General features: G+C 43.1%; 1 protein-coding gene, 1 long non-coding RNA gene and 1 gene segment (V, D, J or C); all 3 read left to right on the top strand.

The window, feature by feature from the left end:
* The first annotated feature begins 77,833 nt into the window (after positions 1 to 77,833).
* Positions 77,834 to 133,564, top strand: LOC103063482 (immunoglobulin lambda-1 light chain-like). The gene is made up of 4 exons (XM_088135396.1): positions 77,834 to 77,899; positions 78,171 to 78,476; positions 128,471 to 128,506; positions 133,007 to 133,564. Exons 1-4 carry the CDS (start codon positions 77,854 to 77,856, stop codon positions 133,339 to 133,341), a joined length of 723 nt encoding a protein of 240 aa, XP_087991522.1. The 5' UTR covers positions 77,834 to 77,853; the 3' UTR covers positions 133,342 to 133,564.
* LOC112543029 (immunoglobulin lambda-1 light chain-like) lies at positions 104,532 to 125,357 on the top strand. The segment is given in 4 exon segments: positions 104,532 to 104,596; positions 104,873 to 105,181; positions 120,820 to 120,852; positions 124,828 to 125,357. Coding segments are annotated over 4 exon segments (699 nt in total).
* A 9,709-nt stretch (positions 133,565 to 143,273) lies between the features above and the next one.
* The window catches only part of LOC148216588 (uncharacterized), a 4,639-nt gene continuing 3,733 nt past the window's right edge, over positions 143,274 to 144,179 (top strand). Inside the window, exon 1 of the long non-coding RNA XR_015795142.1 lies at positions 143,274 to 143,698. This is a non-coding gene — a long non-coding RNA (uncharacterized LOC148216588). The remainder of the gene's footprint in view (positions 143,699 to 144,179) is intronic.

Here is a 144,179-nt window from a genome sequence, read left to right as displayed (position 1 = left end):
AAAATCAGAGTTTATAAATAGTTTGGGAAATCTGAGATTGTGTTTAGGGGAGGATGTGGGACAACTCTGGAGAGTTTTTCATGTTCAAAAGGGTCTTTTGAGGGAGATCCCCATGTTCTTCCATTCTAGAATAAACTCCCATCTTTTTGCAGTCAATGCAACTCCTTTAGATGGTTTCATTGATGGTTTCTCCTTTTTTGTCTGGAGTTGCACAGCAGGTTTGTTGTGCTGAAATGCGTTGGAGGTTGAGGTGTCACCCACGATCCATAAGAAACCCTTGTAAGAATTAGTGGTCCAGGCACGAGATCTTCTTTTAATAAAGGATTTGGGCTTAATTTATACTCCTGGCAATTCTCAAAATCAGCCTTGATAATCTGAGGACTTCAGGAAAAATGTGCTGGAGGAGATGAAAGTCAGACCAGCTCCACTCTTCTGGATGACATTGTGTGGAGACTAATTGGAAACGGGACACAGACAAAAGAACCTTCCCGTTCTGGTCCCACAACACCTGCTATTATTGCAGATTTCCATGTGATATGGAGAAAGAAATAAAACGAGAGAATGTGACTCATCCTTGCAATGAAAATACAGTTACACCACAACAACGACCACAAAGACAGGTTCCGCAGCCCTTTCAGGGCAGGGGAAAGGTGTCGTCCAAGGCAGTCCCTCAGTCTGCATCCTGTTCAAAGTGCTCCTGCCCAAGCCCACATTAGGACACAAAGCCCAAATAAAGGCAGTTTTTAGGCCTTGCCTTTATGGAAATGTCTTCTCCGCTCATGGGTCAAAATAGATTGGCTAGAGAAATAAGGGGGCGGCCCTTCAGTCTAAAGGAAACCAACCAGCCTGTATATATTTGCATGGACCTTTCTTCAGTTCTAGCGGGACTTAAGGAAGAAGCTAGAAGCATCCCAGGCAGAAATTCCTTGGTTTTAGAAGGCGACCCTTCTGGAAGGGAAGCAGGATGGCCTGGACACTGCTTTTCCTTTCGTTTCTTACTTATTTCTCAGGTAAGTACTGTGTACAGAGAAGGTCTTCCAAAGCACTCCGGTGAAAACCCTCTGCTCTGCACAAAAGAAAATACAATATGGTGTATCCAACACGATGGTTCTGGGATTTTTGGAGATGCCAATAATACAGCAATTTGGTTATTTCCTCTTGTTTCCCCACTTGGTAAAGGCATCACTTCACAGCCCACCTTGACTCAGCCTGCCTCCCAGTCTGGATTTCCAGGAGAAACCATTCAACTCTCCTGTGCCATCAGCAGCAGTCCAAACACCATTGCGTGGCTTCAACAGAGATCTGGAGAGTCCCCTCGCTCTGTACATTGTGATGGCTGCAGCAACAGGGGACCAGGGATCCCAGACCGATTCACAGCAACCCGGTCAGGCAACAACGGCTATTTAACCATCACCAACCTTCAGGCAGAAGACGAGGCCGATTATTTCTGTTTCATGTGGTACAGCAGTGGTAGCGAGTTCCACAGTGAGACAATCTGATGGGGAACTGAGACAAAAACCTTCTTCCTCCGCAGAGCAGGGAGCAGCTCAGAGGTTGCCCTGTTCTTCCTTTAATGTAACTGAAAGTGTTCAGTGGGCAGTCTCTTCCAGGAAGATATCGAACCAGGGATCCAACTTCCAGAAAATTGATCCGAATGGAGAGGAAAAGACACAAATATAGAGGATAAAAAGTCACTCATTTATTCGTCTCAGCATTAAAACAATGAGTGTTAGGAAATATCAGTATATACCCACATACATTATACTTCTCACTCGTTTGGTGATCGATTGACTTCAGTCCCTACCTTGACATCTTTCAGTTGAACAATTATGTTGAGATAATAAGCAAAATAAAATAAGTGGGAGAAAAACATTTTTTAAGCAAGAAACTCTGAGATGAATTTTTCTCATGCAGGTCTAGGGAAGGTCCTCCTGACCCTGCCCTTCCCTTCCCCATGTCCATCTCCTCTTCTCTGCATCCACAAACACCACCCAAAAATGGCTTACCAGCCGGCAAGAACATGCCGGCAAGGGATGAGTGTCACTGTTATTGCACTGCCTGGAACACAGTCTGAAAAGGCCGAGAGGAGTGGGATCATCAACCGCCCCAGGGCATCACCACACCCGAACTCAGAGCTTTCCATTGGTGAAGAAGTCTCCTTCGGATGGTTTCCATCGTGCAGATCAATGCCCTTAAAGTCCAGATTTGCTGTTGCAGCTAAAAGCTTAGTGAAGGTAGATGCTGGAATACAAACAAGGCCACAAGAAGGCTCCATTCTTTCCTCCCCTACTGTTCTGCAACACAAGATTGCATACTATTCTCTCAGCACCAAGGTAACACAATGCACCAAAGAGTAAAGGACATTGAGGGGGACACACTTCTCTGAGCAAAGAGGGAACCGTGAAGAAATTTGGGGCTGGGGGCATCTTTCTCTGAAAGATATTTGGAATGGAATAGCATGTCCCCCACTTATGGTCACAGCATTTAGCAGGAGGGAGTGGCACCTTCTTAGAAATGCCCCAAACCAAATTTCTGCCATCCCTCCTGAAACTCACCTCTGTGCAACAGCTTGAGCAATTTCATTAGCAGCAAAATGCTTCCTGCATATCTCAATCAAGAAATGAGAGGTTGTGCTGTTCTTTCTTTGATGTAACTGAAAGGGTGAAATGGGTGGTGATCAAGCCAGAGATCCATCTCCCAGAAAAATAATCAAATTGCTACCCAAGAACACAAGACAAAGAACTCAATCTTTTATTTTATATATATATATATAAATTGTCTTAACTGGTCCAAGCTGGAATTGAGGAGACTCGGTGAAAATTTGGTTAGGCATTCACTTAAGGAAAACATATTTGCGTATTTGCACTGAATCCATTCAACGTTTAGGTATGTGCGTACCAAAAGATATAAATCAGTATCAAGTGATATAAAAAAATAATAATAACAATGCATAATATTCTGTTGGCACCAAGTGACACAACTCACCAAAGGACATGAAAGGAACATGTTTTGCTTTGACGAAAGAGAGAACCTGGAAGAAATCTGGCGCTGGGGGCACCTTCCTCTGAAACATATTTGGAATGGAAGAACGTGTCCTCCAGGTATAGTCACAGGATTTGACAGCAGGTGGTGCCACCCTCCCAGTAATGCCCCAAACCAAACTTTTGCCCCCATACCTGAAACTCTCCTCTGTGCAACAGAATGAACAATTTCACCAGCTGCAAAATCCTTCTTGCAAATCTCAACAAAAAAAGAGAACTAATTTCACCAATGGCTTGGGAAATCAGAGGTGCTACTTAAGGGAGGACGTGGGACAACTCTGGAGAGTTTTTGATGTCCAGGAACTCTTCTGAGGGAAATTCCCATGTTTTTCCATTCTACAAATAATGCCCATGAATTTGCAGTAGACAAAACCTCTTTCAGTGGTTTCTCCTGTTCATCTGGAATTTCCCAGCAGGTTTCTCTGGATTGAAATGGGTTGGGAGGTTGAGATGTCACCCAGGATCCATTGGAAACCTTTCAAGGGTTTATACGTTTGGCCATGACATGCTCTGTTGAGAGAGGAATTGGGCTTAATCCTCTCAATTGGAGTCCAGCCAATTCTCAAAATCAGTCCTTGATTTTCTGAGAACTGCACAAGAGACGTGCTGGAGGAGATCAAAGGCAAATCTTCTGGGGAGATGGACGGCATACAAATTTAATAATAAATAAGTAATAAATCAATAAATCAATAAAAATAAATTACAGAATAAAAACAACCACAAAGACACATTTAGCAGCATTTGATGAACGGTGATATGTGCCTTCCAAGGTAGCCGCCTCATTCTGCCTCCTGTAGAACAAGACTTGCTCCAGTTCCCAACCTGATGTAATTCTTGGGAATGCTTTTCTCATACATTTCCCACATTAGAACAGAAAGCCCAGATAAAAGCTTCTTCTTTAGCCTTCCCTTTATGGAAAGGTCTTCTCCACTTAGTGGTCAAAATACACTGGCTAGTCTAATAAGGGGCGGCTCCTCAATTCCAGGAAAGCCAATCAGTGTGCCTATATTTGCATGGACCGTTCTTCAGTTCCAGCAGGACTTAAGTAAGAAGATAGAAGGATCCCAGGTAGATATTCTGTGATTTGAGAAAGGGACCCTTTTGGAAGGAAAGCACCATGGCCTGGAGGCTGTTTTTCCTTCCGTTTCTTACTTATTTCTCAGGTAAGTTTTGTATATGGAGAACTTCTTCTAAAACAATCCAGGGAAAACTCTCCTGTCTGCACAATATAAAATACAATATGGTGTATCCAACGTGATAGTTCTGGGATTTTTGGATTCCCACATAATATACCAACTTTAATTATTTCCTCTTTTTTCCCCACTTGGGAAAGGCATCAGTTCACAGCCCACCGTGACTCAGCCTGTCTCCCAGTCTGGATCTCTAGGAGAAACCATTCAACTCTCCTGTGCCACCAGCAGCAGCCCAAACTACATTCACTGGGTTCAACAGAGATCTGGAGAGGCCCCTCGCTCTGTGCACTGTGATGGCTGCAGCAACAGGGGACCAGGGATCCCAGACCGATTCACAGAAACCCGATCAGGCAACAACGGCTATTAAACCATCACCAACCTTCAGCCAGAAGACGAGGCCAAGTATTTCTGTCACATGTGGTATAGCAGTGATAAATTGTCCCACAGTGAGCCAGTCTGATGGGGAACTGAGACAAAAACCTTCTTCCTCCACAGAGCAGGGAGTTGCTCAGAGGTTGCCCTGTTCTTCCTTTGATGTAACTGAAAAGGTGAAGCAGAGCTGCAAAACACTTCCTGCAAATCTTAAGAGAGAAAAGAGGATAAATTTCATAAATAGTTTGGGAAGTTTGAGGTGCTACTTAGAGGAGGATGTGGGACAACTCCGGAGAGTTTTTCATGTCCAGGAACTCTCCTGTGTGGGAGATTCCCATGTTTTTCCATTCTAGAAATGACGCCCATGGATTTGCGGTGGCCAAAGCCCCCTTTCGATGGTTCTAATGTTGGTTTCTCCTGTTGATCTGGTGCTTCGCAGCAGTTTTGTCTGCACTGAAATGGGTTAGGAAGTTGAGATGTCACCCTGGATCCATAAAAATCTCTTGTAAATTTTATTGGTTTGGGCCTGACATGCTCTGTTGATAGAGGAATTGGGCTTAATCCCCTCAGTTGGACTCCAGCTCTTTCTCAAAATTAGCCCTTGATTATCTGAGAACTGCACAAGAGATGTCCTGGAGGGGATCACAGGCAAATCTTCTGGTTCACATTGTGCTGACTCAAACTGGGAACAGAAGGACACAAAGACAAGTGTGTCCCTTCCCTTTTTGCTCCCATAACACCTGGAATTGATTGATCTTGGCATGAGGTGAAGAGAAGTACATTGCATGAAGGACTCTGACCCTTTTCTCGGATCAAATGCAATTAAAGCATAAGAAAAAACAACAAAGACATTTTGAGTTGCCTCTTTTAAATTTTTTTTATTAAATTTCTGAAAACAGTAAAATACAAAGAGGTCAAAAGAAAAGAAAAGGAACAAAGGAGATAAAATACAGAAAGAAGAAAAGTAACTTCTGACTTTCTTTGGTGCAGGTATACATATAAAGTAAATTCTCTTCTTATTCCAGGATCTGAAAGAAATAATAATAATCAAATAATAAAGACAATCCTTTAGTCTAACATTAAAAAGAACTTTACAAAATAGTTCTCTATTACCAAAACTGCAAGAAAAGTAATCCAAGAGACTTCTGTAGTTATAGAATAAATCAGTCATCAAATCCTAAATTAAAATTTCATTTTTTGTGTGTATTGAGTAAAAAGTCCAAGGGTGGTTTCCATACAGAAACAAGGCTAGACAAAGTCCTTTCCTTGATACAAGTAATTTTCTCCATCTCCACTAATTCCATTGGTTTTAGCTGGCTTTTGATGAGCGGGGAAACGAGTCATCTGAAGCTCTGCCTCTTGGGAGAATCGGACCTACTGAAGTCACCCACCTGATGTTCTTCTTGGCTATGCCTTTCTCCTTAATTTCCCACATTAGGACAGAAAGCCCAGATAAAAGCTTCTTCTTCAGCCTTCCCTTTATGGAAATGTCTTTTCCACTTAGTGGCCAAAATAGACTGGCTAGTCTAATAAGGGGGCGGCTCCTCAATTCAAGGAATGCCAACCAATGTGCCTATATTTGCATGGGCCTTTCTTCAGTTCCAGCAGGACTTAAGTAAGAAGCTAGAAGGATCCCAGGTAGATATTCTTTGATTTTAGGAAGGGACACATTTGGAAGGAAAGCACCATGGCCTGGACACTGGTTCTCCTTTCGTTTCTTAGTTATTTCTCAGGTAAGTACTCTGTATAAGAAGGTCTTCTAAAACAATCCAGAGAAAACTCTCTGGTCTGCACAATATAAAATACTGTATGGTGTATCGGATTTTTGGATTGCCAGATAATATAACAAATTTGATTATTTCCTCTTTTTTCCCCACTTTGTAAAGGCATCACTTCACAGCCCATCTTGACTCAGCCTGTCTCCCAGTCTGGATCTCCAGGAGAAACCATTAAACTTTCCTGTGCCATCAGCAGTGATCCATACTACGTTTACTGGGTTCAACAGATCTGGAGAGGCCCCTCGCTTTGTACAGTGTGATGGCTGCAGCAGCAGGGGACCAGGGATCCCAGACCGATTCACAGCAACCCGATCAGGCAACAACGGCTATTTAACCATCACCAACCTTCAGGCAGAAGACGAGGCCGATTATCACTGTTCCATGTGGTATAGCAGTGGTAGCGTGCTCCACAGTGAGCCAATCTGATGGGGAACTGAGACAAAAACCTTCTTCCTCCCCAGAGAAAGAGTTGCTCAGAGGTTGTGCTGTTCTTCCTTCGATGTAACTGAAAGGGTGAAATGGGCAGTGATCAAGCCAGAGATCAAGCAATTTGGTTATTTCCTCTTGTTTCCCCACTTTGTAAAGGCATCACTTCACAGCCCATCTTGACTCAGCCTGCCTCCCAGTCTGGATCTCCAGGAGAAACCATTAAACTCTCCTGTGCCATCAGCAGCAGTCCAAACTACATTTACTGGCTTCAGCAGAGATCTGGAGAGGCCCCTCGCTTTGTCCACTGTGATGGCTGCAGCAGCAGGGGACCAGGGATCCCAGACCGATTCACGGGAACCCGGTCAGGCAACAACGGCTATTTAACCATCACCAACCTTCAGGCAGAAGATGATGCTGTTTATTACTGTTCCATGTGGTATAGCAGTGGTAAAGTGTTCCACAGTGAGCCAATCTGATGGGGAACTGAGACAAAAACCTTCTTCCTCCCCAGAGCAGGGACTCGCTCAGAGGTTGCCCTGTTCTTCCTTTGATGTAACTGAAAAGGTGAAGCAGGCAGTGATCATGCTAGAAATTCCTCTTCCAGAAAAATAATGAAATTGCAACCCAAGAACACAAGACAAAGAACTCAATCTTTTCTTTTTTGTATATATAAAAAGGATATAGTCTTAACTGGTCCAAGTTGGAATTGATGCCAATCAGTGAAAACTGGGTTAGGTATCCATTTGAGGAATACCAACTCCGTATTTGTACTGAATCCATTCAGTATTGAGGAGTGTACATACCAAAATATCTAACTCAGCACCATGTAGTGTAAAAATAAAATAACTACGCATAATATACTGTTGGCACCAAGTGACACAACTCACCAAAGTGTAATGGACATGAAAGAAAGAACCTTGAAGAAATTTGGGGCTGGGGGCACCTTTCTCTGAAACGTATTTGGAATGGAAGAACGTGTCCTCCAGGTATAGTCACAGGATTTGACAGCAGGGGGTGCCACCCGCCCAGTAATGCCCCAAACGAAACTTCTGCCCCCACTCTTGAAACTTTCCTTTGGGCAACAGACTGAGCAATTTCACCAGCTGCAAAATGCTTCTTGCAAATCTCAAGAGAGAAAAAATAATAAATTTCATAAATGGTTTGGGAAATCTGAGGTGCTATTGAGAGGAGGTTGTGGGACAACTCTGGAGAGTTTTTTATGGCAAAAAACTCTCTTTTGGGGGAGATCCCCATATTTTTCCATTCTAGAATAAGCTCCCATGGATTTTCAGTCAACCAAGCTCCTTCTCATGGTTTCCATGGTGGTTTCTCCTTTTTTGTCTGCAGTCGCACAGCAGTTATGTTGTGCTGAAATGTGTTGGAGGTTGAGGTGTCACCCAGGATCCATAAGAAACCCTTGTAAGGATTACTGGTCTGGGCATGAGATCATGAGATGAACTGGGCTTCATGCCCTGAATTTAGAGTCCAGGAAATTCTCCAAAGCAGGCTTGATAATCTGAGAACTTCAGGAGAGACGTGCTGAAGGAGATCAAAGGCAGACCAACTCCAATCTTCTGGATAACACTGTGCGGAAACTAATTGGAAACAGAAGGACAGAAAGACAAAAGGATCTTCCCATTTGGGATCCACAGCACCAGGAACTGAGATTGCCATGTGAGGTACAGAAGTAAATAAAAAGAGAGAATGTGACCCATTCTTGCAATGAAAATACAATTACACCAGAACAACTAGCAGAAAGACACATTCAGCTGCCCTTTTATGGCAGGGGAAATGTGCTGTCCAAGGCAGTGACCTCTGTCTGCATCCTGGGATGCAGAACTGGGATGTGACAATGGTGTCACAGAGAAGAAGAAAGAAATTAGTTCACGGTGCCAAATGCCAGGAAGACAGCATCCTCCTTCAAGACAGATGCCTTCGTTGCTATGGGGATGTGGGTGATAAGGAGTTTACAACCAGCCTAGTTCACACCAACTTCAAGGGTGCCACCCATTCCTTCATGTTTCAATTTTCTTAAGGCGATCCCATTCATCAAACTTTCCTGAAGGTCAGCTCTAAATTGCTTCCAATTGTGCCCTGGTTTTCTCTTTCCTTGCACAGCGGACACTGCTTTGCAGGGGACTCTTCTTCACCATCTCTTTCTCAGCTTGCATCTGTGGTGCTTTCATTCAGACCAATAACTGAAAATCTCCTGCCCCATTAGGAATTAGATCACAATGATTTTCTGGAGCTTCAGCAAAAATCCAGACTGGTTCCTTGCCTTCTCCTCTCTGATGGATATAAAACCAGGAGACCCACATCCATGGACAGAATCTCTGCTTTCAGTTCTGAGGATGTGGCCAATTGAGACATCCTCAACACCCAGATGGACAACAAAGCAGATTCTTCTAAGATAGCAATGGCTACCACAGCAAGTTGAGTGGTTGTGAGACAAACACTTTCTCTTTCATCCCCAGAAGAAAGAAGATAGAGACATTTCACTTCCCTGTGAAACTCTTTGCCTTCTTGTGTCTGAAGCGATGGACAAACCACAAACCAACAGCGTCCCATTTCTAGTTGAGAAAAGATGACTTTGTAGCCAAGGTGGCCAAGGGCAGAACGCAATATTCCTTGGAAAAGAGGCCCACAGAGCAGTGGAGGAGAGTTGAAATATGCACAAACGTTCGCCATGTTCTCTCTTTCACTTGTGTTGTGATCTTTCTTCACTTCTCAATGAGTCTTGCTTGGAATCAGAGTCAATTTCTCAGGAACAGCATCTTGGATAAATGGCAGTTTCTGGGTCCATGCATCTTACACTGGAGGGATCCATAGCTGATGATGATTGCATCTAAATTGTCTGCATGCAGCCCATCTCTTATGCAAATAAATTAAGGAAAGGGAGAAGTTCCACTCTGGAAGAAAAAACACCCTTCATCAAACATGGGACTTTGAGGAGCTTCACAAAGTCAAGGAAATGAGGATTATTTATCTTGTTTAATTTTATTTACTTCTTTATTTATTTACAGAACGTATATGGTTGCTATCTCATATAATGATCTTAGGGGGCTTACAAAACTCTAAAAATAGAGATCAAACCAAACCACCCTCACCACCAGATGCCAGACCAAAGGACCGCCAGGCTCAACCTCCCCCCTAGCCAAGTGCTTGGAGCTAGTATCAAGGGATCCCTTGAATCACAGGGAGGAGGCTACTCCACAGGGCTGGACAGACACCAGGAAGATGCACCTCTGAATTCCTACCAGGTGACAATATATAAGGAAGGGAACCTGGAGGATGACCACCATATATGACCTAGAAGCATGGGCAGATGCCCTCAGTCAGAGATGGTCCAACAGATAATCTGGGCCTTTGCCAGAAATGGCTTTATAGATGAAAAAGAAAATTGAGGAAAGAGGGAACCTTTAAGAAATTTGAACTTGGGGGCACCTTTCTCTGAAAAATATTTGGAATGGAAGAACGTGTCCTCCAGGTATATTCACAGCAATTGACAGCAGGGGGTGCCACCCTCCTAGTAATAAATGGAACCAACCTTCTGCAACCACTCCCAAAACTCTTGTCTGTGCAACAGACTGAGCAACTTCACCAGCTGCAAAATGCTTCCTACAAATCTCAAGAGGGAAAGGAAAATCAGATTTTATAAACAGTTTGGGAAATCTGAGATTTTGTTTAGGGGAGGATGTGGGACTACTCTGGAGCGTTTTTCATGTTCAAAAGTCTCTTTTGAGGGAGATTCCTGTGTTTTTCCATTCTACAATAAACTCCCATGGTTTGCAGTGAACCAAGCTCCTTTAGATGGTTTCATTGGTGGTTTCTCCTTTGCTGTCTGGAGTTGGACAGCAGTTTTGTTGTGCTGAAATGGGTTGGGAGGTTGAGGTGTCACCCAGGATCCATAAGAAACCCTTGTAAGGATGATAGGTTTCGGCACAAGATCCTCTTTTAACAAATGGATTGGGCTTAATCCCCTGAATTTAGAGTCCAAGCAATTCTCAAAATCAGCCTTGATAATCTGAGAACTTCAGGAGAGACATGCTGGAGGAGATCAAGGGCAGACAAACTCCAACCTTCTGGATAGCATTGTGTGGAAACTAATTAGAAATGGAAGGACCCAAAGACAAAAGAACCTTCCCATTCTGGTTCCACAGCACCTGCTATTATTGTAGATTGCCATGTGATGTGGAGAAATAAATAGAATTAGAGAATGTGAGCCATTCTTGCAATGAAAATACAGTTACACCACAACAAGGACCACAAAGACAGGTTCAGCAGCCCTTTCAGGGCAGGGGAAACGTGTTGTCCAAGGCAGTCCCTCAGTCTACATCCTGGTCAAACTGGTCCTGCTCAAGCCCACATTATGACACAAAACCCAAATAAAGGCAGTTTTTAAGCAGTCCCTTTATGGAAATGTCTTCTTCATTCATTGGTCAAAATACACTGGCTAGTGTAATAAGGGGGCGGCCCTTCAATCTAAAGGAAACCAATCAGTCTGTATATATTTGCATGGAGCTTTCTTCAGTTCTAGCAGGACTTAAGTAAGTAGGTAGAAGGATCCCAGGCAGACATTCCTTGGTTTTAGAAGACAATCCTTTTGGAAGGGAAGCACAATGGCCTTGACACTACTTTTCCTTTCCTTTCTTACTTATTTCTCAGGTAAGTACTGTGTACAGAGAAGGTCTTCTAAAACAGTCCAGTGAAAACTCTTTGCTCTGTACAAAATAATAAAATATGGTGTATCCAACTGGATGGTTCTGGGATTATTGGATTGCCAGATAATATAACAAATTTGATTATTTCCTCTTTTTTCCTCACTTTGCAAAGGCATCATTTCACAGCCCACCTTGACTCAGCCTGCCTCCCAGTCTGGATCTCCAGGAGAAACCATTAAACTCTCCTGTGCCATCAGCAGCAGCCCAAACTACATTTACTGGCTTCAACAGAGATCTGGAGAGTCTCCTCGCTTTGTCCACTGTGATGGCTGCAGCAGGGGACCAGGGATCCCAGACCGATTCACAGCAACCCAGTCAGGCAACAACGGCTATTTAACCATCACCAACCTTCAGGCAGAAGACGAGGCTGATTATTTCTGTTCCATGTGGTATAGCAGTGGTAGTGTGCTCCACAGTGAGCCAATCTGATGGGGAACTGAGACAAAAACCTTCTTCCTCCCCAGAGAAAGAGTTGCTCAGAGGTTGTGCTGTTCTTCCTTCGATGTAACTGAAAGGGTGAAATGGGCAGTGATCAAGCCAGAGATTGATCTTCCAGAAAAATAATCGAATTGAAACCCTAGAACACAAGACAAAGAACTCTGTCATATATATATATGGTCCAACTTGGACCAGTTAATACAATATCATATAAATATATAAATATATAAATATATATATGTATATATGTATGTGTGTGTATATATATATATATATATATATATATATATACACACACACACACACACACATACATATATACATTTATATATTTATATATTTATATGATATTGTATTAACTGGTCCAAGTTGGAATTCATGCCAATCGGTGAAATTTTGCTAAGGCATCCATTTAAGGAATACCAGTTCCATATTTGTTACGAACCCATTCAATATTTAGGTACATGCATATCAAAATATATAACTCAGTATCCTGTGGTGTAAAAATAAAATAACTATGCATAATATTCTATTGGCACCATATGACACAACTCGCCAAAGTGCAATGGACACGAAAGAAACACGTTTTGCTTTGAGCAAAGAGGGAACCTGGAAGAAAGTTGGTGCTGGGGACACCTTTCTCTGAAACATATTTGCAATGGAAGAATGTGTTTTCCAGTTGGGGTCACAGGATTTGACAGCAGGGGTGCCACCCTCCTAGAAATGCCCCAAACCAAACATCTGCCCCCACTCCTGAAACTCTCCTCTGTGCAACAGACTGAGCAATTTCACCAGCTGCAAAATCCTTCTTGCAAATCTCAAGAAAGAAAAGAGAACTAATTTCATCAATGGTTTGGGAAACCAGATGTGCTACTTAGAGGAGGATGTGGGACAACTCTGGAGAGTTGTTGATGTCCAGGAACTCTTCTGAGGGAAATTCCCATGTTTTTCCATTCTACAAATAATGCCCATGGATTTGCAGTGGAGAAAACCTCTTTCGGTGGCTTTAATGGTGTTTTCTCCTGTTTATCTAGTGGTTCCCAGCAGGTTTCTCTGGATTGAAATGGGTTGGGAGGTTGAGATGTCACCCAGGATCCGTAAGAAATTCTTGTTGGTTTTATTGGTTTGGTCATGGCATGCTCTGTTGATAGAGGAATTGGGCTTAATCCCCTCAGTTGGACTCCAGCTCTTTCTCAAAATTAGCCCTTGATTATCTGAGAACTGCACAAGAGATGTCCTGGAGGAGATCACAGGCAAATCTTCTGGTTCACATTGTGCTGACTCAAACTGGGAACAGAAGGACACAAAGACAAGTGTGTCCCTTCCCTTTTTGCTCCCATAACACCTGGAATTGATTGATCTTGGCATGAGGTGAAGAGAAGTACATTGCATGAAGGACTCTGACCGTTTTCTCGGATCAAATGCAATTAAAGCATAAGAAAAAACAACAAAGACGCTTTGAGTTGCCTCTTTTTAAAAATTTTTATTAAATTTCTGAAAACAGTAAAATACAAAGAGGTCAAAAGAAAAGAAAAGGAACAAAGGAGATAAAATACAGAAAGAAGAAAAATAACTTCTGACTTTCTTTGGTATAGGTATACATATAAAGTAAATTCTCCTCTTATTCCAGGATCTGAAAAAAATAATAATAATCAAATAATAAAGACAATCCTTTACTCTAACATTAAAAAGAACTATAGAAAATAATTCTCTATCAGCAAAAGTACAAGAAAAGTAATCCAAGAGACTTCTGTAGTTATAGAATAAATCAGTCATCAAATCCTAAATTAAAATTTCATTTTTTGTGTGTATTGAGTAAAATGTCCAAGGGTGGGTTCCATACAGAAACAAGGCTAGACAATGTCCTTTCCTTGATACAAGTAATTTTCTCCATCTCCACTAATTCCATTGGTTTTAGCTGGCTTTCGATGAGCGGGGAAACGAGTCATCTGAAGCTCTGCCTCTTGGGAGAATCGGACCTACTGAAGTCACCCACCTGATGTTCTTCTTGGGAATGCCTTTCTCCTTAATTTCCCACATTAGGACAGGAAGCCCAGATAAAAGCTTCTTCTTCAGCCTTCCCTTTATGGAAATGTCTTCTCCACTTAGTGGCCAAAATAGGTTGGCTAGTCTAATAAGGGGGCGGCTCCTCAACAAGGAAAGCCAACCAGTGTGCCTATATTTGCATGGACCTTTCTTCAGTTCTAGCAGGACTTAAGTAAGAAGGTAGAAGGATCCCAGGTAGATATTCTTTGATTTTAGGAAGGGACACATTTGGAAGGAAAGCACCATGGCCTGGACACTGGTTCTTCTTTCATTTCTTAGTTATTTCTCAGGTAAGTGCTCTGTACAAGAAGGTCTTCTAAAACTATCCAGAGAAAACTCTCTGGTCTGCACAATATAAAATACTGTATGGTGTATCGAACATGAGGGTTCTGGGATTTTTGGATTCCTAGATAATATAACAAATTTGATTACTTCCTCTTTTTTCCCCACTTGGTAAAGGAGTCATTTCACAGCCCACCTTGACTCAGCCTGTCTCCCAGTCTGGATCTCTAGGAGAAACCATTCAACTCTCCTGTGCCATCAGCAGCAGTCCAGACACCATTGCGTGGCTTCAACAGAGATCTGGAGAGTCCCCTCGCTCTGTACATTGTGATGGCTGCAGCAGCAGGAGACCAGGGATCCCAGACCGATTCACGGGAACCCGATCAGGCAACAACGGCTATTTAACCATCTCCAACCTTCAGGCAGAAGACGAGGCCGATTATCACTGTTCCATGTGGTATAGCAGTGGTAGCGAGTTCCACAGTGAGCCAATCTGATGGGGAACTGAGACAAAAACCTTCTTCCTCCCCAGAGAAAGAGTTGCTCAGAGGTTGTGCTGTTCTTTCTTTGATGTAACTGAAAGGGCGAAATGGGCAGTGTTCAGGCCAGAGATCCATCTTCCCGAAAAACAATGAAACTGAAGCACAAGAACACAACACAAAAAATTAAGTCCCTTATTTGCCTTAGCATTAAAACATTGAGTATTGAGAAATACGTATATATAAACCTCATACAGTATGGCGCTCACTTGTTTAGTAATCTGTTGAAAGGTAATCTTTTCTCTACCTTCACATTTTTGAGCTGACCAATTATGTTTAGCCTATGAGCAAAATGAAGCAAGTGGGAGAAAACCATTTTTAATCAAGAAACTCTGAACAGAATTTGGCTTGTGTTGGGCATTGAAGGTGCTCCTCACCCTGCCCTTCGCCCCTCCTCCCCAGGTCTATCCCAAACTTCTCTCTGTCCCGTGGGCTGGGATGGTCCTTCTGGCAGTGCTCCAAACTGACTGCTCATATGACACTGTGGAAATCAGGTGCAGCACCCCATGACAGCATGCCAAATATTAGAGGTAGCCCACTTTGACTCGATAACCCACAGCAATTCTGTTCAGGTGGAAACATCTGAAAATTCTTCCCGTGCCACTGTGCCCAAAAGGTTGATTAGCCCTTCCCCTATTTTCTTGACATTTTCAGTTTTTGCTCATGGAAGGATATGAGGATTTGTCATTCTGCTGTGGAATCAAAACGCAGGACCCAAATGCAAAACCATCAAGGCTTCACTGCAGTGCTTATTAGATGGTAGGGCTATTTCAGAGGGCTGGGCAGTCACTAAGAAGACACACTTCTGAGTTCCTGTCAGGTGACAACACTTAAGGGAGGGGACCTGCCGTGTGCCCACTTTGTGTAACCTCTTAGAATGGGAAGAGGTGGTCCCATAAATAATCTGGGGGACACGGTGGCGCAGCGGCTTAATGACGCTGAAAGTTGCCGGCCAGAAATGGTCGACGCTTCAGCGGTTCGAGCCCAGCCTTCGCATTAACAGGGTGAGCTCCTGTTTCCTCCCCAGTTCCTGTCAACCCAACAGTTCGAAAACTCACGTGAGTAGATAAATGGGGACTCTCACTCCGGTGGGAGGAAAAATGCTGGCGGCGCCTTGCAAAAAGGAGTCGGGAGCAGTTGCCGGTAAGCGCGAAAAACCGCGCACGCCCGAAAAGGGCGCAAAGCAACGGAAACCCCGCCTCCTGCGCTCGCCAGCTGGGCTCTGCTCTAGGAAGGAGGCTCTGGCAAACCACGTCCGAAGGACAGTTGCCTTGGAAACTGCAAGGACTCGTCCAAGCAGTCACTGCAGGTTCAGCAATGACTGAGCGCAGACAAAATAAATAAATAAATAAATAAATAAATAAATAAATAAATAATCTGGACCTTTGCCATGTAGGGCTTTTTAAGTGATAGATAGCACGTTGAATTGCAGCCAGAAAGCAACTGGAAGCCAGTGTACCTCACGCAAAGGAGTGTGATGCTGGTGAACCATGGGACACCCAAAACTGCATGTGCTGCCATATTCTGGACCAGCTGCAGCTTCCAGGGGGTCTGTAAAGCACATTGCAGTAATCCAAATGGAGCAAGGCCTTCCAGTGCAGAACGGGCACAATAGGTGCAGAAGATGGATTTGTGCAAAGGCTCTCAGGGCTGTGACTGCCACAGGCTTTTCCAGCAGGAGCCGTAAGTCCATGGCCCCCATGTTGCGTGGCCAGATCTGTCCAGGTAAGTGTTCTCCCATTAAGAGTCAGAGATGTCAACTCTCCTGACCACGGGGGCCAAAGACCCCACAACCACTCCTTTCTAGGGTTGAGTTGCAGCTGGTTTCTCCCCATCCAGCCCCTTACAGCCTCCAGGCGCTCAGCTGGTAGCTGAACAGCATCCTTTCCCCAGCAAGAGGTAGACATGTAGAATATGGTTCCTTGATCTCCCACCAGGACAGGCACAGGAGAAGGACATAAAGAAAATGCTTATTGTGGCTCGAGTTAAACTAGTGCCCGGATGATTTTTACAAACGGGTCCCTGAAAGGAAAGCCCCTGAAAAGTTCTTCTCCACTTGGAAACCAAACTACAAGAGAGGAAAGGATTGTTCTGGATTCTATTCCATCCAGGTGGTCATTCCAAACAAGGGGATTTAAGGCAGGGATTCATGCAGAAAAAAGAAGTCATGAAATTCCTTGACATGTTTTGCTGTTGCTGATACAAGGCTTTTTTTCTTGGTGTTCCGTTAAATAATGTCTTCTTTGCTCCTTCTGGCCAATGAGACACATGGATATTTGCATGTCCTGGTGGGGCAGACTTTAAGGTGCAATCAGGAAGTGAGAGCAAGCTCAGAGCCCCTGGCGTTGGATAGAAACAAGGTTGGACTTTTCTCCCCTTCATTTTCTCCATCAGGATGTGGACCCTGCTGCTGCTGCCGCCCCTCTTCTTTTACTCTTCAGGTAAAATAAAACACCCACGTTGGCTATTTTCTCACTCAAGGTAATGCTGTTTGCTTCAGCTTCCCATCTCGGAAAGGGTTTTTCACATTGATGTTCTCTTTCCAGGTGTAATGTGCAAGTACACCCTGACTCAGCCCCCTCCCCTCTATGCGTCCCTGGAACAACCAGCAAAACTCTCCTGCAATATTAGCAGTAGCTTCTACTTTGGTGACTTCAACTGGTACCAGCAAAAGGGAGGAGAAAGACCCAGGTTCCTCCTCAATTTCAATACAACCTCCAGTGTGACAAAATTTGGCCCTGAGGCTTCTGGTCAATTCTCTGCATCCACAAACACCCCAAAGAAAATTGCTTTCTTAACCATCAGCAGTGTCCAGGCAAAGGATGAAGGGGACTATTATTGTGAGGCTGGGAGGCACAGTGAACAACGTCAAAGAGGAGTTTGCTCAAAAACCTCCCCTGAGCTCAAGTTCTGAAGGCATCACCACACCTCACTTTAACACTCTGCTTTGTGAAAGAAGCCTCTTTAGCCTTGTGTCAATCATCCCAAGCAATGACTCTGAAGTCTGTTATTCCTATTCCAGGAAAAAGACAACGGAGTCCAAACCCTGGAATATCAACAAAACCATAGGAAGTTTATATTCTTTCCTCCCCTACGTTTCTGCAACACATCCTTGCATAATATTCTGTCAGTCCCAGGATGACACAACACCCCAAAGTATAGAGGACATGAAAGGAACACATTTTGCTTTGAGGAAAGAGGGAACTTTGAAGAAGTTTGGGGCTGGGGGCACCTTTCTCTGAAACATATTTGGAATGGAAGAACGTGTCCTCCAGGTATAGTCACAGGATTTGACAGCAGGGGGTGCCACCCTCCTAGAAATACCCCAAACCAAACATCTGCCCCCACTCCTGAAACTCTCCTCTGTGCAACAGACTGAGCAGTTTCACCAGCTGCAAAATGCTTCTTGCAAATCTCAAGAGAGAAAAGAGAATACATTTCATAAATGGTTTGGGAAATCTGAGGTGCCATTGAGAGGAGGTTGTGGGACAACTCTGGAGAGTTTTTCATGGCAAGAAACGCTCTTTTGAGGGAGATCCCCATGCTCTTCCATTCTAGAATAAATTCCCATGGATTTGCAGTCAACCAAGCTCCTTCACATGATTTCCATGGTGCTTTCTCCTTTTTTGTCTGCAGTTGCACAGCAGTTATAGAATTGAAATCTTTATTGTCATTGTACAACTTGTACAACGAAATTAATGCCACCCCAGTGCAGCTTTAAAAATATAAAAACCATAAAACACATAACACACATAAAACACATATAACACAACCTTCACATTCCATATTGCACAACCCCTGATGCTGCATTAATACTGCACTATACGATAGAATTCAGTATAGTTGCAGCTCTAAGATAGAAGCTATTCTTCAGCCTATTCGTCCTTGTTTTCATTATCCTGTACCGTCTGCCAGATGGTAATAGTTCAAAAAAAGAATGTCCCGGGTGGGATGGATCCTTAAGAATATTTTGAGCCTTCTTAAGGCAGCGGGAACTATAAAGTTCTTCCAAAGAGGGGAGAGGGCAACCAATGGTCCTCTGGGCAGTGGTGGTAACCCTCTGGAGCGCTTTCCTATCTGCCACTGTGCAGTTAGCAAACTATACACAGGTGCAGTAGGTTAAAATGCTCTCAATGGTACAGTGGTAGAAGGTCACCAGCAGTTTTTCATTCAGTTGCTGTTTCCTGAGAAGTCTCAGGTAGTATGATCTCTGCTGGGCCCTCTTCACCAAGGCTGCAATATGAGCACCCCAGGTCAGGTCCTCCTTTATAATAACACCCAGAAACTTAAAACTGGCCACCTGCTCCACTCAGTCTCCATTGATAACCAGGGGCTGGACATCTAATCTGTTCCTCCTATAGTCCATTATAAGCTCCTTGGTCTTATTGATATTAAGGGCCAAATTATTGTCTCCGCACCACGAAAGCAGCCGGTCCACCTCATCCCGGTAGGCAGACTCATCTCCTTTGGAGATAAGCCCCACCACTGTTGTATCGTCTGCAAATTTAATGATAATATTGCTGGAGTGAGTGGGGGTACAGTCATATGTATAAAGAGTGTAAAGTAAAAAAAAAAATGTTGTGCTGAAATGCGTTGCGAGGTTGAGGTGTCAATCCATAAGAAACCCTTGTAAGGATTACTGGTCTGGGCATGAGATCCTTTGTTTACAAAGGAATTGGGCTTCATGCCCTGAATTTAGAGTCCAGGAAATTCTCCAAAGCAGCCTTGATAATCTGAGAACTTCAGGAGAGACATGCTGGAGGAGATCAAATGCAGACCAACTCCAATCTTCTGGATAATACTGTGTGGAAACTAATTGGAAACAGAAGGACACAAAGACAAAAGGACCTTCCCATTTTGGTTCCACAACATCTGAAATTGTTTGCTATTGCCATGTGATGCCAAGAGATGAATAAAATGAGAGAACGTGACCCATTATTGCAATGAAAATACAATTTAAGGAGAACAACTAACAGAAAGACATGTTCAGGTGCCCTTTTATGGCAGGGGAAATGTGCTGTCCAAGGCAGTGACCTCCGTCTGCATCCTGGTAGAACTGGTCCTGCTCAATCCCACATTATGACAAAAATCCAGATAAAGGCATTCTCCTCCACCTTCCCTTTATGGAAATGTCTTCTCCGCTCATGGGTCAAAATAGATTGGCTAGTCTAATCAGGGGGTAGCTCCCAAATTCAAGGAAAGCCAATCAGTGTGCCCATATTTGCATGGACCTTTGTTAAGTTCTAGGAGGATTTAAGTAAGAAAGTTGAAGCATGCCAGGTAGATATTCTTTGATTTTAGAAAGGGACCCTTTTAGAAGGAAAGCACCATGGCCTGGACACTGGTTCTCCTTTCGTTTCTTACTTATTTCTCAGGTACGTTTTGTATATGGAGAAGGTCTTCTAAAACAATCCAGGGAAAACTCTCTTGTCTGCACAACATAAAATATAATATGGTGTATCCAACGGGATGGCTCTGGGATTTTTGGAGACCCAGATAATATAACAACTCTTAATTATTCCCTCTTTTTTCCCCACCTTGTAAAGGTGTTACAACACAGTTCACCTTGACTCAGCCTGCCTCCCAGTCTGGATCTCTAGGAGAAACCATTAAACTCTCCTGTGCCGTCAGCACCAGTCCATATTTCCTTGGCTGGATTCAACAGAGATCTGGAGAGGCCCCTCGCTTTGTGCACTGTGGTGGTTGTGAAAGCAGGGGACCCGGGATCCCAGACCGATTCACGGGAACCCAATCCAGCAACAATGGCTATTTAATCATCACCAACCTTCAGCCAGAAGACGAGGCCAATTATTATTGTTGTATGTGGAATACCCGTGATGGCGGGTTCCACCGTGAGCTAATCTGATGGGGAACTGAGACAAAAACCTTCTTCCTCCGCAGAGCAGGGAGTTGCTCAGAGGTTGCCCTGTTTGTTCTTTGATGTAACTGAAAGGGTTCAGTGGGCAGTCTTGTCCAGGGAGAGATTGAACCAGAAATCCATCTTCCAGTAAATTGATCTGAATTGAAAGGGAAAAAAACCAAGACAAAACATCACTCATTTATTCGTCTCAGCATTAAAACAATGAGTGTTAGGAAATATCAGTATATACCCACATACATTATACTTCTCACTCGTTTGGTGATCGATTGACTTCAGTCCCTACCTTGACATCTTTCAGTTGAACAATTATGTTGAGATAATAAGCAAAATAAAATAAGTGGGAGAAAAACATTTTTTAAGCAAGAAACTCTGAGATGAATTTTTCTCATGCAGGTCTAGGGAAGGTCCTCCTGACCCTGCCCTTCCCTTCCCCATGTCCATCTCCTCTTCTCTGCATCCACAAACACCACCCAAAAAATGGCTTACCAGCCGGCAAGAACATGCCGGCAAGGGATGAGTGTCACTGTTATTGCACTGCCTGGAACACAGTCTGAAAAGGCCGAGAGGAGTGGGATCATCAACCGCCCCAGGGCATCACCACACCCGAACTCAGAGCTTTCCATTGGTGAAGAAGTCTCCTTCGGATGGTTTCCATCGTGCAGATCAATGCCCTTAAAGTCCAGATTTGCTGTTGCAGCTAAAAGCTTAGTGAAGGTAGATGCTGGAATACAAACAAGGCCACAAGAAGGCTCCATTCTTTCCTCCCCTACTGTTCTGCAACACAAGATTGCATACTATTCTCTCAGCACCAAGGTAACACAATGCACCAAAGAGTAAAGGACATTGAGGGGGACACACTTCTCTGAGCAAAGAGGGAACCGTGAAGAAATTTGGGGCTGGGGGCAGCTTTCTCTGAAACATATTCGGAATGGAATAGCATGTCCCCCAGTTATGGTCAAGGGATTTGGCAGAAGGGAGTGTCACCCTCTTGGAAATGCACTAAACCACATTTCTGCCATCCCTCCTGAAACTCTCCTCTGTGCAAAAGACTGGGCAATTTCACTAGCAGCAAAATGCTTCCTGCAAATCTCACTAAAGGGAAGAGAATCAGATTTCATAAATGGTTTTGGATATCTGAGGTGCTACTTAGAGTAAAATGTGCTGGAACTCCTTTGAGAGAGATTTCCATGTTTTTCCATTCTAGGATAAATTCCCAGGGATTTGCAGTGAAGAAAACTTTTGGTGACGTTAATGGTGGGTTCTCCTGTTTATCTGGAGATTCCCAGCAAGTTTGTCTGGACTGTAATGGGTTGGGAGTTTGAGGTGTCACCCAGGATCCATAAGAAACATTTCTAGGTTTTATTGGTTTGACCATAATGTGTAGTGTTAAATGAAGACTTGGACTTAAAACCCTCAAGTGGAGTCCACTCAGTTCTCAAAATCAGCCCTTGATTATCTGAGAGCTTCGCAAGAGACGTGTTGGAGGAGATCAAAGGCAAATCTTCTGAGGTGTAGAGAAGTACATACTGTAGCATGAAAGACTACCCATTTATCGGATCAAACACAATTACAGCATAACGAAAAACAACAAAGACACATTTAGCTGCCTTTTGATGAGTGGGGATATTTGCTTTTCAAGGCAGTCACCTCATTCTGCCTCCTGGTACAACCAGACCTGCTCCAGTACCCAACCTGATGTTATTCTTGTCAATGCCTTTCTCCTAAATTTCCCAAATTAGGACAGAAAACACATCTTCTTCAGCCTTTCCTTTATGGAAACGTCTTCTCCACTGATTGGTCAAAATAGATTGGCTAGTCTAATAAGGGGGCGGCTCCTCAATTCCAGGAAAGCCAATCAGTGTGCCTATATTTGCATGGACGTTTCTTCAGTTCCAGCAGGACTTAAGTAAGAAGGTAGAAGGATCCCAGGTAGATATTCTTTGATTTGAGAAAGGGACCCTTTTGGAAGGAAAGCACCATGGCCTGGACACTGGTTCTCCTTTCGTTTCTTAGTTATTTCTCAGGTACATTTTGTATATGGAGAAGGTCTTCTAAAACAATCCAGGGAAAACTCTCTGGTCTGAACAAAATAAAATACTATATGGTGTGTCCAACATGATGCTTCTGGGATTTTTGGAGACCCAGATAATATAACAAATTTGATGATTTCCTCTTTTTTCCCCACTTGGTAAAGGTGTCACTTCACAGCCCACCTTGACTCAGCCTGTCTCCCAGTCTGGATCTCTAGGAGAAACCATTAAATTCTCCTGTGCCATCAGCAGCAGCCCAAACAACATTGGCTGGATTCAACAGAGATCTGGAAAGGCCCCTCGCTTTGTACACTGTGATAGCTGCAGCAACAGGGGACCAGGGATCCCAGACCGATTCACGGGAACCCGATCAGGCAACAACGGCTATTTAACCATCACCAACCTTCAGCCAGAAGATGAGGCCGTTTACTACTGTTGCATGTGGTATAGCAGTGGCAGCGTGCTCCACAGTGAGCCAATCTGATGGGGAACTGAGACAAAAACCTTCTTCCTCTGCAGAGCAGGGGGTTGCTCAGAGGTTGCCCTGTTTGTTCTTTGATGTAACTGAAAGGGTGAAACAGGCAGTGATCATGCCAGAGATTCCTTTTCCAGAAAAATAATTAAACTGCAACCCAAGAACACAAGACAAAGAACTCAATCTTTTCACTTTTTATACAGTATATATAAAAAGGATATTGTCTTAATTGGTCCAAGTTGGAACTGATGCCAATCAGTGAAAATTGGGTTAGGTATCCATTTGAGGAATACCAACTCCGTATTTGTACTGAATCCATTCAATATTTAGGTGTGTACATACCAAAAGGTATAACTCAGTATCATGTAATATAAAATTAAATAAATATGCCTAATATACTGCTGGCAGCAAGTGACACAATTCACCAAAGTGTAATGGACATGAAAGAAACACATTTTGCTTTGACAGGGGAGAGAACATTGATGAAATTTGGGGCTGGGGGCACCTTTCTCTGAAACATATTTGGAATGGAACATGTTCTCCAGTTGTGGTCACAGGATTTGACAGCAGGGGGTGCCACCCTCCTAGAAATGCCCCAAACCAAACTTCTCCCTCGCTTCTGAAACTCTCCTCTGTGCAACAGACTGAGCAATTTCACCAGCTGCAAAACGCTTCCTACAAATGTCAATAGAGAAAAAAACAGTTTTGGAAATCTGAGGTGCTGCTTAAAGGGGGATGTGAGAAAAGTCTGGAGAGTTTTTGATGTCCAGGAAATCTTTTGAGAGAGATTCCCATGTTTTTCCATTCTAGAAATAGTACCCATGGATTTGCAATGACCAAAGTCCCTTTTGCTGGTTTTTATGGTGGTTTCTCCTGTTTCTCTGGAGTTTCACAGCAGGTTTTTGTGGAGTGCAATGGGTTGGGAGGTTGAGGTGTCACACAGGATCCATAAGAAACTCTTGCAGGTTTTATTGGTTTTGCCATCACATCTTGTTGTAACAGAGGAATTGGGCTTAATCCCCTCAATTGGAGTCCAGCCAATTCTGAAAATCAGCCCTTGATTTTCTGAGAACTGCATAAGAGATGTGTGGAGGACATCAAAGGCAAATCTTCTGGTTTACATTGTGCTGACTCAGACTGGAAACAGAAGGACACAAAGACAAGAGAAGCTTCCCATTTGTGTTTCCATAAAACCTGGTATTGACTGATATTGCCATGAGGTGTACAGAAGTACATAGCATGAAGGACTCTTACCCATTTATCTGATCAAATGCAATTCCACATGACTAAAAACAAGAAAGGCACATTTAGCTGCCTTTTGATGAGTGGGGATATTTGCTTTTCAAGGCAGTCGCCTCATTCTGCCTCCTGGTACAACCAGACCTGCTCAAGTTCCCAACCTGATGTTATTCTTGGGAATTCCTTTCTCCTTAATTTCACACATTGTGACAGAAAACCCAAATAAAGGGATCTTCCTCAGCCTCCCTTTTATTGAAATGTCTTCTCTGCTCATGGGTCAAAATAGATTGGCTAGTCTAATAGAGGGGAGGCCCCTCAAATCAAGGAAAGCCAATCAGTGTGCCTATATTTGCATGGACCTTTCTTCACTTCTAGGAGGACTTAAGTAAGAAGTTAGAAGTTTTGTATATGGAGAAGTTCTTCTAAAACAATCCATGGAAAACTCTCTTGTCTGCACAATGTAAAATACTGAATGGTGTATCCAACATGATGGTTCTGGGGTTTTTGGAGGCCCAGGTAATATCATAAATTTTGATTATTTCCTCTTTTTTCCCCACTTGGTAAAGGCGTCACTTCACAGCCCACCTTGACTCAGCCTGTCTCCCAGTCTGGATCTCTAGGAGAAACCATTCAACTCTCCTGTGCCATCAGCAGCAGCCCAAACTACATTGGCTGGATTCAACAGAGATCTGGAGAGTCCCCTCGCTTTGTACACTGTGATGGCTGCAACAGGGGACCAGGGATCCCAGACCGATTCACAGGAACCCGATCAGGCAACAACGGCTATTTAACCATCACCAACCTTCAGGCAGAAGATGAGGCCACTTATTACTGTTGCATGTGGTATAGCAGTGGCAGCGTGCTCCACAGTGAGCCAATCTGATGGGGAACTGAGACAAAAACCTTCTTCCTCTGCAGAGCAGGGGGTTGCTCAGAGGTTGCCCTGTTCTTCCTTTGATTTAACTGAAAGGGTGACATGGGCAGTGGTCAAGCCAGAGACCCGTCTTCCAGAAAAACAATCCAAATTGAAAGGAAAAGAACACAAGTCAATCATTTATTAGTCTCAGCATTAAAACTCTGTTTAAAAATATATACATATATACACATACAGTATAACTGCCCCCTATTTAGTACTCTTTTTGATCAAACTCCCTATCTTGACATTGTTTACATGAACAATCATCTTTAGTGTATTGTCGAAGGCTTTCACAGCTGGAATACGATAGCTGATGTGGGTCTGCTGGGCTGTGTGGCCCTGTTCTGGAAGTTTTGCTTCCTAACGTTTCGCCAGCATCTGTGACCGGCATCTTCAGAGGACAGGAGCACAGAAGGAGCAGTTCTCTCTGTGCCCAGGATGAGGTGACCCTGAAATTCACAAACACCAGCACAGTTTCAACAAAAAAGAAGGAAGTCTAAAAATCAACAAAACCTGGCTACCAATCCTGAAAAATACAGCCTGCAAAAGGTCAACGAACTCAGCTCAACCACCAGGACATGTGAACAGTTCACACAATGAACTTGCTAATCACCCCCAGCAGCCCCTCGTTAACAATTCAATAGAAGAAAAAACCCTGCCTAATCCCCAGGAAGATACACACAGATGGTGACACCAAAACAAGCAGCCACTCAGTAACCCAACCCCACCCACACACACCCAATCCCCCCTTTCCCCCTCAGATCTCTATAAATACCCACAAAAGGGTCACATCACCCTGGGCACAGAGAGAACCGCTCCTGTCTGTGCTCCTGCACTCTGAAGATGCCGGTCACAGATGCTGGCGAAACATTAGGAACCAAAACTTCCAGAACACGGCCACAACAGCCCGGAAGACCCACATCAGCAATCATCTTTAGCTTAGGACCTAAAAAGAAAAGGAGATAAAGCACTACAAAATGAAGTTGAAAGCTAAAGGTTGCCATCCTTGGACTGTATAACCCACAGCCATTCAGTTCAGATTGAAACATCTCAAGATGTTTCCCATGCCAGTGTACACAGTTTTAATGAGCCTTGCTATATACATACATATATGTATGTATGTATGTATGTATGTATGTTTGGAAAAATGTGAGATTCTCTCATTTGGCAGATGAGAAATTTTGTTACTGTGGATATTATGCAATAATAATCAAAACAGAGACTTTTTTTGATATTTAATTGGGCAGGCGTGCAACCACATTTCTGGCATGACTTTTTCCATGTTTATATCAGCCTTTTGAGGTAGACCAGATCAAGAAACAGTTGAAAAACTCCCAATTTTTTCATGGTTTAAGCTGGCCTGCATCTGATGCCGTTGAAAGGAAAACCATGGAAAGTAACATTTCCTCCTGGAGAGACCGGTCTGCAATTCAACCTAATAGAAACCATGTATAAGACCAGGGAATGACCCATTAACCTCTGCTGGATCCTAAATTCAATTTGGTGTCTTCTTTAGGGAAACTATGTGAATGTCCCCTATTGTGAGAAGTGTTGGTTCCACACTGGTGGAAGTGGAGATGAAAAGGCACTCCAATGCCATCCAACATGCCATTCATTATTACCACTTTGATAGTCAACACTAAAATCTCATTTGAGGTATATTCACTTGTTGGAATCCCTTGGAGACATTTATTACTGCTTTTTTCACTTTTGTGATTGTTTCCCTCCCACTTCAAGGAAAACAATATCCTATAAAAGGAGTGGAAGCTAAAACAAAGAAACCAAAATTAAACATTTATAAATATGGTGATTAACACCTATCAACACTAGCAAATGTGTACACACATGAAATATAACTGGCATTTATTTATTCACATTGTCGTCTTAGGACAATATTCCTTGCCTGGCAAATTTTCAGGGGAGCATAAAGTTTTCGCTTACTATCTAAAAGTAAACAGGGTGAAACATAGGAAGGTTTGGTTGGGATTAATGCCATTTCTACAAATGTCAAAGGACTAAGAAGAGACAGGCAATTTTTCGGTTCTTGGGTGGTTTCAGAAAGTTCTAGCTAGGTAGACATTATTTAGCATCAGACAGTTGAAGTTTTTTCAGCCTTATTCATGATCTCAGGACAATATCTCCTTATACTTTCCTTGGCCTGTCCAAGAAAATGGATATTAATGCAAGTCATGCCTGAAATCCCAAAGAATTAATGCAGTCCATGTGTACAATATTCAACTCAAAGATCCAGTGGTCTGATCTGTATGGGTGTAGAAGGTTCTCTAGATGTTTTCCAGATCCCTCTGTTCCCAAGCTTCATTATAACTTCAGTTAACCAACTCTCCCTTCCCTTCTTTTGTTCTCTGCTTTTCCAGCCACAGATTCTCCTGAAAGAAAATATTTTTCCACAGCTAAGAATATATTCCTGTCACAGGAAAGGCAGTTCCCCAACCAACCCAAAAGCCACCTGAATTGTTCTAGGCCAATCAACTGCACGAGCATGGCCCCCCGCTTTGTTGACCAAAAGTTCATCATATGCTTCTTGCCCGAAATTTTGCTCTAGCAATGACTCTAGTACCAACCCCAACAGTACACAATAATAGTAATAATCCCATCTGGTGGGTGTGGTCTAGAGGTTAACAAGAAGGGAAAAAATCCCCTAAAATTCCCTTCTTCCCAGAAACCTTGTCTTCACCTCACCACCATCCTGAAATAGTTTTTTTTTTTTAAAAAAAAAACAAGTTCCTCTATGCAAATGCCTTTCTTCATCATTGGCTTGAACAGCTGCCCAGCGATCATCAGGAGGAGGAGCATCAGGAGGAGGATCACCAATTCAGAGCTTGAATTGGTTTGCATAATGGTTCTTCTTCCATTCCATTTGGGCTTAAGTAAGAAGGCAGAAGAACCCCAAGTAGATACACACTGATTTTAGAAGGCAACTTCTTCTAAAGAGCTCACCATGATCTGGAATCTTCTTTTCCTGGCAGTTCTGAATGATTTTTCAGGTACGTACATGGAGGATTCCTTTTAACACAATCCAGCAAAATCAGGATAAGATGCAAAATGGGGTGTGTCCACCACAGTGCTTTGATCAGATCAGGAAATGTGCCTCCATTATTGTGTCTTTTCTCCTTTTCTTCAAGGTGTCACTTCACAACCCACCTTGACTCAGCCTGTCTCCCAGTCTGGATCTCTAGGAGAAACCATTAAACTCTCCTGTGCCATCAGCAGCAGTCCAAGCACTATTAACTGGATTCAACAGAGATCTGGAGAGTCCCCTCGCTTTGTACATTGTGATGGCTGCAGCAGCAGGGGACCAGGGATCCCAGACCGATTCACGGGAACCCGATCAGGCAACAACGGCTATTTAACCATCTCCAACCTTCAGGCAGAAGACGAGGCCGATTATCACTGCTCCATGTGGTATAGCAGTGGTAGCGTGCTCCACAGTGAGCCAATCTGATGGGGAACTGAGACAAAAACCTTCTTCCTCCGCAGAGCAGGGAGTTGCTCAGAGGTTGCCCTGTTTGTTCTTTGATGTAACTGAAAGGGTGAAATGGGTGGTGATCAAGCCAGAGATCCATCTTCCAGAAAAATAATCCGAAGTGAAAGGAAAAGAACAAAAGTCAATTGTTTATTTGTCTCAGCATTAAGACTCTGTTAAGAAATATGTACATAGAGTATAGCCACCTGTTATTTAGTACTCTTTTGATCAGACTCCCTACCTTGAAATTGTTCGCATGAACAATCCCCTTTAGCTTAGGACCTAAAAAGAAAAGAAGATAAAGCACCACAAAATGAAGCTGAGAGTAAAGAAAAACTAGCCTCAAAATCTGCAACTGAATAATTTTTTTCAGCCTGGACTATTTTTCCTCTCCTTTCAATGCCCTTCATATAAATTTCTTCTATTTTTATTCCCTTGTCTGGCACATTAGCTAACTGGGTATTAATTCTATTTCTAGAAAAAAAATGTAGGTTTAACAAATGACAGCCAAGTCCTTCAGTTTTAGGTAGTTTAAGAGGGAGTCCAATTAAACATGCAGGCATCCCATATTTGTCCAAGTATGTCAGACTCTGATGCTGTGAAACCTGCATCTTTTCAAAGGTCTTTTTTTTGCAAACAAGGCAATAATGCATGTTAGAAGATAATGAGAATTTCAACCCACGAACAAAGGAGAAATCTGTTGAAGAATGAGAACTCAAAAATCTCTAAAAATGAACAATGGGTTGGGACATATTTCTCTGAAACATAGAAAGCACATTCTACAGTTATGACTTTGGACATCTGGTGGTGCTATCTTCCTAAAAATGCATTCATGTTTTTGTCACCATGCTCAACAACATGTGCATTGTGCAACAGACCCAAACAACTTCACCACTTGCAAAGTGTCTCATGCAGATAGGATAGCAAGGAACCACACAGACTCATTGACTGTTTTAGGGAGACTGAGATCCTTTTGAGAATCAGACACATTACGTGTTTGGAGAAAATCCCTCATGCTATTTTAAGACTGATTACCGGGTGAATCCTGGACCATAAAGAAGGCTGAGCGCCAAAGAATGGATGCCTTTGAACTGTGGTGCTGGAGAAGACTCTTGAGAGTCCCCTGGACTGCTAGGAGGTCAAACCAGTCAATCTTAAAAGAAATCAACCCTGATTGCTCATTGGAAGGATTGATAATGAAGCTCAAGCTCAGATACTTTGGTCACCTAATGCAAAGAGAGATCTCTTTGGAGAAGACCCTGATGCTGGGAAAGATGGAAGGCAAAAGGAGAAGAGGACGGCAGAGGATGAGATGGTTAGACAGCATCACTGAAGCAATGAGCATGAAACTGAGCAAACTCAGGGAGGCAGTGATATGGTTCATGGGGTCACGAAGAGTCAGACACGACTTAACGACTAAACAACAACATCGGGTGAATCTGTAACATATTCATGGCTTCAGAAATGGAAATGGAAGCTCTTTTTAGATAATACACTAATAACTAATGGTTCTTGAAGCTTCCTTAATTGTACAAATTGCTTGAATGTGTAGGGGTGTAAATATGTGCTATATGTATGTGTGTGTGTGCGTATACACACACACACACACATTATGTAAGCACATCCTGTGTGCACATCCTATATGGATTTCCTCAGAAGTAAAGAAGTAACTCCTATTGAACGCAATGGACTATCCTTCCAATTCAGTGGGGTATGGGCTGTTTTTCTTCTTATTGGCGTGGCTTGCAACTGGACTGAATTGGGTGAACCCAGCCATTGTATAATTTAAGGATATTAGGAGAACAATGCTAGATCAGATCAAAGGCATGCTGGGTTCTCTGTGATACAGGGACCAACCAATTCCTAGGGGAAGCACATGAACCCCATTGAGGTTCTACAACAACTTCTACAAAGACAGAGAAAGAATGCCTCTGGCATGTCAGGAAGATGCAGCATTCAAATTAGCAGCTCTTGGTGACCTTCTTCAGCATGAAGTTCCTTGGCTTTTCATCCCTGGATGAGAGAGGCACAAGGCTGCACCCCAAAACACATTCCCCAAAACAGTCTTCTCCAGTCTTCCAATTCTTTTTGAAAATGAATTCCCATCCTCCTGAACTAATGCAAGAAAAAGTTGAGGAGGATGGGAGTTATCACCTAAAAAGTAAATTTGAATGGAATCCACAGGAGGACTTGACAGCATGGAGGAGGGCAAAAGTCCAGATATCTTTCAGTTTAGCAAACTAAACTAACTTAAATTTCCCATAATGGTCTGGACTTGGCTTTCTCTGCTGATTTTCACTTCTCATTTGGGTAAAGGAAAATGCTTCCAGTGCTGTTCTGTTTTCTTCTGCCTCCTTTCCTCGCTCACTGTTTCCCAACAACACTTTTTGTTATTTTTCTAGAAAATTAATTCCCATTTGACTCTATCTTCTGTCTTTGTCTCTCTCCTTCTTTTAGCCATCTCCTCCACACGGACCCCGACACAACCACCAAGACTCTCAGCCAACCTGCATCAAACAGATCTCCTGCTTTATTAGTCCTGGCCATGTAATGGGGGCTTTCCACTGGTACCATGTAATGGCCATATAATGGGGGCTTTCCACTTCATTTGAGATGTCAGGTTCAGCCCAAAGAACTCCCTGAGACAATGCAGATACAGTTTTGTTGCATTTATTAGCTTCCACCTCAAGACAGAAATCTCTCCAGACTGAATCTAACTTCCCAAGCCAGCCAGCCAAAACACCGTGAATTCCTTAGGGTGGTGCCAGTCTCATCTTCTTAAACTTCCCATGCTCCTGTTGGGGGCTAAGAACATGCTTATCTCCCTGAGCACGGCCTTCATCCAACCATTCCTTCACACTTAAGCTGGTACCAGCAAAAAGAGGGAGGAAGGCCAAGTCTGATTCTAGCTTATACCGAGGCCTCTAACAAGACAGAATTTGGGCCAGGGGTCTCTGGTCATTACTCAGCCTGGGTGGGCACCTCTAAAAAAGTGAGTTATTGAACCATCAGGAATGTGCAGATAAAAGACAAGGCTTCATATTATACTACAGCATGGAAGGATGGGTGACACAGTGACCCAGCCAGCTGAAGAACTGAAGCAAGGCCCATCCCGTTGTGAGTTTCTCTTGCATTGTTGCATCACAGCTGTGCAGGGCAGAACACAGTAATCAGAAGACTGGGAAATGTTCTTTTCCTAGCTCTCCCAAGTCATCCCTTCTTTAAAAAAATCCCAACCTTAAAAAAACCCTTCCTTCCCTTGTTAAGTCATTTTGGAAAAGACAATGCAAACTGTTTCAAAAGAGATTGAACCAAGTGGAGGAACTCTACCTAAGTTTTTAAAACGTCTTCAGAGGAGAGATAATTTCAGATGATCTGAACAAAAATATTGCTTGAGGTCGCTGGGGACGTATCAACCCAGGCAATAGGCAGAATTTCTCCTATCACAGGCCTCAATTTGGAAAGTGATTGTACAGAAATCCTGATTTTGGAGGGATTCTGGAGTTTCTCTACCACTATTTTCTTTGCTGAAGAGGTGAACTAATTAAGATTAGCTCTGACCACTCAGGTCCTCCCTCTGGCTGTCTCCTCTCTGACTCCATTGTAGCCATGTCCCCATTTCACTGACTACCACTGGCTCTTGAGAAGCAAAAGAAAAACATGGAATTGCCTTCTGTGGTCAGTGGAAAACAAATCTATCTTGCCACTAGTCCTGATCTTATTCTTGGTGGAACTGCAAGTTCCCACCTCAGAATTAAAGAGCATGACCTTGTTTCTATCTTGATAGCAGTTCTTGATAGGCCTAGACCATGCCCCCTAGCTTTTAGGATTTTAATTTCCTTTGAACAATTTTTCATGGCTTGAGCATTTACAAAGGTCAGAGGGAATAGTGTAAATCATTTCCCTGATTTCCTGGGAAACTGATTTAATTTACTGATTCTGTAAATCAAAGAATCACCAAAGAACTTGATTTTCTAGTACAGTGGATCATTAATAAGTCATGGGAGAACTTCCTAATATTAATTTCTATCTTTAGAATGATATATATGCATATTATTCGTAAGGGGAGTGAAGATGAAACTGATTAATACTTTAAATAGATTAAAACTAGGTTGAAAAATGTATGCAGTGTATGCTGATGGAGTAATACAGCATAGTATATATACTCACTGGGATACTAAGTGTAAGACTGCAGACTGATTTCCAAATGCACAAGATTTGACCTTGCGAATAACCTCTGTAGTTTCTTCTGTCTAAATACAATGTTTCTGTTGTTATCAAGAATCATTCAAATGCTGTCTCTCAATCTTTTCTTCAGAAGAAAAGGTGAAGAAAGAAGGCCTGATTTATTTATTTATTTATTTTAAGGAAGTGATTTGAATGCAAATGATTTGCAAGGGAAAAGGAGATAAAAGATCAGGAGAACCCAACTCAGAATCACCTTCTTCTATGCAAGTGACGCTTCTGATTTTGTCACCATGCTTCCGGTCTCCCTTCTCCTCACCCTCCTCACTTATTGCTCAGGTAGAAGAAAAGAGACAGTCTTTGGATGACTTCTCCCAAAAGCTAACTGTTGATTTATTTCAGTGTCTGATTTTATCTGGGTTTTGACTATAGGGCTATTGTACTGCATGCCTCCTACAAAGCTAAATTCTGTACGAATGAGATCCCATTCCATTGGGTTTGAATTTGTGCTTTTGGATTGACTCTTTTGTTTCTTCTTTTGTTTCTGTTTTGTTATGCTTGTATTCCCCGATTACTCTATTTGACTTCTTTTATTTGGTCAATAACAATAAATAAATAAAAATAGGAATGAACAGATAAAGTCAGTAGGCATAGATATTACATTTTTCGTACCTTCTTGCAAGGTGATCAAAGGCAGGGTAATCTCTAAGCATAAATAAAACAAATAAATAATTAAATTTCAGAAATTCAATTCCAAGATGTTCAAAGGCTTGTTTTCTGTTTCTTTTGGCAGGTACTTTTGCCCAGTATCTTCTGACACAGCCACCATCCGTGTCTGTGTCCCTGGGACAAAACGGAAGAATCACCTGTTCAGCAAACAGCATTGGAAGCAAAAATGTTCACTGGTACCAACAGAAGCCTGGGACTCCTCCTGTTCTCATCATATATAATGATAGCCAGAGGCCCACAGGGATCTCAGAGCGATTCTCCGGCACCAACTCTGGCAACACGGCCACCCTAAGTATCTCCGGAGCCCAAGCACAGGACGAAGCAGAATATTACTGTCAGGTGTGGGACAGTAGTCAGGGCACAGTGATACAAACTGAGGGGGAAGTAGGACAAAAACCTCCTTCTAAGGCAGTCAATATTTTATGCTGATCTGGAGAAACTCAACTGTGTCCAAAAAGGAAGATCTCCCTCTTCAAAGGGCTTCAAGGGCAGCCAAAGGAGAGAAAGATTGGCAAGCAAGGACTCTCTCTAGGGCGAGGTCTAAATTATGGATCCTGACCTCCAAGACCCTTCATCTCCCTATGATTCCTCCTCCCCTCACTCTTCCACAGACACACCCAGATGTTTCTTGAGATGTAAATCATCTTGAGGAACACAGGAGACCTTTGCCACTTTCTAATTGTTGCATAATGGCACCTATGCACACTGTGCAGGAAAATATCACTTTCTGCTCCTCCTTCATGTCCATGTGATTACTCTAGAGGCTCTAGATATGTGCAACATATTTAGGATGCAGGAGCAGGACCATAAGGCCGTACATCACAAAACTTCCTCTAGTCCAATTCTGCTTCTTCTTGCCTTGCTTGGCCACCCACTTGTTGCAACAGAAGAAAACACTTGGCATTGTGTTTATGGTTGTATCTGCATATGTCTGCAAACACACCATGTTCTCTACACATTACTTGGGGTCGGGGTCCAATCTCCCTGGGGAGCACCCAGTAGGGAAGACTGCATTAATGCAACACCACTTTCTTCTAGGCTGTTTAATTCAACACCTTGTCTGAAAAATTCATTGGCTGCCTAACACAGAACATTTTGCTAGGTTGGTTCCACACCCAGTGGCTGCATTCAGATGACCTGCGAAGAAAAGGTGGTATCCAGGGGGAAAGAGCCATGTGAATCCCGACTGTTAAAGTGGAACATCCATGACGCCCTATTTCAAAAACATGAGTGCTCTCTCCTTTGACTGCTGAAGTGGCAATAATAGGGCAATGACAAATTCAATGGTCTAATGCAATCATTAAACCAGCTATCTCAACTAAAGTAGGAACCACAGGACGAAGGTCTGAGGGAGGAAAGAGAGATGTAGGAAAGAAGAAAGAAACAGAGGAAGAGAAAGCTATGTGTTTTCCTCCCAATGCAAACTTCAGGCAACTTCCAACAGTGTGTTCCTTAAAATAACCATTTCACACAAAATAAACTGTTTCAAGAGAAATATGCATCACTTAAAAACTCTGCTGTAGTATAATCCTTCAAAATTTTGGTCAGACCATTGAAACCCTTGGATTTGGTACCCAAAATCATTTTGATTGCTGGCCAGGAAAAAAGGAACATATAATTTTCATTGAACGTTAGAGTGTCTAGTTATTAAAAAAGGTGCACGGTTCAGGAGAAGGTTTAAATCAGAAAGAGAGAATCAACTGAAATGCTTATTACTATGACCACATGGAGGAGCTCTTCCACTAAACTCCACATTCTTTAATATGGCCCTTAAAATCTTTCCACAATTAACACTGACTTAAGACTACAGCAGAAGGATCACCTCTGTCCTCTGAAGTCCAAGGTCTTAAACCTGGAGAGTGAAATTATGAACACGATTTTCCCCACCCTCCTCCTGAATCCAAATCAGCCAATCCACACTTAATTAACATGGCTGAACATGGCTGATCCTGAAAAAGATAAGCAGCGTCAGAGCCAGTTAGAGCTTGAATGGGACCCTTCCAAGGACTCCCAGATCTCTAGCCCAGAATCGCAATATCTATCAGAGAGCTTCAGGCAAGAAAAGGAGGAACCTTCACCTGTCTGAAAGTTCCACTCAGCTGGAAGACATGGACCAATGAGAGGTCAGGAAAGCAGGAGGAGGAGCTAGGCATGCAAATGGCACCTGAAGCCAGTGAGGTTATTATAGGAAGCCCCCCATAAAGCTCACTTGCATTAACACATTGGCTCAATCTCCAGAAGCCCAAAAACCTCTCAACATGTTGGGAGCATCTCTCCTTGTCCTTCTGGGCATCTGGTGCACAGGTGAGTGAACAACAATCCAACACAAGTCCTTTCCCCAAATAATAAGCCCAAGAACACACATTTATAGCATTATTCTTCCTCCAGGATCCAGTTCACAGCCTACAGTGATTCAAGAATCTTCCATGTCACCTTCTCCTGGACAGTCCGCTAAACTCTCTTGTTCCCTGAGCAGTGGACAAGTAACATCTTATTACCAATCATGGTATCAACAGAAAGAAGGAAATTCTCCCAGATTCCTTTATTATTACTACAGCAGTGCAACTGCAGGCTCGGGAGACCTCAGCCGCTTCTCTGCCTCCAAGGAAAGCAACCAAAATAAATGGTATTTGACCATCAGCAACATCCAGCCAGAAGATGAGGCTAATTATTATTGTGCTGTTTGGTATTCCCCTAGTAATGTGCTCCACAGTGATTCAGACTCAAGAGGAACTGAGACCAAAACCTCCAACTCAGAAAGTAGCAGCAGCTTTTAACAGTTCATTGATTAATTTCAGTCCTTCCTTTTGGGTTCGGGCAAAAAAGTCAAGGAACATGAGGTATTTTAATGAATGGCAGAGAGGGGCTGCTTTCATAATCCTGTGTGATGTTAATGATTTCCTCTCAGTCATGGATAAGTCCTCATGGAGAATCACTATCCTTCCCGAATTCTTCTGCGTTAATGAAATAAGACTCTCTTCCCTTGAAGACTCTTCCTCAAGTTAGGTTGACCTCAGTCTGAATAATCGTTGAATGAGTTCATGCATTCTGCTTATTTTTAGTTCCCTCTTATCTGAAGTTCAACTGTATTCTGGATTTGATGGGAAATAACCAGTGCGAAGTAGTACCTGATTCAATGCGGGAGGCTTTGTAGACCCTTTAAAAGGGAATGATATGTTCTGATATGTTGGAATCTCTCCTTGTTAACTATTTCTTCTAATTCTTCTTTTCTAACTCTTCTAACAACTTGGTAGACAAAGTGGAGGAATATGAGTCCTAAAAACAAAGGACAAGGTCTTTTACTGACATCAAAATCATCATGAGGAACATAACACACATTTGCAAAATATTTTAATGATTGCCTAAGTGTATCTGTACACATTATGCAGGAAAATATTAAGTTTTGTGTATGCTGGATTGCCCTTGTGTCCATTTGACTGTATGTTCCAGATGAGAGCAATATCTCAATGACACCTCTCAAAAAGCAAACCCTAAGGCAAGTCATAATGTTCATCTCCTCGTGGTGATTTCTTTTCCTTCTGGCTTTGCCTGGTTACCCACCTCTTGGAACAGAATGGACCAACCAGCACCATTTTATAGCCTTACCCACACGCCAAAGAGATGAAAATAAAATTCTCCCCAAGCTTCTACTTTGCTCTCTTCTCATGGCACTTAAAGTATGGTGGGACACTTGCTTAAGATAGGTTGATCTGACTCTGGACAATCATTGAGTGAGTTCCTGGAAATAGTTCTGAGTTCTGTTTCCTTTTTGTTCACTCTTACCATACTTTCTACCATATTCTGGATTTCATGGTATATAACCAGTAAGAGGATGTACCTGATTAAATATCGGAAGGTTTGTAGAGCATTTGAAAAGAGACAGATATTTTCTGATGCATTGGAATCACTCCTTCTTTTCTTGTTCTCCTAATCCTTCTTTTATAACTCAATATATGAAGCAGTAGGATCCAAGCTTAGAGACTGTTACCAGAGCTTTAGAAGAGTTTTTGTTTGAATTTTGCAAATCAGTTGTTCGACTCAAGAGGAACTGAGACCAAAACCTCAGATGGAAAAAGTAGCAGCAGAATTTTAAAGTCCATTGATTAATTTCAGTTCTTGAAGCAGCAATCCTCTCCTTTTAAGTTCAGGCAAAATCTCAAGGAACACGAGCTATTTTGTATGCGGCAGAGAGGGGCTGTTTTCATAATCATCTATGATCGTGGTGAGTTCCTCTCAGCCATGGATAAGCCCTCATGGAAAACCACCATCCTTTAGCTTCCTGAACTCTTCTGAGCCAATGAAGCAAATCTCTGTTCCTTGAAGATTCTTTCTCAAGATAGGTTCTACCTCACTCTGGACAATAACTGAACGGGTTCCTGGAACTATTTCTGAGTTCTGTTTACTTTTTGTTCTCCCTCACCTGAGTTTCGAGACATCTGAGCTTGGAGCAGCTCAGATGTCTCGACTAAGGCAGATCTATCTCTTCTCGGAGCTTTGAGTGCAGGCAAAGGAGAGAAAGATGCCAAGCAAGGACTCACTTAGGACAAGGTCTTTTCCTGACATGAAAATCATCATGAGTAACATAAAACACTTTTGCAAACTGTTTTAATGGTTGCATAACAGCATCTGTGCACATTAGGCAGGAAAATATCACTTTCCGTGTACCCTGGAATCACCTCTGTGTCCATCTGTTTATATGTTCCAGATGAGGGCAATATGTTGACGAACCCCCCTCAAAGAGCAAAAGCCTAAGGCAGGTCATCAGATTCACGTCCTTGTGGTCAATTCTTTTCCTTCTTGCTTTGCCTGTCTACCCACCTCTTGCAACAGAAGAGAACAACCAGCATCATTTTATAGCCGGATCCGAACAAGGTCTGTAACCAGACCAGATAGCCTGGGGATTATGGAAAGTATACATTGAGGGTTTTGGAGACTAAACTGAGATGAGGAAAACAAGAGATGAAAAGAGGAAATGAAACCATGTCTTTCCTCCAAAGGCAATTCTTCTAATCCAAACACAGCAAGGTGAATTTGCATAAATGGGTGGATCCAAATTCCTGCAGCTTTAAAGGTACATCGAAGTCTCCCAATCTGAGTTTCCCAGAAAGCTCCATTCTCCATCATGGCGTGCCTTTTTTTTTCTTTTAACAGTCTTTCTTTTTGAATTTCAGGGGCCAATTCACAGTACACCTTGACTCAACCTGCTGCCCAATCGTCTCCCTTGGGACAATCAGCAAAGATCTCATGTACCATGAGCCGAGACAGCCAAGTGGGCAGTTACAGCATATACTGGTACCAACAACACCCTGGAAAGAGCCCAAAATTCCTTCTCTATGATGCCAACAGCAATGGCCGGTTCACGGGGTCCAAAGACTCCTCCACCAATGCAGCCTATTTGACCATTGATGGCCTCCAGGCTGATGATGAGGCTGATTACTATTGTGCTGGTGCTTATGGGAGTGGTAGTACCAGGAGGTATCCACAGTGATACAGTCGGTTGCAGAAGTGAGACAAAATCTTTCTCCTGAGTTGGTTGGAGAAGCGTTTCGTTCTGCCCTGAACTCAGCATCCACCTGGCCTGGTAACTTTTCATGCACTGATGGTTTAAGAGCCAGCAGTGTTATGATCTCAGCCTTGGTGAACCCAAAGTTCTAGTTGCACTAATAATGTCAATTCAGTTTTGAAGAAATGAAAAATGGTGCAAATGATTGTAATCAGTTTTGCTGATCAGGCTTCTACAATAAAAGACATTATAATCTGTGCCTTCTGAAATAATAATATCAATCTTCTCTCTATCTCTCTATTTATCATCTATCAATCAACTATCCAGCCACATACCCACACACCAAAGAGATGAAAACAAAATTCTCCCCAAGCATCTACTTTGCTGTCTTCTGATGGCACTTAAAGTATGGTGGGACACATGCTTAAGATAGGTTGACCTGACTCTGGACAATAATTGAATTAGTTCCTGGAAACCGTTCTAAGTTCTGTTTCTCTTAATTCACTCCTAACTGAGTTTCAACCATATTCTGGATTCCATGGTATATAATCAGTAGGAGGATCTACCTGATTAAATATGGGAAGGTGTGTAGAGCAGTTGAAAAGAGACAAATATACTCTGAGGCATTGGGATCTCTCCTTGCTTTCTTGTTCTCCTAATGCTTCTTTTCTACCTCTTCCAAACACTCGCTAGATGAAGCAGAGGGATACAAGCTTGGAGAATATTATCAGAGCTTTAGAAGAGATTTTGTCTGAATTTTGCAAATCAGTTGTTCAAGAAACAACATTGGGAGAAAGGCTGTTCCCTGACATCAATAGATCCTGAGAAAGGTCCTCTCCTCATCATATATGAGGACAGAGAAGGGTCCACAAGGATCTCAGACTGACTCTCTCTGGCACCAACTCTGGCAACACGGCCACCCTAGGCATCTCTAGGGACATAGCACAGGATGAGGCAGAAGGTACTCCCAGGTGTGAGACAGTGATCACTGCAGAGTAATACAAACTGAGAGGGAGGGAAGAGAAATGGCTGCTTCAAAGGAGCTCCATGTTCTCTGATGGCTTGCAGAAGTTCAACTACCATCTGCAAGGAAGATCTCCCTCTTCCAAGAGCTTTGAGGACAGGCAAAGGAGAGAAAGAGTGCTGAGGAAGGACTCTCTCTAGCATCAGGTCTAAATTCAGGATCCTGACCTCAAAAAGTTTATCTCATTTTCATTTCTTCCCCCAACCAACCACACCACATACAATTCTTGACACGAAACCAGTTGTGATAAATATACGAATTTGTGATATATATAGAAGACCTGTGAGTGGTTTTAAAATGAGGCTTAAAAGAAAAATATCACTTGATATACTCAATCAATGACCATAGGAGGTGAGTGGTCTCTCCTTTGAACATTCAAGTATTCCATCATTAAAGAAAAGATGGAGGTTTCAGAAGAAGGTTTAAGTTAGAAAGAGAAAATTAGCAGATATCCTCCCCTCTGGGGCCACATGGAGGAGCTCTTCCACTACATTCCACATTCTCTAATATCCTCCTTAAAATCCTTTCAGAATTAACATTGACATAACACTACTGCCATCCAGAAGGATGACCTCTGTTCCCTAAAGACCAAGGGAAGTGAGATTATGAACATGATTTTCCCGACCATCCTCCTGAATCCAAATCAGACAATCCACTCATCCAGAAACATGGCTGAACATGGCTGATCCTGAAAAAGATAAGCAGCGTCAGAGCCAGTTAGAGCTTGAATGGGACCCTTCCAAGGACTCCCAGATCTCTAGCCCAGAATCGCAGTGTCTATCAGAGAGCTTCAAGCAAGAAAAGGAGGAAGCATCACCTGTCTGTAAGTTCCACTCAGCTGGAAGACATGGACCAATGAGAAGTCAGGAAAGCAGGAGGAGGAGCTAGGCATGCAAATGGCACCTGAAGTCAGTGGGGTTAATATAGGAAGCCCCCAATAAAGCTCACTTGCATTAACACATTGGCTCAATCTCCAGAAGCCCAAAAACCTGTAAACATGTTGGGAGCATCTCTCCTTGTCCTTCTGGGCATCTGGTGCACAGGTGAGGGAAGGAGAAACCAACACAAGTCCTTACCCCAAATACTAAGCCCAAATTGAGCAAATTTATAGCATTATTCTTTCTCCAGGATCCAGTTCTCAGCCTACAGTGATTCAGGAATCCTCCATTTCACCTTCCCTTGGACAGACGGTTAAATTCTCTTGTTCCCTGAGCAGTGGACAAGTTACATCTTATTACCAATCGTGGCTGCAACAGAAAGAAGGAAGTCCTCCCAGATTCCTCTATGGTTACTACAGCAGTGCAACCGCAGGCTCGGGAGACCTCAGCCGCTTCTCTGCCTCCAAGGAAAGCAACCAAAATAAATGGTATTTGACCATCAGCAACGTCCAGCCGGGAGATGAGGCTGTTTATTACTGTGCTGTGTGGTATGGCCCTAGTAGTGTGCTCCACAGTGATACAAACCCAAGAGGAACTGAGACCAAAACCTCCAACTCAACAAGTAGCAGTAGCTTGCTGGAACCGATTCGTTCAATTCAGTTCTTCAGTCAGCAGCCCTTGTCTCTTAGGCTCAGACAGAGGCCTCAATGCTTTAACGTTTTAATGTTTTAATGTTTAATGTTTTAATGCTTTAATGTTTTGCTCAATGTTTTAAGGAAAGGCAGAGAGGGGCTGCCCTCCTATTCCTGTGCGACCCTACCCATTTCCTCCAAGTCACCTTTAAGCCTGCATAGCCCTCATGCCTTCCTGAACTCTTCTGAGTCAACGAGATGAAACTCACTTGCCTTGTGGTCCCTTGCTCAAAAGATCGGCCAGACTCTTCCAGAGGCCTGCGATCGTTTCTGAGAACTGTTTTCTTTTTAGCTACTTTTCTCTAAGTTTCAACCGCCTTCTCCATGATGGAAGATTAAACCAGGTGAACTTGGTGATGGACGTCCCAGACTAAATAAGAGAACATTTGTGGACCCCTTAAACGTGGATTGAGTGTGTCCAATGGGATGAAATCTCTCCTTGCTTTCCCATTCTTCCAAAATGTCCACATTCAGAGTTGAGTCAGACACTGAGAGAATTTCACCAATGCTTTAGGAAAGTTTGTAGCTCACTCTTTCTCCTACAGTTAACCCCACCACCTATCTATCCCAGCTAGCTGACCTTTCTCTCTCCCACACACAAAGAGATCACCCCAAATTCTCCATCCCCGGCTGGGACACTGAACAAACCTGATTCTCTCTTTCTAAAACTTAAGTCAATCAATCCAATGCTCCAGGAACATTCAAAGTGCTTGCAACTTTGATAAAACACATTCAGGGATACAGTCACTGCAATTAAATAGAGATTTCCTCTCAACTGTTAGATGTATCTATAGGTAACTGGTGCAGAAATAAGGTCTGAATGCTTTTTACAAGAGGAGATGATTTGAATGCAAATGATTTGCAAAAGAAAGGGAGATAAAAGGATCAGGAGAACCCAACTCAGAACCACCTTCTCCCCTGCAAGGGAAGCTTCTGATTTTCTCACCATGCTTTCAGTCTCCCTTCTCCTCACCCTCCTCACTTATTGCTCAGGTAGCAGAAAAAAAGAATTTCCTGGAGTGACTTCTCCCAAAAGCTGTCAACTGACGGCCATCTTTGATTGTATCATCATTTTAATTCAGTGAATGGTGTCCTGTAGATTTCCATGAAAACAGCTACATTCTTTACAAAAGCACCACCTTCAGCAAATTCTGCATTAGACTTTGGCCTTTGGGGTTTTTCCCCCTTCCTTTTATTGTATTCTTCTTTTTGCATTTCCCTATTATTGTATTCTGGGATTTCTCTATTTGACCCTCCAAAACTTACTCAGGCTTTTACAAATACCTGCCTTCTATCTATTTGATCATCGAGGGGGCTTACAAGAGGAGAAGAAAAAGATGAAAACGATCCTTAATTTCTTCATTGACTTAGTTGCACTGACGAAGTAAAGACTTTCCTAAAGATTTGGTGAAATTTTTCTAAGTGTAAAACTCTACTCTGAATTAGGATTCGCAAATATGATAGATAGATAGATAGATAGATAGATAGATAGATAGATAGATAGATAGATAGATAGATGATAGATTTATTTATTAAATTTGTATGGTGCCCATCTCACCCTTCAAGATAGATAGACAAAAATCATTCCAATCAGTGACTTCAGACACAATCATTTCCATCTCTCTGTTTATATTTTTGTCTACTTATATCTCTATCTACCCATACACACACAGTGGGATGCCAAAAAGGTCTCCCCAAGGAGGCTTGGACCCATTTTGTTCACTTCTGATAGTCGCTGAACGCAGGGTGGGAGCATCACTCCTCTTCTTTCAAGCGTCATGAGTCTGTATGCTAGAATAGCTGCAGTAACGTGTGATTGCCTGTGCCATAAGGCTGCACAAAGAAACTTCAGGCAACTTCCAACAGTGTGTTCCTTAAAAAAACCATTTTGCACAAAATAAACTTTCAAGAGAAATATGCATCACTGAAAAACTCTGCTGTAGTGTAATCCTTCAACATTGTGGTCACACCATTGAAACCCTTGGATTTGGTACTCAAAATCATTTTCATTGCTGGCCAGGAAAAAAGGAACATACAATTTTCATTGAATGCACGGTTCAGGAGAAAGTTTACATCTGAAAGAGAAAATAAACTGAAATGCTTATTTCTATGACAACATGGAGGAGCTCTTCCGCTGAACTCCACATTCTTTAATATGGTCCTTAAAATCTTTTCAGAATTAACACTGACGTGAGACTACAGCAAAAGATCACCTGTGTCCCCTGAAGCTCAAGGTCTTAAACCTGGAGAGTGAGATTATGAACACGATTTTTCCCACCTTTCTTCTGAATCCAAATCAGATAATCCACTCATCAATAAACATGGCTGAACATGGCTGATCCTGAAGAAGCTAAGCAGGGTCAGAGCTGCTAGAAGCTTGAATGGGACCCTTCCAAGGACTCCCCGATCTGTAGCCCAGAATCGTAGTGTCTATAAGGGAGCTTCAGGCAAGAAAAGGAGGAACCCTCCCCTGTCTGAAAATTCCACTCAGCTGGAAGAGATGGACCAATGAGTAGTCAGGAAAGCAGGAGGAGGAGCTAGGCATGCAAATGGATCCTGAAGTCAGTGGGGTTAATATAGGAAGCCCCCCACAAATCTCACTTGCATTAACACATTGGCTCAATCATCAGAAGCCTGAGAACTTCTCAACATGTTGGGAGCATCTCTCCTTCTCCTTCTGGGGGTCTGGTGCACAGGTGAGTGAGGGACAACCCAACACAAGTCCTTTCCCCAAATAATAAGCCCAAGAACACACATTTATAGCATTATTCTTCCTCCAGGATCCCGTTCTCAGCCTACAGTGATTCAAGAATCTTCCATGTCACCTTCCCTTGGACAGACAGTTAAACTCTCTTGTTCCCTGAGCAGTGGACAAGTAAAACCTTATGAGCAAACATGGATTCAACTAAAAGAAGGAAGTCCTCCCAGATTAGTTTATCGTTACTACACCAGTACAGACGTAGGCTCTGGAGGCCTCAGCCGCTTCTCTGGCTCCAAGGAAAGCAACCAAAATAAATGGTATTTGACCATCAGCAACGTCCAGCCAGAAGATGAGGCTGGTTATTTCTGTTCTGTTTGGTATTTACCTAGTAATGTGCTCCACAGTGATACAAACTCAAGAGGAACTGAGACCAAAACCTCCAAGGCAAAATGTAGCAGCAGCTCATACGAGTCCATTGCTTAATTGCAGTTCCTCAAGCAGAAATCCTCTCCTTTTTTAGTTCAGGGAAAATCTCCAGGACATTAGTTATTTCAGTGAATGGCAGAGAGAGGCTGGTTTCATAATCGTCTATGTTCGTAATGATTTTGTCTCCATCATGGTTAAGCCCTCACAGATAATCACCATCCTTTGGCTTTCCAAACTCTTCTGACGTAATGAAATAAGACTCTCTTGCCTTGAAGAGACTTGCTCGATCTCACTCTGGGCAATAATTGAATGAGTTCCTGGAACTATTTCTGAGTTCTGTTTACTTTTTATTCACTCTTACCTGAGTTTCAAACCTATTCTGGGTTTGTTCAGATATAATACGTAGCAAGAAGTACCAAATTAAACATTGGTAGCTTTGCAGATTCTTTGAAAGGGGACTGATATTTTCTGACACATTGGAATCTCTCCTTGTTTTCTGGTTCTCCTAATGCTTCTTAGTATACAAAGTGGAAGGATATGAGCTTAGAGAATGTTACCAGGGCTTTGGAAAACATTTTGTCTGAATTTTGCAAATCGGTTGTTCAAGAAAAAACATTGGGAGAAAGACTGTTCCCTGATATCAACAGTTCCTGAGAAAGGTCCTTTCCTCATCATATATTTGGACAGAAAAGGGTCCACAAGGATCTCAGACTGTTTCTTTGGCACCATCTCGTTCAACACGGCCACCTGAAGCCTGTCTATGGTTCAAGTGCAGGATGAGGCAGAATATACTCCCAGGTGTGCAAAAACTGAGAGGGAGGGAAGACAAATGGCTGCTTCAAAGGAGCTCAGTGTTCTCTGATTGCTTGGGGAACTTCAACTGTCTCCTGAAAGGAAGATCTCCCTCCTCCAAGGTCTTCGAGGGCAGTCAAAGGAGAGAAAGAATTCTAAGCAAGAAGTATCTCTAGGGGTCTAAATTATGGATCCGGTCCTCCAAGAGCCTTCATCTCCTTTTCATTTTTCCCCTAACCAACTCCCCCAGCCCCAAACACACATTCAGAATTCTTGACATGAAAACCACTGTGATAAATATAGGAATTTGTGATAAATATAGAAGACCTGGGAGAGGTTTTAAAATGAGGCTTAAAAGAAAAAAAATCAATTGATATGCTCACTTCAATGGCCATAGGAGGCAGATCTTGCATTAGAGTTTCCTTCTTTAATGTAGTTTTTGAGATCTTTTGAGAAATAACAATGATCTTGGCTATTACAAGGCTGAAGAACTTCATCCATTCCACTCAAACATCAATGCAGCTCCAGGCTTTGGAGACCTCAGCCACTTTTCTCCTTGTCTGGCCTGGCATGCATGTTGCCCCCTTCAGATGGCAGCTGAAAACATGGGGAGAGGATCATTTCTTTTCTTTCCAGCTTTGTAGATATCACCGTAGGAAAGGCTGTAGTAGATTCACAGAGACAAAAGTCTGCAAGATCAAACATAAGGGAACTCCTCAGAGCCGCATCCTTTAAACAAAAAACGTCTCACAAAGAAAACAAGATTTAAAACCATATTTGCAGTTTAAATTCTTATCCACTTTGGCCAAACAACCTAAAGACTTGGATTTTGTGCCCAAAAGTGTTGGTTCCCACTGGGCAGGAAAAAAGGAGCATCTACCCTTAATGGAATATTCAAGTGTTCCATCATTAAAGAAAAGATGCAGGTTTCAGAAGAAGGTTTCAGCTAGAAAGAGAAAATTTGCTGATTTTCTCCTTGCTGTGACCACATGGAGGAGCTCTTCCACTATCTTCCACATTCTGTAATGTCCTCCTTAAAATCTTTTCAGAATTAACACTGACATAAGACTACAGCACCTGTGTCCTCTGAAACCCGAGGTCTTAAACCTGGAGAGTGAGATTAGGAACACGATTTATCCCACCCTCCTCCTGAATCCAAATGACACAATCCACTCATCTATAAACATGGCTGAACATGGCTGATCCTGAAAAAGCTAAGCAGGGTCAGAGCTGGTTAAAGCTTGAATGGGACCCTTCCAAGGACTCCCCGATCTGTAGCCCAGAATCGCAGTGTCTATAAGGGAGCTTCAGGCAAGAAAAGGAGGAAGCATCTCCTGTCTGCAAGTTCCACTCGACTGCAAGACATGGACCAATGAGAAGGCAGGAAAGCAGGAGGAGGAGCTAGGCATGCAAATGGCACCTGAAACCAGTGGGGTTATTATAGGAAGCCCCCCATAAAGCTCACTTGCATTAACACATTGGCTCAATCTTCAGAAGCCCAAAAACTTCTCAACATGTTGGGAGCATCTCTCCTTGTCCTTCTGGCAATCTGGTGCACAGGTGAGTGAAGGAGAAACCAACACAAGTCCTTTCCCCAAATAATAAGCCCAAGAACACACATTTATAGCATTATTCTTCCTCCAGGATCCCGTTCTCAGCCTACAGTGATTCAAGAATCTTCCATGTCACCTTCCCTTGGACAGACCGTTAAACTCTCTTGTTCCCTGAGCAGTGGACAAGTAACATCTTATTACCAATCATGGTATCAACAAAAAGAAGGAAATTCTCCCAGATACCTTTATCGTTACTACAGCAGTGCAACCGCAGGCTCGGGAGACCTCAGCCGCTTCTCTGCCTCCAAGGAAAGCAACCAAAATAAATGGTATTTGACCATCAGCAACGTCCAGCCGGAAGATGAGGCTGGTTATTACTGTGCTGTCTGGTATGGCCCTAGTAGTGTGCTCCACAGTGATACAAACCCAAGAGGAACTGAGACCAAAACCTCCAACTCAACAAGTAGCAGCAGCTTTTATCAGTCCACTGATTAATTTCAATCCTCCAAGCAGAAAAACTTTCCTTTCAGGTTCAGGCAAAAAAGTCAAGGACCATGAGCTATTTTGATGAATGGCAGAGAGGGGCTGCTTTCATAATCCTGCATGATCTTAATGATTTCCTCTCAGTCATAGATAAGCCCTCATGGGTAAGCACCATCCTTTGGCTTACCGAAGTCTTCTGAGTTAATGAAATAAGACTCTCTTCCCTTGAAGACACTTGCTCAAGATAGGTTGATCTCATTCTGGACAATAATTGAAGGAGTTCATGGTTTCTGCTTACTTTTGTTCACTCTTATCTGAAGTTCAACTGTATTCTGGATTTGATGGGAAATAATCAGTAGGAAGAAGTACCTGATTCAGTAAGGAAGGCTTTGTAGACCCTTTAGAAGGGAATGATATTTTCTGATCTGTTGGAATCCCTCCTTGTTAAATATTTCTTCTAATTCTTCTTTTCTAACTCTTCTAACAACTTGGTAGACAAAGTGGAGCGATACAAGTCCTAAAAATGAAGGACAAGGCCTTTTACTACATGAAAATCATCATGAGGAACATAAAACACTTTTTCAAAATATTTTAATGATTGCCTAAGTGTATTTGTACACATTATGCAGGAAAAGATTATGTTTTGTGTATGCTGGGTTGCCCTTGTGTCCATCTGACTGTATGTTCCAGTTGAGAGCAATATCTTAATGACGCCTCTCAAAGAGCAAGACCCTAAGGCAAGTCATAAGATTCAACTCCTGGTGGTCAATTCTTTTCCATCTGGCTTTGTTTGGCTAGAAACCTCTCACAACAGAATAGACCAACCAGCATCATCTTATAGCCATATCTCAACAAGGCTTGTAACCACACTGGATAACTGGGAGATCGTGGGAAGTGTCCTTGAAGGTTTTGGAGGGGAATGAGAGATGACGAAAACAAGAGGTGAAAAGAGGAAATGAAACCATGACTTTCCTCCAAAGGCAGTTCTTCTTATCCAAACGCAGCTAATAAGATGGAAGCTGAGTTTGCATAAATGGGTGGACCCAGATTCCCGGGGCCTTAAAGGGAACATTGAAGTCTCCCAATCTGAGTTTCCCAGAAAGCTCCGTTCTCCATCATGGCGTGCCTTTTTTTTTCTTTTAACAGTCTTCCTTTTTGAATTTCAGGGGCCAATTCACAGTACACCTTGACTCAACCTGCTGCCCAATCATCTCCCCTGGGACAATCAGCAAAGATCTCATGTACCATGAGCCGAGAAAGCCAAGTGGGCAGTCACAACATATACTGGTACCAACAACACCCTGGAAAGAGCCCCAAATACCTTCTCTATGGTGCGAACAGCAATGGCTGGTTCACGGGGTCCAAGGACTCCTCCGCCAATGCAGCCTATTTGACCATTGCCGGCCTCCAGGCTGATGATGAGGCTGATTACTACTGTGCTGGTGCTTATGGGAGTGGTAGTACCTGGAGGTAAACACAGTGATACAGTCGGTTGCAGAAGTGAGACAAAATCTTTCTCCTGAGCTGGTTGGAGAAGCATTTCGTTCTGCCCTGAACTCAGCATCCACCTGGCCTGATAACCTTTCACGCACTGATGGTTTAAGAGCCAGCAGTGTTATGATCTCAGCCTTGGCGAACCCAAAGATCTGTAATTGCATCAAGTTTTAATAGAGTTTTAAACAAAAGAAAAAAGATGTGAATGATTCTGATGGGTTTTGCTCATCACAAATATGGGAAGGTTTGTAGAGCATCTGAAAAGAGACAAATATACTATGATGCATTGGAATCTCTCCTTGTTTTCTTCTTCTCCTAATGCTTCTTTTCTAACTCTTTGAAAAACTCGCTAGACAAGGGGGATATGATCTTAGAGAATGTTACCAGAGCTTTAGAAGAGTTTTTCTCTGAATTTTGCAAATCAGCAGTTCAATAAACATTCAATAAACATTCAATAAGCAATAAACAACATTGGGAGAAAGGCTGTTCCATGATATCAATAGATCTTGAGAAAGGTCCTCTCCTCATCATATATGAGGATAGAGGAGGGACCACAAGGATCTCAGACCTATTCTCTGGCACCATTTCCTGCAACACAGCCACCCAAAGCATTTCTAGGGTCCAAGGACAGGATGAGGCAGAATATACTCCCAGGTGTGGAACAGTGATCAGTGCAGAGTAGTACAAACTAAGAGGAAGCAATGAGAAATGGCTGCTTCAAAGGAGCTCCATGTTCTCTGATGGCTTGCAGAAGTTCAACTGTCTCCTGGAACGAAGATCTGCCTCTTCCAAGGGCTTCGAGTGCAGGCAAAGGAGGGAAAGAATGCCAGGCAAGGACTCTCTCTAGGGTGAGCTCTAAGTTATGGATCGTGATCTCCAAGAGTCTTCATCTCCTTTTCCTTTTCTCCCCTAACCCAGCCCACCATGTAGAATTCTTCACATGACACCAATGGTGATAAATATAGGAGAACTGTCAAAGGTTTTAAAATACGTTTTTTAAAAAAACCCAACTGATATGCTCATTTCTGTGACCATATGAAGGAAATCTTGCATTATAATTCACATTCTTTTGTGTACTTTTTGAGATCTTTTGAGAAGTAACTGAGGCAGAATATACTTCCAGGTGTTGGACAGTGACCAGTGCAGAGTAATACAAACTGAGAGGGAGGGAAGAGAAATGGCTGCTTCAAAGGAGCAAATTGTTCTCTGATGCCTTGGAGAAGTTCACCTGTCACCTGCAAGGAAGATCTTCTTCTTCCAAGGGCGTTGAGGGCAGGCAAAGGAGAGGAAGAATGCTAAACAAAGATTCTCCTTAGCATGAAGTCTAAATTATGGATCTGGACCTCAAAAACCTTTATCTCCTTCTCATTTCTTCCCCTAACTCCCTCCCCCAGACCCAGACACACATACAGAATTCTTGACATGAAAACTATTGGGATAAATATAGGAATTTGTGATAAATATAGAAGACCTGTGAATGGTTTAAAATTAGGTTTAAAAGAAAAAAATCAATTGATATGCTCACTTCAGTGATCATATGAGGCAAACCTTGCATTAAAGTTTTACATTCTTTAGTGTAGTTAATGAGAACTCTTGAGAAATACCAATGATTTCTGGTTACTGCAAGGCTGAAGAACATCATCTGTCCCACTCATACAGTAATGCAGCTCTAGCCTCTGGAGACCTCAGCCACCTTTCTCCATCTCTGGCCTGCTGTGCACGTTGCTTCCTTCTGATGGGAATTGAAAACATGGAGGGAGCATCATTCATTTTCTTTCCGGCTTTGTGGATCTCAGTGTGGGAAGGGCTGTAATTGATTGTGACTCAGAAAGCCACAAGGCTGCAAGAAGAAACATCAGGGAAGCCCTAACAGCTGCATCCTTTACACAAAACAAAGTCTTACAAAGAAAAGGGCAAAACGTAAAATTCATTTGCAGTATAACTTCTTCTCCACTTTGCCTAAACCACCTAAGACTTGGATTTTATGTCCAAAGGTATTGGCCCCAAATGGACAGGAACGAAGGAACATCTAACTTTAGTGGAACATTCAAGTATTCCATCACTGAAGAAAAGAGGCAGGTTTCCGAACAAAGTTTAAGTTAGAAGGGGAAAATTAGCTGATATTTTCCTCTCTGTGACCACATGGAGGAGCTCTTCCACTATATTCCACATTCTGTAATAACCTCCTTAAAATCTTTTCAGAATTAACACTGACATAAGGCTACTGTAGAAGGATGACCTCTGTCCCCTGAAGCCCAAGGGCTTAAACCTGGAGGGTGAGATTATGAACACTGTTTCCCCACCCTCCTCCTGAATCCACATCAGCCAATCCACTCTTCCATAAACATGGCTGAACATGGCTGATCCTGGAGAGGCTAAGCAAGATCAGAGCTGGTTAGAGCTTGAATGGGACCCTTCCAAGGACTCCCAGATCTCTAGCCGAGAATCGCAGTGTCCATCAGAGAGCTTCAGGCAAGAAAAGGAGGAACCTTCACCTGTCTGAAAGTTCCACTCAGCTGGAAGACATGGACCAATGAGAAGTCAGGAAAGCAGGAGGAGGAGCTAGGCATGCAAATGCCACCTGAAGCCAGTGAGGTTATTATAGGAAGCCCCCAGTAAAGCTCACTTGCATTAACACATTGGCTCAATCTCCAGAAGCCCAAAAACCTCTCAACATGTTGGGAGCATCTCTCCTTGTCCTTCTGGGCATCTGGTGCACAGGTGAGTGAAGGAGAAACCAACACAACTCCTTTCCCCAAATACTGAGCCGAAATTGCCCAAATTTATAGCATTCTTCTTCCTCCAGGATCCAGTTCTCAACCTACAGTGATTCAGGAATCTTCCATGTCACCTTCCCTTGGACAGACCGTTAAACTCTCTTGTTCCCTGAGCAGTGGACAAGTAACATCTTACGGCCAATCATGGCTGCAACAGAAAGAAGGAAGTCCTCCCAGATTCCTTTATTATTACTACAGCAGTGCCACCGCCGGCTCTGGAGACCTCAGCCGCTTCTCTGCCTCCAAGGAAAGCAACCAAAATAAATGGTATTTGACCATCAGCAACGTCCAGCCGGAAGATGAGGCTGTTTATTACTGTGCTGTCTGGTATGGCTCTAGTAGTGTGCTCCACAGTGGTACAGACTCAAGAGGAACTGAGACCAAAACCTCCAATGCAAACAGCAGCAGCAGCTTGCTGGAACCGATTCGTTCAATTCAGTTCTTCAGTCAGCAGCCCTTGTCTCTTAGGCTCAGACAGAGGCCTCAGTGCCGGTCGTCTGTTTTAAGGAATGGCAGAGAGGGGCTGCCCTCCTATTCCTGTGCGACCCTACCCATTTCCTCCAAGTCACCTTTAAGCCTGCATAGCCCTCATGCCTTCCTGAACTCTTCTGAGTCAACGAGATGAAACTCACTTGCCTTGTGGTCCCTTGCTCAAAAGATCGGCCAAACTCTTCCAGAGGCCTGCGATCGTTTCTGAGAACTGTTTTCTTTTTAGCTACTTTTCTCTAAGTTTCAACCCTCTTCTAGATGATGGTGAACTTGGTGAAGGAGGTCCAGGACTAAATAAAGGAACCTTTGCTTATTGCTCAGGTAGAAGAAAAAGAATTTCCTGGAGCGATTTCTCCCAAAAGCTGTTAATTGATTTCAACCTTTGACTTTATCTGCATTTTATTTCTATCAATCCAGTTCTGTATCTCTCCATGAAAGGAGATAAATGCTGTACAACAGAGACCACCATCAGCAAATGCTGCTTTAGAATTTGGCCTTTTGGGGGGGGTGTCTTTCTTTCTTTGTATTCTTCTTTTTGTGTTCCCCTATTATTGTCTTCTATCAATAAGACAATCTTGTATCAGAGCACAATAGAAACCGACTGAATCTGCCGTCAAGGCGAGGGGAAGGAAGATCGCCACGAACAGATGGGCAGCCCAGGGCAAGGGCAAGGGGTGGAAGCGAAGGGTCACCGCCGGTCAAGGGGGGAACCCTGTAAAACGACTGTAAGGAGCCGCGCCCATCCAGTCCTGGCTTTGTCCGTAACCGCTACGCTTTATGCCTGAGGAAACTACCTTTCTCCTGAGCCTGTGTCTCGCGAGGTTCTGTTCAGGGCCGAATGCAGAAAACCATATGCTGTCCATGTGATCCTCCAGGGGGCTTGCAGGAGGAGAAGAAAAAGATGAAAACAAATCCTTCATTTCTTTGTCGACTTTGTTTCATTGACCAAATAAAGGAAGCCAAGGAGAACAATCAGGGAATGGAGTAATTCACAGAAGATCAAATATTTTGATTCTTTTGGCAGGTTCCTTTGCCCAGTATCTCCTGACGCAGCTGCCATCCGTGTCTATGTCTCTGGGGCAAAACAGAAGAATCACTTGCTCAGGTAACAACATTGGAAGCAAAAATGTTCACTGGTACCAGCAGAAGCCTGGGACTCCTCCTGTTCTCATCATATATGAGGATAGCCAGAGGCCCGCAGGGGAAGTAGGACAAAAACCTCCTTCTAAGGCAGTCATCTTTTACGCTGACGTGGAGAAGGTCAACTGCCTCCAGCAAGGAAGGTCTCCCTCTTCCAAGGGTTCAAGGGCAGCCAAAGGAGAGAAAGATTGGCAAGCAAGGATTCTCTCTAGGGTGAGGTCTAAATTATGGATCCTGACCTCCAAGACCCTTCATCTCCCTGTGATTCCTCCTCCCCTCACTCTTCCACAGACACACCCAGATATTTCTTGAGATGTAACTCATCTTGAGGAACATAGGAGACTTTTGCCACTTTCTATTTGTTGCATAATGCCAACTGTGCACACTATGGAGGAAAATATGGCTTTCTGCTTCTCCGTCATGTCCATGTGATTACTCTAGAGGTTCTAGATGTGTGCAACCTATTTAGGATGCAGGAGCAGGACCATAAGGCCATACATCACAAAACTTCCTCGAGTCCAATTCTGCTTCTTCTTGCCTTGCTTGGCCACCCACCTGTTGCAACAGAAGAAAACACTTGGCATTGTGTTTATGGTTTTATCTGCATATGTCTGCAAACACACCATGTTGCCTATACATTACTTGGGGGTGGGGGGAGTCCAATCTCCCTGGGGAGTACCCAGTAGGGAAAGACTGCATTAATGCAACACCACTTTCTCCTATGCTGTTTAATTCAACACCTCATCTGAAAAATTCATTGGCTGTCTAACACAGAACATTTTGCTAGGTTGGTTCCACACCCAGTGGCTGCTCTCAGATGACCTGCTAAGAAAAGGTGGTATCCAGGGGGAAAGAGCCATGTGAATCCTGACTGTTAAAGTGCAACATCCATGATGCCCTATTTCAAAAACGTGAGTGGTCTCTCCTTTGACTGCTGAGGTGGCAAGAATAGGGCAATGACAAATTCAGTGGTCTAATGCAATCATTACACCTGCTATCTCAACTAAAGTAGGAACCACAGGACGAAGGTCTGAGGGAGGAAAGAGAGATGTAGGAAAGAAGAAAGAAACCGAGGAAGAGGAAGAGGATACTTTGCCTTTTCCTCCCAGTGCAATAGTTTGTATCCAAATGCAGCTAATCAGAATCAAGCTGAATTTGCATCAATGGCCAGGGCCAGATTCCAAGGGATTGAAAAGGAAGAACCGAGTCTTCCCATCTCCTGGAAAGCTCCATTCTCCACCATGATTCGGGCTCTGCTCCTTCGCCTCTTCTTCATAGGCTGCCCAGGTAATTTAGAAAGAATGATCATTCCTGAATTAATCTTGCCAATATTCAACACTTGGAAAGCATCAAGGTCACCTGCAAATCTGGTTTGATTCGGATAGGTCCGCCACACTGGGTTTGATGCCTTCAAACCCATCAGAATCGATCTATATATATGACTCATGTGTAGATGAGGCTGTTATAACACTGGTCTGAATTTCAGTGAGAACAGATCTTCAGAAGATACTCCAATCGTGAATATCTAGGATGCCCATCTTCAATCTTTCCCTTTATATGTTCAGGTGTCAAGTCACAGTACACCTGAACTCACCCTTCTAAACAACCACCTCCATCAGGACAATCAGCAAAGTTCTCATGAACCACGCATGGAGACAGACAAGCGGACAGTTATAACATGTTGGTACTAACAGAAGGCTGGGAAGAGTCTTCTCCAAAATGCCAACAGGATCCAAAAATACCTCTGCCAGTGCAGCCTGTTTAACCATTGCAGGCTACAGGCTGATCAGGAGGCTGAGTACTATGGTGTTGGTGGTTATGGGAATGGTAGCAACTGGAGCGATCCACTGTGTGAGAGACAGCTGCAGAAGCAAGTCAAAGTCTTCTCCTTCAGCTTGGTGGAGAACCGTTTCTTCCCGTTCTGAACTAACCATCAGCCTGGGTTGGGAAATGTTCCTGGGCTAAAGATTTAAGAGCCAACACAATGCCTGTCTCAGACTCGGTGAACTTGGGCTAGGAGTGCCAGTTCAGCTTTAACCTGTACAAAATAATAGGACCGGATTATATTTGTTTCGTTCCTCATATTTTCCTCATATATTCACTGAGCCACAAGGCTCCAAGAAAAAACAGCAGGGAAGTCCTGTGAGCTGCACCCTCTAAATTAAATGAAGTATTACAAAGAAAACGACAACATTTAAAACTTCATTTGCAGAATAAATTCTTCTCCACTTTGGCCAAGCCACCTAAAGACTTGGATTTTGTGTCCAAAAGTATTGGTTCCCACTGGACAGAAAGAAAGGAACATCTAACTTTAATGGAATATTCCAGTATTAGAGAAAAGATGCAGGTTTCAGAAGAGGGTTTAAGCTAGAAACAGGAAATTAGCTGATATCCTCCTCTGTGTGACCACATGGAGGGGCTCTTCCACTATATTCCACATAATTTAATATGGTCCTTAAAATCTTTTCAGAAGTAGCACTTACATAAGGCTACAGCCATCTGGAAGGATCGCTTCTGTCCCCTGAAACCCAAGGTCTTAAACCCAGAGAGTGACATTATGAACACACTTTTCCCCACCTCCTGAATCCACATCAGCCAATCCACTCTTCAATAAACAAGGCTGATCCTGGAGAAGCTAAGCAGGGTCAGAGCTGCTAGAAGCTTGAATGGGACCCTTCCAAAGACTCCCAGATCTGTAGCCCAGAATCGCAGTGTCTATCAGAGAGCTGCAGCCAACAAAAGGAGGAAGCCTCCCCTGTCTGAAAGTTCAACTCGGCTGGAAGAGGTGGACCAATGTTCTGAACTAACCATCAGCCTGGGTTGGGAAATGTTCCTGGCCTAAAGATTTAAGAGCCAGCACTATTCCTGTCTCAGTCTCGGTGAAAATGGGCTAGAAGTGCCAGTTCAGCTTTAGCCTATGTAAAACAAGAGGAATGGATTATATTTGTTTCGCTCCTCATACTTCTGGCAATCTGTTTGGGTTTCTGTAATGCACTCTACATGGGGCTGGCAGAGAAGGCATGCTGCGGGTCCCGTCTGCCAGAGAATTCCATTTGGCGGGTCCCAGGAGGGGGTCTTCTCTGCCATGGCGCCTGCCTTGTGGACTCTTCTCCCCCCAGAACTGGGATTAGCTCCATCCCTCTCAAGGTTCTGCAGGTCCCTCAAGACCTGGCTAGGTGATCAGGCCTGGGGGTCCCAGGGGACTGGGAAGATTTTGCGATGGCTCCCTTATTAATTTCATCCCCTCCTGTTTTGTGTGCTTCTATAGCTTTTTTATTTGTAATTCTTTTTATGTATTTATTCTTTTTAATTGCTGCACGCCACCCAGAGTCACTTTGTGTGAGATGGCTGGCTATATAAATATGACAGACAGACAGACAGACAGATAGACAGACAGATGAAAATCATTCCAATCAGTGACTTCCGCCACATTCATTTCCATCTCTGTGTTTATTGCTGGACAGAAAAAAGGGAACATACAATTTTCATTGAATCCTAAAGTGTATAGTCGTTAAAAAAGATGCACGGTTCAGGAGAAAGTTTAAATCAGAAAGAGAAAATCAACTGAAATGTTGATTTCTATGACCACGTGGAGGAGCTGTTTCACTAAACTCCACATTCTTTAATAAGGCCCTTAAAGTTTTTCAGAATTAACACTGATGTAACACTACTGCCCTCCAGAAGGATTACCTCTGAAGTCCAAGGTCTTAAACCTGGAGAGTGAGATTATGGACACTGTTTTCCCCACCCTCCTCCTGAATCCAAATCATTCAATACACACTTCAATAAACATGGCTGAACATGGCTGACCCTGAAAAAGCTAAGCAGGGTCACAGCTGCTAGAAGCTTGAATGGGACCCTTCCAAGGTGTCCCCAGAATCGCAGTGTCTATAAGGGAGCTTCAGGCAAGAAAAGGAGGAAGCCTCCCCTGTCTGAAAGTTCTACTCAGCTGGAAGAGATGGACCAATGAGAGGTCAGGAAGGCAGAAGGAGGAGCTAGGCATGCAAATGGTTCCTGAAGCCAGTGGGGTTAATATAGGAAGCCCCCCATAAAGCTCACTTGCATTAACACATTGGCTCAATCTCCAGAAGCCCAAAAACTTCTCAACATGTTGGGAGCATCTCTCCTTGTCCTTCTGGCAATCTGGTGCACAGGTGAGTGAAGGAGAGCCCAACACAAGACCTTTCCCCAAATACTGAGCCCAAGAACACACATTTATGGCATTATTCTTCCTCCAGGATCCACTTCGCAGCCTACAGTGATTCAGGAATCTTCCATGTCACCTTCCCTTGGACAGACCGTTAAACTCTCTTGTTCCCTGAGCAGTGGACAAGTAACATCTTACAGCCAATCATGGTATCAACAAAAAGAAGGAAATTCTCCCAGATTCCTTTATGGTTACTACAGCAGTGCAACCGCAGGCTCGGGAGACCTCAGCCGCTTCTCTGCCTCCAAGGAAAGCAACCAAAATAAATGGTATTTGACCATCAGCAACATCCAGCCAGAAGATGAGGCTGATTATTATTGTGGTGTGTGGTATCACCCTAGTAATGTGCTCCACAGTGATACAAACTCAAGAGGAACTGAGACCAAAACCTCGAAGGCAAAAAGGCGCAGCAGAATTTGGGAGTCCATTTATTAATTTGAGTTCTTCAAGCAAAAATCCTTTGCTTTTTTACTTCGGGCAAAATCTCCAGGAACGTGAGTTATATTAATGAATGGCAGAGAGAAGCTGGCTTCATAATCATCTATGATCATGGTTAGTTCCTCTCAGTCATGGATAAGCCCTCCTGGATAAGCACCACCCTTTGGCTTTCTGAGCTCTTCTGACTTAATGAAATAAGACTCTCTTCTATCGAAGACACTTGCTCAAGATAGGTCGACCTCACTCTGGGCAATAATTGAATGAGTTCCGGGAACTATTTCTAAGTTCTGTTTACTTTTTTCATTCTTACCTAAGTTTCAGACCTATTCTGGATTTGATGGTATATAACCAGTAGCAAGAAGTACCAAATTAAACATGGGTAGCTCTGTAGACCCTTTGAAAGGGGACTGATCTTTTCTGATATTCTGGAATCTCTTCTTGTGAAGATTTCTCATCATTCTTCTTTTCTAATTCCTCTAAAAACCTGGTACACCAGCGTGCAGGGATATGAGCTTAGAGGATGTTACCAAGGCTTTAGGAAAATGTTTCTCTGGAGTTACGAACAATTTTCTCTGAGAATCTCACATCCGTTCTATGGCACTGATTCTTGCAACATGGCCACCAAAGCATCTCTAGGGCCCAAGCACAGATGAGGCAGAAGGTACTCCAAGGTGTGGGACAGTGATCAGTGCTGGATGATAGAAACTGAGAGGGAGGGAAGACAAAGGGCTGCTTGAAGGAACTCAATGTTCTCTGCTGGCTTGGAGAAGCTCAGATGTCTTGACTAAGGTAGATCTACCTCTTCCATGAGCTTTGAGTCCTTGAGGCAAAGGAGAGAAAGAATGCCATGTAAAAACTCTCCAGGGAAGAGGTAAAACTGTAACTTTTCCTGAAATGTAAATCGTCATGAGGAACATAGGAGACCTCTGCAACATTTTTAATGGCAGTATAAGGACAACTGTGCTATTTATGCCGGAAAATATGGATTTCCATGAACCCTGGATGACCTCTGTGCTCATGTGATTACATGTTCCAGAAGAGAGCATCATCTTGATGAAGCTCACAAAGAGGAAAACCCTAAGGCAGGTCATTAGATTCAACTCCTCGTGGTCCACCCTATTCCTTCTGCCATTGCCTGTCTACCCACCTCTCACAACAGAAGGGAACAACCAGCATCACTTTATGGCCATATCTGAACAAGGAATGTAACCAGACCTCATAGCCTGGGGATTATGGGACGTATACATTGAGGGTTTTGGAGGGGAATGAGAGATGAAAAGAGGAAATGAAACCAAGTCTTTCCTCCAAAGGCAGTTCTTCTTATCCGAATGCAGCTAATAAGAAGCAAGCTGAGTTTGCATAAATGGGTGGACCCAGATTCCTGGGGCCTTAAAGGGAACATTGCAGTCTCCCAATCTGAGTTTCCCAGAAAGCTCCGTTCTCCATCATGGCGTGGTCTCTGCTCTTGGCCTTCTTCTTCATGTGGTGCACAGGTGATTTAGGAAGAGCTCTCACTTCTGAATTAATCTCTGCCAGTATTCAAGGCTTAGAAAATATCAAGCCAACCGGCAGAGGTGATTTCATGCTGATATGAGGGCCATGCTGGCTTCAGACCCATCAACATCCACAAAAAGGACCTGACTGATATGTGGATGAGGCTATCACACTGGTCTGAATTGGAATTAGGGCTGTTCTTCAAAAGACCTAACTGATGCATTGATGAGGCTGTTATCACACTAGTCTGCATCTGAATTAGGGCTTTTCTTCAAAAGATACTGCTGTAGTTGACAGGTGCAATTTCTATTTCACACTCTTCCTTTTTGAATTTCAGGGGCCAATTCACAGTACACCTTGACTCAACCTGCTGTCCAATCGTCTCCCTTGGGACAGTCAGCAAAGATCTCATGAACCATGAGTCGAGACACACAAGCGGGCCATTATATCTTGGTACTGACAGAAGGCTGGGAAGAGTCTTCTCCAAAATGCCAACAGTAACGGTCAGTTCACAGGATCCAAAAATACCTCTGCCAGTGCAGCCTGTTTAACCATTGCAGGCTACAGGCTGATCAGGAGGCTGAGTACTATGGTGTTGGTGGTTATGGGAATGGTAGCAACTGGAGCGATCCACTGTGTGAGAGACAGCTGTAGAAGCAAGTCAAAGTCTTCTCCTTCAGCTTGGTGGAGAACCGCTTCTTCCTGTTCTGAACTAACCATCAGCCTGGGTTGGGAAATGTTCCTGGGCTAAAGATTTAAGAGCCAGCACTATTCCTGTCTCAGTCTCGGTGAAAATGGGCTAGAAGTGCCAGTTCAGCTTTAGCCTATGTAAAACAAGAGGAATGGATTATATTTGTTTCGCTCCTCATACTTCTGGCAATCTGTTTGGGTTTCTGTAATGCACTCTACATGGGGCTGCCCTTGAAGAGTATCCAGAAGCTTCAGCTGGTGCAAAATGCAGTGGCATAGGCAGTTATGTGTGTCCCTAGGCTGGTACATGTTCCACCTCTGCTCCCTGAGCTGCACAGGTTGCAGGTTTGCTTCCGGGTCCAATTCAAGGTGCTGACTTGGGTCTTCAAAGCCCTTCATGGCATGGGGCTGGGTTACCTGAGGGACCGCCTCTCCCCAGTTACATCAGCCCGTCCCATCGGGTCTGGCAGAGAAGGCATGCTGCGGGTCCCGTCTGCCAGAGAATTCCATTTGGCAGGTCCCAGGAGGGGGTCTTCTCTGCCATGGCGCCTGCCTTGTGGACTCTTCTCCCCCCAGAACTGGGATTAGCTCCATCCCTCTCAAGGTTCTGCAGGTCCCTTAAGACCTGGCTAGGTGATCAGGCCTGGGGGTCCCAGGGGACTGGGAAGATTTTGCGATGGCTCCCTTATTAATTTCATCCCATCCTGTTTTGTGTGCTTCTATAGCTATTTTATTTGTAATTCTTTTTATGTATTTATTCTTTTTAATTGCTGCACGCCACCCAGAGTCACTTTGTGTGAGATGGCTGGCTATATAAATATGACAGACAGACAGACAGACAGACAGACAGACAGACAGATAGACAGACAGATGAAAATCATTCCAATCAGAGACTTCAGCCACATTCGTTTCCATCTCTGTGTTTATTGCTGGACAGAAAAAAGGGAACATACAATTTTCATTGAATCCTAGAGTGTATAGTCGTCAAAAAAGATGCACGGTTCAGGAGAAGGTTTAAATCAGAAAGAGAAAATCAACTGAAATGTTGATTTCTATGACCACGTGGAGGAGCTGTTTCACTAAACTCCACATTCTTTAATAAGGCCCTTAAAGTTTTTCAGAATTAACACTGATGTAACACTACTGCCCTCCAGAAGGATTACCTCTGAAGTCCAAGGTCTTAAACCTGGAGAGTGAGATTATGGACACTGTTTTCCCCACCCTCCTCCTGAATCCAAATCATTCAATACACACTTCAATAAACATGGCTGAACATGGCTGACCCTGAAAAAGCTAAGCAGGGTCACAGCTGCTAGAAGCTTGAATGGGACCCTTCCAAGGTGTCCCCAGAATCGCAGTGTCTATAAGGGAGCTTCAGGCAAGAAAAGGAGGAAGCCTCCCCTGTCTGAAAGTTCTACTCAGCTGGAAGAGATGGACCAATGAGAGGTCAGGAAGGCAGAAGGAGGAGCTAGGCATGCAAATGGTTCCTGAAGCCAGTGGGGTTAATATAGGAAGCCCCCCATAAAGCTCACTTGCATTAACACATTGGCTCAATCTCCAGAAGCCCAAAAACTTCTCAACATGTTGGGAGCATCTCTCCTTGTCCTTCTGGGGTCTGGTGCACAGGTGAGTGAAGGAGAGCCCAACACAAGACCTTTCCCCAAATACTGAGCCCAAGAACACACATTTATGGCATTATTCTTCCTCCAGGATCCACTTCGCAGCCTACAGTGATTCAGGAATCTTCCATGTCACCTTCCCTTGGACAGACCGTTAAACTCTCTTGTTCCCTGAGCAGTGGACAAGTAACATCTTACAGCCAATCATGGTATCAACAAAAAGAAGGAAATTCTCCCAGATTCCTTTATGGTTACTACAGCAGTGCAACCGCAGGCTCGGGAGACCTCAGCCGCTTCTCTGCCTCCAAGGAAAGCAACCAAAATAAATGGTATTTGACCATCAGCAACATCCAGCCAGAAGATGAGGCTGATTATTATTGTGGTGTGTGGTATCACCCTAGTAATGTGCTCCACAGTGATACAAACTCAAGAGGAACTGAGACCAAAACCTCCAAGGCAAAAAGGCGCAGCAGAATTTGGGAGTCCATTTATTAATTTGAGTTCTTCAAGCAAAAATCCTTTGCTTTTTTAGTTCAGGCAAAATCTCCAGGAACGTGAGTTATATTAATGAATGGCAGAGAGAAGCTGGCTTCATAATCATCTATGATCATGGTTAGTTCCTCTCAGTCATGGATAAGCCCTCCTGGATAAGCACCACCCTTTGGCTTTCTGAGCTCTTCTGACTTAATGAAATAAGACTCTCTTCTATCGAAGACACTTGCTCAAGATAGGTCGACCTCACTCTGGGCAATAATTGAATGAGTTCCGGGAACTATTTCTAAGTTCTGTTTACTTTTTTCATTCTTACCTAAGTTTCAGACTTATTCTGGATTTGATGGTATATAACCAGTAGCAAGAAGTACCAAATTAAACATGGGTAGCTCTGTAGACCCTTTGAAAGGGGACTGATCTTTTCTGATATTCTGGAATCTCTTCTTGTGAAGATTTCTCGTCATTCTTCTTTTCTAATTCCTCTAAAAACCTGGTACACCAGCGTGCAGGGATATGAGCTTAGAGGATGTTACCAAGGCTTTAGGAAAATGTTTCTCTGGAGTTACGAACAATTTTCTCTGAGAATCTCACATCCGTTCTATGGCACCGATTCTTGCAACATGGCCACCAAAGCATCTCTAGGGCCCAAGCACAGATGAGGCAGAAGGTACTCCAAGGTGTGGGACAGTGATCAGTGCTGGATGATAGAAACTGAGAGGGAGGGAAGACAAAGGGCTGCTTGAAGGAACTCAATGTTCTCTGCTGGCTTGGAGAAGCTCAGATGTCTTGACTAAGATAGATCTACCTCTTCCATGAGCTTTGAGTCCTTGAGGCAAAGGAGAGAAAGAATGCCATGTAAAAACTCTCCAGGGAAGAGGTAAAACTGTAACTTTTCCTGAAATGTAAATCGTCATGAGGAACATAGGAGACCTCTGCAACATTTTTAATGGCAGTATAAGGACAACTGTGCTATTTATGCCGGAAAATATGGATTTCCATGAACCCTGGATGACCTCTGTGCTCATGTGATTACATGTTCCAGAAGAGAGCATCATCTTGATGAAGCTCACAAAGAGGAAAACCATAAGGCAGGTCATTAGATTCAACTAATCAGTTGGCTGATCTTGAAGAGGCTAAGCAAGATCAGAGCTGGTTAGAGCTTGAATGGGACCCTTCCAAGGACTCCCAGATCTCTAGCCCAGAATCGCAGTGTCCATCAGAGAGCTTCAGGCAAGAAAAGGAGGAACCCTCCCCTGTCTGAAAGTTCCACCCGGCTGCAAGACATGGACCAATGAGAAGGCAGGAAAGCAGGAGGAGGAGCTAGGCATGCAAATGGCACCTGAAACCAGTGAGGTTATTATAGGAAGCCCCCCATAAAGCTCACTTGCATTAACACATTGGCTCAATCTCCAGAAGCCCAAAAACCTCTCAACATGTTGGGAGCATCTCTCCTTGTTCTCTGCCTCCAAGGAAAGCAACCAAAATAAATGGAATTTGACCATCAGCAACATCCAGCCAGAAGATGAGGCTGTTTATCACTGTGCTGTCTGGTATTACCCTAGTAGTGTGCTCCACAGTGATTCAGACTCAAGAGGAACTGAGACCAAAAGCTCCAACTGAGAAAGTAGCAGCAGCTTTTAGGCGTCCATTGATTAATTTCAGTTCTTGAAGCAGCAATCCTCTCCTTTTAAGTTCAGGCAGAATCTCAAGGAAAATGAGCTATTTTGTATGCGGCAGAGAGGGGCTGTTTTCATAATCATCTATAATGGTGGTGAGTTCCTCTCAGCCATGGATAAGCCCTCATGGAAAACCACCATCCTTTGGCTACCTGAACTCTTCTGAGTCAACAAAATAAATCTCTCTTCCTTGAAGATTCTTTCTCAAGATAGGTTCTACCTCACTCTGGACAATAACTGAACGGGTTCCTGGAACTATTTCTGAGTTCTGTTTACTTTTTGTTCTCCCTCACCTGAGTTTCGAGACATCTGAGCTTGGAGCAGCTCAGATGTCTCGACTAAGGCAGATCGATCTCTTCTCGGAGCTTTGAGTGCAGGCAAAGGAGAGAAAGATGCCAAGCAAGGACTCACTTAGGACAAGGTCTTTTCCTGACATGAAAATCATCATGAGTAACATTAAACACTTTTGCAAACTGTTTTAATGGTTGCATAAGAGCATCTGTGCACATTAGGCAGGAAAATATCACTTTCCGTGTACCCTGGAATCACCTCTGTGTCCATCTGTTCATATGTTCCAGATGAGGGCAATATGTTGATGAACCCCCCTTGAAGAGCAAAAGCCTAAGGCAGGTCATCAAATTCACCTCCTCGTGGTCAATCCTTTTCCTTCTTGCTTTGCCTGGCAAGGCACCTCTTGCAACAGAAGAGAACAACCAGCATCATTTTATAGCCGTATCTGAACAAGGTCTATAACCAGACCGGATAGCCTGGGGATCATGGGAAGTAAACTTTGAAGGTTTGGGAGAGTAAAGTGAGATGAAGAAAACAAGAGATGAAAAGAGGAAATGAAACCATGACTTTCCTCCAAAGGCAATTCTTCTTATCCAAATGCAGCTAATAAGATGCAAGCTGAATTTGCATAAATGGGTGGACCCAGATTCCTGGGGCCTTAAAGGGAACATTGAAGTCTCCCAATCTGAGTTTCCCAGAAAGCTCCGTTCTCCATCATGGCGTGGTCTCTGCTCTTGGCCTTCTTCTTCATATGGTGCACAGGTAATTTAGGAAGAGCTCTCACTACTGACTTAATGTCTGCCACTATTCAGGGCTTGGCAAGTATCAAGCCAACCGGCAGAGGTGATTTCATGCTGATATGAGGGCCACGCCAGCTTCAGACCCATCAACATCCACACAGAGGACCTCACTGATGCGTGGATGAGGCTGTTACCACACTAGTCTGCATCTGAATTAGGGCTTTTCTTCAAAAGATACTGCTGTAGTTGACAGGTGCAATTTCACACTCTTCCTTTTTGAATTTCAGGGGCCAATTCACAGTACACCTTGACTCAACCTGCTGCCCAATCGTCTCCCCTGGGACAATCAGCAAAGATCTCATGTACCATGAGTCGAGACAGCCAAGTGGGCAGTTACTACATATCCTGGTACCAACAACACCCTGGAAAGAGCCCAAAATTCCTTCTCTATGATGCCAACAGCAATGGCCGGTTCACGGGGTCCAAGGACTCCTCCGCCAATGCAGCCTATTTGACCATCGCCACCCTCCAGGCTGATGATGAGGCTGATTACTACTGTGCTGGTGCTTATGGGAGTGGTAGTACCTGGAGGTAAACACAGTGATACAGGCGGTTGCAGAAGTGAGACAAAATCTTTCTCCTGAGCTGGTTGGAGAAGCGTTTCATTCTGCCCTGAACTCAGCATTCACCTGGCCTGGTAACCTTTCATGCACTGATGGTTTAAGAGCCAGCAGTGTTGTGATCTCAGCCTTGGCGAACCCAAAGATCTGTAATTGCATCAAGTATTAATAGAGTTTTAAACAAAAGAAAAAAGATGTGAATGATTCTGATGGGTTTTGCTCATCACAAATATGGGAAGGTTTGTAGAGCAACTGAAAAGAGGCAAATATACTCTGATGCATTGGAATCTCTCCTTGTTTTCTTCTTCTCCTAATGCTTCTTTTCCAACTCTTCCATAAACTTGCTAGACAAAGCAGGGGATACAATCTTAGAGAATGTTACCAGACCTCTGGAAGAGTTTTTGTCTGAATTTTGCAAATCAGCACTTCAATACACATTCAATAAACCATAAACAACATTGGGAGAAAGACTGTTCCATGATATCAATAGATCTTGAGAAAGGTCCTCTCTGCATCGTATATGAAGACAGAGGAGGGTCCACAAGGATCTCCGGCTGATTCTCCGACACCATCTCCTGCAACATGGCCACCCTAAGCATCTCTAGGGTCCTAGCACAGGATGAGGCAGAATACACTCCCAGGTCTGGGACAGTGATCACTGCATAGTGATACAAATTAGAGGGAGGGAAGAGAAATGGCTGCTTCAAAGGAGCTCCATGTTCTCTGGTGCCTTGGAGAAGTTCAACTGTCACCTGCAAGGAAGATCTTCCTCTTCCAAGGGCTTCGAGTGCAGGCAAAGGAGAGGAAGAATACTAAACAAGGATCCTCCTTAGCATGAAGTCTAAATCATGGATCTGGACCTCAAAAAGCTTTATCTCCTTCTCATTTCTTCCCCTAACTCACTCCTGCACACCCAGACACACATATAGAATTCTTGACATGAAAACCATTGGGATAAATATAGGAATTTGTGGTAAGTCTAGAAGACCAATGAGTGCTTTTAAAATGAGGCTTAAAAGAAAAATATCAATTGATATGCTCACTTCAATGATCATATGAGGCAAACCTTGCATTAAAGTTTCACATTCTTTAGTGTAGTTAACAAGAACTCTTGAGAAATACCAATGATCTCCAGTTACTGCAAGGCTGAAGAACATCATCTATCCCACTCATTCAGCAATGCAGCTCCAGGGTCTGGAGACCTCAGCCAGTTCTCTTCACCTCTGGCCTGGGGTGCATGTTCCTTCCTTCTGATGGGAACTGAAAACATGGAGGGAGCATCATTCATTTTCTTTCCAGCTTTGTGGATCTCAGTGTGGGAAGGGCTGTAATTGATTGTGACTCAGAGAGCCACAAGGCTGCAAGAAGAAACATCAGGGAGGTCCTAACAGCTGCATCCTTTACACAAAACAAAGTCTTACAGAGAAAAGGGCAAAACGTAAAACTTCATTTGCAGTATAAATTCTTCTCCACTTTGCCCAAACCACCTAAAGACTTGGATTTTATGCCCAAAAGTATTGGCTCCCCCTGGACAGGAACAAAGGAGCATCTAACTTTAGTGGAACATTCAAGTATTCCATCATTAAAGAAAAGTTGCAGGTTTCAGAACAAAGTTGAAGTTAGAAAGGGAAAATTAGCTGATATTTTCCCCTCTGTGACCACATGGAGGAGCTCTTCCACTGTATTCCACATGCTGTAATAACCTCCTTAAAATCTTTTCAGAATTAACACTGACATAACACTACTGTCATCTACAAGGATGACCTCTGTCCCCTGAAGCCCACGGGCTTAAACCCAGAGAGTGAGATGATGAACACCATTTTCCCCACCCTCCTCCTGAATCCAAATCAGCCAATCCACTCTTCAATAAACATGGCTGAACATGGCTGATCCTGAAGAAGCTAAGCAGGGTCAGAGCTGGTTAAAGCCTGAAGGGGACCCTGCCAAGGAGTCCCCAGAATCACAGTGTCTGTAACGATCTGCCACCCGCTGATCCCAAATCCAGTAACTTTCCTTGCAGCCAGTATTGATTCAAAAGAAAGTTCATTTAGTGAGAACAAGTGTACAGTTCCAAAGCATTCCTAAGACTGAGCCTGAGTGCACCAAAAGTTGTTTTTCTTACTTTTCCGTCCTTCACCCCCGACCTCCAGTTCTCCTGATTCCCTTGCTGCTACGACCTTGAGCATGCCAGCGCCTGTGATAAGGAGCCATCTGCTTCTAATGGTTTCCCATGCCTTCTCCCCCCCCCCCACTTTTACAATGGCAGATCCGCAGCATATAAAAAGCAATTGCTAAACTAGCCAACATAGCAATCTACTATTAAATCTTGCGAGGATTCTGACAGTGTCCATCAGAGAGCTCCAAGCAAGACAAGGAGGAACCCTCCCCTGTCTGAAAGTTCCACTCGGCTGGAAGACAGGGACCAATGAGAAGGCAGGAAAGCGGGAGGAGGAGCTAGGCATGCAAATGGATCCTGAAGCCAGTGGGGTTAATATAGGAAGCCCCCCATAAAGCTCACTTGCATTAAGACATTGGCTCAATCTCCAGAAGCCCCAAAACTTCTCAACATGTTGGGAGCATCTCTCCTTGTCCTTCTGGGGGTCTGGTGCAGAGGTGAGTGAAGGACAACCCAACACAAGACCTTTCCCCAAATACTGAGCCCAAGAACACACATTTATGGCATTATTCTTCCTCCAGGATCCACTTCGCAGCCTACAGTGATTCAGGAATCTTCCATGTCACCTTCCCTTGGACAGACCGCTAAACTGTCTTGTTCCCTGAGCAGTGGACAAGTAGCATCTTACAGCCTATCATGGCTTCAACAAAAAGAAGGAAGTCCTCCCAGATTACTTTTTTATTACTACAGCAGTGCCACCGCCGGCTCTGGAGACCTCAGCCGCTTCTCTGCCTCCAAGGAAAGCAACCAAAATAAATGGTATTTGACAATCAGCAACCTCCAGCCAGAAGATGAGGCTGGTTATTACTGTGGTGTGTGGTATCACCCTAGTAATGTGCTTCACAGTGATACAAACTCAAGAGGAACTGAGGCCAAAACCTCCATTGCAAAAAGCAGAAGCAGAATTTGAGAGTCCATTGATTAATTTGAGTTCTTCAAGCCAAAATCCTCGCCTTTTTTAGTTCAGGCAAAATCTCCAGGACCGTGAGCTATTTTGATGAATGGCAGAGAGAGGCTGGTTTCATAATCATCTATGATCATGGTTAGTTCCTCTCAGTCATGGATAAGCCCTCCTGGATAAGCACCACCCTTTGGCTTTCTGAGCTCTTCTGACTTAATGAAATAAGACTCTCTTGCCTTGAAGACACTTGCTCAAGATAGGTCGACCTCACTCTGGGCAATAATTGAATGAGTTCCTGGAACTATTTCTGAGTTCTGTTTACTTTTTTCACTCTTACCTAAGTTTCAGACGTATTCTGGATTTGATTGGTTATAATCTGTCGGAAGAAGTACACAGGTAACTTTGTAGACCCTTTGAAAGGGGACTGATATTTTCTGATATATTGGAATCTATGCTTGTTCTCTAGTTCTCCTAATTCTTCTTGGTACACGAAGTGGAGGGATACAAGCTTAGAGAAAGTTACCAGGACTTTGGAAAGGTTTTTGTCTGAATTTTGCAAATCAATTGTTCAAGAAACAACATTGGGACAATGGCTGTTCCCTGACACCAATAGATGCTGAAAAAGGTCCTCTCATCATCACATTGAAGGACAGAAAGAGGTCCACAAAGATCTTGGACTGACTCTCAAGCACCAACTCCTGCAACACGGCCACCCTACGCATCTCTAGGGCCCAAGCACAGGATGAGGCAGAATGTACTCCCAGGTGTGGGACAGTGATCAGTGCAGAACGATACAAACTGAGAAGGAGGTAAGACAAAGGGATGCTTGAAAGGAAGTCAATGTTCTCTGCTGGCTTGGAGAAGCTCAGATGTCTTGACTAAGGTAGATCTGCATCTTCCGTGCACTTTGAGTTCTGGCAAAGGACAGAAGGAATGCCAGGTAAGAACTCTCCAGGCAGGAGGTAAAACTATAACTTTTCCTGACATGAAAATCATCATGAGGAACAAAGGAGACCTCTGCAACATTTTTAATGGTTGTATGGATTTCCACCCCTTCATGGATCACTGCCCTGTCGTGGCGAAGGGGCTTGCATAACTCAGTGAAGCTATGAGCTATACCATGCAGGGCCACCCAAGATGGACAGGTCATGACAGAGAGTTCTGACAAAATGTGGTCCACTGGAGAAGGAAATGGCAACCCACTCCAGTGTCCTTGCCAAGAAAACCCCATGGACAATGTTAACAGGCTAAAAGATATGACGCCGGAAGATGAGCCCCTCAGGTCGGAAGGTGTCCAATATGCTACTGGGGAAGAGCGGAGGGCAATTCCAAGTAGCTCCAGAAAGAGTGAAGCGGCTGGGCCAAAGCCGAAAGGACGTTCAGCTGTGGATGTATCTGGAAGCGAAAAGAAGGTCCGATGCTGTAAAGAACAATATTGTATAGGTACCTGGAATGTAAGATCTATGAACCAAGGCAAGCTGGATGTGGTCAAACATGAGATGACAAAAATGAACGTCGACATCTTGGGAATCAGCGAATTGAAATGGACGGGAATGGGTGAATTTAATTCGGGTGACCATTATATCTACTACTGTGGGCAAGAAACCCTTAGAAGAAATAGAGTTGCACTCATAGTCAATAAGAGGGTGGGAAAGGCAGTAATGGGGTACAACCTCAAAAACGACAGAATGATCTCAGTGCGTATCCAAGGCAAACCATTCAATATCACAGTCATCCAAGTCTATGCCCCAACCACTGATGCCGAAGAAGCTGAAGTTGAGCGCTTCTATGAAGACCTACAACACCTTCTAGAACTAGCACCAAAAAAAGATGTCCTTTTCATCATAGGGGATTGGAATGCTAAAGTAGGAAGTCAAGGAGTAACCGGAATAACAGGCAAGTTTGGCCTTGGAGCACAAAATGAAGCAGGGCAAAGGCTAATAGAGTTCTGTCAAGAGAACAAGCTAGTCGTAGCAAACACTCTTTTCCAACAACACAAGAGACGACTCTACACATGGACATCACCAGATGGTCAATACCGAAACCAGATTGATTACATACTTTGCAGCCAAAGATGGAGAAGCTCTATACAGACAGCAAAAACAAGACCAGGAGCTGACTGTGGCTCAGATCATGAGCTTCTTACTGCAAAATTTAGGCTTAAATTGAAGAATGTAGGGAAAACCACTAGACCACTCAGGTATGACTTAGATCATATTCCTTGTGAGTACACAGTGAAGGTGATGAATAGATTTAGAGGATTAGATTTGGTAGACAGAGTGCCTGAAGAACTATGGACGGAGGTCCGTAACATTGTACAGGAGGCAGCAACTAAAACCATCCCAAAGAAAAAGAAATGCAAGAAAGCAAAATGGCTGTCTGATGAGGCTTTACAAATAGCTGTGGAAAGAAGGAATGCGAAAAGCAAGGGTGAAAGGGAAAGATATAGGCAACTGAATGCAGATTTCCAGAGAATAGCAAGGAGAGATAAGAAGGCCTTCTTAAACGAACAATGCAAAGAAATCGAGGAAAACAATAGAATGGGGAAGACTAGAGATCTCTTCAAGAAAATTGGAGATATCAAAGGAATGTTTAGTGCAAAGATGGGCATGATAAAGGACAAAAAAGGCAGGGACTTAACAGAAGCAGAAGAGATTAAGAAGAGGTGGCAAGAATACACAGAAGAACTATACAAGAAAGATCTTAATGTCCCTGATGTCCATGCTGGTGTGATCACTGACCTTGAGCCAGACATCCTAGAGAGTGAAGTCAAGTGGGCCTTAGGAAGCATTGCTAACAACAAAGCTAGTGGAGATGACAGTATTCCAGCTGAGTTATTTAAAATACTAAAAGATGATGGTGTTAAAGTGCTGCACTCAACATGCCAGCAAGTTTGGAAAACGCAACAGTGGCCACGGGATTGGAAAAGGTCAGTTTATGTTCCAATTCCAAAGAAGGGCAACGCCAAAGAATGCTCAAACTATCGCACAATTGCACTCATTTCACATGCTAGCAAGGTTATGCTCAAAATCCTACAAGCTAGGCTTCAGCAATACATGAACCGAGAACTACCGGATGTACAAGCTGGGTTTTGAAGAGGCAGAGGAACTAGAGATCAAATTGCCAACATTCGCTGGATCATGGAGAAAGCACGAGAGTTCCAGAAAAATATCTACTTCTGCTTCATTGACTATGCAAAAGCCTTTGATTGTGTGGATCACAACAAACTCTGGCAAATTCTTAAAGAGATGGGAGTACCAGACCACCTTACCTGTCTCCTGAGAAATCTGTATGCGGGCCAAGAAGCAACAGTTAGAACCGGTCATGGAACAACCGATTGGTTCAAAATAGGGAAAGGAGTACGACAAGGCTGTATACTGTCACCCTGCTTATTTAACCTATATGCAGAGTACATCATGAGAAATGCCAGGCTGGAAGAATCACAAGCTGGAATTAAGATTGCAGGGAGAATCATCAATAACCTCAGATATGCAGACGATACCACCCTCATGGCAGAAAGTGAAGAAGAACTAAAGAGCCTCTTGATGAGGGTGAAAGAGGAGAGTGCGAAAGCTGGCTTGAAACTCAACATTAAAAAAACTAAGATCATGGCATCTGGACCATCAATTCCTGGCAAATAGAAGGGGTAGAAATGGAGGCAGTAACAGACTTCATTTATTTGGGCTCCAAGATCACCGCAGACGGAGACTGCAGCCATGAAATTAAAAGACGCTTGCTCCTTGGAAGGAAAGCTATGGCAAGCCTAGATAGCACATTGAAAAGCAGAGACGTCACCTTGCCGACAAAGATCCGCATAATCAAAGCTATGGTTTTCCCACTAGTAATGTATGGCTGTGAGAGCTGGACCATAAAGAAGGCTGAGCACCGAAGAATTGATGCCTTTGAACTGTGGTGCTGGAGAAGACTCTTAAGAGTCCCCTGGACTGCTAGGAGGTCAAACCAGTCAATCTTAAAGGAAATCAACCCTGACTGCTCATTGGAAGGATTAATAATGAAGCTCAAGCTCAGATACTTTGGTCACCTAATGTGAAGAGAGGACTCTTTGGAAAAGACCCTGATGTTGGGAAAGAATGAAGGCAAAAGGAGAAGAGGACGGCAGAGGATGAGATGGTTAGATAGCATCACTGAAGCAATGAGCGTGAAACTGAGCAAACTCAGGGAGGCAGTGAAGGACAGGAAGGCCTGGCGCAATATGGTTCATGGGGTCACGAAGAGTCGGACACGACTTAACAACTGAACAAATGGATTTCCATGAACCCTGGATGATGACTGTGCTCCTGTGATTACATCTTCCAGCAATATGTTGATGAAGCCCACAAAGAGCAAAAGCCTAAGGCAGGTCATCAGATTCACCTCCTCGTGGCCAATTCTCTTCCTTCTAGTTTTGCCTCGATAGAAACCTCTTGCAACAGGAGAACAACCAGCATTATTTGATAGCCTTATATGAAGAAGAACTGCAACCAGACCAAATATCCTGGGCATTATGGGAAATAAACATTGCACATTTTGGAAGGGAACGACAGATGACGAAAACAAGACATGAAAAGAGGAAATGAAACCATGACTTTCGTCCAAAGGCAATTCTTCTTATCCAAACACAGCTAATAAGATGCAAGCTGAATTTGCATAAATGGGTGGACCCAGATTCCCGGGGCCTTAAAGGGAACATTGAAGTCTCCCAATCTGAGTTTCCCAGAAAGCTCCGTTCTCCATCATGGCATGGTCTCTGCTCTCGGCCTTCTTCTTCATATGGTACACAGGTAAATCAGGAAGAGCTCTGACTTCTGAGTTAATCTCTGCCAGTATTCAAGCCTTGGAAAGTCTCAGGCCAACCGGCAGAGGTGATTTCAAGCTGATATGAGGGCCACGCCAGCTCCAGGCCCATCAACATCCACACAGAGGACCTGACCGATGTGTGGATGAGACTGTTATCATCCTTGTCTGCCTCTGAATTAGGGCTTTTCTTCAAAAGATACTGTTGTGGTTGATCGATGACTTTTTTTTCTTTTAACAGTCTTCCTTTTTTAATTTCAGGGGCCAATTCACAGTACACCTTGACTCAACCTGCTGTCCAATCGTCTCCCCTGGGACAATCAGCAAAGATCTCATGTACCATGAGCCGAGACAGCCAAGTGGGCAGTTACAACATATACTGGTACCAACAGCACCCTGGAAAGACCCCCAAATACCTTCTCGCTAATGCCAACAGCAATGGCCGGTTCACGGGGTCAAAGGACTCCTCGGCCAATACAGCCTATTTGACCATTGCCGGCCTCCAGGCTGATGATGAGGCTGACTACTACTGTGGTGGTGCTTATGGGAGTGGCAGCAACTGGAGGTATCCACAGTGATACAGTCGGTTGCAGAAGTGAGACAAAATCTTTCTCCTGAGCTGGTTGGAGAAGCGTTTCGTTCTGCCCTGAACTCAGCATCCACCTGGCCTGGTAACCTTTCATGCACTGATGGTTTGAGAGCCAGAAATGTTATGATCTCAGCCTTGGTGAACCCAAAATTCTGGTTTCACTAATAATCTCAATTCAGTTTTGAAGAAATGAAAAATGATAGAAATGATTCTGATCTGTTTTGCTCACCACACTTCTACAGTAAAAGATATTACAATCCGTGCCTTCTGAAATAATCATATAAATTATCTCTCTGTCTCTCAATTTATCATCTGTCAATCAACTGTCCAGCCACATACCCACACACCAAAGAGATGAAAATGAAATTCTCCCCAAGCATCTACTTTGCTCCCTTCTGATGGCACTTAAAGTATGGTGGGATACTTGCTTAAGATAGGTTGACCTGACTCTGGACAATCATTGAGTGAGTTCCTAGAAATAGTTCTGAGATCTGTTCCCTTTTTGTTCACACTTACCTGAGTTTCAACCATATTCTGGATTTCATGGTATGTAATCAGTACTAGGATGTACCTGATTAAAGATGAGAAGGTTTCTAGAGCATTTGAAAAGAGACAAATATACTCTGATGCATTGGGATCTCTCCTTCCTTTCTGGTTCTCCTAATGTTTCTTTTCTAACTCTTCCAAAAACTCACTCCAATGACCATATGAGGCAAAACCTGCATTACCGTTTCACATTTATTAATGCAGTTAATGAGAACTTTTGAGAAGTAACAATGATCACCAGTTACTGCAAGGCTGAAGAACATCATCTGTCCCACTCAGACAGCAATGCAGCTCCAGGCTCTGGAGACCTCAGCCAGTTCTCTCCTTCTCTGGCCTGCTCTGCACTTCTGATGGGAACTGAAAACATGGAGGGAGCATCATTTCTTTTCTTCCCAGTTTTGTAGAATGGCTGTGTGGGAATGGCTGTAACTGATTGTGATTCACAGAGCCACAAGGCTGCAAGAAGACACATGAGGGAAGTCCTAACAGCTGCATCCTTTACACAAAACAAAGTCTTACAAAGAAATTGCAAAACGTTAAACTTCATTTGCAGTATAAATTCTTCTCCACTTTGACCAAACCACCTAAAGACTTGGATTTTGTGTCCAACAGTACTGGTTCCCACGCGACAGGAACAAAGGAGCATCTAACTTTACTGGAATATTCAAGTATTACATCATGAAAGAAAAGCTGGAGGTTTTAGAACAAAGTTTAAGTCACAAAGAGAAAATTAGTAGATATCTTCCCCTCTGTGACCACATGGAGGAGATCTTACACTATAGTCCACATTTTGTAGTAGCCTCCTTAAAATCTTTTCAGAATTAACCCTGACATAACACTACTGTCGTCTACAAGGATGACCTCTGTCCCCTGAAGCCCAAGGGCTTAAACCCAGAGATGATGAACACGATTTTCCCCACCCTCCTCCTGAATCCCCATCAGCAAATCCGCTCATCTGTAAACATGGCTGAACATGGCTGATCCTGAAAAAGATAAGCTGGATTAGAGCTGGCTAGTTTGAATGGGACATTCCAAAGGACTCCCACAACTGTAGCAGAGAATTAGAGTGCCTATAAGGGAGCTTCAGGCAAGAAAAGGAGGAGGCATCTCCTGTCTGAAGGATCCACCCGGCTGCAAGACATGGACCAATGAGAAGGCAGGAAAGCAGGAGGAGGAGCTAGGCATGCAAATGGCTCCTGAAGTCAATGGGGTTATTATAAAAAGCTCCCCATAAAACCCACTTGCATTAACACATTGGCTCAATCTCCAGAAGCCCCAAAATTTCTCAACATGTTGCGAGCATCTCTCCTTGTCCTTCTGGGGTTCTGGTGCACAGGTGAGTGAAGGACAACCCAACACAAGACCTTTCCCCAAATACTGAGCCCAAGAACACACATTTATGGCATTATTCTTCCTCCAGGATCCACTTCTAAACCTACAGTGATTCAAGAATCCTCCATGTCACCTTCCCTTGGACAGACCGTTAAACTCTCTTGTTCCCTGAGTAGTGGACAAATAACATCTTACGAGCAAGTGTGGCTTCAACAAAAAGAAGGAAATCCTCCCAGATTCCTTTATTATTACTATAACAGTGCAACCGCAGGCTCAGGAGACCTCAGCCGCTTCTCTGCCTCCAAGGAAAGCAACCAAAATAAATGGTATTTGACCATCAGCAACCTCCAGCCGGGAGATGAGGCTGTTTATCACTGTGCTGTCTGGTATTACCCTAGTAGTGTGCTCCACAGTGATTCAGACTCAAGAGGAACTGAGACCAAAAGCTCCAACTGAAAAAGTAGCAGCAGCTTTTAGGCGTCCATTGATTAATTTCAGTTCTTGAAGCAGCAATCCTCTCCTTTTAAGTTCAGGCAGAATCTCAAGGAACACGGGCTATTTAGTATGCGGCAGAGACGGGCTGTTTTCATAATCATCTGTGATCGTGGTGAGTTCCTCTCAGTCATGGATAAGCCCTCATGGAAAAAAACCATCCTTTGGCTTCCTGAACTCTTTTGAGTCAACGAAATAAATCTCTGTTCTTTGAAGATTCTTTCTCAAGATAGGTTTTATCTCACTCTGGACAATAACTGAATGAGTTCCTGGAACTATTTCTGAGTTCTGTTTACTTTTTGTTCTCCCTCACCTGAGTTTCGAGACATCTGAGCTTGGAGCAGCTCAGATGTCTCGACTGAGGCAGATCTATCTCTTCTCGGAGCTTTGAGTGCAGGCAAAGGAGAGAAAGATGCCAAGCAAGGACTCACTTAGGACAAGGTCTTTTCCTGACATGAAAATCATCATGAGTAACATTAAACACTTTTGCAAACTGTTTTAATGGTTGCATAAGAGCATCTGTGCACATTAGGCAGGAAAATATCACTTTCTGTGTACCCTGGAATCACCGCTGTGTCCATCTGTTCATATGTTCCAGATGAGGGCAATATGTTGATGAACCCCCCTTGAAGAGCAAAAGCCTAAGGCAGGTCATCAAATTCACCTCCTCATGGTCAATCCTTTTCCTTCTTGCTTTGCCTGGCTAGGCACCTCTTGCAACAGAAGAACACAACCAGCATCATTTTATAGCCGTATCTGAACAAGGTCTATAACCAGACCGGATAGCCTGGGGATCATGGGAAGTAAACTTTGAAGGTTTGGGAGAGTAAACTGAGATGAAGAAAACAAGAGATGAAAAGAGGAAATGAAACCATGACTTTCCTCCAAAGGCAATTCTCTTATCCGAATGCAGCTAATAAGATGCAAGCTGAATTTGCATAAATGGGTGGACCCACATTCCTGGGGCTTTAAAGGGAACATTGCAGTCTCCCAATCTGAGTTTCCCAGAAAGCTCCGTTCTCCATCATGGCGTGGTCTCTGCTCTTGGCCTTCTTCTTCATATGGTGCACAGGTAATTTAGGAAGAGCTCTCACTACTGACTTAATGTCTGCCACTATTCAGGGCTTGGCAAGTATCAAGCCAACCGGCAGAGGTGATTTCATGCTGATATGAGGGCCACGCCAGCTTCAGACCCATCAACATCCACACAGAGGACCTCACTGATGCGTGGATGAGGCTGTTATCACACTAGTCTGCATCTGAATTAGGGCTTTTCTTCAAAAGATACTGCTGTAGTTGACAGGTGCAATTTCTATTTCACACTCTTCCTTTTTGAATTTCAGGGGCCAATTCACAGTACACCTTGACTCAACCTGCTGCCCAATCGTCTCCCCTGGGACAATCAGCAAAGATCTCATGTACCATGAGTCGAGACAGCCAAGTGGGCAGTTACTACATATCCTGGTACCAACAACACCCTGGAAAGAGCCCAAAATTCCTTCTCTATGATGCCAACAGCAATGGCCGGTTCACGGGGTCCAAGGACTCCTCCGCCAATGCAGCCTATTTGACCATCGCCACCCTCCAGGCTGATGATGAGGCTGATTACTACTGTGCTGGTGCTTATGGGAGTGGTAGTACCTGGAGGTAAACACAGTGATACAGGCGGTTGCAGAAGTGAGACAAAATCTTTCTCCTGAGCTGGTTGGAGAAGCGTTTCGTTCTGCCCTGAACTCAGCATTCACCTGGCCTGGTAACCTTTCATGCACTGATGGTTTAAGAGCCAGCAGTGTTGTGATCTCAGCCTTGGCGAACCCAAAGATCTGTAATTGCATCAAGTATTAATAGAGTTTTAAACAAAAGAAAAAGATGTGAATGATTCTGATGGGTTTTGCTCATCACAAATATGGGAAGGTTTGTAGAGCAACTGAAAAGAGGCAAATATACTCTGATGCATTGGAATCTCTCCTTGTTTTCTTCTTCTCCTAATGCTTCTTTTCCAACTCTTCCATAAACTTGCTAGACAAAGCAGGGGATACAATCTTAGAGAATGTTACCAGACCTCTGGAAGAGTTTTTGTCTGAATTTTGCAAATCAGCACTTCAATACACATTCAATAAACCATAAACAACATTGGGAGAAAGACTGTTCCATGATATCAATAGATCTTGAGAAAGGTCCTCTCTGCATCGTATATGAAGACAGAGGAGGGTCCACAAGGATCTCCGGCTGATTCTCCGACACCATCTCCTGCAACATGGCCACCCTAAGCATCTCTAGGGTCCTAGCACAGGATGAGGCAGAATACACTCCCAGGTCTGGGACAGTGATCACTGCATAGTAATACAAATTAGAGGGAGGGAAGAGAAATGGCTGCTTCAAAGGAGCTCCATGTTCTCTGGTGCCTTGGAGAAGTTCAACTGTCACCTGCAAGGAAGATCTTCCTCTTCCAAGGGCTTCGAGTGCAGGCAAAGGAGAGGAAGAATACTAAACAAGGATCCTCCTTAGCATGAAGTCTAAATCATGGATCTGGACCTCAAAAAGCTTTATCTCCTTCTCATTTCTTCCCCTAACTCACTCCTGCACACCCAGACACACATATAGAATTCTTGACATGAAAACCATTGGGATAAATATAGGAATTTGTGGTAAGTCTAGAAGACCAATGAGTGCTTTTAAAATGAGGCTTAAAAGAAAAATATCAATTGATATGCTCACTTCAATGATCATATGAGGCAAACCTTGCATTAAAGTTTCACATTCTTTAGTGTAGTTAACAAGAACTCTTGAGAAATACCAATGATCTCCAGTTACTGCAAGGCTGAAGAACATCATCTATCCCACTCATTCAGCAATGCAGCTCCAGGGTCTGGAGACCTCAGCCAGTTCTCTTCACCTCTGGCCTGGGGTGCATGTTCCTTCCTTCTGATGGGAATTGAAAACATGGAGGGAGCATCATTCATTTTCTTTCCAGCTTTGTGGATCTCAGTGTGGGAAGGGCTGTAATTGATTGTGACTCAGAGAGCCACAAGGCTGCAAGAAGAAACATCAGGGAAGCCCTAACAGCTGCATCCTTTACACAAAACAAAGTCTTACAAAGAAAAGGGCAAAACGTAAAATTCATTTGCAGTATAACTTCTTCTCCACTTTGCCTAAACCACCTAAGACTTGGATTTTATGTCCAAAGGTATTGGCCCCAAATGGACAGGAACGAAGGAACATCTAACTTTAGTGGAACATTCAAGTATTCCATCACTGAAGAAAAGAGGCAGGTTTCCGAACAAAGTTTAAGTTAGAAGGGGAAAATTAGCTGATATTTTCCTCTCTGTGACCACATGGAGGAGCTCTTCCACTATATTCCACATTCTGTAATAACCTCCTTAAAATCTTTTCAGAATTAACACTGACATAAGGCTACTGTAGAAGTATGACCTCTGTCCCCTGAAGCCCAAGGGCTTAAACCCGGAGGGTGAGATTATGAACACTGTTTCCCCACCCTCCTCCTGAATCCACATCAGCCAATCCACTCTTCAATAAACATGGCTGAACATGGCTGATCCTGGAGAGGCTAAGCAAGATCAGAGCTGGTTAGAGCTTGAATGGGACCCTTCCAAGGACTCCCAGATCTCTAGCCGAGAATCGCAGTGTCCATCAGAGAGCTTCAGGCAAGAAAAGGAGGAACCCTCCCCTGTCTGAAAGTTCCACCCGGCTGCAAGACATGGACCAATGAGAGGTCAGGAAAGCAGGAGGAGGAGCTAGGCATGCAAATGGCACCTGAAACCAGTGGGGTTATTATAGGAAGCCCCCCATAAAGCTCACTTGCATTAACACATTGGCTCAATCTCCAGAAGCCCAAAAACCTCTCAACATGTTGGGAGCATCTCTCCTTGTCCTTCTGGGCATCTGGTGCAGAGGTGAGTGAAGGAGAAACCAACACAACTCCTTTCCCCAAATACTGAGCCGAAATTGCCCAAATTTATAGCATTCTTCTTCCTCCAGGATCCAGTTCTCAACCTACAGTGATTCAGGAATCTTCCATGTCACCTTCCCTTGGACAGACGGTTAAATTCTCTTGTTCCCTGAGCAGTGGACAAGTAACATCTTATCAGCAAACATGGCTGCAACAGAAAGAAGGAAGTCCTCCCAGATTCCTTTATTATTACTACAGCAGTGCCACCGCCGGCTCTGGAGACCTCAGCCGCTTCTCTGCCTCCAAGGAAAGCAACCAAAATAAATGGTATTTGACCATCAGCAACGTCCAGCCGGAAGATGAGGCTGTTTATTACTGTGCTGTCTGGTATGGCTCTAGTAGTGTGCTCCACAGTGGTACAGACTCAAGAGGAACTGAGACCAAAACCTCCAATGCAAACAGCAGCAGCAGCTTGCTGGAACCGATTCGTTCAATTCAGTTCTTCAGTCAGCAGCCCTTGTCTCTTAGGCTCAGACAGAGGCCTCAGTGCCGGTCGTCTGTTTTAAGGAATGGCAGAGAGGGGCTGCCCTCCTATTCCTGTGCGACCCTACCCATTTCCTCCAAGTCACCTTTAAGCCTGCATAGCCCTCATGCCTTCCTGAACTCTTCTGAGTCAACGAGATGAAACTCACTTGCCTTGTGGTCCCTTGCTCAAAAGATCGGCCAAACTCTTCCAGAGGCCTGCGATCGTTTCTGAGAACTGTTTTCTTTTTAGCTACTTTTCTCTAAGTTTCAACCCTCTTCTAGATGATGGTGAACTTGGTGAAGGAGGTCCAGGACTAAATAAAGGAACCTTTGCTTATTGCTCAGGTAGAAGAAAAAAAGAATTTCCTGGAGCGATTTCTCCCAAAAGCTGTTAATTGATTTCAACCTTTGACTTTATCTGCATTTTATTTCTATCAATCCAGTTCTGTATCTCTCCATGAAAGGAGATAAATGCTGTACAACAGAGACCACCATCAGCAAATGCTGCTTTAGAATTTGGCCTTTTGGGGGGGGTGTCTTTCTTTCTTTGTATTCTTCTTTTTGTGTTCCCCTATTATTGTCTTCTATCAATAAGACAATCTTGTATCAGAGCACAATAGAAACCGACTGAATCTGCCGTCAAGGCGAGGGGAAGGAAGATCGCCACGAACAGATGGGCAGCCCAGGGCAAGGGCAAGGGGTGGAAGCGAAGGGTCACCGCCGGTCAAGGGGGGAACCCTGTAAAACGACTGTAAGGAGCCGCGCCCATCCAGTCCTGGCTTTGTCCGTAACCGCTACGCTTTATGCTTGAGGAAACTACCTTTCTCCTGAGCCTGTGTCTCGCGAGGTTCTGTTCAGGGCCGAATGCAGAAAACCATATGCTGTCCATGTGATCCTCCAGGGGGCTTGCAGGAGGAGAAGAAAAAGATGAAAACAAATCCTTCATTCCTTTGTCGACTTTGTTTCATTGACCAAATAAAGGAAGCCAAGGAGAACAATCAGGGAATGGAGTAATTCACAGAAGATCAAATATTTTGATTCTTTTGGCAGGTTCCTTTGCCCAGTATCTCCTGACGCAGCCGCCATCCGTGTCTATGTCTCTGGGGCAAAACAGAAGAATCACTTGCTCAGGTAACAACATTGGAAGCAAAAATGTTCAGTGGTACCAGCAGAAGCCTGGGGCTCCTCCTGTTCTCATCACATATGAGGATAGCCAGAGGCCCGCAGGGGAAGTAGGACAAAAACCTCCTTCTAAGGCAGTCATCTTTTACGCTGACGTGGAGAAGGTCAACTGCCTCCAGCAAGGAAGGTCTCCCTCTTCCAAGGGTTCAAGGGCAGCCAAAGGAGAGAAAGATTGGCAAGCAAGGATTCTCTCTAGGGTGAGGTCTAAATTATGGATCCTGACCTCCAAGACCCTTCATCTCCCTGTGATTCCTCCTCCCCTCACTCTTCCACAGACACACCCAGATATTTCTTGAGATGTAACTCATCTTGAGGAACATAGGAGACTTTTGCCACTTTCTATTTGTTGCATAATGCCAACTGTGCACACTATGGAGGAAAATATGGCTTTCTGCCTCTCCGTCATGTCCATGTGATTACTCTAGAGGTTCTAGATGTGTGCAACCTATTTAGGATGCAGGAGCAGGACCATAAGGCCATACATCACAAAACTTCCTCGAGTCCAATTCTGCTTCTTCTTGCCTTGCTTGGCCACCCACCTATTGCAACAGAAGAAAACACTTGGCATTGTGTTTATGTTTATATCTGCATATGTCTGCAAACACACCATGTTGCCTATACATTACTTGGGGGTGGGGGGAGTCCAATCTCCCTGGGGAGTACCCAGTAGGGAAAGACTGCATTAATGCAACACCACTTTCTCCTATGCTGTTTAATTCAACACCTCATCTGAAAAATTCATTGGCTGTCTAACACAGAACATTTTGCTAGGTTGGTTCCACACCCAGTGGCTGCTCGCAGATGACCTGCTAAGAAAAGGTGGTATCCAGGGGGAAAGAGCCATGTGAATCCTGACTGTTAAAGTGCAACATCCATGATGCCCTATTTCAAAAACGTGAGTGGTCTCTCCTTTGACTGCTGAGGTGGCAAGAATAGGGCAATGACAAATTCAGTGGTCTAATGCAATCATTACACCTGCTATCTCAACTAAAGTAGGAACCACAGGACGAAGGTCTGAGGGAGGAAAGAGAGATGTAGGAAAGAAGAAAGAAACCGAGGAAGAGGAAGAGGATACTTTGCCTTTTCCTCCCAGTGCAATAGTTTGTATCCAAATGCAGCTAATCAGAATCAAGCTGAATTTGCATCAATGGCCAGGGCCAGATTCCAAGGGATTGAAAAGGAAGAACCGAGTCTTCCCATCTCCTGGAAAGCTCCATTCTCCACCATGATTCGGGCTCTGCTCCTTCGCCTCTTCTTCATAGGCTGCCCAGGTAATTTAGAAAGAATGATCATTCCTGAATTAATCTTGCCAATATTCAACACTTGGAAAGCATCAAGGTCACCTGCAAATCTGGTTTGATTCGGATAGGTCCGCCACACTGGGTTTGATGCCTTCAAACCCATCAGAATCGATCTATATATATGACTCATGTGTAGATGAGGCTGTTATAACACTGGTCTGAATTTCAGTGAGAACAGATCTTCAGAAGATACTCCAATCGTGAATATCTAGGATGCCCATCTTCAATCTTTCCCTTTATATGTTCAGGTGTCAAGTCACAGTACACCTGAACTCACCCTTCTAAACAACCACCTCCATCAGGACAATCAGCAAAGTTCTCATGAACCACGCATCGAGACAGACAAGCGGACAGTTATAACATGTTGGTACTAACAGAAGGCTGGGAAGAGTCTTCTCCAAAATGCCAACAGGATCCAAAAATACCTCTGCCAGTGCAGCCTGTTTAACCATTGCAGGCTACAGGCTGATCAGGAGGCTGAGTACTATGGTGTTGGTGGTTATGGGAATGGTAGCAACTGGAGCGATCCACTGTGTGAGAGACAGCTGCAGAAGCAAGTCAAAGTCTTCTCCTTCAGCTTGGTGGAGAACCGTTTCTTCCCGTTCTGAACTAACCATCAGCCTGGGTTGGGAAATGTTCCTGGGCTAAAGATTTAAGAGCCAACACAATGCCTGTCTCAGACTCGGTGAACTTGGGCTAGGAGTGCCAGTTCAGCTTTAACCTGTACAAAATAATAGGACCGGATTATATTTGTTTCGTTCCTCATATTTTCCTCATATATTCACTGAGCCACAAGGTTCCAAGAAAAAACAGCAGGGAAGTCCTGTGAGCTGCACCCTCTAAATTAAATGAAGTATTACAAAGAAAACGACAACATTTAAAACTTCATTTGCAGAATAAATTCTTCTCCACTTTGGCCAAGCCACCTAAAGACTTGGATTTTGTGTCCAAAAGTATTGGTTCCCACTGGACAGAAAGAAAGGAACATCTAACTTTAATGGAATATTCCAGTATTAGAGAAAAGATGCAGGTTTCAGAAGAGGGTTTAAGCTAGAAACAGGAAATTAGCTGATATCCTCCTCTGTGTGACCACATGGAGGGGCTCTTCCACTATATTCCACATAATTTAATATGGTCCTTAAAATCTTTTCAGAAGTAGCACTTACATAAGGCTACAGCCATCTGGAAGGATCGCTTCTGTCCCCTGAAACCCAAGGTCTTAAACCCAGAGAGTGACATTATGAACACACTTTTCCCCACCTCCTGAATCCACATCAGCCAATCCACTCTTCAATAAACAAGGCTGATCCTGGAGAAGCTAAGCAGGGTCAGAGCTGCTAGAAGCTTGAATGGGACCCTTCCAAAGACTCCCAGATCTGTAGCCCAGAATCGCAGTGTCTATCAGAGAGCTGCAGCCAACAAAAGGAGGAAGCCTCCCCTGTCTGAAAGTTCAACTCGGCTGGAAGAGGTGGACCAATGAGAAGTCCGGAAAGCAGTAGGAGGAGCTAGGCATGCACATTCTCCCCAAGCATCTACTCTGCTCTCTTCTGATGGCACTTAAAGTATAGCAGGACACATGCTTAAGATAGATTGATCTGACTCTGGATCATAATTGAGTGAGTTCCTGGAAATAGTACTGAGTTATGTTTCCTTTTTGTTCACCCTTACCTGAGTTTCAACTATATCCTCAATTTCATGGTATATACTCAGTGGGAGGATGTACCTGATTAAATATGGGAAGGTTTGTAGCGCATTTGAGAAGAGACAGATATTTCCTGATGCGTTGGAATCTCTCCTTGCTTTCTGGTTCTCCTAATGCTTCTTTTCTAACTCTTCCAAAGACTCGCTACACAAAGCAGAGGGGTACAAGCTTAGAGAATATTACCAGAGCTTTAGAAGAGTTTTTAGAAGAGCTGGAGATTGAGATTATGAACATTATTTCCCCCACCCTCCTCCTGAATCCAAATCAGCCAATCCGCTCATCCATAAAAATGGCTAACCATGTTGTAGATTAAACCAGGTGAACTTGCAGATAGAGGTCCAGGACTAAATAAGGGAACATTTACGGACCCTTGAAATGGGGATGGAGAGTGTCCAATGGGATGGAATCTCTCCTCCTTTTCCCAATCTTCCAAAAAGATCCCAATCTAGAGTTGAGTTTTACACTTAGAAACATTTTATCATAAATGGTCAGGCCCAGATTCCAGGGGATTGAAAAGGAATAACCGAGTCTTCCCATCTCAGTCTCCTGGAAAGCTCCATTCTCCATTACAATTTGGATTCTGCTCCTTCGCCGCTTCTTCATAGGCTGCCCAGGTAATTTAGAAAGAATGATCACTCCTGAATTAATCTTGCCAATATTCAACACTTGGAAAGCATCAAGGTCAACTGCTATTGTGGTTTGATGTGGATAGGTCTGCCACACTGGGTTTGTTGCCTTCAAACCCATCAGAATCGATCTATATATATATGACTCATGTGTAGATGAGGCTGTTATAACACTGGTCTGGATTTCAGTGAGAACAGATCTTCAGAAGATGCTCTGATCATGACTATCTAGGATATCCACCTTCACTCTTTTCTTTTTATGTTCAGATGTCAAGTCACAGTACACCTGAACTCAGCCTTCTAAACAACCATCTCCATCAGGACAATCAGCAAAGGTCTCATGAACCATGAGTCGAGACACACAAGCGGGCCATTATATCTTGGTACTGACAGAAGGCTGGGAAGACTCTTCTCCAAAATGCCAACAGTAACGGTCAGTTCACAGGATCCAAAAATACCTCTGCCAGTGCAGCCTGTTTAACCATTGCAGGCTACAGGCTGATCAGGAGGCTGAGTACTATGGTGTTGGTGGTTATGGGAATGGTAGCAACTGGAGCGATCCACCGTGTGAGAGACAGCTGTAGAAGCAAGTCAAAGTCTTCTCCTTCAGCTTGGTGGAGAACCGCTTCTTCCTGTTCTGAACTAACCATCAGCCTGGGTTGGGAAATGTTCCTGACCTAAAGATTTAAGAGCCAGCACTATTCCTGTCTCAGTCTCGGTGAAAATGGGCTAGAAGTGCCAGTTCAGCTTTAGCCTATGTAAAACAAGAGGAATGGATTATATTTGTTTCGCTCCTCATACTTCTGGCAATCTGTTTGGGTTTCTGTAATGCACTCTACATGGGGCTGCCCTTGAAGAGTATCCAGAAGCTTCAGCTGGTGCAAAATGCAGTGGCACAGGCAGTTATGTGTGTCCCTAGGCTGGTACATGTTACACCTCTGCTCCCCGAGCTGCACAGGTTGCAGGTTTGCTTCCGGGTCCAATTCAAGGTGCTGATTTGGGTCTTCAAAGCCCTTCATGGCATGGGGCTGGGTTACCTGAGGGACCGCCTCTCCCCAGTTGCATCAGCCCGTCCCATCGGGTCTGGCAGAGAAGGCATGCTGCGGGTCCCGTCTGCCAGAGAATTCCATTTGGCAGGTCCCAGGAGGGGGTCTTCTCTGCCATGGCGCCTGCCTTGTGGACTCTTCTCCCCCCAGAACTGGGATTAGCTCCATCCCTCTCAAGGTTCTGCAGGTCCCTCAAGACCTGGCTAGGTGATCAGGCCTGGGGGTCCCAGGAGACTGGGAAGATTTTGCGATGGCTCCCTTATTAATTTCATCCCCTCCTGTTTTGTGTGCTTCTATAGCTTTTTTATTTGTAATTCTTTTTATGTATTTATTCTTTTTAATTGCTGCACGCCACCCAGAGTCACTTTGTGTGAGATGGCTGGCTATATAAATATGACAGACAGACAGACAGACAGACAGACAGATAGACAGACAGATGAAAATCATTCCAATCAGTGACTTCCGCCACATTCATTTCCATCTCTGTGTTTATTGCTGGACAGAAAAAAGGGAACATACAATTTTCATTGAATCCTAAAGTGTATAGTCGTTAAAAAAGATGCACGGTTCAGGAGAAAGTTTAAATCAGAAAGAGAAAATCAACTGAAATGTTGATTTCTATGACCACGTGGAGGAGCTGTTTCACTAAACTCCACATTCTTTAATAAGGCCCTTAAAGTTTTTCAGAATTAACACTGATGTAACACTACTGCCCTCCAGAAGGATTACCTCTGAAGTCCAAGGTCTTAAACCTGGAGAGTGAGATTATGGACACTGTTTTCCCCACCCTCCTCCTGAATCCAAATCATTCAATACACACTTCAATAAACATGGCTGAACATGGCTGACCCTGAAAAAGCTAAGCAGGGTCACAGCTGCTAGAAGCTTGAATGGGACCCTTCCAAGGTGTCCCCAGAATCGCAGTGTCTATAAGGGAGCTTCAGGCAAGAAAAGGAGGAAGCCTCCCCTGTCTGAAAGTTCTACTCAGCTGGAAGAGATGGACCAATGAGAGGTCAGGAAGGCAGAAGGAGGAGCTAGGCATGCAAATGGTTCCTGAAGCCAGTGGGGTTAATATAGGAAGCCCCCCATAAAGCTCACTTGCATTAACACATTGGCTCAATCTCCAGAAGCCCAAAAACTTCTCAACATGTTGGGAGCATCTCTCCTTGTCCTTCTGGGGGTCTGGTGCACAGGTGAGTGAAGGAGAGCCCAACACAAGACCTTTCCCCAAATACTGAGCCCAAGAACACACATTTATGGCATTATTCTTCCTCCAGGATCCACTTCGCAGCCTACAGTGATTCAGGAATCTTCCATGTCACCTTCCCTTGGACAGACCGTTAAACTCTCTTGTTCCCTGAGCAGTGGACAAGTAACATCTTACAGCCAATCATGGTATCAACAAAAAGAAGGAAATTCTCCCAGATTCCTTTATGGTTACTACAGCAGTGCAACCGCAGGCTCGGGAGACCTCAGCCGCTTCTCTGCCTCCAAGGAAAGCAACCAAAATAAATGGTATTTGACCATCAGCAACATCCAGCCAGAAGATGAGGCTGATTATTATTGTGGTGTGTGGTATCACCCTAGTAATGTGCTCCACAGTGATACAAACTCAAGAGGAACTGAGACCAAAACCTCCAAGGCAAAAAGGCGCAGCAGAATTTGGGAGTCCATTTATTAATTTGAGTTCTTCAAGCAAAAATCCTTTGCTTTTTTACTTCGGGCAAAATCTCCAGGAACGTGAGTTATATTAATGAATGGCAGAGAGAAGCTGGCTTCATAATCATCTATGATCATGGTTAGTTCCTCTCAGTCATGGATAAGCCCTCCTGGATAAGCACCACCCTTTGGCTTTCTGAGCTCTTCTGACTTAATGAAATAAGACTCTCTTCTATCGAAGACACTTGCTCAAGATAGGTCGACCTCACTCTGGGCAATAATTGAATGAGTTCCGGGAACTATTTCTAAGTTCTGTTTACTTTTTTCATTCTTACCTAAGTTTCAGACCTATTCTGGATTTGATGGTATATAACCAGTAGCAAGAAGTACCAAATTAAACATGGGTAGCTCTGTAGACCCTTTGAAAGGGGACTGATCTTTTCTGATATTCTGGAATCTCTTCTTGTGAAGATTTCTCATCATTCTTCTTTTCTAATTCCTCTAAAAACCTGGTACACCAGTGTGCAGGGATATGAGCTTAGAGGATGTTACCAAGGCTTTAGGAAAATGTTTCTCTGGAGTTATGAACAATTTTCTCTGAGAATCTCACATCCGTTCTATGGCACTGATTCTTGCAACATGGCCACCAAAGCATCTCTAGGGCCCAAGCACAGATGAGGCAGAAGGTACTCCAAGGTGTGGGACAGTGATCAGTGCTGGATGATAGAAACTGAGAGGGAGGGAAGACAAAGGGCTGCTTGAAGGAACTCAATGTTCTCTGCTGGCTTGGAGAAGCTCAGATGTCTTGACTAAGGTAGATCTACCTCTTCCATGAGCTTTGAGTCCTTGAGGCAAAGGAGAGAAAGAATGCCATGTAAAAACTCTCCAGGGAAGAGGTAAAACTGTAACTTTTCCTGAAATGTAAATCGTCATGAGGAACATAGGAGACCTCTGCAACATTTTTAATGGCAGTATAAGGACAACTGTGCTATTTATGCCGGAAAATATGGATTTCCATGAACCCTGGATGACCTCTGTGCTCATGTAATTACATGTTGCAGAAGAGAGCATCATCTTGATGAAGCTCACAAAGAGGAAAACCCTAAGGCAGGTCATTAGATTCAACTCCTCGTGGTCCACCCTATTCCTTCTGCCATTGCCTGTCTACCCACCTCTCACAACAGAAGGGAACAACCAGCATCACTTTATGGCCATATCTGAACAAGGAATGTAACCAGACCTCATAGCCTGGGGATTATGGGACGTATACATTGAGGGTTTTGGAGGGGAATGAGAGATGAAAAGAGGAAATGAAACCAAGTCTTTCCTCCAAAGGCAGTTCTTCTTATCCGAATGCAGCTAATAAGAAGCAAGCTGAGTTTGCATAAATGGGTGGACCCAGATTCCTGGGGCCTTAAAGGGAACATTGCAGTCTCCCAATCTGAGTTTCCCAGAAAGCTCCGTTCTCCATCATGGCGTGGTCTCTGCTCTTGGCCTTCTTCTTCATGTGGTGCACAGGTGATTTAGGAAGAGCTCTCACTTCTGAATTAATCTCTGCCAGTATTCAAGGCTTAGAAAATATCAAGCCAACCGGCAGAGGTGATTTCATGCTGATATGAGGGCCATGCTGGCTTCAGACCCATCAACATCCACAAAGAGGACCTGACTGATATGTGGATGAGGCTATCACACTGGTCTGAATTGGAATTAGGGCTGTTCTTCAAAAGACCTAACTGATGCATTGATGAGGCTGTTATCACACTAGTCTGCATCTGAATTAGGGCTTTTCTTCAAAAGATACTGCTGTAGTTGACAGGTGCAATTTCTATTTCACACTCTTCCTTTTTGAATTTCAGGGGCCAATTCACAGTACACCTTGACTCAACCTGCTGTCCAATCGTCTCCCTTGGGACAGTCAGCAAAGATCTCATGAACCATGAGTCGAGACACACAAGCGGGCCATTATATCTTGGTACTGACAGAAGGCTGGGAAGAGTCTTCTCCAAAATGCCAACAGTAACGGTCAGTTCACAGGATCCAAAAATACCTCTGCCAGTGCAGCCTGTTTAACCATTGCAGGCTACAGGCTGATCAGGAGGCTGAGTACTATGGTGTTGGTGGTTATGGGAATGGTAGCAACTGGAGCGATCCACTGTGTGAGAGACAGCTGTAGAAGCAAGTCAAAGTCTTCTCCTTCAGCTTGGTGGAGAACCGCTTCTTCCTGTTCTGAACTAACCATCAGCCTGGGTTGGGAAATGTTCCTGGCCTAAAGATTTAAGAGCCAGCACTATTCCTGTCTCAGTCTCGGTGAAAATGGGCTAGAAGTGCCAGTTCAGCTTTAGCCTATGTAAAACAAGAGGAATGGATTATATTTGTTTCGCTCCTCATACTTCTGGCAATCTGTTTGGGTTTCTGTAATGCACTCTACATGGGGCTGCCCTTGAAGAGTATCCAGAAGCTTCAGCTGGTGCAAAATGCAGTGGCACAGGCAGTTATGTGTGTCCCTAGGCTGGTACATGTTCCACCTCTGCTCCCCGAGCTGCACAGGTTGCAGGTTTGCTTCCGGGTCCAATTCAAGGTGCTGATTTGGGTCTTCAAAGCCCTTCATGGCATGGGGCTGGGTTACCTGAGGGACCGCCTCTCCCCAGTTGCATCAGCCCGTCCCATCAGGTCTGGCAGAGAAGCCATGCTGCGGGTCCCGTCTGCCAGAGAATTCCATTTGGCAGGTCCCAGGAGGGGGTCTTCTCTGCCATGGCGCCTGCCTTGTGGACTCTTCTCCCCCCAGAACTGGGATTAGCTCCATCCCTCTCAAGGTTCTGCAGGTCCCTCAAGACCTGGCTAGGTGATCAGGCCTGGGGGTCCCAGGGGACTGGGAAGATTTTGCGATGGCTCCCTTATTAATTTCATCCCATCCTGTTTTGTGTGCTTCTATAGCTATTTTATTTGTAATTCTTTTTATGTATTTATTCTTTTTAATTGCTGCACGCCACCCAGAGTCACTTTGTGTGAGATGGCTGGCTATATAAATATGACAGACAGACAGACAGACAGACAGACAGACAGACAGATAGACAGACAGATGAAAATCATTCCAATCAGTGACTTCCGCCACATTCATTTCCATCTCTGTGTTTATTGCTGGACAGAAAAAAGGGAACATACAATTTTCATTGAATCCTAAAGTGTATAGTCGTTAAAAAAGATGCACGGTTCAGGAGAAAGTTTAAATCAGAAAGAGAAAATCAACTGAAATGTTGATTTCTATGACCACGTGGAGGAGCTGTTTCACTAAACTCCACATTCTTTAATAAGGCCCTTAAAGTTTTTCAGAATTAACACTGATGTAACACTACTGCCCTCCAGAAGGATTACCTCTGAAGTCCAAGGTCTTAAACCTGGAGAGTGAGATTATGGACACTGTTTTCCCCACCCTCCTCCTGAATCCAAATCATTCAATACACACTTCAATAAACATGGCTGAACATGGCTGACCCTGAAAAAGCTAAGCAGGGTCACAGCTGCTAGAAGCTTGAATGGGACCCTTCCAAGGTGTCCCCAGAATCGCAGTGTCTATAAGGGAGCTTCAGGCAAGAAAAGGAGGAAGCCTCCCCTGTCTGAAAGTTCTACTCAGCTGGAAGAGATGGACCAATGAGAGGTCAGGAAGGCAGAAGGAGGAGCTAGGCATGCAAATGGTTCCTGAAGCCAGTGGGGTTAATATAGGAAGCCCCCCATAAAGCTCACTTGCATTAACACATTGGCTCAATCTCCAGAAGCCCAAAAACTTCTCAACATGTTGGGAGCATCTCTCCTTGTCCTTCTGGGGGTCTGGTGCACAGGTGAGTGAAGGAGAGCCCAACACAAGACCTTTCCCCAAATACTGAGCCCAAGAACACACATTTATGGCATTATTCTTCCTCCAGGATCCACTTCGCAGCCTACAGTGATTCAGGAATCTTCCATGTCACCTTCCCTTGGACAGACCGTTAAACTCTCTTGTTCCCTGAGCAGTGGACAAGTAACATCTTACGGCCAATCATGGCTGCAACAGAAAGAAGGAAGTCCTCCCAGATTCCTTTATGGTTACTACAGCAGTGCAACCGCAGGCTCGGGAGACCTCAGCCGCTTCTCTGCCTCCAAGGAAAGCAACCAAAATAAATGGTATTTGACCATCAGCAACATCCAGCCAGAAGATGAGGCTGATTATTATTGTGGTGTGTGGTATCACCCTAGTAATGTGCTCCACAGTGATACAAACTCAAGAGGAACTGAGACCAAAACCTCCAAGGCAAAAAGGCGCAGCAGAATTTGGGAGTCCATTTATTAATTTGAGTTCTTCAAGCAAAAATCCTTTGCTTTTTTAGTTCAGGCAAAATCTCCAGGAACGTGAGTTATATTAATGAATGGCAGAGAGAAGCTGGCTTCATAATCATCTATGATCATGGTTAGTTCCTCTCAGTCATGGATAAGCCCTCCTGGATAAGCACCACCCTTTGGCTTTCTGAGCTCTTCTGACTTAATGAAATAAGACTCTCTTCTATCGAAGACACTTGCTCAAGATAGGTCGACCTCACTCTGGGCAATAATTGAATGAGTTCCGGGAACTATTTCTAAGTTCTGTTTACTTTTTTCATTCTTACCTAAGTTTCAGACTTATTCTGGATTTGATGGTATATAACCAGTAGCAAGAAGTACCAAATTAAACATGGGTAGCTCTGTAGACCCTTTGAAAGGGGACTGATCTTTTCTGATATTCTGGAATCTCTTCTTGTGAAGATTTCTCGTCATTCTTCTTTTCTAATTCCTCTAAAAACCTGGTACACCAGCGTGCAGGGATATGAGCTTAGAGGATGTTACCAAGGCTTTAGGAAAATGTTTCTCTGGAGTTACGAACAATTTTCTCTGAGAATCTCACATCCGTTCTATGGCACCGATTCTTGCAACATGGCCACCAAAGCATCTCTAGGGCCCAAGCACAGATGAGGCAGAAGGTACTCCAAGGTGTGGGACAGTGATCAGTGCTGGATGATAGAAACTGAGAGGGAGGGAAGACAAAGGGCTGCTTGAAGGAACTCAATGTTCTCTGCTGGCTTGGAGAAGCTCAGATGTCTTGACTAAGGTAGATCTACCTCTTCCATGAGCTTTGAGTCCTTGAGGCAAAGGAGAGAAAGAATGCCATGTAAAAACTCTCCAGGGAAGAGGTAAAACTGTAACTTTTCCTGAAATGTAAATCGTCATGAGGAACATAGGAGACCTCTGCAACATTTTTAATGGCAGTATAAGGACAACTGTGCTATTTATGCCGGAAAATATGGATTTCCATGAACCCTGGATGACCTCTGTGCTCATGTAATTACATGTTGCAGAAGAGAGCATCATCTTGATGAAGCTCACAAAGAGGAAAACCCTAAGGCAGGTCATTAGATTCAACTCCTCGTGGTCCACCCTATTCCTTCTGCCATTGCCTGTCTACCCACCTCTCACAACAGAAGGGAACAACCAGCATCACTTTATGGCCATATCTGAACAAGGAATGTAACCAGACCTCATAGCCTGGGGATTATGGGACGTATACATTGAGGGTTTTGGAGGGGAATGAGAGATGAAAAGAGGAAATGAAACCAAGTCTTTCCTCCAAAGGCAGTTCTTCTTATCCAAATGCAGCTAATAAGAAGCAAGCTGAGTTTGCATAAATGGGTGGACCCAGATTCCTGGGGCCTTAAAGGGAACATTGCAGTCTCCCAATCTGAGTTTCCCAGAAAGCTCCGTTCTCCATCATGGCGTGGTCTCTGCTCTTGGCCTTCTTCTTCATGTGGTGCACAGGTGATTTAGGAAGAGCTCTCACTTCTGAATTAATCTCTGCCAGTATTCAAGGCTTAGAAAATATCAAGCCAACCGGCAGAGGTGATTTCATGCTGATATGAGGGCCATGCTGGCTTCAGACCCATCAACATCCACAAAGAGGACCTGTGGATGAGGCTATCACACTGGTCTGAATTGGAATTAGGGCTGTTCTTCAAAAGACCTAACTGATGCATTGATGAGGCTGTTATCACACTAGTCTGCATCTGAATTAGGGCTTTTCTTCAAAAGATACTGCTGTAGTTGACAGGTGCAATTTCTATTTCACACTCTTCCTTTTTGAATTTCAGGGGCCAATTCACAGTACACCTTGACTCAACCTGCTGTCCAATCGTCTCCCTTGGGACAGTCAGCAAAGATCTCATGAACCATGAGTCGAGACACACAAGCGGGCCATTATATCTTGGTACTGACAGAAGGCTGGGAAGAGTCTTCTCCAAAATGCCAACAGTAACGGTCAGTTCACAGGATCCAAAAATACCTCTGCCAGTGCAGCCTGTTTAACCATTGCAGGCTACAGGCTGATCAGGAGGCTGAGTACTATGGTGTTGGTGGTTATGGGAATGGTAGCAACTGGAGCGATCCACTGTGTGAGAGACAGCTGTAGAAGCAAGTCAAAGTCTTCTCCTTCAGCTTGGTGGAGAACCGCTTCTTCCTGTTCTGAACTAACCATCAGCCTGGGTTGGGAAATGTTCCTGGCCTAAAGATTTAAGAGCCAGCACTATTCCTGTCTCAGTCTCGGTGAAAATGGGCTAGAAGTGCCAGTTCAGCTTTAGCCTATGTAAAACAAGAGGAATGGATTATATTTGTTTCGCTCCTCATACTTCTGGCAATCTGTTTGGGTTTCTGTAATGCACTCTACATGGGGCTGCCCTTGAAGAGTATCCAGAAGCTTCAGCTGGTGCAAAATGCAGTGGCATAGGCAGTTATGTGTGTCCCTAGGCTGGTACATGTTCCACCTCTGCTCCCTGAGCTGCACAGGTTGCAGGTTTGCTTCCGGGTCCAATTCAAGGTGCTGACTTGGGTCTTCAAAGCCCTTCATGGCATGGGGCTGGGTTACCTGAGGGACCGCCTCTCCCCAGTTACATCAGCCCGTCCCATCGGGTCTGGCAGAGAAGGCATGCTGCGGGTCCCGTCTGCCAGAGAATTCCATTTGGCAGGTCCCAGGAGGGGGTCTTCTCTGCCATGGCGCCTGCCTTGTGGACTCTTCTCCCCCCAGAACTGGGATTAGCTCCATCCCTCTCAAGGTTCTGCAGGTCCCTTAAGACCTGGCTAGGTGATCAGGCCTGGGGGTCCCAGGGGACTGGGAAGATTTTGCGATGGCTCCCTTATTAATTTCATCCCCTCCTGTTTTGTGTGCTTCTATAGCTTTTTTATTTGTAATTCTTTTTATGTATTTATTCTTTTTAATTGCTGCACGCCACCCAGAGTCACTTTGTGTGAGATGGCTGGCTATATAAATATGACAGACAGACAGACAGACAGACAGACAGATAGACAGACAGATGAAAATCATTCCAATCAGTGACTTCCGCCACATTCATTTCCATCTCTGTGTTTATTGCTGGACAGAAAAAGGGAACATACAATTTTCATTGAATCCTAAAGTGTATAGTCGTTAAAAAAGATGCACGGTTCAGGAGAAAGTTTAAATCAGAAAGAGAAAATCAACTGAAATGTTGATTTCTATGACCACGTGGAGGAGCTGTTTCACTAAACTCCACATTCTTTAATAAGGCCCTTAAAGTTTTTCAGAATTAACACTGATGTAACACTACTGCCCTCCAGAAGGATTACCTCTGAAGTCCAAGGTCTTAAACCTGGAGAGTGAGATTATGGACACTGTTTTCCCCACCCTCCTCCTGAATCCAAATCATTCAATACACACTTCAATAAACATGGCTGAACATGGCTGACCCTGAAAAAGCTAAGCAGGGTCACAGCTGCTAGAAGCTTGAATGGGACCCTTCCAAGGTGTCCCCAGAATCGCAGTGTCTATAAGGGAGCTTCAGGCAAGAAAAGGAGGAAGCCTCCCCTGTCTGAAAGTTCTACTCAGCTGGAAGAGATGGACCAATGAGAGGTCAGGAAGGCAGAAGGAGGAGCTAGGCATGCAAATGGTTCCTGAAGCCAGTGGGGTTAATATAGGAAGCCCCCCATAAAGCTCACTTGCATTAACACATTGGCTCAATCTCCAGAAGCCCAAAAACTTCTCAACATGTTGGGAGCATCTCTCCTTGTCCTTCTGGGGGTCTGGTGCACAGGTGAGTGAAGGAGAGCCCAACACAAGACCTTTCCCCAAATACTGAGCCCAAGAACACACATTTATGGCATTATTCTTCCTCCAGGATCCACTTCGCAGCCTACAGTGATTCAGGAATCTTCCATGTCACCTTCCCTTGGACAGACCGTTAAACTCTCTTGTTCCCTGAGCAGTGGACAAGTAACATCTTATTACCAATCATGGTATCAACAAAAAGAAGGAAATTCTCCCAGATTCCTTTATGGTTACTACAGCAGTGCAACCGCAGGCTCGGGAGACCTCAGCCGCTTCTCTGCCTCCAAGGAAAGCAACCAAAATAAATGGTATTTGACCATCAGCAACCTCCAGCCAGAAGATGAGGCTGATTATTATTGTGGTGTGTGGTATCACCCTAGTAATGTGCTCCACGGTGATACAAACTCAAGAGGAACTGAGACCAAAACCTCGAAGGCAAAAAGGCGCAGCAGAATTTGGGAGTCCATTTATTAATTTGAGTTCTTCAAGCAAAAATCCTTTGCTTTTTTAGTTCAGGCAAAATCTCCAGGAACGTGAGTTATATTAATGAATGGCAGAGAGAAGCTGGCTTCATAATCATCTATGATCATGGTTAGTTCCTCTCAGTCATGGATAAGCCCTCCTGGATAAGCACCACCCTTTGGCTTTCTGAGCTCTTCTGACTTAATGAAATAAGACTCTCTTCTATCGAAGACACTTGCTCAAGATAGGTCGACCTCACTCTGGGCAATAATTGAATGAGTTCCGGGAACTATTTCTAAGTTCTGTTTACTTTTTTCATTCTTACCTAAGTTTCAGACCTATTCTGGATTTGATGGTATATAACCAGTAGCAAGAAGTACCAAATTAAACATGGGTAGCTCTGTAGACCCTTTGAAAGGGGACTGATCTTTTCTGATATTCTGGAATCTCTTCTTGTGAAGATTTCTCGTCATTCTTCTTTTCTAATTCCTCTAAAAACCTGGTACACCAGCGTGCAGGGATATGAGCTTAGAGGATGTTACCAAGGCTTTAGGAAAATGTTTCTCTGGAGTTACGAACAATTTTCTCTGAGAATCTCACATCCGTTCTATGGCACCGATTCTTGCAACATGGCCACCAAAGCATCTCTAGGGCCCAAGCACAGATGAGGCAGAAGGTACTCCAAGGTGTGGGACAGTGATCAGTGCTGGATGATAGAAACTGAGAGGGAGGGAAGACAAAGGGCTGCTTGAAGGAACTCAATGTTCTCTGCTGGCTTGGAGAAGCTCAGATGTCTTGACTAAGGTAGATCTACCTCTTCCATGAGCTTTGAGTCCTTGAGGCAAAGGAGAGAAAGAATGCCATGTAAAAACTCTCCAGGGAAGAGGTAAAACTGTAACTTTTCCTGAAATGTAAATCGTCATGAGGAACATAGGAGACCTCTGCAACATTTTTAATGGCAGTATAAGGACAACTGTGCTATTTATGCCGGAAAATATGGATTTCCATGAACCCTGGATGACCTCTGTGCTCATGTGATTACATGTTCCAGAAGAGAGCATCATCTTGATGAAGCTCACAAAGAGGAAAACCATAAGGCAGGTCATTAGATTCAACTAATCAGTTGGCTGATCTTGGAGAGGCTAAGCAAGATCAGAGCTGGTTAGAGCTTGAATGGGACCCTTCCAAGGACTCCCAGATCTCTAGCCCAGAATCGCAGTGTCCATCAGAGAGCTTCAGGCAAGAAAAGGAGGAACCCTCCCCTGTCTGAAAGTTCCACCCGGCTGCAAGACATGGACCAATGAGAAGGCAGGAAAGCAGGAGGAGGAGCTAGGCATGCAAATGGCACCTGAAACCAGTGAGGTTATTATAGGAAGCCCCCCATAAAGCTCACTTGCATTAACACGTTGGCTCAATCTCCAGAAGCCCAAAAACCTCTCAACATGTTGGGAGCATCTCTCCTTGTTCTCTGCCTCCAAGGAAAGCAACCAAAATAAATGGAATTTGACCATCAGCAACATCCAGCCAGAAGATGAGGCTGTTTATCACTGTGCTGTCTGGTATTACCCTAGTAGTGTGCTCCACAGTGATTCAGACTCAAGAGGAACTGAGACCAAAAGCTCCAACTGAGAAAGTAGCAGCAGCTTTTAGGCGTCCATTGATTAATTTCAGTTCTTGAAGCAGCAATCCTCTCCTTTTAAGTTCAGGCAAAATCTCAAGGAACACGAGCTATTTTGTATGCGGCAGAGAGGGGCTGTTTTCATAATCATCTATAATGGTGGTGAGTTCCTCTCAGCCATGGATAAGCCCTCATGGAAAACCACCATCCTTTGGCTACCTGAACTCTTCTGAGTCAACAAAATAAATCTCTCTTCCTTGAAGATTCTTTCTCAAGATAGGTTCTACCTCACTCTGGACAATAACTGAACGGGTTCCTGGAACTATTTCTGAGTTCTGTTTACTTTTTGTTCTCCCTCACCTGAGTTTCGAGACATCTGAGCTTGGAGCAGCTCAGATGTCTCGACTAAGGCAGATCTATCTCTTCTCGGAGCTTTGAGTGCAGGCAAAGGAGAGAAAGATGCCAAGCAAGGACTCACTTAGGACAAGGTCTTTTCCTGACATGAAAATCATCATGAGTAACATTAAACACTTTTGCAAACTGTTTTAATGGTTGCATAAGAGCATCTGTGCACATTAGGCAGGAAAATATCACTTTCCGTGTACCCTGGAATCACCTCTGTGTCCATCTGTTCATATGTTCCAGATGAGGGCAATATGTTGATGAACCCCCCTTGAAGAGCAAAAGCCTAAGGCAGGTCATCAAATTCACCTCCTCGTGGTCAATCCTTTTCCTTCTTGCTTTGCCTGGCAAGGCACCTCTTGCAACAGAAGAGAACAACCAGCATCATTTTATAGCCGTATCTGAACAAGGTCTATAACCAGACCGGATAGCCTGGGGATCATGGGAAGTAAACTTTGAAGGTTTGGGAGAGTAAAGTAAGATGAAGAAAACAAGAGATGAAAAGAGGAAATGAAACCACGACTTTCGTCCAAAGGCAATTCTTCTTATCCAAACACAGCTAATAAGATGCAAGCTGAATTTGCATAAATGGGTGGACCCAGATTCCCGGGGCCTTAAAGGGAACATTGAAGTCTCCCAATCTGAGTTTCCCAGAAAGCTCCGTTCTCCATCATGGCATGGTCTCTGCTCTCGGCCTTCTTCTTCATATGGTGCACAGGTAAATCAGGAAGAGCTCTGACTTCTGAGTTAATCTCTGCCAGTATTCAAGCCTTGGAAAGTCTCAGGCCAACCGGCAGAGGTGATTTCAAGCTGATATGAGGGCCACGCCAGCTCCAGGCCCATCAACATCCACACAGAGGACCTGACCGATGTGTGGATGAGACTGTTATCATCCTTGTCTGCCTCTGAATTAGGGCTTTTCTTCAAAAGATACTGTTGTGGTTGATCGATGACTTTTTTTTCTTTTAACAGTCTTCCTTTTTTAATTTCAGGGGCCAATTCACAGTACACCTTGACTCAACCTGCTGTCCAATCGTCTCCCCTGGGACAATCAGCAGAGATCTCATGTACCATGAGCCGAGACAGCCAAGTGGGCAGTTAAAACATATACTGGTACCAACAGCACCCTTGAAAGACCCCCAAATACCTTCTCGCTAATGCCAACAGCAATGGCCGGTTCACGGGGTCAAAGGACTCCTCGGCCAATACAGCCTATTTGACCATTGCCGGCCTCCAGGCTGATGATGAGGCTGACTACTACTGTGGTGGTGCTTATGGGAGTGGCAGCAACTGGAGGTATCCACAGTGATACAGTCGGTTGCAGAAGTGAGACAAAATCTTTCTCCTGAGCTGGTTGGAGAAGCGTTTCGTTCTGCCCTGAACTCAGCATCCACCTGGCCTGGTAACCTTTCATGCACTGATGGTTTGAGAGCCAGAAGTGTTATGATCTCAGGCTTGGTGAACCCAAAATTCTGGTTTCACTAATAATCTCAATTCAGTTTTGAAGAAATGAAAAATGATAGAAATGATTCTGATCTGTTTTGCTCACCACACTTCTACAGTAAAAGATATTACAATCCGTGCCTTCTGAAATAATCATATAAATTATCTCTCTGTCTCTCAATTTATCATCTGTCAATCAACTGTCCAGCCACATACCCACACACCAAAGAGATGAAAATGAAATTCTCCCCAAGCATCTACTTTGCTCCCTTCTGATGGCACTTAAAGTATGGTGGGATACTTGCTTAAGATAGGTTGACCTGACTCTGGACAATCATTGAGTGAGTTCCTAGAAATAGTTCTGAGATCTGTTCCCTTTTTGTTCACACTTACCTGAGTTTCAACCATATTCTGGATTTCATGGTATGTAATCAGTACTAGGATGTACCTGATTAAAGATGAGAAGGTTTCTAGAGCATTTGAAAAGAGACAAATATACTCTGATGCATTGGGATCTCTCCTTCCTTTCTGGTTCTCCTAATGTTTCTTTTCTAACTCTTCCAAAAACTCACTCCAATGACCATATGAGGCAAAACCTGCATTACCGTTTCACATTTATTAATGCAGTTAATGAGAACTTTTGAGAAGTAACAATGATCACCAGTTACTGCAAGGCTGAAGAACATCATCTGTCCCACTCAGACAGCAATGCAGCTCCAGGCTCTGGAGACCTCAGCCAGTTCTCTCCTTCTCTGGCCTGCTCTGCACTTCTGATGGGAACTGAAAACATGGAGGGAGCATCATTTCTTTTCTTCCCAGTTTTGTAGAATGGCTGTGTGGGAATGGCTGTAACTGATTGTGATTCACAGAGCCACAAGGCTGCAAGAAGACACATGAGGGAAGTCCTAACAGCTGCATCCTTTACACAAAACAAAGTCTTACAAAGAAATTGCAAAACGTTAAACTTCATTTGCAGTATAAATTCTTCTCCACTTTGACCAAACCACCTAAAGACTTGGATTTTGTGTCCAACAGTACTGGTTCCCACGCGACAGGAACAAAGGAGCGTCTAACTTTACTGGAATATTCAAGTATTACATCATGAAAGAAAAGCTGGAGGTTTTAGAACAAAGTTTAAGTCACAAAGAGAAAATTAGTAGATATCTTCCCCTCTGTGACCACATGGAGGAGATCTTACACTATAGTCCACATTTTGTAGTAGCCTCCTTAAAATCTTTTCAGAATTAACCCTGACATAACACTACTGTCGTCTACAAGGATGACCTCTGTCCCCTGAAGCCCAAGGGCTTAAACCCAGAGATGATGAACACTGTTTTCCCCACCCTCCTCCTGAATCCCCATCAGCAAATCCGCTCATCTGTAAACATGGCTGAACATGGCTGATCCTGAAAAAGATAAGCTGGATTAGAGCTGGCTAGTTTGAATGGGACATTCCAAAGGACTCCCACAACTGTAGCAGAGAATTAGAGTGCCTATAAGGGAGCTTCAGGCAAGAAAAGGAGGAGGCATCTCCTGTCTGAAGGATCCACCCGGGTGCAAGACATGGACCAATGAGAAGGCAGGAAAGCAGGAGGAGGAGCTAGGCATGCAAATGGCTCCTGAAGTCAATGGGGTTATTATAAAAAGCTCCCCATAAAACCCACTTGCATTAACACATTGGCTCAATCTCCAGAAGCCCCAAAATTTCTCAACATGTTGCGAGCATCTCTCTTTGTCCTTCTGGGGGTCTGGTGCACAGGTGAGTGAAGGACAACCCAACACAAGACCTTTCCCCAAATACTGAGCCCAAGAACACACATTTATGGCATTATTCTTCCTCCAGGATCCACTTCTCAACCTACAGTGATTCAAGAATCCTCCATGTCACCTTCCCTTGGACAGACCGTTAAACTCTCTTGTTCCCTGAGTAGTGGACAAGTAACATCTTATGAGCAAGTGTGGCTTCAACAAAAAGAAGGAAATCCTCCCAGATTCCTTTATTATTACTATAACAGTGCAACCGCAGGCTCAGGAGACCTCAGCCGCTTCTCTGCCTCCAAGGAAAGCAACCAAAATAAATGGTATTTGACCATCAGCAACATCCAGCCAGAAGATGAGGCTGATTATTATTGTGGTGTGTGGTATCACCCTAGTAATGTGCTCCACAGTGATACAAACTCAAGAGGAACTGAGACCAAAACCTCCAAGGCAAAAAGGCGCAGCAGAATTTGGGAGTCCATTTATTAATTTGAGTTCTTCAAGCAAAAATCCTTTGCTTTTTTACTTCGGGCAAAATCTCCAGGAACGTGAGTTATATTACTGAATGGCAGAGAGAAGCTGGCTTCATAATCATCTATGATCATGGTTAGTTCCTCTCAGTCATGGATAAGCCCTCCTGGATAAGCACCACCCTTTGGCTTTCTGAGCTCTTCTGACTTAATGAAATAAGACTCTCTTCTATCGAAGACACTTGCTCAAGATAGGTCGACCTCACTCTGGGCAATAATTGAATGAGTTCCGGTATTTGACCATCAGCAACGTCCAGCCGGGAGATGAGGCTGTTTATCACTGTGCTGTCTGGTATTACCCTAGTAGTGTGCTCCACAGTGATTCAGACTCAAGAGGAACTGAGACCAAAAGCTCCAACTGAAAAAGTAGCAGCAGCTTTTAGGCGTCCATTGATTAATTTCAGTTCTTGAAGCAGCAATCCTCTCCTTTTAAGTTCAGGCAGAATCTCAAGGAACACGGGCTATTTAGTATGCGGCAGAGACGGGCTGTTTTCATAATCATCTGTGATCGTGGTGAGTTCCTCTCAGTCATGGATAAGCCCTCATGGAAAAAAACCATCCTTTGGCTTCCTGAACTCTTTTGAGTCAACGAAATAAATCTCTGTTCTTTGAAGATTCTTTCTCAAGATAGGTTCTACCTCACTCTGGACAATAACTGAACGGGTTCCTGGAACTATTTCTGAGTTCTGTTTACTTTTTGTTCTCCCTCACCTGAGTTTCGAGACATCTGAGCTTGGAGCAGCTCAGATGTCTCGACTAAGGCAGATCTATCTCTTCTCGGAGCTTTGAGTGCAGGCAAAGGAGAGAAAGATGCCAAGCAAGGACTCACTTAGGACAAGGTCTTTTCCTGACATGAAAATCATCATGAGTAACATTAAACACTTTTGCAAACTGTTTTAATGGTTGCATAAGAGCATCTGTGCACATTAGGCAGGAAAATATCACTTTCCGTGTACCCTGGAATCACCTCTGTGTCCATCTGTTCATATGTTCCAGATGAGGGCAATATGTTGATGAACCCCCCTTGAAGAGCAAAAGCCTAAGGCAGGTCATCAAATTCACCTCCTCGTGGTCAGTCCTTTTCCTTCTTGCTTTGCCTGGCAAGGCACCTCTTGCAACAGAAGAACACAACCAGCATCATTTTATAGCCGTATCTGAACAAGGTCTATAACCAGACCGGATAGCCTGGGGATCATGGGAAGTAAACTTTGAAGGTTTGGGAGAGTAAAGTGAGATGAAGAAAACAAGAGATGAAAAGAGGAAATGAAACCATGACTTTCCTCCAAAGGCAATTCTTCTTATCCAAATGCAGCTAATAAGATGCAAGCTGAATTTGCATAAATGGGTGGACCCAGATTCCTGGGGCCTTAAAGGGAACATTGCAGTCTCCCAATCTGAGTTTCCCAGAAAGCTCCGTTCTCCATCATGGCGTGGTCTCTGCTCTTGGCCTTCTTCTTCATATGGTGCACAGGTGATTTAGGAAGAGCTCTCACTACTGACTTAATGTCTGCCACTATTCAGGGCTTGAAAAGTCTCAAGCCAACCGAGAGAGGTGATTTCATGCTGATATGAGGCCCATGCCAGCTTCAGACCCATCAACATCCACCCAGATGACCTGACCGATCGGAGGTTGAGGCTGTTACCATACTAGTCTGCATCTGAATTAGGGCTTTTCTTCAAACGTTACTGCTGTGGTTGATTGATGCCCTTTTTTTTTCTTTTAACAATCTTCCTTTTTGAATTTCAGGGGCCAATTCACAGTACACCTTGACTCAACCTGCTGCCCAATCGTCTCCCCTGGGACAATCAGCAAAGATCTCATGTACCATGAGCCGAGACAGCCAAGTGGGCAGTTACAGCATATACTGGTACCAACAACACCCTGGAAAGAGCCCAAAATTCCTTCTCTATGATGCCAACAGCAATGGCCGGTTCACGGGGTCCAAAGACTCCTCCACCAATGCAGCCTATTTGACCATTGCTGGCCTCCAGGCTGATGATGAGGCTGATTACTATTGTGCTGGTGCTTATGGGAGTGGTAGTACCAGGAGGTATCCACAGTGATACAGTTGGTTGCAGAAGTGAGACAAAATCTTTCTCCTGAGCTGGTTGGAGAAGCGTTTCGTTCTGCCCTGAACTCAGCATCCACCTGGCCTGGTAACCTTTCACGCACTGATGGTTTAAGAGCCAGCAGTGTTATGATCTCAGCCTTGGGGAACCCACAGATCTGGTTTCACTAATAATGTCAATTCAGTTTTGAAAAAATGAAAAATGATACAAATGATTCTGATCTCTTTTGCTCATCCCGCTTCTACAATAAAAGACATTACAATCCATGGCTTCTGAAATATATTAATCATCTCTCTATCTCTTTATTTATCATCTATCAATCAACTGTCCGGCCACATACCCACACACCACAGAGAGGAAAATAAGATTCTCCCCAAGCATCTACTTTGCTCCCTTCTGTTGGCTGTTAAAAGATGGTGAGCAACTTCCTTTCCATTGGTTGACCTGACTCTGGACAATAATTGACTGAGTTCCTGGAAATAGTTCTGAGTTCTGTTTCCTTTTTCTTCACTCTTATTTCAACCATATTCTGGGTTTCATGGTATATAATCAGTAGGAGGATCTACCTGATTAAATATGGGGAGGTTTGTAGAGCATCTGAAAAGAGAGAAATATACTCTGATGCATTGGAATCTCTCCTTCCTTTCTGGTTCTCCTATTGCTTCTTTTCTAACTTCCAAAGACTCGCTAGATGAAGAAGAGGGATACAAGCTGGGAGAATATTACCAGAGCTTTAGAAGAGTTTTTTTTCTGAATTCTGCATTTCAGCTGTTCAGTAAACAACATTGGGGGAATAGCTCTTCCCTGACATCAATAGATCCTGAGAAAGGTCATTTTCTCATCATATATGAGGACAGAGAAGGGTCCACAAGGATCTCGGACACTTCCTCTGGCACCAACTCCTGCAACACGGCCACCATAAGCATCTCAAGGGTCCAAGCACAGGATGAGGCAGAATATACTCCCAGGTATGGGACAGTGATGAGTGCAGAGTAATACAAATTAGAGGGAGGGAAGAGAAAGGGTTGCTTCAAAGGAACTCCATGTTCTCTGATGGCTAGGAGAAGGCCAACTGCCTTCTGGAAGGAAGATCTCCCTCTTCCAAGGGCTTTGAGGACAGGCAAAGGAGAGAAAGAATGCCGAGCAAGGACTCTCTCTAGCATCAGGTCTAAATTCTGGATCCTGACCTCCTTTATCTCCTTTTCATTTCTTCCCCTAACCAACCACATCACATACAATTCTTGACATGAAACCAATTGTGATAAATATAGGAATTTTGTGATAAATATAGAAGACCAGTGAGTGGTTTTAAAATTAGGCTTAGAGGAACAACAATCAATTGATATGCTCACTTCAATGTCTTGGAATTTGCCAAAGGAAGGAGCAGAACGCTGAAGAGAAAAGAACTTCATTTGCAGAATTAATCCTTCTCCACTTTGGCCAAACCACCTAAAGACTTGGACTTTGTGTCCAAAAGTATTGGTTCCCACTACGACAGGAGGAAAGGAACTTCTCAATTTAATGGAACATTCAAGTATTCCATCATTAAAGAAAAGTTGCAGGTTTCAGAACAAAGTTGAAGTTAGAAAGGGAAAATTAGCTGATATTTTCCCCTCTGTGACCACATTGAGGAGCTCTTCCACTGTATTCCACATGCTGTAATAACCTCCTTAAAATCTTTTCAGAATTAACACTGACATAACACTACTGTCATCTACAAGGATGACCTCTGTCCCCTGAAGCCCACGGGCTTAAACCCAGAGAGTGAGATGATGAACACCATTTTCCCCACCCTCCTCCTGAATCCACATCAGCCAATCCACTCTTCAATAAACATGGCTGAACATGACTGATCCTGAAGAAGCTAAGCAGGGTCAGAGCTGGTTAAAGCCTGAAGGGGACCCTGCCAAGGAGTCCCCAGAATCACAGTGTCTGTAACGATCTGCCACCCGCTGATCCCAAATCCAGTAACTTTCCTTGCAGCCAGTATTGATTGAAAGGAAAGTTCATTTATTGAGAACAAGTGTACAGTTCCAAAGCATTGCTAAGACTGAGCCTGACCGCGCCAAAAGTTGTTTTTCTTGGTTTTCCGTCCTTCACCCCCGACCTCCAGTTCTCCTGATTCCCTTGCTGCTACGGCCTTGAGCATGCCAGCGCCTGTGATAAGGAGCCATCTGCTTCTAACGGTTTCCCATGCCTTCTCCCCCCCCCCCCCGCTTTTACAATGGCAGATCCGCAGCATATAAAAAGCAATTGCTAAACTAGCCAACATAACAATCTACTATTAAATCTTGCGAGGATTCTGACAGTGTCCATCAGAGAGCTCCAAGCAAGACAAGGAGGAACCCTCCCCTGTCTGAAAGTTCCACTCGGCTGGAAGACAGGGACCAATGAGAAGGTAGGAAAGCGGGAGGAGGAGCTAGGCATGCAAATGGATCCTGAGGTCAGTGGGGTTAACATAGGAAGCCCCCCATAAAGCTCACTTGTATTAACACATTGGCTCAATCTCCAGAAGCCCCAAAACTTCTCAACATGTTGGGAGCATCTCTCCTTGTCCTTCTGGGGGTCTGGTGCACAGGTGAGTGAAGGACAACCCAACACAAGACCTTTCCCCAAATACTGAGCCCAAGAACACACATTTATGGCATTATTCTTCCTCCAGGATCCAGTTCTCAGCCTACAGTGATTCAGGAATCTTCCATGTCACCTTCCCTTGGACAGACCGCTAAACAACATTGGGGGAATGGCTCTTCCCTGACATCAATAGATCCTGAGAAAGGTCATCTTCTCATCATATATGAGGACAGAGAAGGGTCCACAAGGATCTCGGACACTTTCTCTGGCACCAACTCCTGCAACACAGCCACCATAAGCATCTCTAGAGTCCAAGCACAAGATGAGGCAGAATATACTCCCAGGTGTGGGACAGTGACCAGTGCAGAGTAGTACAAATTAGAGGGAGGGAAGAGAAATGGCTGCTTCAAAAGAGCTCCATGTTCTCTGATGGCTAGGAGAAGTTCAACTCTGTCCTGCAAGGAAGATCTCCCTCTTCCAAAGGCTTCAAGACTTGGCAAAAGAGAGACAGAATGCTGAGCAAGGACTCTGTCTAGCATCAGGTCAAAATTCTGGGTCCTGACCTCCAAGAGCCTTTATCTCCTTTTCATTTCTTTGTGTAACCAACCGCACCACATACAATTCTTGACATGAAACCAATTGTGTTATATATAGGAATTTGTCATAAATATAGAAGACCTGTGAGAGGTTTTAAAATGAGGCTTAAAAGAACAAAAATCAATGGATATGCTCAATCCAATGACCATATCAGGCAAATCTTGCATAATAGTTTCGCATTCATTAATGTAGTTAATGAGAACTTTTGAGAAAAAAGAATGATTACCTATTATTGCAAGGCTGAAGAACATCATCTGTCCCACTCATTCAGCAATGCACTTTCTCCTTCCCTGGCCTGGCGTGCACATTGCTCCCTTCTGATGGGAGCTGAAAACATGGGGGGACATAATTTCTTTTCTTTCCAGGTTTGAAGATATCAGTGTGGGAATGGCTGTACTGGATTGTGATTTACTGAGCCACAAGGCTGCAAGAAGAAACATCAGGGAAGACCTACAAGATGCATTGTTTAAAGAAGGCAAAGTATTACAAAGAAAAGGTCAAGATTTAAAACTCCATTTGTAACAGAAGTACTTCTCCACTTTTGCCAAACCACCTAAAGACTTGGATATTGTGTCGAAAAGTATTGCTTCCCTCTGGGCAGGAAGAAAGCAGCATCTAACTTTAATGGAATATTCAGGTATTCCATCGTTAAAATATGCAGGTTTCAGAAGAAGGTTTCAGCTAGAAAGAGAAAATTTGCTGATATTCTCCCCACTGTGACCACATGGAGGAGCTCTTCCACTAAACTCCACTTTCTTTAATATGGCCCTTAAAATCTTTTCAGAATTAACACTGACATAAGACTACAGCAGAAGGATCACTTCTGTCCGCTGAAGCCCAAAGGCTTAAACCTGGAGAGTGAGATGATGAACATGATTTTCCCCACCCTCCTCCTGAATCCAAATCAGCCAATCCACACTTAATTAACATGGCTGAACATGGCTGATCCTGAAAAAGATAAGCAGCGTCAGAGCCAGTTAGAGCTTGAATGGGACCCTTCCAAGGACTCCCAGATCTCTAGCCCAGAATCGCAATATCTATCAGAGAGCTTCAGGCAAGAAAAGGAGGAACCTTCACCTGTCTGAAAGTTCCACTCAGCTGGAAGAGATGGACCAATGAGAAGTCAGGAAAGCAGGAGGAGGAGCTAGGCATGCAAATGGAACCTGAAACCAGTGGGGTTATTATAGGAAGCCCCCCATAAAGCTCACTTGCATTAACACATTGGCTCAATCTCCAGAAGCCCAAAAACCTCTCAACATGTTGGGAGCATCTCTCCTTGTCCTTCTGGGCATCTGGTGCACAGGTGAGTGAAGGAGAAACCAACACAAGTCCTTTCCCCAAATACTGAGCCCAAGAACACACATTTATGGCATTATTCTTCCTCCAGGATCCAGTTCTCAGCCTACAGTGATTCAGGAATCTTCCATGTCACCTTCCCTTGGACAGACGGTTAAACTCTCTTGTTCCCTGAGCAGTGGACAAGTAACATCTTACGACCAATCATGGTATCAACAGAAAGAAGGAAGTCCTCCCAGATTCCTTTATTATTACTACAGCAGTGCAACCGCAGGCTCTGGAGACCTCAGCCGCTTCTCTGCCTCCAAGGAAAGCAACCAAAATAAATGGTATTTGACCATCAGCAACCTCCAGCCAGAAGATGAGGCTGATTATCACTGTGCTGTTTGGTATGGCTCCAGTACAGGGTTCCACAGTGATACAGACTCAAGGGGAACTGAGACCAAAACCTCCAGCTCAAAAAGTTGCAGCAGCTTTTAAGAGTCCATTGATTAATTTCAGTTCCTCAAGCAGAAATTAATTCAGTTCAGGCAGAATCTCAAGGAACGTGAGCAATTCTAATGAATGGCAGAGAGGGGCTGCTTTCATAAGCCTGGTGAGAGAAATGATTTCCTCTTAGTCATGGATAAGCCCTCATGGATAATCACCATATTTTGGCTTTCTGAACTCTTCTGACCTAATGAAGTAAGATTCTCTTGCCTTGAAGACACTTGCTCAAGATAGGTTGATGTCACTCTGGATGATAATTCAATGACTATTTCTGAGTTCTGCTTACTTTTTGTTCACCGACTGAACAACAACAAAAACCTGAGTTTCAGACATATTCTGGATTTGATTGGATATAATCTGTAGGAAGAAGTACCAGATTAAACATGGGTAGCCCTCTTCCAAGGGCTTCTACTGCAGTCATGGAGGGAAAGAATGCTAAGCGAGGACTCTCAGATAAGCCAAGGTTACCACCAGGCACACAATCAAGCAGTAAATATATGCTAACCAAAGAACTACCAGAGGAGCAAAACAAAACCCCCACCCTTACCAGCACTGGCAAGGCAGGCCACAGCACATAAATAGAGAGCAAATGCCATCCCATTTTAGCACTGAAGGTGTTACCTAGCCGGGTAATGAAACATTTGCAAGAAAAGAACCAAGCTCAGAGAACCTCACGGACTCCACCAAGGACTCTCTCTAGCATGAGGACTAAATTATGGATCCTGACCTCCAAAAGCCTTCATCTCCTTTTAATTTCTTTCCCTAACCAACCCCCCCCCCCACACACACACACAAACACACATTCAGAATTCTTGTCATGAAAACCATTGTGATAAATAGAGGAATTTGTGATAAATATAGAAGACCTGTGAGAGTTTGTATAATGAGGCTTAAAAGAAAAAAATCAGTGGATATGCTCCCTTCAATGACCACATAAGGCAAATCATGCATTAGAGTTTACAATGATCTCCACTTATTGCAAGGCTGAAGAACATCATCTGTCCCACAGCAATGCAACTCCAGGCTCTGGAGACCTCAACCACTTCTCTCCATCTCTGGCCTGGCATGCACATTGCTCCCTTCTGATGGGAGCTGAAAACATGGTGGGAACATCATTCTTTTTCTTTCCAGCTTCGTAGATCTCAGTGTGGGAAAGGCTGTAGTAAATTCAGAGTCAAAAGGCTCCAAGAATAAACATAAGGGAAGTCCTAAGAGTTGCATTCTTTAAACAAAACAAAGTGTGAAGGCCTTGGATTTTGTGTCCAAAAGTATTTTACCCACTGGACAGGAACAAAGGAACATCTAACATTAATGGAATAGACATGTATCCATCTTTAAAGAAAAGATGCACATTTCAAAAGGTTTAAGCTAGACAGAGAAAATTAGCTGTTATTCTCCTCTCTGTGACCACATGGAGGAGCTCTTCCACTATAATCCACTTTCTTTAAGACAGTCCTTAAAATCTTTTCAGAATTAACACTGACATAAGACTACAGCCATTCAGAAGGATCACCTCCATCCCCTGAAGGCCAAGGTCTTAAATCTGGAGAGTGAGATTATGAACACTCTTTTTCCCCACCCTCCTCCTGAATCCAAATCAGCCAATCCACTCACCTATAAACATGGCTGAACATGGCTGATTCTAAAAAAGCTAAGCAGGGTCAGAGTTAGTTAAAGCTTGAAAAGCAGTGAAAATATCTACTACCTTAAGCAGCAGAGGGAGCATCAGTGCAAAACATGTGAACTGAGATAGGTGAAGTTTTCAAGAAAAGGTTGGATTTCCATTTGTCTAGGATGGTATTAAGATTCCTGTTGCGGGCAGAGGGTTGGTATGCAAGATCTCCAAGATCCTTTCCAACTTCATGATTCTAGCAGAAGCCTAGAAGTTCCTCATAGTTTTATTTCTAATACTATTCAGAAGCAAATAAACACCATGGATCTGGGTGCCCTCCCATTTCTCTGCTTCCAAAGATACAGTCGTGTAAAAAAGAAAGTACACCCTCTTTGAGTTCTATGGTTTTATGTATCAGGACATAGTAAAAATCATCTGGTCCTTAGCAGTTCTCAAAAGTAGGTAAATACAATCTCAGATGAACAACAACACATGACATATTACACCATGTCATCATTTATTTTACAAAAAGAAAGCCAAAATGGAGAAGCCATGTGTGAAAAACTAAGTACACCTTATGATTCAGTAGCTTGTAGAACCACCTTTAGCAACAATAACTTGAAGTCATCGTTTTCTGTATGACTATCAGTCTCTCACATCATTGTGGAGGAATTTTGGCCCACTCTTCTTTACAACATTGCTTCAGTTCATTGAGGTTTGAGGGCATTTGTTTATGCATAGCTCTCTTGAGGTCCCACCACAGCATTTTAATCGGGTTGAGGTCTGGACTTTGACTGGGCCATTGCAACACCTTGATTCTTTTCTTTTTCAGCCATTCTGTTGTAGATCTGCTGGTGTGCTTGGGAACATTGTCCTGTTGCATGACCCAATGTCGGCCAAGCTTTAGCTGTCAGACAAATGGCCTCACGTTTGACTCTAGAATACTTTGGTATACAGAGGAGTTCATGGTCGACTCAATGACTGCAAGGTGCCCAGGTCCTGTGGCTGCAAAACAAGCCCAAATCATCACCCCTCCACCACCATGCTTGAAGGTTGGTATGAGATGTTTGTGCTGAAATGCTGTGTTTGGTTTTTGCCAAATGTGGCGCTGGGCATGATGGCCAAACATCTCCACTTTGGTCTTGTCTGTCCAAAGGACAGTGTTCCAGAAGTCTTGTGATTTGTTCAGAAGCAACTTTGCCAACCTAAGCCGTGCTGCCACGTTCTTTTTAGAGAGAAGAGGCTTTCTCCTGACAACCCTTCCAAACAAACCATACTTGTTCAGTCTTTTTCTAATTGTACTGTCATGAACTTTAACATTGAACATGCTAACTGAGGCCTGTAGAGTCTGAGATGTAACTCTTGGGTTTTTTGCAATTTCTCTGAGCATTGCACGGTCTGACCTTGGGGTGAATTTGCTGGTGACTCCTGGGAAGATTGGCAACTGTCTTGAATGTTTTCCACTTGTGAATAATCTTCCTCACTGTAGAATGATGGACTGGAAATTGTTTGAAAATGGCCTTATAACCCTTCCCAGATTGATGGGCAGCAACAATTGCTTCTCTAAGATCATTGCTGATGTCTTTACTCTTTGACATTGTGTTAACACACACCTCAATGCTCGAGACCAGCAAACTCCTAAAACTTCAGCTGTTATAGTGGTAGTCACACTTGCTGATGATCAGTTGATCAAAGGCATTTGATTAGCAGCACCTGGTTGCTACTAAGCCTCTTCATACCTATGGGAGCAGAAAGGGTGTACTTAGTTTTCTCACATGACTTCTCCATTTTGGCCTGAAAATTGATGAACAATTTTATGAGCTAGAAGGAAGGCACTCTATTTGCACTAATGTGAGGTTCAAACCAATTCTTCCAAATCATATCTCAAAGGTAGCAGCCCTAACATGTGTTTTAAACTCACCTTCCAGTTGTGATTCATTTTCCATCTGAAGGGCAGAAAGCTAGAGTGATGAGTTTGGTTAAGACATCCAGTAATGGCCAGCAGTAGAAATCTTTCTACATAACCCCACCTCAGCTGACTGAAGCCTTAACACCAAGGAGATGCACTAATTTTTATTGTCTGATTCATGGACAAGACTCTGTTCTTGCTGTGATGATCATCTACTTCCTTGATATATCACACTGTCTAACACAACAAAACAGTCAATAATTAATTGTTAATCAGTGATCAACACATCAAAAATATGGGCCACACCAGTTCAAAGGTGCCCATACTCTTCCTACCCTGCTTCTTTAAATCCAACTTTCACTTCCATAGATTGTCACAGGAAATACCATGGCTTCTATGATTCTGATCTTTGTAGGTTTAGACCATTGGTTCTCAATGGGGGCGGTACCGCCCCCCGAGGGGCGGTGGGAGGATGCTGAGGGGCAATGAACTTGTTTTGGGCGGTAGGGGGGCGGTGGGCATGTTTTGGCATTTGAACTTAATTTTAAAACTCCCCCCAAAATTTATTAAATCGATTATCCGGTTTACACCATTTGTACCAGCAATAAAACGAACTTACGCGACGGCTGCCCTCACGCACTTCTAAGAATGGTGAGACGAATTTGTATTCTAGGTAGGCTGACCTTGAAGAACTCGACACTACGATTCTTCTCTGATCCCAACCAGCACAGCGCGTGCGTCAGCTGTCTTCCCGCGCAATTAACCGCAGCGCGTGCGTTGAGCATCCCTTCAATATGAATGCTTGATTTGACCCGTGTTTCTTGAGTTGCTTTTCGTTCGCTTCATTTCTGTTTTTTCCCCTCAGTTTCGATTTACTTTCATTGTTTATTTGGCCAGTTGGCTAGGTAAGTGCGCTTATTAGTTCTTTATCGTGGTCGTGAATTATTAATTTTGAGAAACTAATGAAACTTTGAAAGCCAGCTTCCAGAATGGTGATCGTCTCATAGAATTTTGGCTTCAAAGTAACATCAATCACATCTACCCAGGACTGTGGACTATCATCAAAAAAAATGTTAGCGTATTTTTTTGCTGTTTTTTTAATTACCTAATTAAGAATAAAGAATTTTTAAACATTAAAAAAGCATTTGCAAAAAAATAAATAAATAAAACTAAAAATTTTAAAAAATTTAAAAAACGAGCATCAAAAAAATAAATGAACGTATTTACAGCATTTTGAAATAAACGTATTTACATAAAAGAGCATTTAAGCATTTTTTTTGCATTAGTCATTTTAATTTTAATAAAAGGAATGCAATTACCTTCCAGGGCAAAAGTATCGAGTTAAATCGAACAAATTTGGTGTGTAAGTCTACTGAAAAAAATTACTTAAAATTTTTGCCTTTTATAATTCAGTAACTCCCCCCTCCTCCCCATACCCTAAATTACAGGATTTTCACAAAGGGGGGCGTTGAAAAATTTTCCGCTCCTTAGGGGGGCGGCAGCTTCAAAAAGGTTGAGAATCACTGGTTTAGACACATCACAGCATTTGAATGCATAATATAATATAATAATCCTCCAGCTTTAAAAGCAGAGGTGAAACAATTCAAGCATGTCAAATTAAATCACTTATTTATTTTCCATGACTATTTTTCCTTTTTTTGTCTCCCAAACTTCTTTTTGCATTATATATTGGATTTGCAATTTCAGTTTTATTCATTTTGGCTGCATTCTTTTATTCTCTTTGATGTGTATTTGTTTGTTTGTTTATTAGACTTGCATTCTGCGGCAATCAAAAGAGACTCTCAGTAACTCATATACAACAGATGTATAATAAGCCATCCATGGGAGTCAGAGAGGAATGTATGAGGAAGGCGGCCAGATTGACTTGTTTATAATCACCAATGTTTATTTGATGAGTTTTTCTTTTAACAAGATTTGTTGTTGTGGTTGTTCCACTAACCAAAAGGTGTTTATTCCCCAGTAACCATTTTTAGTATCTGGGTAGCAGAACCCTTATTTTCTCTTCTCTTTTTCTTCTTTCTACGACTTGTGAGCGCCAGGAATGGCAGTAGCAGCCTTCACATCTGACCTCTACTTGCAGTCGCACATCTTTTTAAATCCTCTGTTTTATTTGGAGGAGGAAGATGGAAAGCCCAGCTGCCTTTGGCATCTCCTTGGTTCTGCTGCCACCTTCAGGACTTCTCCAAAGCAGGAAAAAGTATTCCATTGCAAGTGCTTGGTTGCCAAAGGAAGTTGGAAATTTAAGATGAACGTGCAGCACCATTCGAAACCATCAGAGGGGGATAAGAACCAAGCAATGAACATATCTACTTGCTGATGCCCAGATCACAACTGAAAAACAGCTCAGAGGCCAAATTTTGCCAGCAGGAGGTGAAATAGGTCAAGAAGACACCACGTTTTGCCCACCGATTCATCAAGCTAAGCATCAACCAAAGTATCTCCTTGACAAAATCAGGATGATGCTCTGGCTGGATATGGAAATGAGAAATGTTCCTATCACTATTATTTATTAATTCATTATGTTATTAATATAATCAATACTCAATTGATTATGTATTATTACCATCACATTCCTCTAGCCCAAAGTACTAGTATTGAAATTAAGGACTACAGATTGCTCCTAGAACCTATCTGGATGGGAAGTTACTCATTCATCTTTGAGGTATATACTGGATGTCTTGGAGTAAGAGTTGGTATAAAAGAAAGGACTTTGTTGTGGTATTGAACTGGATAAGCCACCTCACAGTTTAAAATTCAGAAAATTACTATGCATAGGAGATAAGATCAGCACAGTCTTCTTCATTTTGCATAGGGTTGTGTGAACGGTCAATCCACAATTCAAAGGTGGTTTGTTCAAATCTCATAAATCAACCAAACGTACCAAATCAATTTGTCCAAATGATTTGGTCAGATCAATATGGCAGTTCAACTGTTTCCATATGTATGTAAAAGCACTTTTTTCCAAAGTGCCTTTCATTTAATTATTTTAACATCAATTTAACATTAATGATCAAAATCTAATTTTGAATAGAAACAAATCAATATTTTGAAATGAAATCATAATCCAAATCTGATCATTGGCACTTCCATACTACTGAACTTTGAATGTTGTTTTCAGGTGAGAATTGTGTATTTATTTATTTATTTATTTATTTATTTATTTATAATAATTTAGTGAAACTTGCACATTTCTTTTTGCTAAAATATGTTGTGTTGCTCTTTGCGATGTTGTTCCAGAGAATGAAATTTAATATATAACTTCTTAGGGGGTAATAGTAACCAAGGTGTTGTAAATATTGGCAAATGTAATCAGGTCAAGCTTCCATCGATTCAGTAAATTAGCAAAGAATTCCATTTGGGGCATTCCTATATTATAAAAGTGGTGTAATTCTCTCTCAGTGGATTTTTTTTTCCTCAGAAGTAACTGTACAAATATCTACTGGAAATACTCTAATTTCCTGCACTGAGCAGGGCTTTGGGTTAATGGCTTACAAGTCTTCTCCAGTCCTGGTTTTAACAATGAACGTTGAACTCTAAGAAAATCTGTTTCTACATCTGTGGTGTTCTTCTAATAACAACCCCGAATTCCCCACCTTTCCCTTTCTAGCCACTAACTGTACGTCACTGACAGATGTTTGGGTAATGGACAGTGAGAACCTGAGGACTGTTGGACAGAAAATGCAAAGTCATATGGCAAGAAAAACAGTTCTCTGTGGTTTCCGAAAATACCAGATGGATCTGAAGCATGTTTGTTGCTGAAGTGTTACCAGTTGCCTTCAGAAGCAGAGAAGGAAGCATTCAAGCTTAGTGTGTATGGATGGGGCATTACATGATTACATAGATTTTCTTCCTTCTTGTGGTTATTTTCATGGAAGTCTTGTGGATCTTCTGGAAAATGGGGCCACTCGGCCCTATGGAAGCCATTTTGGATAGCACTTCGCTAATGGATATATTAATAGTGTGAAGCATAGAAATACAGCAGGATGATACCCTCTTTTTTAAGCCATTATTTTTAGGCTACAGGTACCACTCAAGGCTTTTCAGGTAAATCAAGAACAAAGCTCTGTCAAGATGAATCGATTATTAAATCGGATTTACAACAAAATGTCACACAACACTCCCGTTCAGGAGTCTACATTCCATGAATAATCGTACCTGGATTTTGGTTGGATTCTGTTTCTGTTTTTCAAATTTCCAGTATTCTGTGGTCCCTAAAAATGCCTTCTAGAGCAATTTCAGGGCAGTTTTCTTTATGTACTTTTTCTTCCTAAAGATTTGTCATACTTCTGGATATATTGGGGCTTCCTCGATCTTTCTAAAACCTTCCTATTATGGGTGGATGTTACCATTTTGGATATAAAAGAACCTGGTTTTTTTTTTTTGGAAAATGGAGAAGAACAAAGCTAAGTGGATTATAATTTTCCCAGTCAGAGAGCAAGAATAACCATCGTCCTGCATCGAAAGAAAATCGCATTGCGTTTTTGGATTCATGCCCAGGAATCTTTCCAAAACACTTACTGTTTCCCAGCAGAAGAGGTTCATACGTAAAATCCATTGGACAACATGGAGCAGTTTTACCTACCTCTCAATGTCTTCCTTTCTGTATCTGCCATTAATTTGTAAGGATGCTACAATGGTGCTACCCTTCTCTTTGTATTTGGAATGATCCAAGACAGGTATGGTCCTGGATGAGAGCACCTTAATTCTTCTGATTCAAAACATCAAAGGAAGCTCATGGTGGACCTGAAATTCAGGTAGGAAGGGAACCAGCTTCCCTGTGGCTTTAATCTCTCTTCAATTGTTATGACTGATTGTTACAATCTGAATTATTCAAGCGTGGGAGTATTTAAGAAACCAGTGACATCCTATTATTCCTGAAATAAATGACTATCAACCAAATATTTGAGAATGGAAGAGCAATGTTGATGATGGGTTGCAAACGAATGTGGAATTCATGCTCTTTCATGGAATTTCATGGAAATAGATTACTTTTTGAGCAGAGGGTTCTTTGTATTCAAGGGATTATCTTAGTGGGAAAAGGAATTCCATTACTATCCAGTTGCCTGCTAGTTGAGAAAAATGTGGAAATATAATTGTGTCTGCAAAATGAGTAAGTCCTGCAAAGTGAATTACGACTTTCAGAAAGGACCTTTGTAGAAGCAAGGGTGTTAGATTCAACTCAAAATGGGCAAAGCAGATATGCCCTACAAAGTGAGCGATGGCGTTGTGAATAAAATCCAAGCTGAAAGCATTGTCAGTTCTAGTATGTTGAAATGAACGTGGACAAATCGGACAGATTTGCGTTGTCCTGCTTTAATTTAAAAAAAGAAAAACTCAGTTTTTCAATCCTCTTTATGAAATAATAAGTACATTTTCACCAGTTTGTATTTAAAAAAAACAACACCCATAATTCTCACCCATCTGCACTGGTCAAATTCAATAGGAACAAGCATTCTTTACTAGCATTAGGATAACTAGGCATGTTCTTATTTTATGTAGCAAGCTAGTCATCCAAAATCCTTCACCAAGGAAGAAGATTGATCAGAATCATTCTCTCTCATGCTCAGTTTATCTTACTTTCAGGGGGTTTCTGTCCTGCAAATGCAGAATTTTGAAAATTGTGGTAGTCTGGTTAAAATATAAACTGAGCAAAATTATCACCTATGCTTAGCTAAAACGATTAGAGAAAAAAAATAAGGAAAACGTGTAAACTTTGCAAGATACAAAATATGGTTACGGACTAGAGATATTTCTCTCTGAAAGAGGTCTATACCCTAAAAAATCAGTAGAATGACACAGACAATGAGTAAAGAAATTGAGTTTACATTTTTCAGGAAAAACATCTAGTTGGAGTCAAGAGCTCACTCTATACTGATTAATTGCTTAATTACATTAAATGTTTAATTTCTGGTGTCCAGAATTGCCCATACAAGAAGAAATGGAGATTGCAAGTCTTTCTGTGTTTTAGTACTATGTGAATTGTCAATAAAATAAAATAAAAGGAAAAGTTTTTATTTTATAAAAATAAAAGCTCTGGATAGGAAGAAACAGATTAAAAAATGTATTGTCGTCTGAATTGTTCAGAGCTGGTGGAAGCCACTTGGATAGATTAATCTTTGCGATCATCTCATGAAGATGTGTGGAACCTATACCTCTCCAGAAGTTACTTTCCCCTTTCAGCATAGATAATACTGAGAGATGTTGGCGCTATAATTCAACAACATTCAAGGTGGTGGTTATATGCTATGTTAACACTTATAAAGCTGTACATGACATAGGGCCTGTCTCTGATTGTTTCTGCTCACCCCACCACAACTAACATGCTATGGGTCCCTTCCATTAAGCAATGTCATCTTGCTGGAACTAGGCATCATACCTTCTCCATTGCAACATTTGCCCTGCAAAACAGCATCCATCCAGAGATTCAGAAGGTCCCGACTCTATTAACCTTTTGTAAGACTTTAAAGATGTGGCTGTTCCCTCAGGCATTTGAATGAAGATGTTGGCAAGCTCCAATGTTCACGGGTTTATATTGTTCTCTTCTTTATTATGGTTAGTAGGAATGATTCCTGCAACCTCGGACTTCTGTTATTTGGGTGGTTGATTTTCATTGTTGGTTTTAATCCTTGTACACCACCCACGGTCACTGCCATGAGACAGACAGCCAGATAAATGGTAGAAATAAATACATGGATTAATAAAATTCTCAATGGCCCCTCGTCTGATCTACTCCTTGCAGATAAATTATCTCGGGATAACTGCCTTATGTAGCTCCCCGTTCAATATTCACAGGGGTGAACTCCTACTTCTGTCTTTTTTCTAGTTGTGGATTATTCTTTTTCTAAGTTTGGGCTTTTGAGATGCAACGTCGGCTGGTGCTCTGTTGAGATCCTTGCCACTTTCCAAGATTGTCACTTCTTGCTATTTCAGTCTAAGGCAGCTCATTTTTCCCAATCAATTATTCTCCCATAACAAATATTTCTGTCCCAATGTTATGTGAAGTTCATATCTCCAAGGCTTTGCCATGTCAGAATCCTCCACCTGGGTAGATCTGGTTTCGACCAGAAAGCAGAAGTAAACTTCTGGAGGAAAGATTTTTGTATGGCCGTTACTCACTGTGTGTATCTCTTCGGCCCTGGAACCCAGCTCACAGTCCTAGGTAAGTCTCTTTAAAATGCAGATACAATTGTTTTCCAACTGTTTTTGGATTTAATTTATGTTGCTTTTTCCTTCCCAAACTGTCAAATGGAGCATCTTCGATGTGGCTCAGAGGGTCACATTCAAAGGTGCTCAGGTTTTCTCTTCAATGTTGTATAAAGAAGTCTCAAATAGGTGAAGCAATAGAATGTTTTTCTGTCTTTTTTGAGCTGATTAAAACCAAAGTATAATATCCCCTTACTTGGGATTAAACCTTGTTTACAAAGGGGGGATTAATTATTCAAGTGATCCAACTATTTGTGTTCATATTTTTTTTTGTTTTCGTGATCCTTTTTTCCCCTAGGTGTTGAGTTTTTTCCCCGTAAAACAGCATGCTAATCTGTTCTTTAATGGTTTGTCTCACACTGCCCATTGGGGGGGAGAAAAACTCAGGTAATGGTTATGTCAAAATGAAAAGCAAAGAGTGATGCAATTCTGCAATATCTTGGTTTTTGCTCATAGATAATTTAAAAATCTAATCCCATCAACTCATAGACTGTTTTCAAAAATGAATGCAGAAAAGTATATTTAAAGAAGTAATTAAATTAAAATAAGGAAAGAGGAAAAGTGTATCAAATCTCTTTCATTTCTTTGTGTGTGTGTGTTTTGCAAGGCTTTGGAGTGTGAGTTTTCATGCTATATCTGACTTTAAGAAAAAAGGCAGATGCAGTTTTAAAATATAGGGAAATAGAACTTGTAACCTTAAGAAGAATATTCAATTTTTCTCTTGCTTGAATGTTTACATTGTTTTATCTAATTCAAAGATTCCTCTTGCTAATCCCTACAGATGTGAAGACGTAAATGCAGGAAGGTTGATGATAATCCTTAAAATTCTAAACAGATTTTTTTCCCCATGAAAATAAGTCTTAGACAAGTAACATAGTTGTTTTGGTGAAGTCCACCAATGGTCATTCCTATTAAAAAGTTAGGATCTGTGACTAAAATTTTGATTCAAGGAGTTGTGGTATATCATCTAAAAATAATCTTAAAACATTATTCACATAACATTTGTACCTAATAATAAATCAGACCATATTTTAAAAGATGGATTGCTTGGTTATTTGCCAAACCTGAGCAAAACCCTCTGATACTTTTTTTAAAAGTCATTTTAAAAATTGACTTTTCATATTTGTTTATTTCATAAATGGAATGGAATTTTTGTAAATAGAGGTAAAACATGGTATAGGACCAGTCTGGGGCTAGAGATTTGAAAATTGCATACCAAAATTACAAAATCTCAAACGCCAATGGGCTAAAATCAGTTGGAACATCTCGGTTCGGTTTGTTCATCTTGTTTTTCTTTTGTTTTAATTTTAACTTTCTTTTGCTTAGAAAACAAATCAAACCACAGGTACAGCGTGAGGGATATATGACTTGGCAATAAATAATAAAATATAGAGTAAAAGCTAAACAGAGATGTTCTTACTGATTGATAGTCAACAGTGTCCAGTGCTGATCAGAACTTTGCTACCTATCAAGGTGGACTTTCTAATTTTAATTCCTCAATCCTCAGATCAACTGTTTATCCCATTAGGAAAATTATCTGTTTTCTCCCTGTATGAGATAAGAAACCAATTCCTTTGCTTGAAAAAAAACAAAACTTGCAATTAAACAGGGCACTCCCAAATATTCAATTAAAACTGGGGCATTGGATGAGGAGATATTTAACCTTTTGCTTTCATGCCCCTTTTCTCATTCTCAGCAACCGCACCTCACATTGCTGGTTTTACAACAAATTGCAAACTAGCAAAGGAATTTGTGGAAGGCAATGCTTCTACTGATCCTGTCTAGATTATTTATTTTATTGGAGTATGTGTACTACCCTTTCGTTCATTATGGAGCTGAAAATGGCCAGATCCAAAATTCGGTACCTTCAGTTGCTTCCTTGACTGATTGATTGATTGATTGATTGATTGATTGATTGATTGACTGACTGACTGACTGACTGACTGACTGATATGGTCCTTCCTATGGGAGTGTTGTGTTCCATGGATCTGTTTATGAAAGCCAATTTCAACCTTCAATCAAGAATTCTTGGCCAAACTGCAAACTACCAATGATTTCAGGTGTCCTATTTGGTTCCTTGGGACTGTACTGGCATAAACGGATTATGGATTACAGATTTACAGGGTGATCCTAACTTGATTGTTATAGCTTAGGAAAAACTGAAAAGATAGACTTCTGGATGCCAGACACTTACTATTTCAAGTTGATATCAGCAGAGCCAAATCTGGTTTTGAAGCAGCTTTCTCCTCAAACCTTGAGTACCTTCCCAAAACCAACCATATTTATCACTGAAATATGACTTTTAACGTGGCAGAGTGCATTAAACACAGGGAGAATATCTACGCTAACTTCTTTAACGTAGGGAGTTTTTTAAGTTTCAACTTTTCATTATTATTATTATTATTATTATTATTATTATTATTATTATTATTATTATTATTTTGGTGCCTTCGAATCAGTGTTGACTCCTGGCGACTGCCTGGACAAATCCCTTCAGTTTTCTTGCCAAGGTTTCACACGTGGTTTGCCCTGGCCTTCTTCTTCCTCGGACTGAGAGGGAGGGACTGGGCCAGGGTCACCCAGCTGGCTTTCATGCCCAAGGTGGGACTACAATACGCAGTCCTGCTTTCTAACCTGGTTCCTTGAACCACTCCACCAACTGCTTTGCCTTTGAGTAATTCCAGACCCGTTGTGACTACATGAAAAAGTCCCTGCTGTTTTCTTGACAAGGGGTTTTGGAAGAGGGTTATTAATTAGTCATGTTTAATTAATCTTGCCTCTACCAGGCCAGGAGAAAGATTGGCAGCTAACTGCCTTTCTATATCCAGATTCCCACCCCCCCTCCTGGTTTCTCTCCCTGTGTGTGTGAGTTTTGGAGAGGGAGAGAGAAATGAATTATTTTTAGTCCCCAAATGTTAAGTGTTACCTGGCACCAACACATGTATAACTGACTAATGCATCTATTTTATTGTCTCTGTCTGGAGTCTACCTTGAAACTGCAGGTGTCATAGGTGAAGCTCCAGTGTTCAGTGTTACATTTCCCTGTTTCTCTCTTGGTTGGCTTTAGTCAAGATCTGCCATTAAAATAATGTACTTTCCACCACACTGTTTGCTAATTCACCATAGGAATATGTGTTCTGGCAGATGCTGTTATGAGGGAGAAAAATGAAAGTTTCAGCTGACCATAGCTTATCTTGGGTCAAATCTGTGGACTCAAAAACCTCCATGCGATCTGCAGCTTTCCAAAGGTTTCTGACTTTAGACTGCCCAGATCTTAACACATGCTGCTTAGTGAAAGAAGCCTACACCTCTTTCAAGAGGCAGGGAATCCCTGTTCTTCAAAACCATCAAAAGGTAGACGTGGGGGAGAGGCGGAAAACTTTTGAAACAGTGAGGGATGTGAACCAAAAGCATGTACTTGTTCTGGATCTTAGCTTTTGAAGGAAGTGTCTGGGACTCACCTCCCCAAAAGAGGCATGCCCCGGACAAAGAGGTGGGTGAAACAAAACCCAAGAGTATAGCTAAAGTTAGAGAGCCAGTTGGGCATAGCAGTTAAGGCATCAGGCTAGAGACCTGGAGACTGTGAGTCTCTGCTAAAATTCGCAAGAACTCCATAAATCATTAAAGATTTCTCCCCCTCATGTAGAATAGCTATAAAATATGACATTAATCAGGGCATCCGGAGAGAGGTAATTGTGTACCTATCTCAATCCAGAAATAAGAACTGCAAAAGAGCTTATATCCATCTACAACATCTACCAATGTGGTATTCTGGGAAATTTTCCCTTGAGATATCTTCTTTCCCACTCCCTCCCCCAGAGTCTTGATTAGGCAAACTCCATGTACTTTTATCGATCTTGTGTCTCTATCAATCTTGTATTAAATTTTCAACATTCAGTGTGAAAGCTCATGAGATCTTCCTGTCTTCCAGGTCAGCCCACAGTCTCTCCTACAGTGCGAGCTTTTGGTCCTGGCCAAGAAGGGACGGAGAAGAAGATCTTGGCGTGTCTCTTAAGCAACTTTTACCCACCTACTTTCAACCTGCAATGGAAAGTTGGTGGGAACCCAATCGAATCTGGAGTGGAGACCAGCAAAGCTACCAAGCAGGGTGACAAATACCTTGCCAGCAGTTACCTGTCCTTGCCTCGCTCTGCGTACGGAAAGGGTAACCTTTACACCTGTGAAGTGACACACGAAGGAAAGACCATTTCGAAGTCTGTGTCCGACTCTGGAAGTTGTTAACTCCACCGTGAATCCCTGGACTGCCATCAGCAAGCAGGAAGAGCCCCTCCATGGCTCTCATTTATTCTCTCCGAATCGTAGCTTGATCAGTAATGTCTATTTCTCTCTCATGTAGTTACACTCTGTAACCTCTCCATGCCGACACCCCTTGAAGTTCATCCCCCTCCCTTTCTCTCTTAGTGTCTACCGTTAGAAGACTAATAAAATGGGTATATTTCATTTGTGCTGTTGTTTTCCAAATTTGTTCACAAGAGAGGGTGTGAAAAAACAGGCTTTAAGGTTTCAACATCTTGTTTCTCACACGGATCAGCCAGCTCCAATACAAGAAGGACAGCGCTGAACCTCTCGTCACTGAAAAATGGTTGCATCGAGTTTCCGTTTGGGCACGTATGGGGTCAAACTGGGGGGCTTCTTGATCCTTTCACAAATGCCACCCAGTCTCCTAGCCGTGATAAAACATGAGGTTTCCATTTCTACCGCCATGTTAACAATGTCCTTCCTAAATTCCAAAATTCATCCTTCTTTTGTAACTATACAATCCCAGATGAGGCCATATCAAAAAAATAACTTGTCAGAGACATTGACATTCTCTTGCTGAATGAACACTTTTGCTGAAGTGTTTGGTAAGACTATTGCTGAAGGTTTGGGGGGGAGGGTGTAAAATTAATTTTGATCTAGAAAGTCCCACATTCAAGACCTAGGTTGGAGATGTCTCACTGTGCTTTGTATTACCACTTTTCTTATAAATATATAATCCTGATGGAGTAAAGAACAGACATTTTCTTCTACCAGCATCCTATCTCCCTTTGATTCTTCAGATTCAGGATGAGAAGAGGTAAACTATAGACCTTGCCATCGGGCAGCAGGAAAGACCCCTCCATGGCTCTCATTTATTCACTCCATATCTTAGCTTGATCAGTAACGTCTATTTCTCTCTCTCGTGTAGTTACGCTCTCTGTGTCCTCTCCATGCTTACAACCCTTGAACTTCATCCCCCCCTTGATCTGTTATATTCCACTGTCAGCACATTAATAAAAATGGATGTATTTCATTTGTGTGGGTGTTTTATCAAATTTATCAAGAAGATAGAGCCACATGAACTTCCCTATCTCAGAGGAAAAGTGGTCTGTTTCCAAGGTCTTATTTCACACAGTTAACCAGTACTCATACAAAAAGACTAGGCTGATTCTCTTGGGAATCTAAAAAAGCATCATCTGATCCCAAATGCCCATAGGAGTATTGCAATAATTTCGTAGCATATTGATGAAGTCACACACAGGAATTCTTCTCATGTTGGAAATGAAAATGCCTTGTTTTTTTGTAGTAATGGGAAGAGATTTGGGAAAATATGGGATCACAGTGGTCCTGCCCATAACTCTAACCAGTCCTCCATCTGATATAATTGTAGGGTTGGATGGTACAGGACATTTCAGTCTTATACTCAATCTTTGGTCATTCCTAGATTCCAAAATTATTTTCTAACTATGAAGCCCTGCAATACAGATCTCATTCAGCATCCTATTTCCCCACACCACCAGGTTAAACGTATCCAGAAAGACCAGAACCTACCTACCTACCTATCTATCTATCCATCTTATCTATCTATCGTCCAAGACAAAGTTGCAGAAGTTAAAAATGCAGCACACCTTTAATACGTGCAAAAGTAACATTACATATATATATAAAAGGAAGAAACCCTATAAAGCTGACCATTCATTGAAGGAACCGTGCAGTTTCTGTAAGCTAGGGCTATCAATGAAACAATTCATGCAGGCATCAAAACACCAGGGTGTTGGTCATTTAATAAAAATACCTCAGCCTCCTCATCACGAGTGGAGTTTAACAGATTGAAGAGTGGGTGTATTAGCTCTGATTGCCTGGGCCAGTACACTGGGCACTTTCAAAGGATGTGTCAAACAGACTCAACCTCTCTGTTCGAGCAAATACATCCTTGATCTTCATACGGAAGATTGGCATATGGATCAGTTGGCACCAGAGCACAATCTAGCTAGGAAAGTTACATGGGGAGGCCACGTTCATTGGTCAACTGGGCTGGTTGCATACTCAAAACTATCTGGAGACTCTTAATATCCCATTGGCCTGGTTGAGCTCACTTAAGCTATTCCCAAGCTTCTTCTCATTCTTCAGAGATAACTCCTTATTCCTTGAGGACAAAATAAGAAATGGAAGAGAAAGAAGTGGCAAGGACAGGTTTTAAGTCATCCCAGATTCTTTTCAGATCAATGAATCAGTTGAGGTTCAAATTGCAGGGATACAAAAGCTACACTTCCACTCACTCAAGGAAAAACACCTGGAACAGGAGCTGAGGTCTTAGAAGATGTGGTTCATCAGCTCTCAAAAGATATTTTGCAGCCTATCCCAGAGTTTCCATTAAAGTACACATCGTAAAGCTCACCACTCACCCAGAATGGACCCAACCAAATGTCCCCACCAGGCACAACAGTGTCACGATGGTATCATGTCTTTTATTACAAACTAGGATAACCTGCAGATAATCTTGTCCAGAATTCTTAGTCTTCCATAAAAATCTCAGTTCCCCTGACTAGGATGCATTAGGCAGACCTGAATGCAGACAGGCAGAACCCATGGTCCAGTGCCTCCGTGGAAGGGTTCCTCATATTGGATGTCCTGAGAAATGTAAAGCTGCAGGATCCACTCGGCTTTCATGCTCAAGGACGTTTAGATAGTTAGGGTAAATCAGAATCAGAAAGGGGTCACTTCCTAGTAGTCAATTTCTGATTGAGCTACTCAAAGATATTGCTAATGGTGGACTACAGAAATCCTAATAGAGTGGTCAAACTGGACTTCAAGAACTAGATCCAGTGCATTGGGCAAAGTTCATCAGAAGCGGTTACAGCCCAGAAAATACTTCACTGCCTACAAAGTAACTTGCCACACTTTCTACACATATTCTACACACTTTCTAAACATATTCTTCCTTCGCTGAACTGGAAAAGCAGCAGACATCTGAGCCTCTTTGCATTTCTCAGGCCAGGAGAATAAAGGTTCTCATCTCTCATCTCCCTCCATCCAGAAAGGGAATTGCTTCAAGATTGGGATTCCTTGAAAGACCTGAGGTTGTATCAAACACCAACAGGTCCTTCTTTTACCACTCCAAAAATGGACCATTGGTGTCTCCCGAAATGCACTCCATGGGATTTCAGACCATTTCAAGGAAGTCAGCTGTTGCCCTATGCTCCGCTCTATTCTCATAAGGAATTGGGGTCTATGATTTTTTTCCTTTAAAAGTCAGTGATTTTTTCTGCTATGAAGTGAGAGCAGGTTTTTGTATAGGTGCGTGTCACTGTGGTGGGTGTTCGGAGCTGGAACCCAGATGACTGTTGGAGGTAAGTCCATTAATTCATCTCAGAATTGTCTTTCTGCTTGTGACATTTTCATGTTTTCATCATTTTCCCCTTCTTTTCCTACTCAGACTTCATGCAGTTTGAATTTAGAGTTTCTTTTGATTAATCCAGGATGATTTTTTTTTCAATAAGAACTGAATATTTGGCCCAGGTCAAAACAGGCTGATTCAAATCCCTCTTCTTTTCCCCAGATACACTGGGGAAACTCTTTGATTTTGATGGCCAGGGCCAATGAAATATTGAGAAATTTCATTCATGGCTTCTGTTATACTCTACTGTATTTCTCCTCTGGATTAAAAGACAATGGAGAGATGAACTTTCATGGGGTTCTCTTCAGTGGAACTGAATGGGGTTGGCTGTCAAAAAGAGGATGATCTTGTCATTCCATCTTAGATTTTCCAGGTATCAAGGAGTTTGGTCTCGCTGCCTTTTCCTGTTTTCTCCAACGTAATATCTACCCCCATGTAGCAAACCATAATTCTTCTTTCCTCCCCTAAAAAGTTAGACATTGGGACCAGCCTTATATTCAAACCATTTAATGCAAATAAGTCATATAATGGACTAGAGAGGTTCATGTTATCTGTTTTCCAGATATTCAGAATTCTGGTACTTTTCTCCTTCATGTGTCAAACGCATGATACAAAATTTACACCCAAACTCTTTCTTTCAAAGAATAATTTGAGATGGGTCCCTTAAGAAATTGAGCAGCTGAGTGGGAAAAATCTGGAACCTCTTATAAAGCGTAAGATGCCTTTCTTAGAGAGATCTGCAAGAAGGGTTCTTGCTTCCATGTTTGTCATACATATTCTTTCAAGACGGTAACTTGGAATAAGGAGATCAGAATGAAATTCTGAATCTTTCCTCTATATTGGGCTATGGGTACCAACTGAGAAAAAGTTTTCAAGTTCTGCCTCATCAAGTTGGAATCCAACATACATTGGATATCTCTACCACCTTCTCCGTGTAAGGGCCAAAGAAATCTGGGTTCAGAGATTTGGCCACGCTTTCTTTTGCATTGAGCTTGAATGCTCTTAGAAAGTTAGGTTGAAGCCACATCCCATAAAACTCAAATTTATTTCTGCCCTTTAATTCTCTTGTGCAGTACAGATGTTTCTCCCAGAAAAAGGTGCGGGATTCTGGGTCGGAGCTCCCGTGGTAGACTGCTCCGTCACAGAGAAGGGACATCCCTGCATTCAGGGACTAAAAATAGTTCATTTCTCTCTCCCTCTCTGAAATGCACACACATATGGAAAGAAACCAGGAGACCATGTTTCCTGCACATCCTTTCTAGATCATTTGTTTTGTTGAAGTATGGGTACTACCCTTTCATTCCTGATGGAGCTGAAAATGGCCAGATGCAAAATACTGTACCTTCAGTTGCTTCCTTGATTGACTGACTGACTGACTGACTGACTGACTGACTGACTGACTGACTGACTGATATGCTCCTTCCTATGGGAGTGTTGTGTTCCATGGATCTGTTTATGAAAGCCAATTTCAACCTTCAATTGAGAATTCTTCACCAAACTACAAACTACCAATGATTTCAGGTGTCCTATTTGGTTCCGTGGGACTGTACTGGCGTAAACGGATTAGGGATTAGGGATTTACAGGGTGATCCTAACTTGATTGTTATAGCTTAGAGGGAAGTGAAAAGATAGACTTCTGGATGCCAGACACTTACTATTTCAAGCTGATATCAGCAGAGCCAAATCTGGTTTTCAGGCAGCTTTCTCCTCAAGCCTTAAGTACCTTCCCAAAACCAACCATATTTATCACTGAAATATGACTTTTAAAGTGGCAGAGTGTATGAAACACAGGGAGAATATCTACGCTAACTTCTTTAACGTAGGGAGTTTTTTAAGTTTCAACTTTTCATTACAATTATTATTATTCTTATTATTATTACTATTATTATTATTAATATTTTGGTACCTCCAACTCAGTGTTGACTCCTGGCGACTGCCTGGACATGTCCCTGCAGTTTTCTTGCCAAGGTTTCACACGTGGTTTGCCCTGGCCTTCTTCTTCCTCGGACTGAGAGGGAGGGACTGGGCCAGGGTCACCCAGCTGGCTTTCATGCCCAAAGTGGGACTACAATACGCAGTCCTGGTTTCTAGCCTGGTTCCTTGAACCACTCCACCAACTGCTTTGCCTTTGAGTAATTCCAGACCCGTTGTGACTACATGAAAAAGTCCCTGCTGTTTTCTTGGCAAGGGGTTTTGGAAGAGGGTTATTAATTGGTCATGTTTAATTAATCTTGCCTCTACCAGGCCAGGAGAAAGACTGGCAACTTACTGCCTTTTCTGTATCCAGATTCCCACCCCCCTCCTGGTTTCTCCCCTGTGTGTGTGAGTTTTGGAGAGGGAGAGAGAAATGAATTATTTTTAGTCCCCGAATGTTAAGTGTTACCTGGCACCAACACATGTATTACTGACTGATGCATCTATTTTATTCTCTCTGTCTGGAGACTACCTTGAAACTGCAGGTGTCATAGGTAAAGCTCCAGTGTTCAGTGTTACATTTCCCTGTTTCTCTCTTGGTTGGCTTTAGTCAAGATCTGCCATTAAAATAATGTACTTTCCACCACACTGTTTGCTAATTCACCATAGGAATATGTGTTCTGGCAGATGCTGTTATGAGGGAGAAAAAAGAAAGTTTCAGCTGACCATAGCTTCTATTGGGTCAAATCTGTAGGCTCAAAAAACCTGGTATGATCTGCGGCTTTCCAAAGGTTTCTGACTTTACACTGCCCAGGTCTTAGCACGTGCTCCTTAGTGAAAGAAGCCTACACCTCTTTCTAGAGGCACTGAATCCCTGTACCTGGTACCTTCGAGTCAGTGTTGACCCCTGGTGACGGCGGGGTCCCTGCTATTTTTTTGCCAAGGGTTTTGGAAGAGGTTTATTAATTAGTCACATTTAATTAATCTTGCCTCTACCAGGCCAGGAGAAAGACTGGAAACTAACTGCATTTTCTATATTCATATTCCCCTCCCCTCTCCTGGTTTCTCTCCCTGTGTGTGTGAGTTTTGCAGAGGGACAGAGAAATGAATTATTCTTGGTCTCCGAATCTTAGGTGTTACCTGATCCCAACACGTGTAATACTGACTAATGCATCTATTTTATTCTCTCTACCTTGAGACTGTTCAAACTGCAGGTGTCATAGGTGAAGCTCCAGGGTTCAATGTTACATTTCCCCGTTTCTCTCTTGGTTGGCCTTAATCAATATCTGCCATTAAAATAATGTACTTTCCACCACACTGTTTGCTAATTCACCATAGGAATATGTGTTCTGGCAGAGCCTGTTATGAGGGAGAAAAATGAAAGTTTCAGCTGTCCCTAGCATATCTTGGCTCAAATCTTTGGGCTCAAAAAACTGCAAATGATCGGCAGCTTTCCAAAGGTTTCTGACTTGAGAATTTCCAAGTCTTAGCACATGCTGCTTAGCGAAAGAAGCCTACACCTGTTTCTAGAGGCAGTGAATCCCTGTTCTTCAAAACCATCAAATGGTAGACCTGGGGAAGAGGTGGAAAACTTTTGAAGCAGTCAGGGATGTGAACCAGAAGCATGTACTTGTTCTGGATCTTAGCTATTGAGGAAAGTGTCTGGGACTGACTTCGCCAGAAGAGGCATGCCCAGGACAAAGAGGTGGGGTGAAACAAAACCCAAGAGTATAGCTAATGTTAGAGAGGCAGTTGGGCGTAGCAGTTAAGGCATCAGGCTAGAGACCTGGAGATTGTGAGTCTCTGGTAAACCTCACCAGAACTCTTTAAGTAATTAATTAAAGGGGGTGGGCATTCTTGATATGCATAAGGCGGGGAGTTTCCAATCACAACTAAATAATCATTGGTGTTGTGGTTAAGCCTCCAGGCTAGACACAAGCAGACAAAGGCGTGAAGCCAGCTGGGTGACCATGGGCCAGTCCCTCTCCAGCCCTACGAAGAAGGAGGCAAAGGGCAAACCACTTCTGAAATCTTGCCAAGAAAACTGCAGGGACTAATCCCAGCATTGTATGGACATATAGTGAAGCAGCTAATCCCATGATCAACCTGGAAAATCTCCCCAGGTTCTTTGTACCATTTGCGAAATCACACTAACAACTGTGACTGCCAGCTGGGATGGTCACACTGACAATGATCACTACAGAACTCTTTAAAAAATTAAAGAATTCTCCCCCCCCCGCCCCTCGTCACCTAGAATAGCTATACAATATGAAATTAATCAGGCATCCAGAGAGAGGTCATTGTGTACCTATCTCAATCGAGAAATAAGAACTTCAAAAGAGCTTGTATCCATCTACAACATCTACCAATGGAGTATTCTGGGAAATTTTTCCCTTGAGATATTTTCTTTCCTAGTCCCTCCCCCAGGGTCTTGATGAGGAAAAATATGTGTAATTTTATCCACCTTGTTTCTCAGTCAGTCTTGTATTCAGGTTTCAAGATTCAGTGTGCAAGTTCATGAGATCTTCCTCTCTTCCAGGTCAGCCCACAGTCTCTCCTACAGTGCGAGCTTTTAGTCCTCCCCAGGAAGACATCAGGAGAAGGCCGAGGTCAGCCCAGGACAAGGTCACCTTGGTGTGTCTCATCAGCGACTTTTACCCAGCTAATTTCAACCTGAAATGGAAGGCTGACGGGAACTTGATCACCTCTGGAGTGGAGACCAGCAAAGCTACCAAGCAGGGTGACAAATACCTTGCCAGCAGTTACCTGTCCTTGCCTCCCTCTGTGTACGGAAAGAGTAACCTTTACACCTGTGAAGTGACACACGAAGGAAAGACCATTACCAAGTCTGTGTCACCCTCTGGAAGTTGTTAATTCCATCATGAATCCCTCTCCTGCCATCGGGCAGCAGGAAAGAGCCCCTCCGTGGCTCTCATTTATTCTCTCTGAATCTTAGCTTGATCAGTAACGTCTATTTCTCTCTCATGTAGTTACACTCTCTGTGTCCTCTCCATGCCGACACCCCTTGAAGTCCAACCCCCTCCCTTTCTCTCTTAGTGTCTACCATTAGAAGACCAATAAAGATGGGTATATTTCATTTGTGCTGTTGTTTTCCAAATTTGTTCACAAGAGAGGGTGTGGAAAAACAGGCTTTAAGGTTTCAACATCCTGTTTCTCACACGGATCAGCCAGCTCCAATACAAGAAGGACAGAGCTGAACCTCTCGTCACTGAAAAATGGTTGCATCGAGTTTCAGATGCATTCGTGGGTGCTGCAGTGAATTTCTTGCACCTTTATTAACTCACACACGTTCCTCCCTCTCTGGTTTCCATTGACAGTGGGCTGCGCTTATCTTCAACACAGAGGACAGCAGATGTGGGCACGTATGGGGTCAAACTCGGGGCCTTACGATCCTTTCACAAATGCCAACCAGTCTGCTAGCTGACATAAAACCTGAGGTTTCCGTTTCCACCTCCATGTCAACAATGTCCTTCCTAAATTCCAAACTTCATCCTTCTTTTGTAACTATACAATCCCCCATGAGGCCGTATCAAATAATAAGTTGTCAGAGACATTTACAATCTCAGTTCCTTAGAATGTGGTAAGTCTATTGCTGAAGGTTTGGGGAATAAAATTAATTTTGATCGAGAAAGACCCGGGTTCAGCACCTAGGTTGGAGATGTCTCATTGTGCTTTGTATTACCACTTTTCTTATAAATATATAATCCTGAGGGAGTAAAGAACAGGCGTTTTCTTCTACCAGCACCCGATCTCCCTTTGATTCTTCAGATTCAGGATGAGAAGAGATAAACTATTGACCTTACTAGCAAAGGTATCCCTTTCAAGATTTTCCAAGAGGTAGAGACAATCATGAGTTATTAAACCAAGATAGGGTGGAATCAAGGTTTTGATTTCCCGTCTGCAGACTGTGTCTTCTCTCTGTGTCCCCGAAGGCACCAGAAATTAAGTTTTACTCACTGCACCATCATGAGAAAGCCTACAATGAAATCTCACCGTTCTTGGTCAAAGGGTGAGCTTTCCACCCTCCTCTTCACTGCTGCTTAAGATTTTAGAGACATAAGGGTGAGTTGGTTACGTGATACCAGAAATTCCAAAGAGAAAAATCACACTCCAGCACTGTTGCTCGGGATTTCATAAGCCTGAGGATGCCCCCGTGCATTCTTGTCCTTGAAACGTGATGTTTTTCATAAGCGCCTTCCTTATATTGGAGGAAACTAAATTAGTCATGGTGTACTGAAACTTTAGGAGATGCGTCCCCAACATATCTCTAAGCCACCAGATGGGGGGAAACAATGAGAGATCATGAGATGAACACCATGGGGCTTACCCAAATCCTTGATGTGTAGGATAACCAATCCAGAACTATTTCTAGCTTAGCATTGGACTGAGGGCAATCCTAACTCTTCAAATCTAGAAGTACATCCTGGACCCCTCGCATCCATACCAATCTCCTTGTAGCCCCACAGATTTACACTTCATGAATTCACAAATTGCATCCACTCCGATGACTTCCTGGAATATGGTCTTATATTGGACATGAAAGACACAAATACATCGATCTGGATCCTTTCCTCCGAGGACTAGAAGCAGCCAAGTCTATCAAGGCAGGTGGTAGGAGTTTCCAATTCAGGCTGCTATAGGCTTCCGCTGCCAATACGACAATAAGGCAGCTCCCGATATATCATTCTCCCTCTTCATGGGAAATTAACATCACACACTTTAGGGAAAAGAATCCATGACTGGCTCTTTGGTTTCACAAATGCCGCAGACTATAGGATGGGAGAAATATGGCTTCAATGCCCAGGGACAGACCACAGGGATCTCAAGGGCAGCATTCCATACCATGACCTGTCACCACTCAAATTGTGAAATGGATCAAGGGCCATCAGGGCATTCTTTGGCTTTGCACAAACAGCTTCCATGATTTCATTCTCTTGCTAAGACCCACCAGACAAAGCTGATGGAGAAGTTCAAGTCTCCCAGTTAGCATGACAACAACATGGTGGCCAATGATAGACATATCCACCGAGATGATCAATAATGGTTCTTGAGGGCCTCTCTGACCACTGCCATCATTCCGTGAACTTCACTTCTTTCTGAGGATGGAGTGTAAATGCACATATGCTCCATTGTGCAAGGCCATCAATCCATCTCATGGATGCTGCCCTAAGTAACCCCAACCTCTTTGTCTTGGAACTGATGGACACTCAGATGGACCAGACATATTTTAATCAGAAAGAAATTAGTTCCCAATACTCTGTTCTATGGCCAACAATGGAGCTAATATTTCACCACCTGCAGGACTAAGGCCATAAGAAGAAGAAAAAGCTCACAGAAAACACACACAAAAAGGAACTGTCCACAGGAGGAACGCAAAGGTTTATCCATTCCATGAATTCTAGTAGAAAATTACGCTCTTAATGGAAAACATGGTTTTTTCCCCAGAATTCTATTTTAACAAACCTCCAGCCGTAACCCGCCTTTGCCAGCCAATATGTGCATTATATGATTCATTAAAATAAGTTGATGGAAGAGTTCCCCTACAGGGAATTAGGCAAGTCCTTTCACACAAAGAATGGTCCAGTGCACTAGGCTGAATGTATAAGAAACAACTTGAATATAGACAAAACGCTACCTACAAAAACATTTCTCACTCTTCTACAACTGCTTGACTGGCGATATCACAAGAAGCTCTTTTGGGGGGTTCTTCTGTGCAATTCAATGAATGATGACTCTGATCTCTCATGCTTTCTTCACCTATCAATGGGCTGGATCCACCGGATTGTCTTGAATGACCTTCTTGACCACGAATTGCTTCCATGATGTCCAAGCATAAACCACTGAAACCACGCCGTTTTTGTTTTCTTCAGAATACAACATTGATTGCAGATTCCGTAGAAATTTCAAGAAACCCAGTAATTGCCCAAGGTGGGATCTATCCAATGAACCATCGCTGTAGTGAAATGAAGGCAGGTTTTGGTATAGCTATATATCACTGTGGGGCATATTTGGACAAGGGACCCTGTTAACTATCAGTGGTAAGTCCATTTATCATTGTAATCTTTCCTTCTCCATAGCATTTTTTAAAACGTTTCCTTCATTTTTCCCTCTTTTTCTCCAATTCAGATTCTTGTAATGTTATCAGTCTTGTTAGTCTATCAATGTTGTCTTAAGGTTTTAAAATTCAGTTTCAAGTTCAGGGGATCCTCATCTTTTCCAGGCCAGCCTACAATACCTCCTTCAGTGAAAATCTTTAAAACTGGGACATTGGATGAGGAGAAATTTAATCTTTTGCTTTCATGCCCCTTTTCATATTCTCAGCAACCACACCACACATTGCGGTCTTACAATAGATTGCAAACTAGCAAAGATTATTTATTTTATTGGACTACGTGTACTACCCTTTCGTTCACTATGGAGTTGAAAATGGCCAGATCCAAAATTCTGTACCTTCAGTTGCTTCCTTGATTGATTGATTAATCGATTGATTGATTGATTGATTGATTGACTGATATGGTCCTTCCTATGTGAGTGTTGTGTTCCATGTATCTGTTTACGAAAGCCAATTTCAACCTTCGATTGAGAATTCTTGGCCAAACTGCACACTACCAATGATTTGAGGTGTCCTATTTGGTTCCATGGGATTGCACTGGCATAAACTGATTAAAGATTAGAGATTTACAGGTTGATCTTAACTTGATTGTTATGTTGTCTCCTCTCGTCTCGCCTCATGTCAGAAATGCAGGAAGTGGAAGGGAGATCCTTATTCATCTAAATTTTAGAAAATTTAAAAACTTTAATTAAAATATGAGGTTATATAATTCTTACCCAATACCAGGCCACGTTGATGGCAAAGGTATTTCCGACCAGCAAATCATTCTGTGTGCGTGTCGGTCCCAAGGGGCACTGCAAAATATGGATAATTGTTTGAACAGCGCCACATTCTCAATAAATATCCTTCTCCTCAGGAAGAACCCCCCATTTTTCCATTTGATCTTTAGTTCTACCCAAACCAGTGTGCAGTCTATTTAAACCTTCTTTAAATTGATTGTTATACCTTGGGGAAACCTGAAAAATAGACTTCTGGATGCCATTACAGTTACTATGTAAAGTTGATATCAGAGGGCCAAATCTGGTTTTGGGGCAGATTCCTCCTTAAGCCTTGAGTGTATTCCCAAACCCAACCACTTTTATCACTGAAATATCACCTTTAAAATGGAAGAGTTTATTAAACACAGGGGAAATAACTACGCTAACTTGTTTAACTGAGGAGGGGTTTTTTCAGTTTTAAAATTTCATCATCATCATCATCATCATCATCATCATCATCATTATTTGGTACCTTCGAGTCAGTGTTGACCCCTGGTGACGGCGGGGTCCCTGCTCTTTTCTTCCAAGGGTTTTTGAAATGGTTAATTAATTAGTCATGCTTAATTAATCTTGTCTTTACCAGGCCAGGAGAAAGACTGGAAACTAACTGCATTTTCTATATTCATATTCCCCTCCCCTCTCCTGGTTTCTCTCCCTGTGTGTGTGAGTTTTGCAGAGGGACAGAGAAATGAATTATTTTTGGTCTCCGAATCTTAGGTGTTACCTGATCCCAACACGTGTAATACTGACTAATGCATCTATTTTATTCTCTCTACCTTGAGACTGTTCTCTATTTTATTCTCTCTGTCTGGAGACTACCTTGAAACTGCAGGTGTCATAGGTAAAGCTCCAGTGTTCAGTGTTACATTTCCCTGTTTCTCTCTTGGTTGGCTTTAGTCAAGATCTGCCATTAAAATAATGTACTTTCCACCACACTGTTTGCTAATTCACCATAGGAATATGTGTTCTGGCAGATGCTGTTATGAGGGAGAAAAAGAAAGTTTCAGCTGACCATAGCTTCTATTGGGTCAAATCTGTAGGCTCAAAAAACCTGGTATGATCTGCGGCTTTCCAAAGGTTTCTGACTTTACACTGCCCAGGTCTTAGCACGTGCTCCTTAGTGAAAGAAGCCTACACCTCTTTCTAGAGGCACTGAATCCCTGTACCTGGTACCTTCGAGTCAGTGTTGACCCCTGGTGACGGCGGGGTCCCTGCTATTTTTTTGCCAAGGGTTTTGGAAGAGGTTTATTAATTAGTCACATTTAATTAATCTTGCCTCTACCAGGCCAGGAGAAAGACTGGAAACTAACTGCATTTTCTATATTCATATTCCCCTCCCCTCTCCTGGTTTCTCTCCCTGTGTGTGTGAGTTTTGCAGAGGGACAGAGAAATGAATTATTCTTGGTCTCCGAATCTTAGGTGTTACCTGATCCCAACACGTGTAATACTGACTAATGCATCTATTTTATTCTCTCTACCTTGAGACTGTTCAAACTGCAGGTGTCATAGGTGAAGCTCCAGGGTTCAATGTTACATTTCCCCGTTTCTCTCTTGGTTGGCCTTAATCAATATCTGCCATTAAAATAATGTACTTTCCACCACACTGTTTGCTAATTCACCATAGGAATATGTGTTCTGGCAGAGCCTGTTATGAGGGAGAAAAATGAAAGTTTCAGCTGTCCCTAGCATATCTTGGCTCAAATCTTTGGGCTCAAAAAACTGCAAATGATCGGCAGCTTTCCAAAGGTTTCTGACTTGAGAATTTCCAAGTCTTAGCACATGCTGCTTAGCGAAAGAAGCCTACACCTGTTTCTAGAGGCAGTGAATCCCTGTTCTTCAAAACCATCAAATGGTAGACCTGGGGAAGAGGTGGAAAACTTTTGAAGCAGTCAGGGATGTGAACCAGAAGCATGTACTTGTTCTGGATCTTAGCTATTGAGGAAAGTGTCTGGGACTGACTTCGCCAGAAGAGGCATGCCCAGGACAAAGAGGTGGGGTGAAACAAAACCCAAGAGTATAGCTAATGTTAGAGAGGCAGTTGGGCGTAGCAGTTAAGGCATCAGGCTAGAGACCTGGAGATTGTGAGTCTCTGGTAAACCTCACCAGAACTCTTTAAGTAATTAATTAAAGGGGGTGGGCATTCTTGATATGCATAAGGCGGGGAGTTTCCAATCACAACTAAATAATCATTGGTGTTGTGGTTAAGCCTCCAGGCTAGACACAAGCAGACAAAGGCGTGAAGCCAGCTGGGTGACCATGGGCCAGTCCCTCTCCAGCCCTACGAAGAAGGAGGCAAAGGGCAAACCACTTCTGAAATCTTGCCAAGAAAACTGCAGGGACTAATCCCAGCATTGTATGGACATATAGTGAAGCAGCTAATCCCATGATCAACCTGGAAAATCTCCCCAGGTTCTTTGTACCATTTGCGAAATCACACTAACAACTGTGACTGCCAGCTGGGATGGTCACACTGACAATGATCACTACAGAACTCTTTAAAAAATTAAAGAATTCTCCCCCCGCCCCCCGTCACCTAGAATAGCTATACAATATGAAATTAATCAGGCATCCAGAGAGAGGTCATTGTGTACCTATCTCAATCGAGAAATAAGAACTTCAAAAGAGCTTGTATCCATCTACAACATCTACCAATGGAGTATTCTGGGAAATTTTTCCCTTGAGATATTTTCTTTCCTAGTCCCTCCCCAGGGTCTTGATGAGGAAAAATATGTGTAATTTTATCCACCTTGTTTCTCAGTCAGTCTTGTATTCAGGTTTCAAGATTCAGTGTGCAAGTTCATGAGATCTTCCTCTCTTCCAGGTCAGCCCACAGTCTCTCCTACAGTGCGAGCTTTTAGTCCTCCCCAGGAAGACATCAGGAGAAGGCCGAGGTCAGCCCAGGACAAGGTCACCTTGGTGTGTCTCATCAGCGACTTTTACCCAGCTAATTTCAACCTGAAATGGAAGGCTGACGGGAACTTGATCACCTCTGGAGTGGAGACCAGCAAAGCTACCAAGCAGGGTGACAAATACCTTGCCAGCAGTTACCTGTCCTTGCCTCCCTCTGTGTACGGAAAGAGTAACCTTTACACCTGTGAAGTGACACACGAAGGAAAGACCATTACCAAGTCTGTGTCACCCTCTGGAAGTTGTTAATTCCATCATGAATCCCTCTCCTGCCATCGGGCAGCAGGAAAGAGCCCCTCCATGGCTCTCATTTATTCTCTCTGAATCTTAGCTTGATCAGTAACGTCTATTTCTCTCTCATGTAGTTACACTCTCTGTGTCCTCTCCATGCCGACACCCCTTGAAGTCCAACCCCTCCCTTTCTCTCTTAGTGTCTACCATTAGAAGACCAATAAAGATGGGTATATTTCATTTGTGCTGTTGTTTTCCAAATTTGTTCACAAGAGAGGGTGTGGAAAAACAGGCTTTAAGGTTTCAACATCCTGTTTCTCACACGGATCAGCCAGCTCCAATACAAGAAGGACAGAGCTGAACCTCTCGTCACTGAAAAATGGTTGCATCGAGTTTCAGATGCATTCGTGGGTGCTGCAGTGAATTTCTTGCACCTTTATTAACTCACACACGTTCCTCCCTCTCTGGTTTCCATTGACAGTGGGCTGCGCTTATCTTCAACACAGAGGACAGCAGATGTGGGCACGTATGGGGTCAAACTCGGGGCCTTACGATCCTTTCACAAATGCCAACCAGTCTGCTAGCTGACATAAAACCTGAGGTTTCCGTTTCCACCTCCATGTCAACAATGTCCTTCCTAAATTCCAAACTTCATCCTTCTTTTGTAACTATACAATCCCCCATGAGGCCGTATCAAATAATAAGTTGTCAGAGACATTTACAATCTCAGTTCCTTAGAATGTGGTAAGTCTATTGCTGAAGGTTTGGGGAATAAAATTAATTTTGATCGAGAAAGACCCGGGTTCAGCACCTAGGTTGGAGATGTCTCATTGTGCTTTGTATTACCACTTTTCTTATAAATATATAATCCTGAGGGAGTAAAGAACAGGCGTTTTCTTCTACCAGCACCCGATCTCCCTTTGATTCTTCAGATTCAGGATGAGAAGAGATAAACTATTGACCTTACTAGCAAAGGTATCCCTTTCAAGATTTTCCAAGAGGTAGAGACAATCATGAGTTATTAAACCAAGATAGGGTGGAATCAAGGTTTTGATTTCCCGTCTGCAGACTGTGTCTTCTCTCTGTGTCCCCGAAGGCACCAGAAATTAAGTTTTACTCACTGCACCATCATGAGAAAGCCTACAATGAAATCTCACCGTTCTTGGTCAAAGGGTGAGCTTTCCACCCTCCTCTTCACTGCTGCTTAAGATTTTAGAGACATAAGGGTGAGTTGGTTACGTGATACCAGAAATTCCAAAGAGAAAAATCACACTCCAGCACTGTTGCTCGGGATTTCATAAGCCTGAGGATGCCCCCGTGCATTCTTGTCCTTGAAACGTGATGTTTTTCATAAGCGCCTTCCTTATATTGGAGGAAACTAAATTAGTCATGGTGTACTGAAACTTTAGGAGATGCGTCCCCAACATATCTCTAAGCCACCAGATGGGGGGAAACAATGAGAGATCATGAGATGAACACCATGGGGCTTACCCAAATCCTTGATGTGTAGGATAACCAATCCAGAACTATTTCTAGCTTAGCATTGGACTGAGGGCAATCCTAACTCTTCAAATCTAGAAGTACATCCTGGACCCCTCGCATCCATACCAATCTCCTTGTAGCCCCACAGATTTACACTTCATGAATTCACAAATTGCATCCACTCCGATGACTTCCTGGAATATGGTCTTATATTGGACATGAAAGACACAAATACATCGATCTGGATCCTTTCCTCCGAGGACTAGAAGCAGCCAAGTCTATCAAGGCAGGTGGTAGGAGTTTCCAATTCAGGCTGCTATAGGCTTCCGCTGCCAATACGACAATAAGGCAGCTCCCGATATATCATTCTCCCTCTTCATGGGAAATTAACATCACACACTTTAGGGAAAAGAATCCATGACTGGCTCTTTGGTTTCACAAATGCCGCAGACTATAGGATGGGAGAAATATGGCTTCAATGCCCAGGGACAGACCACAGGGATCTCAAGGGCAGCATTCCATACCATGACCTGTCACCACTCAAATTGTGAAATGGATCAAGGGCCATCAGGGCATTCTTTGGCTTTGCACAAACAGCTTCCATGATTTCATTCTCTTGCTAAGACCCACCAGACAAAGCTGATGGAGAAGTTCAAGTCTCCCAGTTAGCATGACAACAACATGGTGGCCAATGATAGACATATCCACCGAGATGATCAATAATGGTTCTTGAGGGCCTCTCTGACCACTGCCATCATTCCGTGAACTTCACTTCTTTCTGAGGATGGAGTGTAAATGCACATATGCTCCATTGTGCAAGGCCATCAATCCATCTCATGGATGCTGCCCTAAGTAACCCCAACCTCTTTGTCTTGGAACTGATGGACACTCAGATGGACCAGACATATTTTAATCAGAAAGAAATTAGTTCCCAATACTCTGTTCTATGGCCAACAATGGAGCTAATATTTCACCACCTGCAGGACTAAGGCCATAAGAAGAAGAAAAAGCTCACAGAAAACACACACAAAAAGGAACTGTCCACAGGAGGAACGCAAAGGTTTATCCATTCCATGAATTCTAGTAGAAAATTACGCTCTTAATGGAAAACATGGTTTTTTCCCCAGAATTCTATTTTAACAAACCTCCAGCCGTAACCCGCCTTTGCCAGCCAATATGTGCATTATATGATTCATTAAAATAAGTTGATGGAAGAGTTCCCCTACAGGGAATTAGGCAAGTCCTTTCACACAAAGAATGGTCCAGTGCACTAGGCTGAATGTATAAGAAACAACTTGAATATAGACAAAACGCTACCTACAAAAACATTTCTCACTCTTCTACAACTGCTTGACTGGCGATATCACAAGAAGCTCTTTTGGGGGGTTCTTCTGTGCAATTCAATGAATGATGACTCTGATCTCTCATGCTTTCTTCACCTATCAATGGGCTGGATCCACCGGATTGTCTTGAATGACCTTCTTGACCACGAATTGCTTCCATGATGTCCAAGCATAAACCACTGAAACCACGCCGTTTTTGTTTTCTTCAGAATACAACATTGATTGCAGATTCCGTAGAAATTTCAAGAAACCCAGTAATTGCCCAAGGTGGGATCTATCCAATGAACCATCGCTGTAGTGAAATGAAGGCAGGTTTTGGTATAGCTATATATCACTGTGGGGCATATTTGGACAAGGGACCCTGTTAACTATCAGTGGTAAGTCCATTTATCATTGTAATCTTTCCTTCTCCATAGCATTTTTTAAAACGTTTCCTTCATTTTTCCCTCTTTTTCTCCAATTCAGATTCTTGTAATGTTATCAGTCTTGTTAGTCTATCAATGTTGTCTTAAGGTTTTAAAATTCAGTTTCAAGTTCAGGGGATCCTCATCTTTTCCAGGCCAGCCTACAATACCTCCTTCAGTGAAAATCTTTAAAACTGGGACATTGGATGAGGAGAAATTTAATCTTTTGCTTTCATGCCCCTTTTCATATTCTCAGCAACCACACCACACATTGCGGTCTTACAATAGATTGCAAACTAGCAAAGATTATTTATTTTATTGGACTACGTGTACTACCCTTTCGTTCACTATGGAGTTGAAAATGGCCAGATCCAAAATTCTGTACCTTCAGTTGCTTCCTTGATTGATTGATTAATCGATTGATTGATTGATTGATTGATTGACTGATATGGTC

Source organism: Python bivittatus, unplaced genomic scaffold (assembly GCF_059951505.1).
Source record: "Python bivittatus isolate LINGU-HERP-01145 unplaced genomic scaffold, Pbiv_v1 ctg000100_np1212, whole genome shotgun sequence".
NCBI lineage: Eukaryota > Metazoa > Chordata > Lepidosauria > Squamata > Pythonidae > Python > Python bivittatus.
Note: the sequence above shows the minus strand (reverse complement) of the source record. Positions and strands in the feature narration are given on the sequence as shown.

Excerpts from the sequence above, each read along its gene's own strand:
- LOC103063482 (XM_088135396.1), top strand. The coding sequence starts at position 77,854 with ATGGCGTGGTCTCTGCTCTTGGCCTTCTTCTTCATATGGTGCACAG. Across the intron at positions 78,477-128,470 it reads GAGTGGTAGTACCTGGAGGT|GGGTGTTCGGAGCTGGAACC; the intron begins AAACACAGTGAT and ends TGTCACTGTGGT. Across the intron at positions 128,507-133,006 it reads AACCCAGATGACTGTTGGAG|GTCAGCCCACAGTCTCTCCT; the intron begins GTAAGTCCATTA and ends CCTCTCTTCCAG.